The sequence below is a fragment of the Neoarius graeffei genome, chromosome 7 (assembly GCF_027579695.1).
Source record: "Neoarius graeffei isolate fNeoGra1 chromosome 7, fNeoGra1.pri, whole genome shotgun sequence".
In the NCBI taxonomy this organism is placed as follows: domain Eukaryota; kingdom Metazoa; phylum Chordata; class Actinopteri; order Siluriformes; family Ariidae; genus Neoarius; species Neoarius graeffei.
The window spans coordinates 52,084,359-52,228,537 of record NC_083575.1 but is presented as its reverse complement, the minus strand read 5'-3'; the positions used below and the strand labels follow the sequence as shown (position 1 = coordinate 52,228,537).

The window sequence follows — 144,179 nt, the reverse complement described above, 5'->3', positions numbered from 1 at the left end:
ACCTCAGAATTCATCCGGCTGCTTTTGTCCTGTGTCACATCATCAATAAACGCTAGTGACCCAGTGCCACTGGCAGCCATGCATGCCCAAGCCATCACACTGCCTCCACCGTGTTTTACAGATGATGTGGTATGCTTTGGATCATGAGCTGTACCACGCCTTCGCCATACTTTTTTCTTTCCATCATTCTGGTAGAGGTTGATCTTGGTTTCATCTGTCCAAAGAATGTTCTTCCAGAACTGTGCTGGCTTTTTTAGATGTTTTTTAGCAAAGTCCAATCTAGCCTTTTTATTCTTGAGGCTTATGAGTGGCTTGCACCATGCAGTGAACCCTCTGTATTTACTTTCATACAGTCTTCTCTTTATGGTACATTTGGATATTGATACGCCTACCTCCTGGAGAGTGTTGTTCACTTGGTTGGCTGTTGTGAAGGGGTTTCTCTTCACCATGGAAATTACTCTGCGATCATCCACCACTGTTGACTTCTGTTGGTGTCCAGGCCTTTTTGCATTGATGAGTTCACCAGTGCTTGCTTGCTTTCTTTCTTTCTTTCTTTCTTTCTCAGGATGTACCAAACTGTAAATTTTGCCACTCCTAATATTGTAGCAATTTCTCAGATGGGTTTTTTCTGTTTTCGCAGCTTAAGGATGGCTTGTTTCACCTGCATGGAGAACTCCTTTGACTGCATGTTTTCTTCACAGCAAAATCTTCCAAATGCAAGCACCACACCTCAAATCAACTCCAGGCCTTTTAGCTGCTTAATTGAGAATGACATGACGAAGGAATTGCCCACACCTGCCCATGAAATAGCCTTTGAGTCAATTGTCCAATTACTTTTGGTCCCTTTAAAAACAGGGTGGCACATGTTAAGGAGCTGAAACTCCTAAACCCTTATCCAGTTTTAATGTGGATACCCTCAAATGAAAGCTGAAAGTCTGGACTTTATGTCCATGTCCATTATATAACTATAACTTGAATATGTTTCAGTAAACAGGTAAAAAAAAAAATTTGTGTCAGTGTCCAAATATGGACCTAACTGTATACATATACACAATAATAAAATACATATCATTCAGGCTTGTAGTACTCAAGTCCAGGACTCGGACTCGAGTCCGACTTGTGCCCTAATTTTAAAGACTTGTGACTTGACTCGGACTTGAGCACTGATGACTCGGACTCATGCATTTAACCGCATTTGGACTCTCAAATTGGAGACGAGGACTGAATTTTTTCTTTGTTTTTGTAACATGCCATAATAATTTGTCATATTTATATCTACATTATTTTTTTTGTACAAATTTCATGCGAGAGTGTCACACCTGCCTTGGCGCGTGCATCGTATAGACTTGCAGGTGCGCTCTGGACCGCGTGCGTGCCAAGCGGACTCTCACACGTGTGCCGTAAACGACTCGCGCCTGCACAGGATTAAAGCACAATCAGCGCGCCAGTATAAAAACTGTGAAAACACACTTACTTTGCGAAGTATTGAGTTGTGCTGCTGACACATTACCGAGCCTTATTTCCTTGTTTGGTTTCCTGATTTCCTGTTTCTCGTCTTTGATTCTGCCGAGTCTACGATAGCCTGTTTGTGCCTCGCTCGACTTATTACCTGTTTCACTGTTTTACGATTTTGCCTGCCATTCTGGATTGTTTACCTGTCTTCACTTGCATTAATAAACACACCTTCTGCACTTACATCCATCTCCCAACCATCTCTGACAGAATACTTCACACTCCCTGACAAGAGAATGCACATTCACCTGTTCATATGTCATGCTCAGGAACAAACTAATGTTAATGGCGCAAAAACGGCTACCATCAAATGGTGCAGTTGGAGTCTTGTTCCCGGACTTGACTTAAAATTTTTTTTAATGACTTGGATGACTCAGATTTGAATGCTGGGGACTCGAGACTGGACTCGGACTCAAGGTCTTGTGACTCGACTACAACACTAATCATTAAAAACTACATGGTAAAAAAAAAAAGATTAACCTGGTTGCCTTAAAATTTCAAGTTTGTTGAAACTCGTATAGTAAGTTAGCACAATGCAACTTGATTGCCTCATTATGCTCACTTACTAGAGGAGTTTTAATGAACTCAATTTTAAGGCAACCAGGTTACTCACTTTTTTTAATTCAAAACAATTTTTTACAGTGTACACTTAATTAACAGTAAGTCCTCCTCATAATATAAAAAAGACAAAAAATAATGTCAATTTAAAAAAAAAAAGCCTAATAATTTACTCTGAAGGAACTTTTCACTGCTCTTTCAAATTTCTTAATAGTTGACAGTGATTGTCATCAGGTAAAGAGCTCCAGCTGTGTAGACATGATATTTGAGATCTTAACAGACTCCAGTTCGTGTTGGATTTAACTATTCTCAGCATATTTTTATTGCCCGTATTGTACTTGTGGAAATCTGTGCCTTTAGAGAAACTTCGTGTATCTTCAGATACTTTGTTATAGATGTAGACACAGTGATGGATAATTCAAACTTAATGTGTTTTTATATTCCTGTTAAAGGGCCTCAGTGAGCTGGCAAAGCAGGTGAACACACTTCCTCAAGCCAATTACAACTTGCTGAAGTACATTTGCAAGTAAGTCACCAAAGCTGGACAAGTAACTATGGTCAGCATACACAGGTTTTTTTTAGAGGTTTATCCAAATGCTACATGACCTTTTAAACCCTGCAGTATTTTCATGATATGTTATAGATTCTTGGATGAAGTCCAGTCTCATGCAAATGAAAATAAAATGAGTGTTCAGAACCTTGCAACAGTATTTGGGCCGAATATCCTCAGAGCAAAAATGGAGGATCCTGTTTCAATGATGGAGGGTAAGACAGAACAATGTTTTGGTCACCTTTACCTAGAGTATGCCAGAATGGAGTCACTGGAATGATTCATATGCAGTAATAATCATAAATAATGTAAGCATTTTTCAATTAAAAACAAAAAACAGGACACTATATTTGACAGGAGGCATATAATTTAGCTAGGTTTGGGAATAGGACTAAAGGCCCAGTTGGGGAATACTATATTTATATGTTTTGGCAGTTAATTAATGATGAATATGTTATACAAGGAATAAAACATTGAAGTGTGTGCAATTATAGGAAAATAATCAGCATCAGGGTGGTGTGATGCAGCCCGACTTCAGGTGGTTATTTCAGATGATTATTTTCCTTTAATCATTAATCACTCACCATGTTGACAAATACACATTTTATTTTTCTGTTTATGTGGCATGTTTGCCATACAAGTCTCAGTGCTAGTTGTTTCTAGAGAAATATCGTAATTGCCTAATCTCATTAAGTAAAATACAGTGGTGCTTGAAAGTTTGTGAACCCTTTAGAATTTTCTATATTTCTGCATAAATATAGACATCATCAGGTTTTCACACAAGTCCTAAAAGTAGATAAAGAGAACCCAGTTAAACAAATGAGACAAAAATATTATACTTGGTCATTTATTTACTGAGGAAAATGATCCAATATTACATATCTGTGAGTGGCAAAAGTATGTGAACCTCTAGGATTAGCAGTTAATTTGAAGGTGAAATTAGAGTCAGCTGTTTTCAATCAATGGGATGACAATCAGGTGTGAGTGGGCACCCTGTTTTATTTAAAGAACAGGGATCTATCAAAGTCTGATCTTCACAACATGTGTTTGTGGAAGTGTATCATGGCATGAACAAAGGAGATTTCTGAGGACCTCAGAAAAAGCGTTGATGATGCTCATCAGGCTGGAAAAGGTTACAAAACCATCTCTAAAGAGTTTGGACTCCACCAATCCACAGTCAGACAGATTGTGTACGAATGGAGGAAATTCAAGACCATTATTACCCTCCCCAGGAGTGGTCGACCAACAAAGATCACTCCAAGAGCAAGGCGTGTAATAGTCGGCGAGGTCACAAAGGACCCCAGGGTAACTTCTAAGCAACTGAAGGCCTCTCTCACATTGGCTAATGTTAATTGTTCATGAGTCCACCACCAGGAGAACACTGAACAACAATGGTGTGCATGGCAGGGTTGCAAGGAGAAAGCCACTGCTCTCCAAAAAGAACATTGCTGCTCATCTGCAGTTTGCTAAAGATCACATGGACAAGCCAGAAGGCTACTGGAAAAAAGTTTTGTGGATGGATGAGACCAAAATAGAACTTTTTGGTTTAAATGAGAAACGTTATGTTTGGAGAAAGGAAAACACTGCATTCCAGCATAAGAATCTTATCCCATCTGTGAAACATGGTGGTGGTGGTGGTGGTAGTATCATGGTTGGGGCCTGTTTTGCTGCATCTGGGCCAGGACGGCTTGCCATCATTGATGGAACAATGAATTCTGAATTATACCAGCGAATTCTAAAGGAAAATGTCAGGACATCTGTCCATGAACTGAATCTCAAGAGAAGGTGGGTCATGCAGCAAGAAACGACCCTAAGCACACAAGTCGTTCTACCAAAGAATGGTTAAAGAAGAATAAAGTTAATGTTTTGGAATGGCCAAGTCAAAGTCCTGACCTTATTCCAAATGAAATGTTGTGGAAGGACCTGAAGCGAGCAGTTCATGTGAGGAAACCCACCAACATCCCAGAGTTGAAGCTGTTCTGTACGGAGGAATGGGCTAAAATTCCTCCAAGCCGGTGTGCAGGACTGATCAACAGTTACCAGAAACATTTAGGTGCAGTTATTGCTGCACAAGGGGGTCACACCAGATACTGAAAGCAAAGGTTCACATACTTTTGCCACTAACAGATATGTAATATTGGATCATTTTCTTCAATAAATAAATGACCAAGTGCAATATTTTTGTCTCATTTGTTTAACTGGGTTTTCTTTATCTACTTTTAGGACTTGTGTGAAAATCTGTTGATGTTTTTTGAGGTCATATTTATGCAGAAATATAGAAAATTCTAAAGGGTTCACAAACTTTCAGGCACCACTGTATAATACAGTACATCTAACATTTCAGCAGCTGAAAAGTTAGTGGAACATTAACCTGCATTCAAAGCAATAAATGACCCTTGAGAGATAATGAAAGGCTAACATTGAGTTTGTTTCAGGAACCTCTCAGGTGCAGCACCTCATGACAGTACTGATTAGTGAGCACGAGAGACTGTATGGAGGCACGGAGGTTGAGACGAGCAAGACACCTGCTCAGGGCCAGCGCAGCATGGCGGCTTGGGGTTCAACAGAGGAAATACAGCACTGTCCCTCTTCTAGCCAGACCTCTAGCCTTCCTGACCACATGTGTGACAGTGCCACATCTCTGGATATAAACATGGGTATGCCCAATAATGCAAAGCAGGCACCTCAGGGAAAAGCTGGGTTGGCGGTCAGCCCAAGCAAACAGGCCAAATCTCTCCCTTCATGGAAATACTCTTTTAAAAGCAGCAGTACACGGGCTCAGCTACCTAAGATCGGAGGCTCATCTGTGGACGTATCGAACAGCGGCAACTGGCTGATGAATGGCCTGTCATCTCTGAGAAGCCATCGGCGCACATCTTCAGGAGAGCGTGTGGGAAAAGACTCAGTGCTCTCTCATCGCCTTTCTACCTACGACAACGTAACTGCATCCAGTGTGAGTGTGCCTAGCGTGGCCAGTTCTCCCTGGTCCACTTCCTCCTGTGAGATATCGGTAGCGAACTCGGGGAGCAGTGAGCCTTCTGCACTGAGCTCAGACAAGGACAAGTGGGTGGAGACGAGGGTGGAAGAGAAAGACATCATAGAAAGTAGTGAAGCACTGGAATTGTGTGTAAGCAGCGCTGGATGCAGTGAGTATGGGAATGTGGAGGAGAATGTGGATGAATCAACAGACCCTAATGACAACTTACAAGCTCTTACCAGCCTTATCACTGAACTGAAGGATGAGCTGAAGAAACAAAAAAATAATTATGAAGCCCGAATACGGAAGTAAGTAGAAAAGTTTCGATTTGTATTCATTTATTCAAGACAGAATTGTACTCAGATTAAAAAAAATAGACTTTTGTAATAGATAATAGTTCATGAGATTCACAAGTAGTAGCTGTCAGTGATAATGTGTTTAATCTGATTTAATGTAGTCTTAAATGTATTACAGAACTCAAACAGCTAAAAGAATCAGAACATAGCCAAGACACCCCCCCCCCCCCCCGAATTTTGCCATTCTGTAGTGTTAACAACCTGAAACTGAAATGGACTTCAAATAGCCCATAATATTTAAGTGGGAGTGGGAAATCAATCTACAGTGGTGCCTGAAAGTTTGTGAACCCTATAGAATTTTCTATTTCTGCATAAATATGACCTAAAACATCATCAGATTTTCACACAAGTCCTAAAAGTAGATAAAGAGAACCCAGTTAAACATATGAGACAAAAATATTATACTTGGTCATTTATTTATTGAGGAAAACGATCCAATATTGCATATCTGTGAGTGGCAAAAGTATGTGAACCTTTGCTTTCAGTATCTGGTGTGACCCCCTTGTGCAGCAATAACTGCAACTAAACGTTTCCGGTAACTGTTGATCAGTCCTGCACACCAGCTTGGAGGAATTTTAGCCCATTTCTCTACACAGAACAGCTTCAACTCTGGGATGTTGGTGGGTTTCCTCACATGAACTGCTCGCTTCAGGTCCTTCTACAACATTTTGATTGCATTAAGGTCAGGACTTTGACTTGGCCATTCCAAAACATTAACTTTATTCTTCTTTAACCATTCTTTGGTAGAACGACTTGTGTGCTTAGGGTCGTTGTCTTGCTGCATGACCCACCTTCTCTTGAGATTCAGTTCATGGACAGATGTCCTAACATTTTCCTTTATAATTCGCTGGTATAATTCAGAATTCATTGTTCCATCAATGATGGCAAGCCGTCCTGGCCCAGATGCAGCAAAACAGGCCCAAACCATGGTACTACCACCACCATGTTTCACAGATGGGATAAGGTTCTTAAGCTGGAATGCAGTGTTTTCCTTTCTCCAAACATAATGCTTCTCATTTAAACCAAAAAGTTCTATTTTGGTCTCATCCATCCACAAAACATTTTTCCAATAGCCTTCTGGCTTGTCCACATGATCTTTAGCAAACTGCAAATGAGCAGCAATGTTCTTTTTGGAGAGCAGTGGCTTTCTCCTTGCAACCCTGCCATGCACACCATTGTTGTTCAGTGTTCTCCTGATGGTGGACTCATGAACATTAACATTAGCCAATGTGAGAGAGGCCTTCAGTTGCTTAGAAGTTACCCTGGGGTCCTTTGTGACCTCGCCGACTATTACACGCCTTGCTCTTGGAGTGATCTTTGTTGGTCGACCACTCCTGGGGAGGGTAACAATGGTCTTGAATTTCCTCCATTTGTACACAATCTGTCTGACTGTGGATTGGTGGAGTCCAAACTCTTTAAAGATGGTTTTGTAACCTTTTCCAGCCTGATGAGCATCAACAATGCTTTATCTGAGGTCCTCAGAAATCTCCTTTGTTCGTGCCATGATACACTTCCACAAACGTGTTGTGAAGATCAGACTTTGATAGATCCCTGTTCTTTAAATAAAACAGGGTGCCCACTCACACCTGATTTGTCATCCTATTGATTGAAAACACCTGACTCTAATTTCATCTTCAAATTAACTGCTAATCCTAGAGGTTCACATACTTTTGCCACTCACAGATATGTAATATTGGATCATTTTCCTCAATAAATAAATGACCAAGTATAATATTTGTCTCATTTGTTTAACTGGGTTCTCTTTATCTACTTTTAAGACTTGTGTGAAAATCTGATGATGTTTTAGGTCATATTTATGCAGAAATATAGAAAATTCTAAAGGGTTCACAAACTTTCAAGCACCACTGTATGTCAGGTGGTACAGCCTTTGTGTGCTCAAGTAGTAAATAAAAATAAGAAATGTTCCCAACAATGTCATCCATGGCTGGACATTCCAGACAGCATAATGATTGCACAGTACAGCATAGTGACACACATAAGTAATGGTTATCCTTGAGCTGTAGAGAATAAATCCAGAGTGTATACAGGAGAGGTCAGTTAGAAGTTCTTGCAAGTGGGTCGAGTTGGTCTAAAATTTGCTTGACCAGCAGTTCTGGGAAGAAATAAAAACCCATGTTTTCAAGAAATGTCTGGTTTTATAAGTGATGATTTTTTTAATCAACTGTTGTACATTAATCTTTTTTTTTTGCCTCTAATAACATTAGCTAGGACACAATGCAGTGTGCTATCGTGACTGTAAAGAAATATAATTAACGAACACGTGCTTGTATGATTTTATGACTTCCCTTCATCATGTTTTTTTTTCTTCCTTTCTTCTAACAGGCTGGAAGAGAACACTGCATTGCTGACTCAGCAGGTTGACAGGTTCGAGGAGGAGTTGGACCAGGAGAGGAAGAAATACAGAATGTTGGAAATTAAACTGCGGAACTCGGAGCGAGCCCGTGAGGATGCAGAGAACCGAAACCGACTACTGCAATGCGAGATGGAGGAGTTTTTCTCACTTTAGGAGCTCTAACAATGAGGAGAAGGACAAATAAAATGTGACACTTCACATTAGATGCAATTTTAAATCTCTTTACTCATGTATCATGGGTATTCTGAGGCAATTCCAAGCTGTTTCATTGCAAATTGATCAAAATGTACGAAATCATGAGCGTCCGCCATGATGGTGGATATACAAAGCAACTGGGATGGCAGCCGCTGAAAGCGCATCTGTAAACAATGCTGAATTTTCTCAGTATTACTGTGATTTGAACGGTCGAGCGAAGATTCGATACAAAGAAAAGATAGATGTGTGTGGTTTTGACCTGTATTATTTAAAAAAGTCAGATTTTTCTGGGGCGGCACGGTGGTGTAGTGGTTAGCGCTGTTGCCTCACAGCAAGAAGGTCCGGGTTCGAGCCCCGTGGCCGGCGAGGGCCTTTCTGTGTGGAGTTTGCATGTTCTCCCCGTGTCCGCGTGGGTTTCCTCCGGGTGCTCCGGTTTCCCCCACAGTCCAAAGACATGCAGGTTAGGTTAACTGGTGACTCTAAATTGACCGTAGGTGTGAATGTGAGTGTGAATGGTTGTCTGTGTCTATGTGTCAGCCCTGTGATGACCTGGCGACTTGTCCAGGGTGTACCCCGCCTTTCACCCGTAGTCAGCTGGGATAGGCTCCAACTTGCCTGCGACCCTGTCGAACAGGATAAAGTGGCTACAGATAATGAGATGAGATTTTTCTGAGGATAAGACGCTTCAACCGACCATCGAGTAACCCAGATATCACGTTCTATCTGGTTTAGCAGACTTCATGGGTTGACAAATCTCAAATGATGGCTTATAAGTCCATGGAAGCCGATAACTTCTTGGTCTCTGGATGGGTAAATACCTTATTAATTAAACCAGTCAACAATGACAAAGCAGTTGTACTTGCAAGGGTAAGTTAGGGCTTCTTTTGCATTCAGTTTATCGTATGTGTAAACAACAGACGAAGTGTGAAATTTTGACAAGTCTCTAGCTTTATGGCTCACAAATCATTTCAATTTATTTCAGGTACAATTTTGCTGGCGCTCCTAGAAGCGAAATGGTAATACACGTGTTTAAAATTATACCAACGACTGACTGAACCACGACAAGAGAACGCTCATTTTATAGCAAAATTCTAGCAACACAAAAAATTCTTCCATGATATTATCGAGAAAGCTTTTGAATCTCACCTGAGATAAAATGATTACTGCAAACACGAGCCGTTTTGGTTTTAGCCTCGGTTAGATCAGCCCTGCCGATGTTGTTCAGCCATGCTCGTCTCTTCTCCGTACTAAGCCTCAGAGTTTCCTCGCCCTCTTTCCGAATCACGGACAGAATTCTAGAAAATCGGAACGTGCCACGGTCACGAGTACTGTTGTGACCACAACCATATACAGTACAAAGATATGGCATAGCTAAAAGAACGCTTAAAGCATAGTGTTGCGCACACATGACTGTTTTGTATGGAATGTCGCTTGACCCTGCATTTGTATATCTACCAACATGGCCGGCAGCCGGGTTTCTATTTTGCTTTGACGTCACTTGCAAGTCAAGGATTAGTAGCAAATTTAATTTTCTCTTCAAGCTTCAGCCTAAAGTTTTAGGATATGTTTAAATTATTTCCTCCATCACTTCACTTCCAGTACGCACAGATGATACCAAAGCATGATATCCCCGATTGTTTGCAGTTGATGTACTTATGGTTGCTTACTCTCATTGCTTTTCATAAGACAGATTACAGTATTTCCATGATAGTGCCTTTTGTGTTGATGCATGGTATTGGGAAAATGCAGCTTAACCACAGATGAGGCATTACATAGCTCAATCGCTCCACATTTCCCAAGCCCTTTACAAAGTTTGTTGTTTGAAGTCTATGACCACAAAGTACTTAAGGCTGTCCGGTTGTAAAGAAATAGATGATGGCAAATGGTTACTGGTTTAGTCAAGGAATGTTACACTTCCCACCTCGTTTAGCAAATCCCTTTATCCTAAATGCAAATACATTTTTGTGAAGAATAAGGACAAGACCAACAAATATACTCAAGCTAATAGTTTGTATATTTATTCCTTTTTTAAGAAAAAAAAAAAACAATGAGGTTGCCATGGTTAAAAGGATTATTACTGTATAACTTATTTCTCAGGTGTTTCTGAAAAAAAAACACACTGAATAAACATCCTGTTTTTTGGTAAATGGCAGAAATTAATGTGAATGACTTGTATAGTTAAAGGAACAGTCCACCGTACTTCCATAATGAAATATGCTCTTATCTGAATTGAGACGAGCTGCTCCGTACCTCTCCGAGCTTTGCGCGACCTCCCAGTCAGTCAGACGCAGTCCGACGCGCTGTCACTCCTGTTAGCAATGTAGCTAGGCTCAGTATGGCCAATGGTATTTTTTGGGGCTGTAGTTAGATGCGACCAAACTCTTCCGTGTTTTTCCTGTTTACATAGGTTTATATGACCAGTGATATGAAACAAGTTCAGTTACACAAATTGAAACGTAGCGATTTTCTATGCTATGGAAAGTGCGCACTGTAATGACAGGCGTACTAACACCTTCTGCGCGCTTCGGCAGCGCATTGATATCTGAGCTCCGTATCAATGCGCTGCCGAAGCGCGCAGAAGGTGTTAGTACGCCTGTCATTACAGTGCGCACTTTCCATAGCATAGAAAATCGCTACGTTTCAATTTGTGTAACTGAACTTGTTTCATATCACTGGTCATATAAACCTATGTAAACAGGAAAAACACGGAAGAGTTTGGTCGCATCTAACTACAGCCCCAAAAAATACCATTGGCCATGCTGAGCCTAGCTACATTGCTAACAGGAGTGACAGCGCGTCTGACTGCGTCTGACTGACTGGGAGGTCGCGCAAAGCTCGGAGAGGTACGGAGCAGCTCGTCTCAATTCAGATAAGAGCATATTTCATTATGGAAGTACGGTGGACTGTTCCTTTAAAATATTATTGTGCGTTCCCCTCATGAAAGTGCCAAAATCGAGGTTGTACTGCTTTCATGCCATCAGTTATTTAACATTAAGTATGACTGAAAGAAAAGGAAATATAATAAAAGTTATCATCACAGGCTACATTGTGATAGATCTTCCCAAAGAATTATCAGATTTGACAAAATTTGCATTTAGGACTGCATCACTTATCTTGAAAGAACTATAAAGTATATTTTAGTTAGTACTGTATATAAAATGTTTTCTTTCTAACTGTAACAAGATATCAAATGTACAACTTACACTTGTACATTTCAGCAAATACAAATGCAGGATATCCTATCAGGCGCCTGCAACAAATCTCAAACATTCATATAACACAAGTGAAATTATGACAACACACATTATTTTTGGCTTGTGTTTATTTGCAGTGGTTACAACACTGTTGAATGCCAGTGCACTCTAATGGTGTGGTACACACTGACGTCCTTTACATATAACTGCATGTGTGGAGCGTTCTACAGCAACCATCACCAAATCATGCTCTTACTTTTGTTGTCTTTCTAACAATTGGTATTTTGCATTCTCAACTCAGCTCCATTAGCAGTTCACGTAGTTGGAGAAATGTCCAAGCTGTGTGCGATTATACTGTATTTAATGGCTAGTGTAAGGTTTCCATAAATGCTGCAAGCATCCAGATCAAATGGCAAAGTGTAATGAAATGGGCTTATTTATAAGGTTCAGATTGGGTTATCAGTTTAAAAAAAAAAAAAAGAACCACATGGCGCACAAAATACGTTTAGTCGAACACAACTCCTTGAAACTTGATCTCAGAACGAAAAAACTGAAATGACAGGATTCTTATTACTTATAGGGAAGGATTTAAAATAGCATTCTACATGAATTAATAATTAAAAAAAAGAGCAAATCATTCATATTCCGCTTTTATCCTAACGAGGGTCGTGGTAGCAAATCACTTGTCCATTTAAAACTACATGGTGCACACACTACATACATAGCATTCACACAAATCCATACAGTCACAGCTATCATTGTAACAGTTATGACTTTTGAAATGAATAAACAAACATGATAAAATTCACAAAGCAAAACACAACTGTGAACTAAAACGTTAAGCGTGAGGTAGTTCAAATTCTACTGAAGCTGATCCTGCTCTGTCCTCCGTTAATGCAGCACATGGTAACTGCTTTTGTGCAAATTCCAATTTATTTCCAGGTTAAACACTAGCAGTTAAAAATTTCCAATGGGTCATTTAGAGTTATCATCACAGTCGTAAGAGCACTTAAAACTAGAAATGACGCAAACCCAAAACCTGTTGCAAGGGTTCTCTTTTTAAAAAGCAAAACTGACGTTCTCACTAACATTCATAATCATTCATTCATTCTTAACAACTTATTTTAATCTTACACATGAAAGAAAAAAAAAACTTTGGTAAAGAAGAAAAAAGTCTTACATAAGACAAACAGCTCAAACTGTCAACAATAAACTCTCCTATAATGCAGTACAGACGCAGCTAACGTAACAGACACACTTCAAACACGACATTTATTTTTACAGCACCGGTCATTACAAACCTTTCCATCATTTCCAAAATTATAAATAAAAATACCTTTTAAAACGATCACTGAAATCTTTTTTGTTACATTTCACAAAAATAATCAGCTGACGTCATGAACTATAAATAGATATTGCGTACAAAAAAAATGAGAATACGTTCCTTGATTCGCAATGGCCTACTCCACATTCAGTGCAGGACAGCATTTCAAGTATAAGAGAACTACCTTTAAATACTGTTTAAACTGGATTAAATATCCAGTAGTTGTAAATTGTGAATTACATTTCAAATTTGGTTGAACCAAAATTGGGAAGAATAATTCTGAAAGCCATGATGAGGTGATTGACATACAATATATCAGTCTTTTTTTTGCCACAATCAACCAAAAATAATAATAAATAAAATATTTTAAAAATTGCAGAGCTAAAGCCAAACTAGAGGTCCATGCACCCTCATTAAATAACCTTTAATCTATATATACGAAGTAGTTTGGATGCCATAAACAATTCCTTGCTCTAACAAAAACGTACAAATGAAAAACTAATTCTGGGTCAGAGCTGTAGGAACCACCAAGATGATGAAATCATCTTAAAACAACGGAAATTAAATAGCTATACTCCACTGATAGAAATTTAATATTTTACATCCACTATCTAAATGATCAAAATACTATAAGGAAGCTGGTAGCCCCAGATACACCCATTCAAACATAAAACCCACCCATACACAAAGTAAAATAAAATGAAATAAATAAATAAATATATTTACAATTTAGTCTTTACATTCTACAACAATATGTTCTTTTAAAGGAAGAATTAAGTGAGTATGTTAAAAGTACTCACATTCAGTAGTTAGGGGCAGCTGGAGCGTCTTAATGGGAGAATAAAATGTCGATGGAATCTTGCAGTATTTAGAGAGGAAGCAAATAATGCCGACCTACACAATGATTACTGCGTGTGTATTTACATTACCTCTGCAGTGCAAACTTTCTTTACCCAATAAAAATATAGATTAAAAAAAAGGCAGTTAAAGGATGAGCATGAAGAAAAGCAAAACTGACTGGCCTAAATCTGATACCATGCGACACATAGTGATGCTCCAGGGGAAGGTGATAGTCATCTGCAGCAGCTCAGTGCTCCGGCTGTGGCCTCCAGACTGCTGTCGGTGTCTGACGCCATGGTGGGCTCTGTAGACATGGAGGACACATCGTTGATGGAGGAGGAGGAAGAAGCCTGAGGCGAGCCATTGACTACTGCTCCACCTGTGCTATGAGAAACACACACATCAGTCAGCCATCATTACACGCAGCCTCGATCATTAATACTGAAATACTACATTAAGTTTAATGAAGGCATATACGAAAGTTATAGATTCGTCAACAGATACTGATACCAAAATGAGTAACTTAGTATTAATAAATTACAGATTTTATCCAGAGCGATGTACAACATACCCAGAGCAGCCTGGAGAGCAGTTGGGTGTTAGGTGCCTTGCTCAAGGGCACTTCAGCCATTCCTGCTGGTCCAGGAAATTGAACCGGTGACCCTTCTGGTCCCAAAGCCGCTTCTCCAACCATTAGGCCACGGCTTCCCAACTAGCTAATGCTTCCCCATAACATTAGTTAGCTGGTTGGTTTTAAATGAATTAGTGCATTGCAGTGTCTTGTAAAAGTATTCACACCCCTTGGTGTTTGTCCTGTTTTGTCGCATTACAAGCTGGAATTAAAACAGATTTTTGGAGGGTTAGCACCATTTGATTTACACAACATGCCTACCACTTTAAAGGTGCAAAGTGTTGTTTTATTGTGATACAAACAATAATTTAGATGAAAAAACAGAAATCTGGAGTGTGCATAGGTATTCACCCCCCCCCCAAAAGTCAATACTTTGTAGAGCCACTTTTTGCTGCAATTACAGCTGTAAGTCTCTTGGGATATGTCTCTTAGCACATCGAGCCACTGGGATTTTTGCCCATTCCTCAAAGCAAAACTAGTCCAACTCCTTCAAGTTACATGGGTTGCATTGGTGTACAGCAATCTTCAAGTTATGCCACAGATTCTCAATTGGATTGAGGTCTGGGCTTTGATTAGGCCATTCCAAGACATTTAAATATTTCCCTTTAAACCACTCCAGTGTAGCTTTAGCAGTATGTTTAGGGTCATTGTCCTGCTGGAAGATGAACCTTCATCCCAGTCTCAAACCTCTGGCTGACTCAAGCAGGTTTTCCTTCAGAATTGTTCTGTATTTAGTGCCGTCCATCTTTCCTTCAGTCGTGACCAGCTTTCCTGTCCCTGCAGATGAAAAACATCCCCACACCATGATGCTGCCACCACCATGTTTCACTACAGGAATCATGTTCTTAGGGTGATGGAAAGTGTTGGGTTTGCACCACATATGGCATTTCCCATGATGGCCAAAAAGTTTAATTTTAGCCTCATCTGACCAGATAATCATCTTCCACGTGTTTGGGGAGTCTGTCACATGCTATTGGGCAAATGCCAAATGTGTTTTATTTTTTTCTTTAAGAAATGGCTTTTTTCTGGCCACTTTTCCATAAAGCTCCACTCTGTGGAGTGTACAGCTTAACGTGGTCCTATGGACAGATACTCTCATCTTCGCTGTGGATCTCTGCAGCTCCTTCAGTGTTATCTTTGGTGTCTTTGTTGCATCTCTGATTAATGCCCTCCTTGCCTGGTCTGTGAGTTTTGATGGGTGGCCTTCTCGTCAGGTTGGTAGCGGTGCCATATTCTTTCCATTTTGCTATAATGGATTTAATGGTGCACTGTAGGATATTCAAAGTTGGGGATAATTTTTTATAACCCAACCCTGATCTATACTTCTCCACAACTGTCTTTGACCTGTTTGAAGGCTCCTTGGTTCTCATGTTGCTTGCTCAGTAGTGTTGCAGAGTCAAGGTCCTTCCAGAACAGGTTGATTTATACAGACATCATGTGACAGATCATGTGACACTTTGATTGCACACAGGTGGATCTTAAATCAACTAATTATGTGACTTATGAAGTGAACTGGTTGGACCAGTGCTTATTTAGGCGTTTTATACGAAGGGGGTGAATACTTATGCACACTCAAGATTTCTGTTTTTTCATCTTAATTATTGTTTGTGTCACAATAAAACAATGTGCACCTTTAAAGTTGTAGGCATGCTGTGTAAATCAAATGGTGCGAACCCTCCAAAAATCCATTTTAATTCCAGCTTGTAATGCAACAAAACAGGACAAACACCAAGGGGGATGAATACTTTTGCAAGACACTGTAGCTAGTTATATTAGTTTCCTTGAATCAAATAGGGTTACAGTGGAGAAGAGTATTTTTTCGACTTCGTATCTACTTCCATCAACTGTAAGTAAAGTAATATTGTGTTCATTGCATCAGAAACCTTCACTGTCAATGACCAATCGTGAAGAACAATATACTGGGTGAGGGCTGTTATTTTCACTCACAGTGCTGTGTGTAGATATTTTTCTCACCTTCTCAGTGTTTTGTGCAATGTTAGTGCTGCTGTTGGCAATGACCTCCTTGAGCTGCCTTATGAATTTATAAAATCTTTTAAAGATGTTTTATCAGGTTACTTCTATTGGAGGAAGATGCTGTAGTTCCTACGCGTGCTATTTTCACAGATCATTGCAGTCTGCTTTTCTTTGAATGCCATCAATAATTGTAAAATTGCTGAAAGATTATGAATTTGTACAGTAGTACTAAATCAGGGGGCGGCACGGTGGTGTAGTGGTTAGCGCTGTCGCCTCACAGCAAGAAGGTCCTGGGTTCGAGCCCCGTGGCCGGCGAGGGCCTTTCTGTGTGGAGTTTGCATGTTCTCCCCGTGTCCGCGTGGGTTTCCTCCGGGTGCTCCGGTTTCCCCCACAGTCCAAAGACATGCAGGTTAGGTTAACTGGTGACTCTAAATTGACCGTAGGTGTGAATGTGAGTGTGAATGGTTGTCTGTGTCTATGTGTCAGCCCTGTGATGACCTGGCGACTTGTCCAGGGTGTACCCCGCCTCTCGCCCGTAGTCAGCTGGGATAGGCTCCAGCTTGCCTGCGACCCTGTAGAACAGGATAAAGCGGCTAGAGATAATGAGATGAGATGAGTACTAAATCATATAGCAACACATAGTATTACGTTTCAGAGAATGTTTTCCCCCCCCAACAAGCAAATGAGCATGCTATCAGACTGAAATATATTAGTACTGATGCACCCTTAATATAAATGCGTAAATATATTGCGTTGACGTCATAGCGCTTTTCCTGACGCAACAGATTCTTTTTTTTTTTTAAACGAGAAATCAATTTAACCAACCTAGAGGAGCGGGCTGGCCACGGATCACGCCGTTCTTCGCCCTGTCCTCCCAGTCCAGCACTTCCTTATAAATCAACTCTGATGCAAAAAAGACATAGAGGGAAATAGTCAGGCACACAGACAAGTCATGGTAGCGGGCAAGGTACAAGCTGCCAAAGAATACAATCCCACGTGTGACAAAATATCTGTCTTTCTAAATTAAGTAACATACATGAGCCATTTAAACACGCCTGAGGGAGTCATTAGCACATTCGTGTGACTTCATCAGACAGGCTTCTGGCTGAGTGCAAATGATATTCATACTGGACTTCTGGTACTTTCCCCTGCATTGGATTTCATAGAACTTTAAGTGCGAAAAATGAATAGAGGATGATGCCACCTTTCCACTCCTCCACTGTGTGTTCCCGTTCATCCAACTGCTTGTCAGTGATCACTGGAGGGGGCTGGAGAGAAAAATAAAACAAAAAACACAAAAACAGCAAAAGTACACACTTTGGTTACAGTTCATTCATTTCTTTATTTATCTTCAAAAACAACGTTATCCTAGTCAGGGTCGCTGTGGATCCGGAGCCTATATTGGAAACAATGGGCACTGGGTGAAAGCGTTTACCCTAAACGGGATGCCAGTCTATGGCGAGGGCACCCTGCACACAAACATTCGCACCTAGGGACAATAGCTTGTCTGCATATGAAGTCATGTCACTGTGTTGCTGTGGCAGAACAGCAAATGGGTGTCAATAAATGATTTTCTACACAGGAAACACTATAAGAAGCTCTCAAAGTGCTGACGGTTTGCACCGTTTGCAGTTGCTCAAATCGATCAACCCGAGAAACCACAAGGAGCTGTGATTTTCTGTTTATACCTTTCTCTTATAATATTGTTTAAACTAGCATAGTACAGGCTTTCCTCCATCTTATCTGATCTGCTTTTCACTTCCTGCCTTCTAACTAGATTTCACACATCACTGGAGTCACAGAACTTCAAACAACCTATTTAGTGTAGCCAATCGGCCTACCTGCATGTTTTTGGACAGTGGAGGGAAGATCAGAAAACCCAATGGAAACCCACATAAACACAACAAGATCATGTGAGAACCACACACAGTAGTCCAAACTGAGGACAGAACCCTGGAACTGTGAGGCATTCATTTTACTCAATACGTCACTGTGCCACCCACTGCTTATAGTAAACAAATAGAATATTTGAAAATTGTGAAAAGAATTCTCTCATCTCATCTCATTATCTCTAGCCGCTTTATCCTGTTCTACAGGGTCGCAGGCAAGCTGGAGCCTATCCCAGCTGACTACGGGCGAGAGGCGGGGTACACCCTGGACAAGTCGCCAGGTCATCACAGGGCTGACACATAGACACAGACAACCATTCACACTCACATTCACACCTACGGTCAATTTAGAGTCACCAGTTAACCTAACCTGCATGTCTTTGGACTGTGGGGGAAACCGGAGCACCCGGAGGAAACCCACGCAGACACGGGGAGAACATGCAAACTCCACACAGAAAGGCCCTCGCCAGCCATGGGGCTCGAACCCGGACCTTCTTGCTGTGAGGCGACAGCGCTAACCACTACACCACCGTGCCGCCTGAAAAGAATTAATTTTTGATATTTAACTCAGTATATTATCTTCCTTAAAATGACAAATGGATCCTCAATTATTACTACTTATCTGCTAACACATGCTGAATAATGTAAACCTCTTATTTTACCCCTAATAAATTGTGCCATTTTACTAACATTCCTAAATAGAAAAAAAAAAGAGAGAGAGAACATACCCAAGTTGAGGAAATATGGGGAGATGCAAAACTACACAAAACCACTTGTGAATGACTGAGTTAAAGGCTGGAATAACAATTTAAAAAAAAAACCCACACACAACAGCATTTACACTTATTATAGCACTTTCCACTAGAGATCAATTATTTAATACTCTGTGTGTGCACATGCATGAGTGTGTACTCACAGCCTCAACTTCAGCTGGATCATACCACACGTTAATGTAGGGGTGCTGTAGAGCTTCATCTACTGAGATACGCTTGGAAGCATCTATAACTAGCATTTTGGAAAGCAGGTCTCGAGCTTGGCTCGCTAAAACACAGAGGTAAACATTCAATCAGTGCCTTCTTGTCTCACATGCACAGTCTCTGTCACATGCCTTTAGATTCAATCAGACATTTACATAGGTGAACTTAAACAAGCTGAACTACTTAAAGGAACAGTCCACCGTACTTCCATAATGAAATATGCTCTTATCTGAATTGAGACGAGCTGCTCCGTACCTCTCCGAGCTTTGCGCGACCTCCCAGTCAGTCAGACGCAGTCAGACGCGCTGTCACTCCTGTTAGCAATGTAGCTAGGCTCAGTATGGCCAATGGTATTTTTTGGGGCTGTAGTTAGATGCGACCAAACTCTTCCGCGTTTTTCCTGTTTACATAGGTTTATATGACCAGTGATATGAAACAAGTTCAGTTACACAAATTGAAACGTAGAGATTTTCTATGCTATGGAAAGTCCGCACTATAATGACAGGCGTACTAACACCTTCTGCGCGCTTCGGCAGCGCATTGATACGGAGCTCAGATATCAATGCGCTGCCGAAGCGCGCAGAAGGTTTTAGTACGCCTGTCATTATAGTGCGCACTTTCCATAGCATAGAAAATCGCTACGTTTCAATTTGTGTAACTGAACTTGTTTCATATCACTGGTCATATAAACCTATGTAAACGGGAAAAACGCGGAAGAGTTTGGTCGCATCTAACTACAGCCCCAAAAAATACCACTGGCCATACTGAACCTAGCTACACTGCTAACAGGAGTGACAGCGCGTCGGACTGACTGGGAGGTCGCGCAAAGCTCGGAGAGGTACGGAGCAGCTCGTCTCAATTCAGATAAGAGCATATTTCATTATGGAAGTACGGTGGACTGTTCCTTTAACTTTGCCCAGGAAAGTGTGCTCAATGTTATTCTGGATTCTTCATGGTCGGTTCAAGCAACAACAACAGTAACAAAAGACATACTGTCTTTTGGTGCTTCAGTAGGTTAAAAACCTGCCTCAAACGAAAAACCGTGATATGGATCTCTATTAAGCCACATTTTACCTTTGAGTTTGTTGTGATCTGAATCAGCAGGGAAAAGAACATCAGGGAAAAGCTTCTCAAAGCTGTACCCGGCGTAGCGAGGCCGGTTCTCTACATACGTCCTTACAGACTGATTGAGTTTCATCAGGAACTCTTGGGATGGGGTCCCCAGCTGCTCAATGACTTTGTTCCACTGATCAATATCTTGATATCACATGATTAAAAAAAAAAAAACCACTGCAGTGCGCACAGGAAAAAAACGGTGGGTCAACAAACTGGGGACATACATGAAGAAATGACTATGAATCAGGTTCATAAAAACATTCCTGTCTACACTGTCTTTAAATGAAATCAAATCTAAATAGTTGACCAAAGCTATTATAAATTAAGAATCAATCTTTTTTTTGTTTGCGATAATCCAGTTTGACACATATTAGATTTTCTATGCTCTCTGTTTGAATGTATTGTGTAAAACACAGGAAAAAACACACACACAAAATGAATGATGGGTAAGGATACGATCAGTGCCTGGAAACAACACACTACCTCTGACCATTTCAGCCATGATACAGCCAACAGACCAGACATCAACTGAAAAAATGAAATGAAAATTAAATTAGCATGCAACACATAACTAAAAACAGACAGACCTAAGACAGGAAATGAGGGAAGGAATAATACAAAGGTGAAAATAATCAAGATGGAAAACAGTGAACAAAATAACAGATAGACTTTACACACCCACAATCAGCTTCAAAATGTTAGAAAGCCTCACCAATCAGCAACTCGGATAATGTTGTCCTCAACTCCTTCGTAAAACCACATTTATTTTAACTACATGGTGCAGTACAGCATACTTCGGATAGTGGTAGAATTAAAGTGCGTTATCCGTGTAATAAATACAATATGATTATTTTTTTCTTGGTGCAACTTCTATCCAGTAACACAAACATGTGTTTGAGAGTCAAACACGTGAGCCATGAGAAACCAGTCTTGAATTCATCAACACCCTTTACACTAGTCACTCTGACCCCGAATGGAAACTCCCAGATGGAAGAGAGCAACATACCAAACATACTGAATTACGGTATCAGGGTCATCAATATAGTATTTGCTCCATCAGCTGTCCAGTCCCAAAAGTACACAAAATACATAAATGTTAGTTTTACACTCATACTAGTTGTATTAGCTCAAAACACTGAAGTACTGTATGTCTGTTTCAATAAGCAAACAAATAAACAAACAGAATACAGATTGGATGGTTTCTTCAACTTTTCCTCTAAAGATACTCCTTTATAAATTGGAAAGCATGCAAGGATACAGTCCCTTCCTGGGAAAAGGATTTTGTGACGAACCATTTCTGCCAAAATACAGCCCACAGACCAAATGTCCACTTTGTTTGTAGCAGAAAGAAAAAGAGAAAGTGGTTAAAAAGCAAATCTGTGTGAAGTAGTAGCCGTTAGTTACACGGTTTCATTCATACCACACTTGACTATCTGTAATTAGAAAAGCTGGATATAAAAATCTGCATTGGACTGCCTTTTTTTTTTTAAGCCAAACAACAATTTTATACAAATGTTAAACAACACAAGAGTACATGATGAGACAGGCAAGATGTGAATGATGTTTGCAGCTAAGCATTTGCAATAAATGCCAGTCAGGCATTCAAAAGCCTGTGGGTATTGTCAGCAGTACTCACCATTGGCTTGATATCCCATTCCCAGGATGACTTCAGGGGCTCTGTAGTAGCGAGTCACCACATATGGTGTCATCAGCAAACCAGTGGCCGCTGTCCGAGCCAAGCCAAAGTCCAGGATCTTTAGGGTACAGTCTGACTTGACTACTATGTTACTAGGTTTCAGGTCCTGCAGTGTTAAAAAAAAGCACATTGGGACTTACAGAAGTGCAAGGTAAAGCTTATCCACTGTATACAATGTAAAGTGCACACATCAAATGTTAAACAGTTCACTAACTTTTGCAACCAATCAATTGCCAACAATGTGTACTGTCTTGGATCTCTCTGGAATGGTTGTTTCTTCCTAGATGGATTAATGCATGTGTTATTATTCCCCCCATTTTCTCCAAACTTTAGTAACGTCACTCTGGATAAGAGTGTCTGCAAAATGTAATGTAATGCTAACTCCCACCAACTAGCTAGCTCTGACCTCTCACACAACCACTACCAACCAGGGAGCATGAGGGATAAAACATGCCATCTCTGAGGCACAACATCAGTTAACATATCTTTTCAAAACTGATGTTCATGCTACACCAAAGGGCAACTGAGGTGGGGTTTACATTAGACCGTATCAGCGGATCATCAGATTAACGTTTTTAAAACGATTAGTGTGCACACAGCAACGCCAATACACAATTCGCGTGCACACAGCAACACCAATACACGGATACGCTCGGCTCCGCAGGCATCCTGCGCTCCAAATCACTCCACCCTGAACAGCAAGTGCCCTCTGGAGGGTGCGCACTCCGGCCCTGCGCAGCTCACAGAGCGCGCGAGTGAAGTGCACGAGCAGTGATTCGGGACTGAGCCGCTGTGTGTGTGATCCCAGCGCATATCACTTACCACTTGCAAGTGGAAGGATGGCAAGCCTAAAGACAATCATAACTACACAATGGGCAGTATTTGCATCAGTATTTGCATCAGTATTTTCATACTTTTATACTCTTTAATGAAAGGTGATACAAGGCGGAAGTCCGCGCCGTTTTTCAGCAGTCGCGTCACATGACCAACACCAGCGAATCAGGAAGGTGGATGTCACAGTGACGTTGTCCAATGACGACGCCAGCTAGAGCTCAGCACAGCGTATCCGCGGATTCTCAATGTTTACACAGCACCGGACCAGACACGATCTAGATTGAATACGTGGACCCTGGCGGATTCCCGTTTCCCGGCGTTTCCAGGCGTTTTAATGTAAACGGACAGTGCATCCGCGAAGAAAACGAGACAGATACGGTCTAATGTAAACTTGGCCTGAACAGGGGTAGGTTTCCCAAAAGCCTCTTAACACTAAGAGCATCTTAACTAGGAGAGAAAGCATTCATTGTGCTGCTCACACTACCATTTAACAATGATCTTTGTGCTACGATGCTTTTGGGAAACTCAGGCCAGAATCAGAGGAAAGCCCTCTCTCGCATCCTACCCACACAGAGAGAAGAACCATTTATGCTCTCCTAGACTGCTGATCTTCTGGGATTTTCATGCACAAGTCTCTAGAGAGATCAGAAAACAAAAAGTCCGAGTGGCAGTTCCACAGACTAACAGGCAAACCTTGAGGTGGATGGGCTACAAGAGCAGAAGACCCCATCAGGTTCCCCTCCGATCAGCTAAGAACAGGCTATAGTGGGAAGAGGCATAGAAGAACTAGCACAAAATCAATAACCCAACTTCTCATGTGTCGACAGTTCAGGCTGGTGGTGGTGATATAATGGTGTGGGGTCCTTGATACTCATTGGGCATTGTTTGAATTGTTATCCAAGCATTGTTGCTGAGCACCATGCATCCAGTTATAGCTACAATATACCAGCTTATAACTGTGAGATATAACGTCTCCAACAGGTCTGGGGTATGCCACTGGAGCATGTTTGATGCAGCTACACTGGGTGAACATTAAGTTGATATGAAATCATGTATCTGCATATATTTATGCACTGTGCTGCCACATGACTGGCTAACTGAATAACTGCATGACCAAGCAGGTGTGCAAGTGCTCCTATTAAGGTATGTATATATTTATATTCTATCCACATTCACTGGATATGAGCAATCACACGCTCTGATTGGCTACTCTACTACTAGGCTATCAGCTCATATACCATGAGCAGAGAAAAACAAAATGGCGGAGCATGTTGCTAAACCAACCAAGGACTAAATAAAAACTCCCCTTGAAAAAATTATCAAGTATTTAAAAGAAATAGAAATAGCTAAAAGAATATAGTCCCCCCCCCCATATCTCCTGTTTCACACTCCAGCACAGTCGGCGGCAGTAATGCACCTTTAAGTTGGTTTGCCAACCACCAAAAAACCCTAAAGAACAACAAACCCCCCCCCCCATAAGTAAGTAGGAATGGAATGAAAGTATTTGATGGTAAGAACAGATCATTTTTTTATTTTTCAAGAATTATTATAAATAAAATTTTTCACAAATTGCTACTGTCATTTCATCGGTTGGTTTACATTCTAAGCGGAAATGAGTTTGTCGTACATTTTGTATAAACATTTTATTTATCGAATATGCAAAAAATAAAAATGCTCCATTTCTCAAAATCCAGTGAATGTGGATAGAATAAAACAGTTACTCCACTCAATCTCGTCATACATGGCTTATAGCTATCTCGGTGCTACACACCTCGTCAGCTATCAGCTCATGTACGACTCGACTTTGTGGAATAACTTAAAGTGCCATTCCACCATTGGATGTATTCTTTGGCATAAAATACAATATATTTTGACAACATATATAAATGGTATCACTAGATAGAGAAATCTTTTAGCTTCAAAATGATATATCAAACAATTTTTTGACAACAAGTATATTAATTTTGCGACCAAAGTCACCTACCCTTTTAATTTCCGCGCGTGATGTCATCGGCAGGTTCTCCTTCTTGCGTACCACGTGACGTGGCACATATTATCAGCAATGGTGGACAGAACGCGATAAAAATAATACCAATAAATCTAGCTAATACCAATAAATCTAGCTAACTGAAAGATTAACTCAAAATTTTTCGCAATTTTTTTGGCCCCCATATACGAGGAGAAATGACTCTCTCACTTTGGGGGTTTCCTGGTCTAAAAATAGACCGACACGTGGTACACAAGAAGGGGAACCTGCCGATGACATCACGTTTCACTACCGCGCGGAAATTAAAAGGGTAGGTGACTTTGGTCGCAAAATTAATATACTTGTCGTTGTCAAAAAATTATGTTTGATATATCATTTTGAAGCTAAAAGATTTCTCTGTCTAGTCATGTTGTCATAAAATATATTGTATTTTATGCCAAAGAATACATCCAATGGTGGAATGGCACTTTAAATATACAGTCCAGTCCATAAATATTTGGACAGCGACATGATTTTTGGAATTCTGCCTCTGTATTCCACCACAATGGACTTGAAATGAAAATCAAGATGTGATTAAAATGTAGACTTTCAGATTTAATTCAAGGGGTTCACCAAAAAATACTGCATTAAGCTTTAAGGAATTACAGCCATTTTTTTTTTTTTTTAACAGTCCCTCCAGTTTCTAAGGCTCAAAAGTAATGGAACAAACTGACAATTATAAATATAAGCATCGGTTTTAATACTTGGATGCAAATCCTTTGCAGTCAAAGATCACCTGAAGTCTGGAGCCCATGGGCATCGGCAAATACTGATTTTCCTCCGTTGAGATGCTTTGCCAAGCCTTTACTGCATACACCTTAATTTACGGGTCTTTTTGACTTCAGTAAATGAACAGCATGCTCAATTGGGTTGACTGACTCAGCTGTTTAAGAACTTTCCACTTCTTTGCCTTAAGAAGCTCTTAGGTTGCTTTTGTAGTATGTTGTGTGTCATTAGTCATCTGTACTGTGAAGCGATGTCTGATCAGTTTTGCAACATCTGACGGAATCTAAGCAATAAATTATAGCTCTGTTTACGTCAGAATTCATCCTGCCACTTCTATCAGCAGTCACATCAATAAACATCAGTGACCCAGTTCCTTTGGCACCCATACATGCCCATGTCCAAAATGTTTGACAGATGACGTGGTATGCTTTGTCATGAGCCCTTCCTTTCCTTCAGTATACTCTGCCCATCATTCTGGTACAAGTTAATCTTGCGTTCATCTGTCCAAACAATCTTGTTCTAGACTTGGGCAAGCTTTTCTAGCAAAGTCTAGTCTGGCTTTTCTGTACTTGGGCAGTATCAGTGGTTTGCATCTTGAGCTAAACCCTCTGTATTTACATTCATGAAGGTGTCTCTTGATTGCAGACTTTGGCAGTCATACGCCGACCTTCTTAAATGTGCTTTTGACTTGGCTAGATATTATGAAGGGTTTTTATAGACCAAGGAAAGAATGCTATGATCATCCACTTAGATCTCTTCCATGCCACTCATTGCTGAAGTTGCCAGTGCATTCCTTCTTTTTAAGAATGTACCAGATTACTGATTTGGCCAAACCTAAAGTTTCCGCCATCTCTCTGATGGATTTTTTTTTTCAGCCTAATGATGGCCTCCTTCACTTGCATCAACAACTCTCTTGACCGCATACTGAGAGTTCCCATGAACAGCTACCAAATGTGTATTTAACACTTGGGTGTACTTCCTAAATGGTTAGTGCAATACTTCTGTTAAACCCTTTGAATTAAGGCTGAAAATCTACACTTCAATCACATCTTGACTACTTCATTTCAAATGCAGTGTAGTGTTGTACAGAGGTAAAATTATAAAAATTGTGTCACTGTCTAAATACTTATGGACCGGACTGTATGATCTGAGTAATAAAGCGTTGTGAACAACAGACTGAATTAACTGCAAATAATTAATTTCTTATCTGTTTAAAAATTATTAGGATTTGCTTTGGGCAACGGATGGGATCATGCTTCAGGAGATGTTTCATGCTGTTTCTCTTGAAATAGATTAAAAATTTATTTTGGGTTGCTGGTACCAAATTGTGTTTAAATAATGGATGGAAGATGCTTACTAATAATTTTGTTTGTTAAATACCTGACTAAAATGCAAGTAATTTGTCTGTGGGCTTAATTACTGTACCTAATTTCTACTTGGGCACAAATATGCTTGAATCATTAGCTGGGAATTTCAATATCATCAGTGAGCATTTTATAAATGTATGGAAGTTTTATCAATTGAGAAAACCAATGACCTTGCGATGATATAATTTACCCTTAAAAATTTCCGATTACATATTCCTATTAGATAAATAGACTTAATTATGCTCTGGAGAGAAAAAAATAAATAAATCGATTGGTGCTCCCTGATCGTGTGTGATAGATGAGAAGTGTTCACTCAGGACAGATCGCTTCTCTCCTTGATTCCTCTCAGCATGTTCCTGCCTCGCCAGCGCAATGCAGTCAGCAGCAGCAGAAGCAAGCAGGACGAGCTCGAGCTTTTTGTCTTCTGCTTGGATGGGGATGCTGCCCCTCCCCCACCCTCACCTTAACTGATTATCAAGCTTTTTGCCATCAGCGCAACGCTAGCTCCGTATGACTGTTTTCTTTTAAGCAACAGAGCACAGACCCTGTGGATGATCCCTGCCGCATGGAGGTGTTTAATTCCACACAGCATCTGGTACAGCAGATAGGACAGCCGCTCATGGTCAAGCTCCATCTGAATGACTTGGCAAAGGTTGGCATCCATCAGCTCCATTACAAGGTAACTGTCGGTGGGTTGGTAGGAGAGAGAGAGAGGGAGTGGCAAAAGAGGGCGGAATGGGGGAAGGGGTGCAAGAGACAAGAGAGAGGAGGAGGAGGAGGAGTGTGTGTGCGTGCGTGTGAGTCAGAGAGAGAGAGAGAGAGAGAGAGAGAGAGAGAGAGAGAGAATGAATATTTGGGGTCGATTAGGCAACGGTCCAATTTTCTCTCATGTTCAGTGTGCTAAACAAGGATAAGTTGTTTAAAGATCTACACAACAGCTCATCATTTATAACCAATATTTGTATTCTGTAGCATACTCACACATCTTGGAATTCTTCTAATGATTTTTGTGGTGTAAAAACATTTAAAAGGCCAATAATCTGGAAATGTAAAGATCATTTTTAACCTTTATAATATACAAAACAATAGTATAGTAACAACAGCAGCAGCACTATTTGCTATCAAGCATTTATATTGATGAGTTTCCTGAAACCTCACTCACATTTTTATGGTTGACGCACTTCATTAGCACCAGCTCTCTGTATGCTCGCTTGGCATGTGTCTGATTCTGAAAAGGCCGGCTAAGTTTCTTAATAGCTACGTTTCTTTCAAGATGTTGGTCATATGCTGAACTACAAAGGAATAAAAAGGACACAGAGTAAATATACACACACGGTCAGTGATCTGTGTTGTTCTGCAATGTAACTGCTCATGGATATTCAGGAGTGAGAACATACCAGACTATTCCCTGTGCTCCTGAGCCGATCGGTCTCAGGTTCTGGTAACGCTTCAGAACTGTGAATGTTGAATCCCCCACTTCTATACTGTAGAATTCCTTCTCCCTTTTGTTTTTATTCATGGTTACGTCCTAGCAAATTGATGTCTGAGCATTCAGGCAACACACACGTCTATGGACCTATACCACAAACAATGAAAGATTGTGTATTATGCATCTTCGAAAAGAGCAACGTTAAACTTTGTGCATTACAGATGCAGTTGTGTTGAATGATAGTCTGAGCACAGTGGCACAGTTTGGGAGCCAAGATGCATAGCTGAGACTGTTTTAAAAGAAAATAACGTACAAGACAAGAACCAACAGAATGGAATGTCTGTTCAGCAAAAAAAAAAAAAAAAGCACGAGCACTTTAAAGTGCAAAATAACAAACATACTTCATCTTAAAAATCCATAAGTTACATCACCAGAAATACAACAGCTTCCTATAATGGGCTTATAATTAAAGCATAAAACAAATAAAAACAGAGCAGCCAAGGAGGCAGAAATAACTGATCAGATTTAATTATTTAAATGCTAGACAATTAATATAAATAAATTCAGTTTTCTAGGTGTATGAAAACACATTAGGATCATTTCACTAACAAATCGTAAGCATGAACGTCTCTGCGGATATGAAGCGTGCTGTTCTGGACTGATATACTATGTTCTATGGGTTAAGAGATATGCAAGAAACTCAATGCATTTCTTAACAGATGTCAATTTTCGCCAACCAAATGTTTGAGCAAACTGGCTAAAAAAAAAAAAAAAAAACAACACCACATCACACGGTTCAAATACATACAGCATTAATATCACTCTTTATACACTAAAAGGGAAAAAATAGCACAAAAATAACCCTTATTAGGACTTGAACAAATGATAAGTCTTTGATGATTGGATATGAACAGGATTAGCCTCGATCTACCAGGTGCAAAATACCATTTTCAGTAGTAAAACCGGTTTACGGAGCGGATCGATAAATCGACATGTCCCTTGCCTGCTGGAGGTTTTTGAGCTGGAGAGCTCCAACCTGGACCAGTCTGCCCCACTCCCTTCACAGCGCTCAGACTTTAAACTGGAAGGAAAGCACTGGTTTTGTTTTGGCATTGTGTTTGCATGTCCTGAACACGTACAGACACAATTATGCCAAATTACAGCGTGTTATTATTATTGTTGTTATAACTGTGGCATCACACTGAACAGTAAAGATGCTGAAAGGCAGCTGGCTGAACGGTGCCTCTAACACACTAACTAGCCTAGCTAGCCTCAAAACAAACCACTGTATTTACCGAAAGCCGTCATGAGAATAAATATTGTTGTGTATAGAGGATATTGCGTATTGTATTGTATTTCCCTGCTCCTGAACTGGAAGGTTACTGCGTTATTCAGTGGTGAGAAGAAGGCGTCGGTATCAGCTGTGTGCAAACACCCTCCCCCACAGCTCAACAATACCGCCGGAAACCGGCTAAAACGCTCGCTTACCTGCCGGAAATTCAACTCCAGTTATTCCCTTCTATATTAATATCCACAGAGCATGCAAACGAACCTTTTAACGCTAATTGCTAACAATTATTTGATTGTTCGGATGGAAACCCCTGACCTGAGCGCATACACACCGCTTCCTGGCTCTGACAGGCCTTGCAGGCAGCGCACGCGACATTACGCTCTACGTCACCGAGTCTCCGCGTTTCCGTAGCATCACGCGCCCCTGAGACAGAGCCAAGCAGACCTGTCAATCATCAGAGCAGACAGTGGGGGGGTCTTTCTTCACTGTATGTTTTTAGGCACTACGTTCAATTTAAAACTGTTTTTTTTTTCAACTCTTTTGGCCAGACGATTTTTAAAATTAAATAATAATAATAAATTAATTACAACAGGTGGTGTAGTGGTTAGCACTGTCGCCTCAAGGCCTCTGCATGCTCTTGTGACAAGGCTTTCGCAGATAGCTTTTTGCAGACAGTTGTAATTTATCGTTGAGCGGGGAGTAATAGGCGTGCGCGATGTTATTCACCGCCACAACGCAAGGGGGCGCGAAGTCGCGAAATCGCTAGGAGTAGTTGGTGGGTGTGGTTAGTGGAGTGTTTATCCTTCGGTTACTTATAATGACTAGAACTGGAGTCGTATAGATGTATGTACTTCCTCACTTCCTCGATCAACCGCTCTTCGTGCTGCTCCATCTTCGCTCGTGTTTTTAAAAATGGCGGTCATGAAAACAAACCAAACCGGGAAAGTAGGGAAGTGGAAGTGCGTGTACAGCGGATGTAGAGTGGACCAATCAGAGCCCTCTTGTCTGCGACACTGTCTGCGAGGCTTCTGCGGTGGTCACAATTTTTGGGAGGTGCGCGCAGAGCGTCTGCGACGCCATGTGTGAGGACTGGGTTGTTAGCATAAATTGGCCCTCACAGCAAGAAGGTTCTGGGTTCGAGCCCAGTGGAGTTTGCATGTTCTCCCCGTGTCTGCATGGGTTTCCTCCAGGTGCTCCGGTTTCAGTCCAAAGACATGCAGGTTAGGCTAATTGGTGGCTCTAAATTGACTGTAGGTGTGAATGGTTGTCTCTGTGTTACCCCTTTTCCACCAAATCAGTTCCAGGGCTGGTTTGGGGCTGGTGCTGGTTCACAATTCGTTCAACTTGCGAGCCAGCTGAGAACCAGTTTGCTTTTCCATAGCTCGCGGTGCTAAGGGAAGCCACGTCATTACGTCGTTGTATACGTCAGTTACGTCGCTATGTTTGCATAAACCTTGGCACGAATATCGAAGCAAAAACAACACGGAAGAAGCAGCAGCAGCAACAACAATAATAATAACGGATGACTTCGCGTTTGTACAGCTGCTGCTTCTCGTCGCTTAAAAATGGTGATCTTTCGCAGTCTTGTTATTGGTCTTAACAACTCCGCCCCCCCTGCTGACGTAAGCGGTTCTTTCCTCTGGCCCAGCAGAGAGTTGGTGCTAGCCTGGAACCGGTTTTTCTGGCCCCAGAGCCAGTTCTTTGTCAGTGGAAACAGAAAACCCGGTTCCAAACTAAGCACTGGCCCCGAACCAGCCCTGGAACTGCTTTGGTGGAAAAGGGGCATGTGTCAGCCCTGCGATGATCTGGCCACTTGTCCAGGGTGTACCCCGCCTCTCGCCCATAGTCAGCTGTGATAGGCTCCAACTTGCCTCCGACCCTATAGAACAGGATAAGCAGCTACAGATGATGGATGGATGGATGGATGGATGAAATTACAACAGGCGGCATGGTGGTGTAGTGGTTAGCACTGTTGCCTCACAGCAAGAAGGTTCTGGGTTTGAGCTCAGTGGAGTTTGCATGTTCTCCCCGTGTCTGCATGGGTTTCCTCCGGGTGCTCTGGTTTCCCTCACAGTCCAAAGACATGCAGGTTAGGCTAATTGGTGGCTCTAAATTGACTGTAGGTGTGAATGATTGTCTCTATGTGTCAGCCCTGCGATGATCTGGCCACTTGTCCAGGGTGTACCCCACCTCTCGCCCATAGTCAGCTGGGATAGGCTCCAACTTGCCTCCGACCCTATAGAACAGGATAAGCAGCTACAGATAATGGATGGATGGATGAAATTACAACAGGCGGCATGGTGGTGTAGTGGTTAGCACTGTCGCCTCACAGCAAGAAGGTTCTGGGCTCGAGCCCAGTGGCTGACAAGGGTGTGGTGTTTGCATGTTCTCCCCGTGTCTGCGTGGGTTTCCTCTGGGTGCTCTGGTTTCCTTCACAGTCCAAAGACATATAGGTTAGGCTAATTGGTGGCTTGAAATTGACTGTAGGTGTGAATGGTTATTTGTCTCTATGTGTCAGCCCTGTGATGATCTGGCCACTTGTCCAGGGTGTACAGTGCCTTGAAAAAGTATTCATACCCCTTGAACTTTTTCACATTTTTCCACCTTACAACCACGAACTTAAAAGTTTTTTATTGAGATTTTATGTGATAAACCAACACAGAGTAGCACATAATTGTGAAGTGAAATGAAAATGATAAATGGTCTTCAAAATTTTAAACAAATAAAACTCTGAAAAATGTGGTGTGCATTAGTATTCAGCCCCCTGTACTCTGATACCTCTAAATACAATCCAATGCAATCAACTGCCTTCAGAAGTCATCTAATTAGGTAAGAGTCCTACTGTGTGTAATTTACTCTCAGCATAAATACACTTGTTCTGTGAAGGCCTCAGTGGTTTGTTAGAGAACACTGAAGAACAAACAGCATCATGAAGACCAAAGAACTCACCAGACAGGTCAGGGATAAAGTTCTGGAGACGTTTAAAGCAGGGTTAGGTTATAAAAAAATATCCCAAGCTCTGAACATCTCAAGAAGCACTGTTCAATCCATCATTCAAAAATGGAAAAAGTATGGCACAACTGTAAACCTACCAAGACATGGCCATCCACCTAAACTGACAGAGCGAGCAAGGAGAGTACTGGTCAGAGAAGCAGCCAAGAGGCCCATGATCACTCGGGAGGAGCTGCAGAAATCCAAAGCTCAGGTGGGAGAATCTGTGCACAGGACAACTATAAGTCATACACTCCACAAATCTGGCCTTTTTGGAAGAGTGGCAAGAAGAAAGCCATTGTTGAAAGACAGGCATAAAAAGTCCCATTTGCAGTTTGCCAGAAGCCATGTAGGGGACACAGCAAACATGTGGAAGAAGGTGCTTTGGTCAGATGAGACCAAAGTTGAACTTTTTGGCCTAACTGCAAAGCGCTATGTGTGGCGGAAAACTAACACTGCTCATCATCCTGCACACACCATCCCCACTGTGAAACATGGTGGCAGCATCATGCAATGGGGATGCTTTTCTTCAGCAGGGACAGGGAAGCTGGTCAGAGTTGATGGGAAGATGGATGGAGCTAAATACAGGGCAATCCTGGAAGAAAACCTGTTGGAGGCTGCAAAACACTTGAGACTGGGAAGGAGATTCACCTTCCAGCAAGACAATGACCCTAAACATACAGCCAGAGCTACAATGGAATGGTTTAGATCAAAGAATATTCATGTATTAGAATGGCCCAGACAAAGTCCAGACCTAAATCCCATTGAGCATCTGTGGCAAGACTTGAAAATTGCTGTTCACAGACGCTCTCCATCCAATCTGGCTGAGCTTGAGCTATTTTGCAAAGAAGGATGGGCAAAAATTTCAGTGTCTAGATGTGCAAAGCTGGTAGAGACATACCACAAAAGACTTGCAGCTGTAATTGCAGCAAAAGGTGTCTCTACAAAGTATTGACGCAGGGGGGCTGAATACTAATGCACACCACATTTCTCAGATTTTTATTTGTTTAAAATTTTGAAGACCATTTATCATTTTCGTTTCACTTCACAATTATGTGCTACCCTGTGTTGGTCTAGCACATAAAATCTCAATAAAAAACTTTTAAGTTCGTGGTTGTAAGGTGGAAAAATGTGAAAAAGTTCAAGGGGTATGAATACTTTTTCAAGGCACTCTACCCCACCTCTCACCCATAGTCAGCTGGGACAGGCTCCAGCTTGCCTGCGACCCTGTAGAACAGGATAAGCGGCTACAGATAATGGATGGATGGAATTACAACGGGCGACACGGTGGGGTAGCAGTTAGCACTGTCGCTTCACAGCAAGAAGGTTCTGGGTTCAAGCCCAGTGGCCAACAAGGGCCTTTCTGTGTGGAGTTTGCATGTTCTCCTGGTGTCTGCGTGGCTTTCCTCCGGGTGCTCTGGGTTCCCTCACAGTCCAAAGACATGCAGCTTAGGCTAATTGGTGGCTTGAAATTGACTGTAGGTGTGAATGTGAATGGTTGTTTGTCTCTATGTGTCAGCCCTGTGATGACCTGGTGACTTGTCCAGGATGTACCCTGCCCATAGTCGGCTGGGATAGGCTCCAGCTTGCCTGTGACCCTGTAGAACAGGGTAAGCGGCTACAGATAATGGATGGATGGAATTACAATGGGCGGCACGGTGGTGTAGTAGTTAGCACTGTCACCTCACAGCAAGAAGGTTCTGGGTTCGAGCCCAGTGGCCAACGAGGGCCTTTCTATGTGGAGTTTGCATGGTTTCCCTGTGTCTGTGTGGGTTTCCTCTGGGTGCTCTGGTTTCCCCCAAAGACATGCAGGTTAGGCTAATTGGTTGCTCTAAATTGACCATAGATGTGAATGGTTGTCTGTATCTATGTGTCAGCCCTGCAATGACCTGGCGACTTGTCCAGGGTGTACTCCACCTCTTGCCCATAGTCAGCTGGGATAGGCTCCAGCTTGCCTGCAACCCTGTAGGACAGGATAAGCGGCTACAGATAATGAATGGATGGATGGATGGTATGTCTCATTTTGCTAAATATACAGATCCTTGGCTAAGGCACCCCCCAAACTGAGCTAAGGTGCAATGCTACTTTTATCTGATTATCTTGAGATGTCTCTAGAACCTGATGAAAATCTGTGTGCCCCACAATTCACAGTGCATGTCAGACCAAAAACCAAGCCATGAAGTAGTGTGGGGCAGCACGGTGGTGTCGTGGTTAGCACTGTTGCCTCACAGCAAGAAGGTTCTGGGTTTGAGCCCAGTGGCTGATGGGGACCTTTCTGTGTGGAGTTTGCATGTTCTCCCCATGTCTGTATGGGTTTCCTTCAGGTGCTCCAGTCCCCCCCCCCAGTCCAAAGACATGTGAGGTTAACTGGTGGCTCTAAGGTGGGGTTTACATTAGACCGTATCAGCGGATCATCAGATTAACGTTTTTAAAAACGATTCGCATGCACACAGCAACGCCAATACACGGATACGCTAATCACATGACTAATTCGGCACGTAAGTTGAAATGTGTCAGTGCGGCTCATCGCTTCCTCCTCAGCGGCTGCGCTCCAAATCACTCCGCCCTGAACAGCGAGTGCCCTCTGGAGGGTGCGCACTCCGGCCCTGCACAGCTCACAGAGCGCGCGAGTGAAGCACACAAGCAGTGATTCGGGACTGAGCCGCTGTACGCAAGTCACTTACCACTTGCAAGTGGAAGGATGGCAAGCCTAAAGACCATCATAACTACACAATGGGCAGTATTTGCATCAGTATTTGCAGTATTTTCATACTTTTATACTCTTTAATGAAAGGTGATACAAGGCGGAAGTCCGCGCCGTTTTTCAGCAGTCGCGTCACATGACCAACGCCAGCGAATCAGGAAGGTGGATGTCACAGTGACGTTGTCCAATGACGACGCCAGCTAGAGCTCAGCACAGCGTATCCGCGTATCTCAATGTTTACACAGCACCGGACCAGGCATGATCTGGATTGAATACGTGGACCCTGGCGGATTCCCGTTTCCCGGCGTTTCCAGGCATTTTAATGTAAACGGACAGTGCATCCGCGAAGAAAACAAGACAGATACGGTCTAATGTAAACTTGGCTTAAATTACCCTTAGGTGTGAATGTGAGTGTGAATGGTTGAGAGGAGAAAATCTCTATAATAATCCAGTAGAAGGCAACGGGAAACCACTACTGTAATTCTTCCTTAGAAACTTTGATGGCTGAAGCCGTCAGAGTGGACCTGCCATCGGGCAAAACCTAAAGAAGTAGAGCAAACTCACTGTAGACCTCCATGAGCAAGGGTATAGACCATTTCTAAAGCTTTGACTCTTCCCAGAGGCACTGTTGGCATTGTGAAATAGAAGTTTGTAATCACTAGGACTCTTCCTAAAACTGGCCAGCCAAAGTCTGTAATCTGGCCTCAGGTGACCGTAAATACAAAGGCCACTCTAGCAGAGCTTCAGAAGTCCTCTGCAGACATGTGAGAAGCTGTCGGAATGGCAAGCCCCTCTTACACAGGCTGTTCAAGGCAGGAATCTTACACTTTTATTCTGCCTCGCATTCTGTGTAAAACGTCCGAATGCAGAACGGGTGGGTCTGTGTCCTGCTTCTGAGCTGGAACGATTGACAGTAACAGAGGTTAGATCAATGTCTGTGTAAAAGGGACAGCCAGCATTGTGGAACAGGGGTGTGAACAGACATTTTTGATGTTGAGATTCTTCTTTCTGAGACCAGTGCAAAGTCAAACATCTCCATCTATGATGTCTAAAGTCTGCATGCTTTTCTGCCGCAAATTGCTTCCTATTTCTCTTCACTTTCTTATCCAACATAATTCTGATCACACAGCAACTTTGCTTGCATTTGAAGAGTGGTATAAATGTGCACGGCTAACAAAAGCACCTCAACACTTCACCTGCTGTTATTCTTTTGAAAGCAATGCTGGTATGCTCAGGGTATTCATGTTTCCGATGCATAGTGCATTATATGTCACCCACTCCGTTATGTGATACCTCACGACTCTGCTTGCGGACCGCTGGTACCCTGTGTACACACTGGCATGGCTTTATTTGGTTCAGTGTAAACAACCAAAGCTGGAAAATTAAGGAGTCTTTTTTATGGCAATATTATGGAATATCTGTGTAAAAAGAGCTGCAGAATGTCTAGATAGAAACCATTTCTCAGCATGCCTGCCTCCACAGGGGACAAGGCTGGCCCACGCACCCAAGAGGGAGAGCGAGAAAATTTATCATCACAAGAATATATTTATGCATGTATTTATTTGTTTATTTGGTTGTATGTATGTATGTATAAAATGTATTTATTTAAATGTATTTATTTAAACTTATTTATTTAAATTTATCCTCGCCATGGATAAGTTTTTAAAACTGGCTTGGTTGGGATTTGTCTGTTCAAATTATAGACAAAACAGATGGGCTCATCACTGCTACCATGCTAGATGGGCAAGCAGCAGCATCAGTATATACAGTGCCCTCCACAATTATTGGCACCCACTGTAAAGATTAGGAAAAAGGGTTAGGAAAAAAATCCACCTTTTGGTGAAGTAGTGTCATCTCACACTAAAAAAATAAATAAATAAAATTGAAAAATCCAACCTTTAATTGAAATAAATGTATTAAGAGAAAAACAAATCCCTCAACAGGAAATAATCATTTTAAACACTGTAGAGCTCTCTGAAGTGTGGGTGGAGCACAGAGGACGGCAGGACAAAGGTTCTGGTACTAATAGGCTTTTTATTGTCAGACTTTTCAGTGTAACAGCCTACTTTTATGCTTTAGAGAAAAACACACACACACGCTGTGTTCTAGTCCCGGGATGAGCTCTCTCCTCTGCTCTCCCTCTGCCTCCTTAAATAGGGCGCGGTTACTGGGAAGACACACAAACACAGGTTAATTACCATCAGGTGTAGTGATTCTGCCACTCACCTTCCCTGGCTCCGCCCTCCTGTCACAGACCGGCGCTTGACCACGCCCCCGCTGCCACATACCCCCACAACCCGACTCAGGCCGGGCGCCCGTCCGGCCCGCAGCCGACTCCCCCCCCCCCCCCCCCCCCCCCCTTGACGGGAGAGGAAGTCCGCTACGACCATCTGCACCCCCGGCCTGTGGACCACCTTGAAATTGAAGGGTTGGAGCGCCAGATACCAACGGGTGATCCGCGCGTTGGCATCTTTCATGCGGTGGAGCCACTGGAGGGGCGCGTGGTCCAAACAGAGGGTGAAAGGGCGCCCCAGCAGGTAGTAACGGAGGGCGAGGACCACCCACTTGATCGCCAGGCATTCCTTCTCAATAGTGCTGTAGCGCCCCTCACGCACCGACAGCTTCCTACTAATGTAGAGGATGGGGCGGTCCTCCCCCTCCACCTCCTGGGACAACACTGCCCCCAGCCCTCTGTCCGACGCGTCGGTCTGCAAGACAAAAGGGAGAGAGAAGTCAGGGGAGTGTAATAGTGGCCCCCCACACAGTGCAGCCTTTACCTCAGAGAAAGCCTGCTGGCACTGCTCCGTCCACTGGACCGGATCTGGCGCCCCCTTTTTAGTGAGGTCAGTCAGCGGGCTGGTGACGTCCGAATAATTAGGTATAAACCTACGATAGTAGCCAGCCAGCCCCAGGAACTGTCTCACCCCCTTTTTGGTCTTGGGCCTCGGGCAGGCCGCAATCGCTGCTGTCTTATTAATTTGGGGACGCACCTGCCCATTGCCCAAGTGGAAGCCCAGATACCGTACTTCCACCCGCCCAATCGCACACTTCTTCGGGTTGGCAGTGAGACCCACCCGCCTCAGCGACCTAAGGACGGCCCTCAGGTGTTGCAGGTGCCGCTGCCAGTCGTTACTATAAATAATAATGTCATCAAAATATGCGGCCGCATAGGTGGCGTGGGGCTGGAGGACCCTGTCCATCAGCCGCTGAAACGTAGTGGGCGCCCCAAACAGCCCAAAAGGAAGTGTGACAAATTGGTGTAAGCCGAACGGTGTGGAAAAGGCCGTTTTTTTCCGGGGATAATGGAGTCAAGGGGATCTGCCAATATCCCTTCGTCAAATCCAATGTCGAGTAAAAGCGAGCTGTGCCTAGTCGATCGAGCAGCTCGTCAATACGAGGCATTGGGTACGCGTCGAATTTAGACACCGCATTGACTTTTCTATAGTCCACACAGAACCGGACCGACCCGTCGGCCTTGGGTACCAAGACCATCGGGCTGCTCCAGTCACTGTGGGACTCCTCGACGATGCCCATTTCGAGCATGGCCTGAAGTTCTTCCCGAACCACCTTTTTTTTGTGTTCGGGTAGCCTGTAAGGGCGGCTACGCACTACCACCCTCGGGGGCGTCTCTATGTGGTGTTCTATGAGGTTAGTGCGACCGGGCAGGGGCGAGAACACATCCGAAAACTCGGCCTGCAACTGGGCGACCTCCGTGAGTTGGGTCGGGGAGAGGTGGTCTCCACAGGGGACCGGAGAGGTATGTGATGCCAATGTTCCTTTTTGAACCTCCGGCCCCAGCTCCGCTTTCTCCGGAACTACCAACACCAACGCCACGGGGACCTCCTCGTTCCAGAGTTTAAGCAGATTGAGGTGGTAGATCTGTAGCGCCCCCTCCCTGTCCGTTCGCCTTACCTCATAGTCGACATCCCCGACTCGCCGTGTGACCTCAAAGGGTCCTTGCCACTTGGCGATTAATTTGGAGCTCGACGTGGGCAACAGTACGAGTACCTTCTCTCCCGGAGTGAACTCTCTAAGGCACGTGCCCTTGTTGTACAGGCGGGCTTGCTGTTCCTGGGCCTGCCGCAAATTCTCCTGAGTTAGGTGTGTGAGCATGTGGAGTTTTGCGCGCAGGTCCATAACGTACTGAATTTCGTTTTTACTTTGTGAAGGTCCCTCCTCCCAATTTTCATGCAGCACATCTAAAATGCCGCGTGGCTTACGCCCGTATAACAATTCAAACGGGAACCCCGTGGAGGCTTGGGGGACCTCTCGCACTGCAAATAACAAGGGTTCGAGCCATTTATCCCAGTTACGTGCGTCCTCACTTACGAATTTTTTAATTATATTCTTGAGGGTGCGATTGAACCGTTCGACTAAACCGTCCGTTTGTGGGTGATAAACGCTGGTGCGGATTGGCTTAATACCTAATAGCCCATACAGTTCGCTCAGTGTTCGTGACATAAACGAGGTGCCTTGGTCAGTCAGAATCTCTTTCGGGATTCCAACCCAGGAGATGACGTGGAAGAGGGCCTCCGCAATACTGCGTGCTGAGATATTGCGAAGAGGCACCGCTTCCGGGTATCGCGTTGCATAGTCCACCAGAACCAATATAAAGCGGTACCTTCGTGTTGACCGATCTAATGGCCCGATGAGATCCATCCCAATTCTTTCGAACGGGGTCTCGATTAATGGTAGGGGGCGCAAAGGCGCTTTTGGAATGGCCGCTGGATTTACTAACTGGCATTCGCGGCACGCCGTACACCACTTACGGACATCGCCGCGAATCCCCGGCCAATAGAATCGGGCCATTATCCGGCCTAGTGTCTTATCCTGCCCTAGGTGTCCAGCCATGGGATTAAAGTGAGCCGCCTGAAATACCAATTCCCGGCGGCTCTTTGGAATTAACAGCTGTGTGACGCGCTCTTTCGTTTGAGTGTCCTGCGTCACTCGGTATAATCTATCCTTCATAATAGAAAAATAGGGGAAGGACGGGGTGGCGTTCGGCTGGAGCGTTTGACCATCGATTACTCTCACTTGGTCAAACGCATGTCGCAGAGTCTCGTCTCGCGATTGCTCTAATGGGAAATCCGCGAGGGATTCCCCAACAGAAAGAGGAGGAGCCGGCGTTCGGCCAGCAGCTCCGGGACGCCTGCTGGCGGTGGCTGAGGGCCGATGATCGTGACGCCGATGTCCTGCCACCGGAACAGCCACCAAATGATCCTCCGCCAGTCCTACTGCCTGATCCAGCGACGCCGGGCGGTGGCGCTGGACCCACTCCGCGGTTCCGGCTGGTAAGCGCACGATGAACTGCTCCAGCACCACCTGATCGATGATTCCCTCGGCGTCACGATCATCGGCCCTCAGCCACCGCCAGCAGGCGTCCCGGAGCTGCTGGCCGAACGCGAACGGCCGGCCGACTTCCTCCAACCGCAGCGCGTGGAAGCGCTGGTGCTGTTCTTCTGGTGTGCACCCCACGCGCTGGAGGACGGCCCGGCGAAGGTTAGCATAGGCCAGCCGGCGGTCGGCGGGGAGCTGTAGCACGGCCAGCTGCGCCTCTCCCGTCAGGAGGGGGAGGAGGCGCGCCACGCGCTGCTCCATCGGCCACCCCGAGGCTTCGGCGACCTGTTCGAACAAAGTGAGGAACGCCTCGGGGTCATCCTGTGGGCCCATCTTGGTCACGGTGAGGGGAGACGGGCCCGCGGCCAGGGCGCTGGTGGACCCCGCCGACGCGAGAAGATGCCGGAACGCCTCGCGATCTTCCTGCTGGGCCAGCACCAGGGCTTCGAAGCGCCGCTCTTGCTCCTTTCGGAGCGTGACGAGTGCCTGGTGCTGGCTTTGCTGAGCCGTGGCGAGGGCGTGGACCAGGTCCGCGAACGGGGAGGATTCCATGGGGCTGCGAGGTTGGTGCTCCACCTTTTCCCGGGTTTCAGCACCACTGTAGAGCTCTCTGAAGCGTGGGTGGAGCACAGAGGATGGCAGGACAAAGCTTCTGGTACTAATAGGCTTTTTATTGTCAGACTTTTCAGTGTAACAGCCTACTTTTATGCTTTAGAGAAAAACACACACACACACACACGCTGTGTTCTAGTCCCGGGATGAGCTCTCTCCTCTGCTCTCCCTCTGCCTCCTTAAATAGGGCGCGGTTACTGGGAAGACACACAAACACAGGTTAATTACCATCAGGTGTAGTGATTCTGCCACTCACCTTCCCTGGCTCCGCCCTCCTGTCACAGACCGGCGCTTGACCACGCCCCCGCTGCCACAAACACGTGTCGCTATTACTGACACCCCTGCATTTAATATGTTGGACAACCTTCCTTTGCCAGTAAAACAGCATTAAATCTTCTCCTACAACATTTTATAAGGTTGGAGATACAGATCAGGGCATTTAAAGTAAATAAAATTATTACTGATGGGTACAATTTACTATGTCATGCTCACCATACAATTTCTTTGACATGCTTCCTCTAACACACTGCCCCACCCACCATAGCAACCTCAGACCAATAAAAACTATTGTTACATGTCAATTAATGTTGTAGCAATGGCAAGATTAGCTATTGTGATTTGCCATAAATTTTTAAAGGGCTATAATGCTCCAAACTTATCTTGCCCATTTTAGCTGACTACACACACACACAATAGTACTGTGTGCATTATATATATATATATATATATATATATATATATATATATATATATATATATATATGTGCGTGTGTGTGTGTGTGTGCCACGGCAACAGTAATCCTGGAGATACTTGGATATAAGATCAAGAATGCAAAATGCAGAGAGTGCCTTACATGGAGAAGAAGATTGGAAGCCAAAATCAATGAAGCCCAGAAGGATGTTAGTAGGCTAACAGAGGTGCAGAAGGGCATCATGTGGGACAGGTCCTGGATGCTAAAGAAGTACAACAAGATGTCCATAAGTGAGGCTCTAGAGACTGCCAAACAAAGACTCACAGCTCTGACTACTTGGCTGAAAAGATACACCCGAGAAGCAGAGGCCAAGAGAATAAATGGCCTGTTCTCCAAAGACCCAGCCAGGGTGTACTCTCAACTGCAGGGAAGTAATAGCACATAGACAGACCCACCCAGAGCTGAGACTGAAAAATACTGGAAGGTCATATGGGGGAAAGAGGCATCACATAACATCTATGCCAAGTGGCTGGCGGACCTAAAAGCAGACCACAGCAAGCTCCCAGAAAAAGAACCAGTTACCATCACAAAGACATCCAACAACAGACATCCAACGAATCTCAGGCATGAAGAGCTGGACAGCACTAGGACCTGACATGATCCACACTTACTGGCTAAAGACGTTAACAGCACTCCCTGATCGCCTGGCAGCACAAATGATGCCCCTTTTCCACCAAAGCAGTTCCAGGGCTGGTTCGGGGCCAGTGCTTAGTTTGGAACCGGGTTTTCTGTTTCCACTGACAAAGGACTGGCTCTGGGGCCAGAAAAAACGGTTCCAGGCTAGCACCAACTCTCTGCTGGGCCAGAGGAAAGAACCGCTTACGTCAGCAGGGGGGCGGAGTTGTTAAGACCAACAACAAGACCGCAAAAGATCGCCATTTTTAAGCAACGAGAAGCAGCAGCTGTACAAACGCGAAGTCATCCATTATTATTATTGTTGTTGCTGCTGCTTCTTCCGTGTTGTTTTTGCTTCGATATTCGCGCCAAGGTTTATGCAAACGTAGCGACGTAACTGACGTATACAGCGACGTAATGACGTGGCTTCCCTTAGCACCGCGAGCTATGGAAAAGCAAACTGGTTCTCAGCTGGCTCGCAAGTTGAACGAGTTGTGAACCAGCACCAGCACTGGCCCCGAACCAGCCCTGGAACTGATTTGGTGGAAAAGGGGTATGAGTGAGCTGCTAACAACAAGCACCCATCCCAACTGGCTAACACAGGGCAGGATAATCCTAGTCATGAAGGATCCCGATAAGGGTACAACACCTTCAAACTACTGGCCAATAACCTGCCTGCCCACAACATAGAAGCTACTCTCAGGCATCATAGCAGATAAGTTGAATGGACACATGAGTCAATACATGAGCAAAGCTCAGAAGGGCATTGGAAACAACACTAGAGGGTCAAAGGTATTGGCTGATGGTCTCTCTCATCTTACACCCAAGACTCTAAGACTAGAGAGACCAACCTGAGCATCACCTGAACTGACTATAAGAAAGCCTATGACTCAATACCCCACACATGGATACTGGAGTGCTTGGCACTATACAAGGCTAACAGTGCACTGATAGCCTTCATCAAGAACTCATTGCAGCTATGAAAAACAACACTGGAGTCCAACTCCTAGGTCATCGTATAAGTCACCATCAAGCACAGCATATAAGGTGATGCACTGTCCCCGCTGCTATTCTGCATAGGACATAACCCCCTCAGCCAGATCATCACACAGAGTGGATATGGATACAGATGCAGGAGTGGAGTGATCATCAGCCACCTCCTATACACGGATGACATCAAGCTGTATGCCAGGAGTGAATGAGATATCAACCTCACTTCACCAGGATCTACAGAGAGGACATCGGGATGTCATTTCGACTGGATAAGAGTGGCCACATGGTGGCAAGGAGAGGGAAGGTGATCAGGACTGATGGGGTGGAGTTACCAGAAGGCAGGACAGCAGACATACAGGACAGCTACAAGTACCTGGTAATCCCACAGGCCAATGGGTGCCATGAGGAGGAGGCAAGGAGGTCAGCCACGACTAAATACCTCCAGAGGGTAAGACAGGTTCTGAGAAGCCAGCTCAATGGTAGGAATAAGATCCAAGCCATCAACTACCAGTCAACAGATACCCAACTAGAATAGTAAGCTGGCCACAATAATAATAATAATAATAATAATAATAATAAGTTAAATTTATATAGCGCCTTTCAAGAAACCCAAGGACGCTTTACAATAGTAGACAAAGAAAAATAAATAAATAAAAAATATAATAAGAAAAAAAAAAGTAAAAAGTCCACCAAGTAGGGGTCAGGATGTAATTCCCGTGGTGTAGCAGCCACAGTCCCACCAAAAGGCGCACGAAAACAAGTCCCACATCTCCAGCACCGCCACCGCGACACCGTCAGCAACATCGCTCAGAACATCACGCCATGGATCCACAAAGCGAGCAGAGAAGCTCCGCCACGCAAAGCGCTGGTGTGTCCCAAACTGCCTGCACAGCCGCCGTGACACCACCAAGCAACATTGCTCAGAACATCACGCCAAGCGTTAAAGCGCAGAGCGCTGGACAACCATGATGTAAAATGAGCAACGAGCTCACTGCAGTCCACAGCTGGGAGCACAGGCATCACCCACGGCGAACTAAGGCCTGGAGGGAACCGACGCCCAAAACTAGGTCCGGAGCTACACCACCACCGGTGGAGAAAACACTCAAATAAATATCAAACTACACAAACACACAGAAAAAAAATAGAAAAAGAAATAAAATAAAACAAAAAAGAAGAAGCGATACAGCTGATGTCAAGACACAAAAACTCCTCACAATGCATGGAGGCTTCCACCTGAAGTCCACCACCCTGAGACTCTACGAACAAGATTCTCTGATCTGAAGAGGAAAAAAATTAACTTTTTGGGCTGAAGCATGTTGGTGGCAGCATTATACTACAGGTGTGCTTCTAAGTGGCAGATACTCAAACACAAATCTCTCCTTTATATTCAGACTCTTTAGATAACACTTTATTAATCCCTGAGAAGCTGGTCAGAATTGGGGGAAGGATGAATGCAGCCAAATATAGAAAGGTCCTCGAAGTAAACTTGCTCCAGAGAGCATAGGACCTCAGACTGGAGTAAAGGTTCACAAAAACAACAACACCACCAACAACAACAACAATGACCCAAAGCACACTGCAAAGATCATGCTGGAGTGGCTCCAGAAGAAGTCTCTGAATGTCCTTGAATGGCCTAGCCAAAGCCCACATATAGAATATCTGTGGAGTGACCTGAAGATGGCAGTTCACAGATGATCCCTATCCAATCTGATTGAGTTTGAGAAGATTTACCAGAAAGAGTGGGAGAAACTGCCAAATTCAGGTGTGCAAAGCTCTGAGAGACTTACCCAAGAAAACTTGAAGTTGTAATTGCTGCCAAAGGTCTTTAGTCTTATATTCTCTATTTTCTCTTGTCTGCTGCCAAACCACTGGAATTTCCCACCCAGGATTAATAAAGTGTTATCTGAAGGGTCTGAAGTGAAATGAGAGATTTTAGTTTTTGATTTTTAATAAATAAAAAAAAGCTTGAAACATTTAAAAAAAATTTCAATCAATATTTTAACATTTGTTACTTGACCATCAATTCCTACTTCATCTAATTTATACTAAATACCATGGTTGTCCTCTCCAAATAAAAAACATTGCATTCATCTCACTATAATACACTATAATATTCCCCTCCTACCTCCATACAGTGAGAGATATCCTAAATAATAATGTTACATATTACTCCCATGTTGTCAGTGAAACAGAAAACAGAAGGCTGTAGTCAGAGATCGTCAGACTCACTTAATCCAATTGAGTTCTTATGGCAGCAGTCTAACTATAGTGGCGGTAGATGCAGTGTCAAAACTGTGAGTCACAGTCATTCTACATACCACAGGATACAGACATAGATATGCCTATATTCGGCATACAAATATTTGTCATTTGTAATAATTTACAGGTGTGATGAGGGCAAAGTATAGAAAGTTGAGTAGTCCTACACCTGTATGTTGTGTGTTCTTGGTAACAGAAGGTAAACAAAGCGTGCTGGAGCAAGCGGATTAGCAACTATAATCCTGTTTCATAAAGATCAACAAGGGAACTTTATCAGACATGGAATTAAACAAGGTAAAATGATTTCAATTGCTTTGTTAATTATATAAGCCAGCCATATTGACAACTAAGTAGCCTACAGTAAACAAACAAACATTTTAGGTGTCATGCACCTTGTAGTGTATCAATGATAAACTACTTAAATAAATATGGAATATTCAGTAGTGAATTATGCACTGGACTTGTGTTTACAGCCTTACTCCAGTATCTTGGTGGTATAGCCAAAACACTGAAGTAATTCTTAGTGATTGCTGTTCATTTCTGTTTATTGGTCTACTAAATCTCATGGCAAAGCAATGATGTTGGTCTTATTGCTTTGGATTATACGAAACACTAATGACAATAACCAGTAGATGGATATGCTTTGGCATATAAGCAACTGAAATGTAGTATTTTATCAGTTTCATATACTGCAAGTGTTTTAGCGCTTAACAAGTGTGAAGATTTATCTAGAAAGAAATGTCATTAAATTGTAATTTATGTCACACTTTGTAATTATGTAATTATCTACATTGTAATTGTGCATCACATAGATTTTTCTTTTGTCCTTGACAAAAATGGTAAGATAATCACAATTCAACTGGCAAGGCTGTACTTCTGCATGTTAGCAGAGAAATTAAAAGACAAAGCAAGGCAATCCACACACTTGAAAAAATTATTAAACCATGGTTTTTAAGTTATAAAGGCTAATCTTTTGGAACTTATATGCTGCTAATCTTCTGGAACTAGTGTGAGGTATGCAGGAAAAAGATGAAAGGGCAGGTATACAGAGCCTTATTTAACTTGGCAAAGATGCAGGGCTTTCCCCAAAGCGTGGATACGTGGTGCTTCACCGCGCAGTGCGACATCAGTGCCACGCTGTCACTTGCACACCATCAATCAATCAATCAATCAATCAATCAATCAATCAATCAATGCCCTAATTTGAACAATGCAGAGTACTATCTGCACCTAAATATCTCCTATTCCCCTCTGAAAATGAGTAATAACTATAGAAATCGGACGATACTGTAATATATATAGGTCTAGACTATTCTGGTACTCAACCCAGAAGTAAAAAATAAAGGGTTTCACTGTGTGCACTAACTGCCATTTGCAACCATACATAAAACCACATTGTAGGCACTGATTGCTCGATGACATCGTTGCATGATTTGACCTCAATTCTGTTCCTGGCATCCTGGAATTGGAAAAAGAGGTGTGCTACGAAGTGTTTTCATTTCAAATCTAATTTTGCTCCTTGCATATTTGACAGCAAATGTTAAATAAAAAACAGCAAATTTTCCAGGGGAGCATACCCCCGGACCCCCATAGCAGCCTTCGGGGCCCTCCAGGCCAGGCTCCGCATCAGTAGCACTGCTCTGATGTATTTTTTCTGGGGAAAGCCCTGAAGATGTAATCGAAAATCAAGATCAAGGTGCAGGCAAAGGTCAGGAGATCAGCAAACGACATAAACTTGGGCAGATAAAAGCAAGATGAGAAAACCAGATCAAAACCAGAATGACAATCAATAAACAAAATGCTTGGTATAAATTGGTGTTACAACACAGAGCATATACTTTGCAAAGTGAAGGTGCGGTGAGGGTGCTTATATGAGTGTTCAGGTGATTGAGTCCAGGTGTGCGTAATCAGTATTCAGGTGAAAATGAGTCTGTAATGGCTGTGAAATGTAGTCCTCGGTGGCCATGTTTGTAGGCCATGCTGTACTCTGGGAATTAGAGTTTAATGCCGATTCCGGTGTTGACATGACAATTTGAATCCATCATTATTGTTTTGCTTGAGTGTTCATCCTTCTATCTTCAAAAAATACAATGTAAGATGAATCAAATGTTAAAAGCAACATGAATATCTTCAGCCAAGGTATTAAACCTTTAATTAATAAACAGATCGTGTTGATAATAATTATTCATTTTCTTGAAAGCTGCTAAAACATCTTATATGTAAATTAGACAATATGTTTATCGAGTATAAAAATGATCTAGAATACATTTATAAGGTGTGTGTGTGTGTGTGTGTGTGTGTGTGTGTGTGTGTGTGTGTACCGTTTGGGATTCAAGGAAGAGTGAATGATATTAAAGTATGAAAAGTGAAGACAACACCAAGTCAAGTGGAATTCATCAAGTTTTTTTAAGGGATGCAGAGAAATATTCTGTCTGGAAAATATCAGGTAGCTAAATCTAGTGAGCAAGCTTGGAGTAAACAGGTATCATTGCAATGTCCTCACTATCTTCTTATATATAATAAATTACACTGTCTAAAAAGTGGGTGGCACGGTGGTGTAGTGGTTAGCGCTGTCGCCTCGCAGCAAGAAGGTCCTGGGTTCGAGCCCCGGGGCCGGCGAGGGCCTTTCTGTGTGGAGTTTGCATGTTCTCCCCGTGTCCACGTGGGTTTCCTCCGGGTGCTCCGGTTTCCCCCACAGTCCAAAGACATGCAGGTTAGGTTAACTGGTGACTCTAAATTGACCGTAGGTGTGAATGTGAGTGTGAATGGTTGTCTGTGTCTGTGTGTCAGCCCTGTGATGACCTGGCGACTTGTCCAGGGTGTACCCCGCCTTTCGCCCGTAGTCAGCTGGGATGGGCTCCAGCTTGCCTGCGACCCTGTAGAAGGATAAAGCGGCTAGAGATAATGTGATGTGATGTGATGTCTAAAAAGTCTAAAGTCCTTCCTGCACCATATGGCAGCACCAATCTCCGTTTCTGTAGCCCTCGGCCTCTTGCCTATTGCATATTTAGGGTTAGAGTGGGGGGCTAGTCCTCTGATAACCGCGAGAGTTTGACTCCCCACTCACATCTGTATTCACGTGCCTTGCCAGATGGTAGGTACCATTTTTATGATGGTCTTTGGTATGACCCGACTGCAAGTAGAACTCATGATCTCCTGACTGAGAGGCAGACACGCTAACCACTAGACCAACTCACGGTACACTGGTCAGATTACACTGACTGGCCAAAAAAAAAAAAGTCGCATTTGGATTTAAATACGCAAATACATAAGAAACTTTGATTGGATAATTATTGCAGTTTACTGTTTAATGTGTTTTAGCTGTCAGCAATTCTTTTAACCCTAACTGATGCAGTGAGTAGCTTCTCATTTCAATGTCAGAAGACATGTCCTGTGCTCATAGAAAATACAGCGCCCTCCACAATTATTGGCACCCCTGGTTAAGATGTGTTAAAAGCCTTAAAATAAATTCAATTTTTATTGCAGAAGCATAATCTCACACTGAAAATTGTAGAAAAATGTAACCTTTAACTCAAGTGAATTTAAAAAAAAATCCCTGACTAAGAAATAATTATTTTTCATAAAATCATCTGTTCCACAATTATTGGCACCCATAACAATTCCTAGAAAATAAATGTAATTGAAGCATTTCTGTCATTTCTACTGTAGTTTATAAAGTTGATCAGAGTATCTAGGATCCTTTAATTAGTAATTCATCACATCCTGTTTCCCTGGGGTATAAATATGATATGACACAGAGGCCTATTTCTCTTATCCACTCTTCAACATGGGAAAGACAAGAGAACACACCATTCAAGTAAGGCAGATGTGTGTCGACCTTCATAAGTCAGGCAATGGCTACAAGAAAATAGCTACTCGCCTACACCTGCCCATACCGGTATCTACAGTCAGAGGAATCATCAAGAAGTTTAAAACAACTGGAATAGTGGCAAACAAGCCTGGATGAGGATGCAAGTTTATCTTGCCACCACGCACAGTGAGGAGGATGGTAAGAGGAGTAAAAAGTTCTCCAAAGCTCACTGTTAGAGAATTGCATCAAAGAGTAGCATCTTGTGGTCACAAAGTCTCCATAACAACCATCAGGTGCTATCTACATGCCAACCAGCTGTTTGGGAGGCATGCACGGAAAAAGCCTTTTCTCACTTACAAGCATAAATGTAAACATCTGGAGTTTGCTAAGCGGTACTGGGACTTCAACTGGGACCATGTGCTTTGGTCAGATGAGACCAAGATAGAGCTTTTTGGCAACAAACACTCTAAGTGGGTCTGGCATAACACAAAAGATGAGTATGCGGAAAAGCACCTCATGCCCACCGTGAAGTATGGGGGAGATGCTGTGGGCCTGTTTCTCTTCCAAAGGCCCCAGGAACCTTGTTAGGGTGCATGGCATCATGAACTCTTTGAAATACCAGGACATTTTAAATCAAAATCTGGTGGCCTCTGCCCAAAAACTGAAGATGGGTCGTCACTGGGTCTTTCAGCAAGATAATGACCCTAAACATGTGGCCAAATCTACACAAAAATGGTTCACCAGACACAAAATCAAGCTCCTCCCATGGCCATCTCAGTCCCCAGACCTCAACCCAATTGAAAACCTGTGGGGTAAGCTGAAGAGGAGAGTGCATAGGAGAGGACCCAAGACTCTGGACGATTTAGAGAGATTGTGCAAAGAGGAATGATCAAAGATCCCTCTCTCTGTATTCTCCCATCTTGTGAAATGTTATAGGAGAAGATTAAGTGCTGTCTTGTTGGCAAAAGGGGGTTGTACAAAGTATTAACATCAGGGGTGCCAATAATTTCACACATGATTTCATGTAAAATAATTATTTCTTAATGTGGGTTTTTTTTCCCCCACTGAATAAATGCACTTGAATTAAAGGTTGGATTTTTCTCTTTTTTTGCATTGTTGTCCTATATTATTTAAAAAAATGAATTTATTAGAAGCCTAAGAACATATCTTAACGAGGGGTGCCAATAATTGTGGAGGGCGCTGTATGTTACTGTGTTTCAGAAGGGTCAAATTATTGGCCTGCATCAAGCAAAGAAAACAACTAAGGAGATTGCTGAAATGACTGGAATTGGGTTAATAACTGTCCAATGCATTATTAAAACTTGGAAGGAAAGTTGTGATCCATCAAATACATGGCAAAAATGTGGTTGGAAAAAGAACCTGACTGACCATGATCAGAGATCACTTAAATGCTTGGTGAAGTCAAGCCGTAAAAAAAAATCGACAATAAGACTCACAGCTACAGTATGTTTAATAGTGAAGTTAAGAGCATTTCCACACTCACAATATGATGAGATCTCACAGGATTGTGACTAAACAGCTGTGTGGCCATAAGAAAACCACTTGTTAGTGAGGCTGATCAGAAATAAAGGTTTCAAGTTGCTAGGGAGCATAAAGATTGGATTCTGGAGCAATGGAAAAAAGTCATGTGGTTTGATAAGTCCAGATTTACCCTATTCCTGAGTGATGGGTGTGTCAGGGTAAGAAGGGAAGCACATGAAGCAATGCATCTATCATGCATAGTGGCCGCTGGACTGTGTTATGATCTGTGGTTGCTTCAGTTGGTCAGGTTGAGGCTCAGCAACATTATGGGGTAATAAAAATGAAGTCAGCTGACAACCTGAAGGTACTGAATTACCAGGTTATCACATTAATGGATTTTTTCTTCCCTGATGGCACAGGCATAAAATTACAGCTCAGATTGTGAAAGAGTGATTCAGGAAGCATGAGGAATCATTTTCACACATGAATTGGCCACCACAGAGTCCCGACCTTAACCCCGTTGAGAATCTTTGGGATGTGCTGGAGAAGACAACGCAATGGTTCGACTCTCCCATCCTCAACAGAAGATCTTGATGAAATATTAATACAACTCTGGACTGAAATAAATGTTGTCACATTGCATAAGTTTACTGAAACAATGTCATGGCAAATACATGCTGTTTTCAAAGCTAAAGGTGGTCCAAACAAATATTAGAGTGCACGACTATTTTCTTGGCAGGGCAGTATATTTTGTTGCTACTAATGATGCTGATGAAAACTGTTTTTTGTCCCCATCATTAATCCACATTCACCTTCTTCTTTCTCTTATCTCCACCTGCCTCCATTTAGTGAGCTAGATTCTTTGTGCTCAGGAGTGTGTCCTGTGAGAGTACAGGATGAGCAGCACGTTTGTGACCCTAGCTGAAGTGTTGGAGGCTAGAGGAGGACCACTGGAGGAGGATGAGGTCTGGGTCCTACTGCTTATGTCTGCTGAATCATTGCAGGATCTCTTTGGCACAGGTAAAGCATGCAGGCAAGCAATAGAATCGTGGTCTATTTCATGTTGAGTAAAAATCCAGTTTGTTTTTCTACGGTAGGTCATAGCAACATCTGCAGCATCATAAGTCCGACATCACTACTCTTGTCTGCGAATGGTACACTAGCATTTAAGAACTGCACAATCACGGATGAGGCGTGTGCCTTCACTGCACCAGAGATGCTGCAGGGCCGTGTTATCAGCACCAGAAAGGCTATGGAGAAGGTGAGCATTGGTACATTTTTTATATATATATATATATATATATATATATATATATATATATATATATATGTGTGTGTGTGTGTGTGTGTGTGTGTGTGTGTATTTATTATATAGACATGAGTGTCTGACTGGGAGATACTCCACTCATATTTTTCATATGAAATACATCCTGGATGCAAGTGACATACCATATTAATCAAATATACCATGCACTGAGAGGTGCCAGTTGAAATTATGGATTCTCTGAAGTGACTGGCATAGTACTATTTTCTGAGGGGTGCAAGAGAATCCATAATTCCTGGTGCCTCTCAGTGCATGGTATATTTGATTTATATCCCTCGTCAAAAAATTCTAAACTAAAAGTGGTAAGATTGAATCTTGTCATAAACTCACTGAAGGCAGCCATGTTTGTTGTTTACATTGCATGACCTTCGACCTGCGCATGTGCAATGTACCATGCTATCGCCTACCTTGCTAGGCATGATACGTAGAGCTACACACAGAAAAATACTCGCGGAGCCACAGCTTTGACTCAAGTTGGCAGTATAGCTTGAAATTGTGACATCAGTTCATGGTATATCCAGGATATACCATAACTGACTCACACCATATAAATTTTTTTATGTCACAACGTACATAATCAGTGGTGAAACTATTTTATGTCATGTGAGCCATACTTGGCCAATCCCTGCACAGGAATTTTTTGATGAGGGATATAAATTTGGATTAAATTTATATAAACATGGATTAAATTTGGTCTGTATTGATAGAGGAGTCATAAGGAGGGACGCATGTATCAGAACTGGAAGAATTAAAGTGACTATGACAGTGAATCTGCCATCTAGTGCTGGATAGAAGAAGAAGAACAACAACAACTTTATTCATCACACGCTTGTGAAATTCCTCTCTGCATTTAACCCATCTAAAGCAGTGGACACACACACAAGCAATGAGCACACACACATACCCAGAGCAGCCATGCTAACAGCGCCTGGGGAGCAGTTGGGAGTTAGGTGCCTCGCTCAAGGGCACCTCAGCCCAAGGCCATTCCATGTTAACCTAACCACATGTCTTTGAACTATGGGGAAACTGGAGCACCCAGAGGAAACCTGCACAGACACGGAGAGAACATGCAAACTCCACACAGAAAGGCCCCCACTGGTCACTGGGCTCGAACCCAGAACCTTCTTGCTGTGAGGTGACTGTGCTAACCACTTACACTACCATGTCGCCCATAGCCATAATAACTAGACATCATGGAAAAAAGTAAACTCGTTACAACATAATGTTACCCTATCAGACAAGGGTCCAAACTGTTTAGGAAGTTAAGGCCCCATCAGAAACCTTGGGGTTATATATGTAACTGCGTTTCTACAATGGACTGAGGCTAAAAATGCCCCTGTAGCAGAGTTCCCTTCACTGTAACTACGTATGGAGCCTTGACCAAATTTGTTTCAGCAGGACAATGCAACTGTGCACAAAGTGAAGTCCATAAAAAATTTTTTAAAAATGCTGCAAAATCTAGTGGAAAGTCTTCCCAGAAGAGTGGAAGTTATTATTACAGAAAAGGGGGACTATATTTGGAATGGTATGTTCAAAAAGTACATATGAGCATGATTGGTCAGGTGTCCACATATGTTGTACTTTTGACAATAGATGTAAACATATTGGGCGGCATGGTGGTGTAGTGGTTAGCCCTGTCGCCTCACAGCAAGAAGGTCATGGGTTCGAGCCCAGTGGCCGATGGGGACCTTTCTGTGTGGAATTTGCATGTTCTCCCCGTGTCTGCGTGGGCTTCCTCTGGGTGCTCTGGTTTCCTCCAAAGACATGCAGGTTAGGCTAATTGGTGGCTCTAAATTGACCATGAGTGTGAATGGCTGTTTGTCTTTATGTGTCAGCCCTGCGATAACCTGGCGACTTGTCCAGGGTGTACCCCGCCTCTCGCCCATAGTCAGCTGGGATAGGCTCCAGCTTGCCTGCGACCCTGTACAGGATAAGCGGCTACAGATAATGGATGGATGTACACATATTTGAACTCAGCTCCCCAGACAGACACACAGACAAAGAGTGCTGATTGATTTAGCTACTAGTCTTGCCATAGTGGAGGCCAGTTTAAAAAAAAAAGCAGTATAGGATTTATACAATGACTATTTCTAAAATATAGTGGATTTAAAATCTTTTCTTTTCAGATGATTGTATACTCTCTTGGTATGACTCTCTATTGGTCAGTTGACTATCACATTCCTCAAAACCAAGTGAGTCCAACAACAAAACGATTTCATTAGAATGCCACATATAGCTGCTTAGTTTGGTTGAATAACTCACCTTTGAACTACAAAACTGCAAATGTCCTTTTTTGTTGTGCAGCCTGTTCAGCTGAGTGATTCTCTGAACTCCCTCCTCCTGAGCATGTGTGATGATGCGGCCCATCGGCGAGGGAACCTCAGCACCATCCTAGAGGCCTGTGAATCACACGATAAAGCCTCAATCCTGCGACCACCCAACAAAGTCATCCAACGGCTGGTGGAAGAGCTCTTCCAAAACTCTGTATGTCTTAAGCAGAACAAATCATTCAAGGTTCAGAGCAGCTTGAGTCAGTTTTTTTCATAATATTTTTGTGTGTTTCTAGGTTAGCCAACCCACTCTCACAGAGAACACAGTGCAGTTAAGTGGCAGAAGTTTGATGGTCAGAGAAAGACTTCATGGTAAGACTGCTTACAATGTATTTAGAAAGCTATGTGTTTGTAGAACTAGGTACTTTAATATTCCCAAATATCAGTACTATACACTTGAATAATTTAATTACTGTATGAGTAGCGAACAAGCCATTCTTGGTTGGTTGAGTAATCAGGACTTTAGTGGCATGTCCTGATCCATGATATGTCAGGTGACTATTTGCTTCAAGCTTTTTGACACTTCGTTCATTCATTGATTCCATCATTCAAGCCACTTACTAGCATACTTTCTGGTTGGAAACTGGAAACCCAGAGGATATATCTTTGGACACATGGAGCACATGCAAAACTCTGGCATATTGAATATATTAATTATATATATTTTTTTGCGGTTCGGTTTCCATAAAATCCTGCGCTCTGATTGGCTGGCGAGTGGGTCCGTATCCTACGATACGGACCCCAGTTACGGACCTCTGGCGACTTGCTCGTTCACAACAACAACAAACATAGTAGCATTTTTTGTCAACATTTATCTTTTTTTATAAGATTTATTTATAAGATTATCAAAAATCTTATAAATTTTTGCCAGCATCTCTCAGGAGAATATCATTAATTTTACAGCATGGATAGCGATAACGACAGTCTTCACAGTGAAAGCGAGTTTTACTACCCTGAGGAAGAAGAAATAAAAGAAAAAATTTCAGGAGAAAGCTAAAAACCTCTAACTGTTGCTAACGCCGAGCAAAACCATGGCTGAATCCTGAATGACTCAATTTTGTATAAATAGAGGACTACATAGGCAGCAAAATGTAGTTTTTTTTTCCTGCCATGGAAGTGCACTTGTATACCGAGGAGGAAGCAATTTGCATTACAGCCGTGAATGAGGATTCAAAATGGCGGCTCGGCTCGGTTTTCCCTTTCGGGCGCTCTCGTTTTCTGTTAGAATTTGGTAAAGAAAAAAATAAATGTATTATTTACCAGCTTAAGGTCGGTCCGTATGGTGAAATACCGTGACCTCGGCCTTGAATACTGACCTCGGCCCAGAGGGCCTCGCTCAGTACTTTCAAGACCTCGGTCACGGTATTTCACCATACGGAACTCCCAGCTGGTAAATAACACACACACACACACACATACACACACACATACACACACACACACACACACACACACACACACACACACACACATATATATATATATATAAAATAACACTTTTGGGTGTTGCAGCCATTGATTTTATGTCTATGACATCAAACTAGTGGGAGTAAATAAATGACAATTTATATAATGTTTAATAATTTATAGTAGTACTATATTAATGAGTAATACTATAGTAGCACATAAGTTATTCCTATTAATGACTAATTCATTCTGGGTAATTACTTGGTAATTGCACAATAATTAATCAGTAGTTAGATAGTAGTTTTTCAGCAGATATAAAACTCAGCAATTATTGCATTATTTTATTACTTTATGAGTAATTACCCAGTATTCATTAGTAGTATTTTTGTAGTGAAACTATATGCCAGGAACCAATGAGAGTAAAAGTACATATACTTAATATTGTATTTGTATTTATAACACATGCTTTGCATGTTTATCTTTATGCCCAATGCATTTTTCTAGCCACTGTATCATGTTTTGTGGATTTTGATCAACATATACAGATCAACATATTTGCTCAACATATTCTCATTGGGTCCTGACTTTTCAGACATCTTGTAATACTACTGCTACTATGAGTTACTGAACAATATTATACTGTTTCTGTTATTCTTAATCTAGCTCAATATTTCTGCACAAAAATCTATACTTTTGGCCATTTAGCTTTTTTTTTTAAATAATCCATCCATCAATTTTGGCACATCACTACAGTGACGTGGCTGCTCTGACAGCTTCAGCCATCAAAGTGTCTAGGGAACATTACAGTAGTGGTTTCCCATTGCCTTCTACTGGATTATTATAGAGGTTTTCTTCTCTCAACCATTCACACACACGCACACCTATGTACAATTTAGAGCCACCAGTTAGCCTAACCTACATGTCTTTGGACTGTGGGGGAAACCGGAGCACCCGGAGGAAACCCACGCAGACACGGGGAGAACATGCAAACTCCGCACAGAAAGGCCCTCGTCGACCGCTGAGCTCGAACCCAGAACCTTCTTGCTGTGAGGCAACTACACCACCGTGCCACCTTTTAAATAATAAAATGCAATAATGATGTATAAGTTAATTGTGTTCAAAATTAATGAAATACTATTTAAGTACTACATCAAGCAGCTAAAGTGTGGTAGATGTATTAAATCTCAAACAAATAATGTTTGAATAGAACTTAAAATGGTGTGCACTTTCATACTGTTACTTCATCAATTAAATATGTATCCATTATATACTGATTTTAATTTCTTCATGGCTCATCATGAATATACAGCTGATATATGCTAACTGTAAGACAGATAGTAATGCAAAACAATGCTCACGTTATGCTTGCCTTAAAACCAGCCAGGGATTCACAATCGGATTAAAGGTTTACCATAAACTGAACAGCTGACTGAAAAGTGATTATCAGCCTAAGCTAAGCTGCTTAGAGTTAGACCCTGTTGTGGTGTTCTGCTGTTTGGATACAGAAAAGATCCAGTCTGTGTGAGGTTATTTTGTGTTGCATGTTTTGTAGCTCTTTGATTAATTATCTATTTCTCTACTGGTTTGACAGGAAAACGGATAATGTACCCTGGATATGCACAAGGGGATGCAAATGCAGCAGAGAGACTTTCATTTGACTCAGAGCTGAAACAGGGTGATCCAAGCCTTTCCTAGCTACAGTGTCTCTGTATGACACTAAATTGTATGCTTGAATGGAATTTCTTTGTCAATAAGGGCATGAAATGGTTTTATATGATGCATTTTCAAAATTGTCTGGTGAAATATGACAGGTTACAACAGGAACAGATGGTCATAGAAGGTTTCTTTTTTGGCATCCTCACCACATTATTTGCCACTCACAAATGTTTTACGGTGGATTATTTTAGTTTTCTAATGAAATGAACAATAACAGTACTACTGATGGTTAAAAACCAAATACACAGAATGATATGAAGAAGCAAGGCTGAGGCTGATTTCATTCTAGGCCTGAGTGTAAATTCATGCGGCCTACTATTGAGCTTTGTGCCAGGTGAAACACCCCCTCGCTTTATTTTCATTTGGGCTATTTCACCCCAGAATGCTGACAGATCAGTAACAGACCATCTGCAGTGATTAAAAAGATTCATGTTAAATGCATTCCTAGGTGTCATGATCCCTTTTTCCCCTGGGAAATGGCTTTGGAGGAGAAGCTAACAGTAGACAAAGGCCACATTGTCAAGTTCAGTGAAAATGCAAATTAAACAAAAGGACAGATGAGAGTGGTGGCACAGTGATGTAGTGATTAGCACTGTCACCTCACAGCAAGAAGATCCTGGGTTCAAGCCCAGCGGCCGGCAAGGGCCTTTCTGTGTGGAGTTGTCTGCATGGGTTTCCTCCGGGTGCTCCGGTTTCCCCCACAGTCCAAAGACATGCAGGTTAGGCTATACTGGTGGCTCTAAATTGACCGTAGGTGTGAATGTGAGTGTGAATGGTTGTTTGTCTCTGTGTCAGCCCTGGGCGACTTGTCCAGGGTGTACCCCACCTCTTGCCCATAGTCAGCTGGGATAGGCTCCAGCACGCCTGCGACCCTGTAGGACAGGATAAGCGGCTACAGATAATGGATGGATGGATGGTTTGAATGAAGGGGTTACAGCCTTTCTGTTTACCATCTTTGGTATTCAAAGGCAGCATGACATAAACCTACAGACTTTCCATCCATCCATCCATTATCCATAACCGCTTATCCTGTACAGGGTCGCAGGAGCCTATCCTAGCTGACAATAGGTGAGAGGCGGGGTATGCCCTGGACAAATCACCAGGTTATCACAGGGCTGACACATAGAGACAAACAACCATTCACACCTATGGTCAGTTTAGAGCCACCAATTAGCCTAACCTACATGTTTTTGGACTGTGGGGAAAACCAGAACACCCGGAGGAAACCCACGCAGACACAGGGAGAACATGCAAACTCCACACAGAAAGGCCCCCGTCAGCTGCTGGGCTTGAACCCAGGACCTTCTTGCTGTGAGGCAACAGTACTAACCACTACACCACCGTGCCACTGCATAACAGACTTGAGACACTTAAACATTTGAAATCATTAATGCAGCTACATACCTGACTCCAAGTTGTGTGTGTATACTAGTTTGCCCTACATAATTCTTATTATGCCATTGATGAGTCCTTGTCATTATAATGCATTGCTCAACTCTAACAGGTTCATTGTCAAGCAACTGACAGATATCAGATTTTAGTCCTTATATCTCAACCAGGCATCACTGGGTTATGGTGTATTTTTAATACAGTATGTTTTATTGACCAGGAGCTGTAAATCAACAGAAATTCTGGTCCCTCAAGCACAGATGCTCACAGATGCCTGCGTACCAAAGCATTCAGAGCAGGTAAACAGATCTGAAACATAGTTTGGGCAGTAGTTGATGTTAGACAATTATTTTTCTCTGATGGGAAGGACTTCTGATTTGATGTCCCAGAATTCAACACGGTGCTCATCATAGTGGAGGTGTAAACAGTTGGCCGTCAAGGAATTCATACCATAACACGCCCTGCAAAACTGAACACAGACTTTCCAATCCTTCTCTTCCTCTCAGCGAGTCTAGAATCAGCCTCAGCCAAAGGAAAACAAAAGTACATTTTTCTGTTTTGTTTGTTTGTTTTTAATATATAAACTTATCTCTTTATTGTATTGTAATAATGTGTGTATTTTCTGTGTTTTGGTTTTCAGACTCTAGGACCTGAGTTTATAAGAATGGCTGATGCGCCTCAAATTATTTTAGAGCTGCCTGGATCTATAGTGGTAAACTTTATTTTAATATCATAGATAATGTTTAGGATTGTTATACCAGTTAGAATGAATGTTCCTTTTGTCTTTGATACTGTGGCCTGTCGTTCAATACAGTCAAAGAAAGGAAGGTCTTCCTTATCCCAGAGGGAAGTTATTGTGATGATGCCAAATGCACAGTGTGTGGTGGTGAGGTGTGATATCAAGTCAAGGGGAAGAGATGTCTTTGACATGGTCGTCGCTCATGCAAACCTTGTGGAGCATTTTTACTTCGGCCTTGCTTTCATGGATGGTATTATTCATTTTGTTACTGTCTGACAGTTATTTTCAAAGTTTTCACAATTCCATCGTGTCACCTATTTAACGAATGCTTTTATTTGGTTTAATAACTGAATGCCTTTGCATGTTATATCTCGACTAGATGATGAATTTTTCTTTTTGAACCATGAGACAAAAATCTCCAAAGTGGCACCAGATTGTTGGAAGAAAGTAGCAACTTCGACATTCACCCTGTTTCTCCGCATTAAATTTTTTGCTGATGATGTCTCCTATATATTGTAAGTGTAATTGTGCACAATTCTGTGTCTGGTACTAGCTTCACTTTGGAGAATTTACTCTAGCATTTAAGAAAAGGACAATAAGCTCCTGTTGTTTGATTTGGAAGGCACAAACTCACACGTCATCAGTACTATATCCAGCTGAGGAGAGATATTTTGGAAGGCAGAGTGGACTGTAATGAGGACACTGCCATGTTCCTTGCTGCCTTGGCTCTGCAGGCTGAGTTTGGAGACTATATACCAGAGGTAAAATACAGTGTAGCACTTGAATTATTTGTGCATTCAGTGGATTGGAAGGCTATCAGTATATCCACTTCATTTCCTCCATCCTACCTTATAATGCACTGTTTATTTTGCAGTAATGTTACTGATTTTATCCAGGTGTATGGAAAGACCTACTTCCAGATGGAACACTACATTCCAAAAAGACTGATGGAAAAAATGGCCTTGTCCGGTGTGAGGGATGAGTTGGCAACATTACATGCCAGTAATGCAAATATGCTTCCAGAAGATGCGGAGATAGAATTTTTAAAGGTTATAAAAAAAATAGTTTTAGAAATACAACAGTTTGTGACAGTTTTTAGGCAGAATATTTGGTATTTTGCCTCTCAGTGATACATTCTTGCACACATCCACAGATTGCACAACAGCTGCAGGAATACGGGGTGCTGTTTCATCGGGTTGCTCGAGAGAAGAAGCTTGCCATTGGAGAACTCATCCTTGGAGTTTGTGCTAAAGGGATTATGGTTTATGAAGTCAAGAACAACTGTCGGATATTAATCCGCAGATTTCAGTGGTCTGAAACCGACAGTATTTCCACAAGTGTGAGTACAGCAGCTCTAAACCTGACTTCTACATTAGAGTAGAGTGGGGGGAAAAAGCCCCCCTTAAGGAAAATTCAGTTTTTCTCCAAGTTGAAATGAACCATGTGTTTAGTTTTAATCATAGTTTTTGACAACAGTGACATGAACAATAATGCCACCTAAAGTTAATACTTAATTTTTTTTTAACAAAAAGAAACATTGTGCCAAGGGGGCCTTTTACCCCCCCAGTGGGGTAAAAGGCCCCCTGAGGTGGGGCAATAGGCCTCCTCACTCAAAAAAAGCTGTTTGGATAGCAAAAGTGTTTACTTAAGCCTATAATGTGAAAGAAACAAGAAAATATCCCTGAATTAATGAATAGATGCATTATTTTATTATATTTCGCATATTAATTTCAATATAATTTTGTGTGGATTGAACATGAATTAACAAAGAACAAGTGCATCAATAAATAATGCTAATTGAATCAATGAATTCATTAGCTATCTGCTATTCAGAAATGTATGAAATACAGTAATTATGATAAAAGGAAACGATGCCCCCTGGGGGCCATTTACCCCGCCATTAAGGGGGCATTTTACCCCACAGACTACACTTTTACAAAAAAGGGTCTTACTTTCAAAATGTGATTCAACTTTTTATACCTAATGTATTTTTTTTAACGTACTGACTTGTCTACTCATACCACATACACAGCTGTGATATCTGATGAAATAGCAGCTATCTAAATACAGTTTTACTGATATCTGAAAATTATATCACTTACCATGAAATTTGATTTCTCTCCACTGTGTTGCTGATATGCGATCCACAAGCCAGTCCATAGCAACAATAGAAATGTAACTTTGCGCCATCTGGTGGTTATTTTGGGTAAAACAGGCCGGGGGCGTATTACCCCATGGGGGCGTATTACCCCACTCTACTCTATATTTCATACAGAGTAAAATAAAGTTTGGTGGCTACAGATTAACAGTCAACAGTTAAATATTAACAGTTAAATATAAAGTCATAAATGATTCAAAATAGGATCTATACTCACCGGCCACTTTAATAGGAACTTCTAAGATCCCTGTTCTTGGCTGGCAGGAGTGGAACCCAATGTGGTCTTCTGCTGTTGCATGCTTTTCTGCTCACCATGGTTGTAAAGTGTTCCTATGAGTTGCTATATCTTTCCTGGCAGTTCGAACATATCTGGCCATTTCCCTCTGACCTCTCTTATCAACAAGACGTTTCCACCCACAGAACTATCACTAACTCAATGTTTGGTTGGGTTTTTTTTCCACCATCCTGTGTAAACTCTAGAGAGTGTTGTGTGTGGAAACCCCAGGAGATCAGCAGTATCTGAAATACTCAAACCAGTCCATCTGGCACCAACAACCATGCCACAGTTAAAATCACAGAGATCACATTTTTCCACATTCTGATGGTTGATGTGAACATTACCTGAAGCTGCTGGCCCATACCTACATGATTTTATGCACTGCACTGCTGCCACAAAATTGGCTGATTAGATAATTGCATGAATTAGTAGGTGTACAGATTTTCCTAATAAAGTGTTCAGTGAGTGTATAAGGCAGCTGGTGATGTCTGAAGCTGCTCTTTCTCTCCCGTAGTGGCGGAAGTTCACTGTGGAATGTGGACCCAGTGGGAAAAAGCACTCCTTTGTAACTGAGGGTTCCAAGATAGCACAATACCTCCTGGATCTCTGTTCTGCTCAGCACAAATTCCACAGTGAGATGACCTCTCGACAGCTCACCTACAGTTCAGTATCAGGTGCTTTCATTAAATAACTCCTGTTACTTCTACTGTGTCACTGTTAACCACCATGGTAATAGAGCTTCTTTACAGAAGAGACCATTATATAGTAATTATCTGAGTGTTCTTCCAATGTCTTAGGCTGCAATTTAGAGGGTTTTATTTTTCTCCAGATGGCAACAAAGTGAACCATCCTTGGATATGGCATGCTCGACAAAACCTGTTGAAGAGGATGTCATGTTCCGAAGTTGGGCTCAACAATGTTGGTCTGGGAATTTCATCTATGAACTCCATAAGCAAGTCATGCGATGACCTTTCAGTTAAGATCCATCAGTCAAAAGACCTGCAAGAAACACATGACAGTGCAGGAATAAGAGACCTGAGTGAAATAAGGAAACCAAGACAGAGCTGCAGGTACTGAGAGTACTTCACATTTTCAAAAACATAGGGACCAGAAATTCACATGTGGTACATTACTGTTGTTGAGCAAGATCTAATAATTGTAATTCTTGCAGCTCCCCAGAGCCCTTTAATTCTCCAATTTACCGGATCATGTCAAATGTCTCCCTGCAAAAGCAAGACTCTGAGCCCCACTCAGTCTCATCCAGAGGTAATCTCATGTACAACCCCGATTCCAAAAAAGTTGGGACAAAGTACAAATTGTAAATAAAAATGGAATGCAATGATGTGGAAGTTTCAAAATTCCATATTTTATTCAGAATAGAACATGAATGACATATCAAATGTTTAAACTGAGAAAATGTATCATTTAAAGAGAAAAATTAGGTGATTTTAAATTTCATGACAACCACACATCTCAAAAAAGTTGGGACAAGGCCATGTTTACCACTGTGAGACATCCCCTTTTCTCTTTACAACAGTCTGTAAACGTCTGGGGACTGAGGAGACAAGTTGCTCAAGTTTAGGGGTAGGAATGTTAACCCATTCTTGTCTAATGTAGGATTCTAGTTGCTCAACTGTCTTAGGTCTTTTTTGTCGTATCTTCCGTTTTATGATGCGCCAAATGTTTTCTATGGGTGAAAGATCTGGACTGCAGGCTGGTCAGTTCAGTACCCGGACCCTTCTTCTACGCAGCCATGATGCTGTAATTGATGCAGTATGTGGTTTGGCATTGTCATGTTGGAAAATGCAAGGTCTTCCCTGAAAGAGAAGTCGTCTGGATGGGAGCATATGTTGCTCTAGAACCTGGATATACCTTTCAGCATTGATGGTGTCTTTCCAGATGTGTAAGCTGCCCATGCCACACGCACTAATGCAACCCCATACCATCAGAGATGCAGGCTTCTGAACTGAGTGCTGATAACAACTTGGGTCGTCCTTCTCCTCTTTAGTCCGAATGACACAGTGTCCCTGATTTCCATAAAGAACTTCAAATTTTGATTCGTCTGACCACAGAACAGTTTTCCACTTTGCCACAGTCCATTTTAAATGAGCCTTGGCCCAGAGAAGACGTCTGCGCTTCTGGATCATGTTTAGATACGGCTTCTTCTTTGAACTATGGAGTTTTAGCTGGCAACGGCGGATGGCATGGTGAATTGTGTTCACAGATAATGTTCTCTGGAAATATTCCTGAGCCCATTTTGTGATTTCCAATACAGAAGCACGCCTGTATGTGATGCAGTGCCGTCTAAGGGCCCAAAGATCATGGGCACCCAGTATGGTTTTCTGGCCTTGACTCTTACGCACAGAGATTCTTCCAGATTCTCTGAATCTTTTGATGATATTATGCACTGTAGATGATGATATGTTCAAACTCTTTGCAGTTTTACACTGTCAAACTCCTTTCTGATATTGCTCCACTATTTGTCGGCGCAGAATTAGGGGGATTGGTGATCCTCTTCCCATCTTTATTTCTGAGAGCCGCTGCCACTCCAAGATGCTCTTTTTATACCCAGTCATGTTAATGACCTATTGCCAATTGACCTAATGAGTTGCAATTTGGTCCTCCAGCTGTTCCTTTTTTGTACCTTTAACTTTTCCAGCCTCTTATTGCCCCTGTCCCAACTTTTTTGAGATGTGTTGCTGTCATGAAATTTCAAATGAGCCAATATTTGGCATGAAATTTCAAAATGTCTCACTTTCGACATTTGATATGTTGTCTATGTTCTATTGTGAATACAATATCAGTTTTTGAGATTTGTAAATTATTGCATTCCGTTTTTATTTACAATTTGTACTTTGTCCCAACTTTTGTGGAATCGGGGTTGTGCTTAAGTGTGCTTTTCATGTTAACTGATTCTAATTACAATTATGCTGTCATTTTTAAACACATTTTTTGTTTTGACAGTCGGCACTCCTGTTAGAACGCCACCAGAAAGAGAAATTATCTGTGTTACATTGAAGAAAGATCCAAAACACGGCTTTGGTAATGGAATTTCATATTTTGATGAAAACACACAAAAAAAATTCCTATAGCATAACTGTAGCATAACTGTTATGACTTGAATGGGTTGCCAATTCCTCCTCCTTTCTAATGTGAAATGTGAAAGGCTGCTTAAATTATTACCAGCCAAGCAAACAAATATTATGTGATATTTATAATGTGTACTGCAGGGTTTATAATAGTTGGAGAGGACAATACAGGAAAATTAGATCTTGGAATCTTCATTGCATCTATCATACCTGATGGGCCAGCTGATAAAGATGGCAGAATCAGGCCAGGTAGAGATCTCTCCTCCCTTTTTTCTATACCCAGTGGATGCACACTCTACAGGTTTTACGTGTAATTTTTACAATGTTTGTTATCCAGGTGGACGACTGATTTCTCTTAATAAGACCAGTCTGGAAGGAGTAACTTTCAGTGCAGCTGCTGCCATCTTACAGAACAGCCCAGATGAAATGGAGCTTATAGTGTCTCAACCAAAATGTATATCTTGAGACTGTAAAACATTTAATTGTTTATAGAAGCACAGTGCTATCACTGTTTAATACAGAACAAATTTTTCCTGTTGTATAATCAGATGAGTTTGGGGACCGTAAAAGCTCTCTGACCGCTGCCAACTTAGGGCTGATGCTGGAGAGAGGCTTTGACTCTCGGATTACCCACAATGCAGAGCACAAGACAGTGAAGGAGGACACAGACACCAACACTGTCATACCCAAAATGGGAAGAAAGCTACATATCCCTGTTGTACGAATTCTAGATACTAAGGTATGAAATTATTTCTATTTCTTGTTTTAGGTATTCATCCAACTTAAACTTTATCTGAAATGGGCTTATTTGGGATTATATATCACAAAGCTGCACAAAAAAAAGTCTATAATACTGAAGTGTATTTATATACAGTACCAGTCAAAAATAATAATAATTGGACACCCCTACTCATTCATAGGTTTTTCTATATTTTCTACATTGTAGAACAATGCTGAAAACATCAAAATGATTAAATAACATATGGAACATATAGGGAATTATGTGATAAACAAAAAAGTGTTAAAATATGTTTCATATTTTAGATTCTTCAAAGTAGCCAGCGTTTCCCTTGATGACGCTTTGCGCACTATTGGCATTATCATAACCAGCTTCATGAGGTAGTCACCTGGAATGCTTTTCAATTAACAGGTGCCTCGTCAAAAGTTAATTAGTGCAATTTCTTACCTTCTTAATGTATTTGAGATCAAAGAGTAAATAGTAAATAATACAAGTACAGTAAATAGCCCTATTGCACAACTGTAGTAATCTATATTATATCAAGAACCGCTCAACTAAATAAAGAGAAATGGCATCCATCATTACTTTAAGACATGATGTGTCTTTTAATTAATAAAAATAAAGAAAAAATATTGAATTTAAGGTGTGTCCAAACTTTTGACTGGTACTGTAGTTCACAAAATTATTTTAAAAAATGATTGCGGAAGTATTCACTCACATTGCTGTGAAACTGTTATATTAGTTTTGTTGCCAGTTGCCATCAGGAGTCACATCATTAGTTGAATGGAGGTCACATGTGTGTAATTAAAGAGCCACATGATATCAGTATAAATATACCTGTTCCTGGAAGGCTTCACAGAACCTACCTAAATAAAATGATCATGAAAACCTAAGTATTATCAAAACAAGTCCAGGACAATTTTTGTTTGATTATAAGCAAACATCCCACACTTTGAATATCTCACAGAACACCATTAAATCTATAATTTAAAAAAATGGGAAGAATATTGCACAACACTGACTCTGCATTGACTCTGCATTGAGGTGTCAGGGAAACAAAGAAGTGGCTAAGGGTAATGAAGGTAGAAAAAACCCATAATTAAGAAAAATATACATGATTTGGTGTTTGCCAAAAAGCATTTTGGTGACTTGGCAAACACAGAACACTCTCCTCACAGTGAAGCATGGTGGAGGTAGCATCATGTTGTGGAGATGCTTTTCATCAGTAGGGACTGGAACACTGATCAGGACTGAGGAAAAGATGAATGGAACCAACCATAGGATAATCCTAGAAGAAACTGGTGAACTGGTGTTGTTGGCCTTCAGGAAAACAACAATAGACATAATGTCAACGCTACATGGGTGTTGTTCAAACTTGTATCTGTTTGATTGGACAGATCTGTCAGATCTCATTCTGATTGAGATTGGGGCAAAACATGAACATTGGTGTTCATTTACTGTCTCTATCCAGTCTGACAAAGCTTGAGTAATTTTACCCTGAAGAATGGGCAAAAATATTGGGATCAAAATGTGCAAATATGGTGGAGACATAGCCCACAAGACTTGCAGCTGTGACTGCAGCCAATGATGGGTCTACCAAGTACTGACCCATTAGATCTCATCTCATCTCATCTCATCTCATTATCTCTAGCCGCTTTATCCTTCTACAGGGTCGCAGGCAAGCTGGAGCCTATCCCAGCTGACTACGGGCGAAAGGCGGGGTACACCCTGGACAAGTCGCCAGGTCATCACAGGGCTGACACATAGACACAGACAACCATTCACACTCCCATTCACACCTACGGTCAATTTAGAGTCACCAGTTAACCTTACCTGCATGTCTTTGGACTGTGGGGGAAACCGGAGCACCCGGAGGAAACCCACGCGGACACGGGGAGAACATGCAAACTCCGCACAGAAAGGCCCTCGCCGGCCCCGGGGCTCGAACCCAGGACCTTCTTGCTGTGAGGCGACAGCGCTAACCACTACACCACCGTGCCGCCTGACCCATTAGATACATTGTGTAAATCAAATGGTAGAAATTCAAAGCCCGTGGTTGTAATATTACAAATTGTGGGAATGTTTAAGAAGGGTAAATACTTTTGTAAGGCAATGTGCACCAGAATGACTGATCTTGTTCCTTGTCTTCCCTGTGCAGGACACATTCTCGAGGTCATCCTCTAAGTCCAGTCTCAGGCCAGGAGACCTGGTCTGTGTGGAGCTCAAGAAAGTCAATGGCAGTCTGGGCGTCTGTGTTGCTGTAAATCTTTAGTTGTAGTGTTAATTAACATAGGAAAAATTAAAATGAGACAGTTTAATATAGGAATATTTTGTCATCTAATGCTGATAATTACAAATAGAGGGAAAAAATGTTAAAATATCATTTAAATAAGCTTTTGAAACAATAGTCAGTGTCATCATTTCCAGGGTGGCATCAATACCAGTGTGCGCCATGGAGGGGTCTATATCAAAAGCCTGATACCCGGAGGAGCTGCCGATCTTGATGGTCGAATACAGACTGGTAAATAGGCAAACTGATCTTGACTACACTTTATGTCTAAGTTGTGGCACCAAACATCAATTTTTTTGAAGTTTATTAAAAAACTGTATATGTACTGTATAATTGGTCATTAAGCGTGCCTTGATTTGATTACTTTAATTATTTACAATTACTTACCTAACTTATCCCACTTAATTCAGGTAGTCAAGCCATAGTTGACCCTTCAGATAATAAATCTTAGTCGGTAGGAGGTAGGGTCTCAGCTTGTCTATGGATGGATCTTTTAATGTATGTAGAATTTAAAAGTAAATAAATAAATAAATAAAATCAGTTTTTAGAGTTATTATTGAATTATAGAACTGTCACAGGAAAGTAGTAACAGTATTCCTGTTCTATGCAAGTGCATATTTCTCCCTATAACTACAACCAAAAACTTTTTGCTTTTAGTGCACATGTACTTATAGTAGCTTTAAATTAAAATATATGACTGAGTTTCCTTTCTGATGCCATTTGGTGTCAGTGTTATTTATGTTGTAAGCATCAGGTGATCATCACTGTAACTTACAGTTATGCCCAGGTTAGACGGCAGGCTGCAACTAGTTTTCAACTACTTGCATCTACCTGCAATAACAAAATCGCAGGTAGACACAAGACTGGTCTTTCATCGACGCACGATGATGCAGATAATGGCAGAGTGTTGCAGAGGGTCTTTAGTAGAGGCAGGTTGAGGCAAGTGGATCACGATCTGTTCGCATTTCAGCTGCGATTCACTTCCAATCTGTGCAAATAGCACGTTGACGCATGTAGAGGCAGACAGTCGTGCAATGCTTGAGCGACCAATCGCAGGTTGAAGCAGGTAGTGACAGCTAGATACAGGCTGACGCATGGGAAGACAAGTCTTTAGAGATGGCTGCAGTGCATTGCAGGTAGATGCAGACTGCACCTGCAAATAGTTTACAGCAACTTCTGAGCAGTCTTATGGCCTTATATTTTTTTAAAGTTTTTTTGTGCGCTTGCGTCAACCTGCGTCTAGCTGCGTCTGCTTCCGACTGGTTGTGTCCTGTCGTAACAGCTTAAAAACTCTGCGTCTTGCAATATGTCTGACCACAACGAAGGATTTGATATAAAACACCTGCGTCCACCTGCGATCTGTCGCCAACCGACCGATTGTAGGTCGCAGCATGCGTCTTTCTGCCATCTGACCTGGGCATCACACGTAACACTCGAAACACTCGCCCCTAATGATCATGGGTTGGTTTAATTTTTTTTTTTTTTTTTTGTGTGTGTGTGTGTGTGTGTGTGTGTGTGTGTGTGTGTGTGTGTGTGTTTTATAGGTGATAGGCTACTGGAGGTGAATGGCTATAACCTGCAAGGTGTCACCCACAAGCAAGCTGTGGAGTGTTTGAAAAAAACTGGAGAGGTGCTGAACTGTGATCTTTCTAAAATGTACAGAACATTTTAACACAGGAAATTGTAGCATAATTGGCTTGACAAACACATACAGTCATGAGAAAAAGAAAATATACTTCTTCAATTCGATGTTTTTATTCAGCAGGACCTAAATAAAGTTGTGTGGTCCTCATCAACTTACATAAAGAAACAAATAACCTCATGTGACAACACCACCAACAAAAAAACACAACAGGTTTCAATACATCTCATCTCATTATCTCTAGCCACTATATCCTGTTCTACAGGGTCGCAGGCAAGCTGGAGCCTATCCCAGCTGACTACGGGCGAAAGGCGGGGTACACCCTGGACAAGTCGCCAGGTCATCACAGGGCTGACACATAGACACAGACAACCATTCACACTCACATTCACACCTACGGTCAATTTAGAGTCACCAGTTAGCCTAACCTGCATGTCTTTGGACTGTGGGGGAAACCGGAGCACCCGGAGGAAACCCACGCGGACACAGGGAGAACATGTAAACTCCACACAGAAAGGTCCTCACCAGCCACAGGGCTCGAACCCGGACCTTCTTGCTGTGAGGCGACAGCACTAACCACTACACCACCGTGCTGCCGGTTTCAATACATAGTAATTTTTTTTTTCAAAAACATAAACATTCAGAAAACAGGTAGAGAAAAATAAGTACACCCTATAATTCAGTGTAGAACCACCAGAATGTGAAGTACTGTAAATGTTTTCTGCAGGAGTTTATCAGTCTCCCACATAATTCTGGAGAAATTTTGGCCAACTCTTTTGTTTTCCCAACATTGCCTCAGGCTACATCCACACAACAATGGCAACGAGATTTTTTTTTTAGCGGGTAAAAAAAATATCGCGTCCACATGGGCAACGGATCAGTAAAATATCAGGTACATATGGCAACGCAACGCTTGCTGAAAACGATGCAATACACATGCCGTTTTGGAGTGGGGCTGAAGCGAGCCAAAGCGAGCCGAGTGAGGCTGGGGGTGTGAGCAGACACTCTCCTGTGCACTGATTGGTGAGGAGGAGTGTCCTCACATGCCCACACACGCCCCGCGAGCGCGCTGGGATCTGTAAACACCGCAAACCCGGAAGGAGAAGAATTACGAATTACGAGAATTTCTGAAGCCTTATGCGCCTCGCCTCATCTATACACTCTTGCCAGTATCTGTCCGCGTTGTCGGTGACAACAAGCCACAGCACCAAGACCAGCAACACTAACGACTCCATGTCTTCCATGTTTATTGTTTACTATTCGGGTCGTGAGACTACCGCTTAAAAGCTCACTGATGTCACTGTTTGCGCTGCTTAACGACATCACGTGACGTCCACCCACTTTCGCTAACTCCACCCAATGTGTCCACCCACTTCCAGCCAGCACGGTTCAGCGCGGTTGTAGTCGAAATGCAACTCCAACAGCCCCGCTCAGCCCGACTCAGCACGGCACGGCTCAGCCCGACTCAGCCGCGTTTGTAGTGGAAAAGCAGCATAAGTTTCCCAGGTCCTGCGCCTGGAAAACAAGCCCAAATCATCAGTCCTCCACCACCATGATTGACAGTTGGCATGAGGTGTTTGTGATAATATGTTGTGTTTGGTTTTTGCCAAACATTATGCTGTGTATTATAACCAAAGGATAATGTTCCAGAACATTTGTGGTTTGTTCAGACACAATTTTGCAAACATAAATCATGCTGCCATATTCTTTTTGGACAGAAAGGGCTTTTTCTGAGCCACCTTTTCATGAAAGCCATACTTGTTCAGTCTTTTTCTGAATGTACCGTCATGAACATAAACATTTAATGTGCTTTCAGAGGCTTGTAAGTCACATGATGTATGTTTTGGTTTTTCTTTTTATCTTTGAGCATTAAACGGTTGGACCTTGGACAGAATTTCCTGGGATGCCCACGTCTGGGAAGACTAGCAACTGTCTTGAAGGCTCTCCATTTATAAACATTCCTCACTGTAGAATGGTGAATTTTAAATTGTTTGGAGATGGCCTTATAACCCTTCCCAGACTGATGAGCAGCAACAACTGCTTTTCTGAGGTCATGGCTAATGTCCTTTTTTCTTGAAGATTCACACCTGAGTGCTCCAGAACACCAAACTGCTAAAAGTTTTGCTTCCATAGAGGTAGTCACACCTCTTGATGACTATCCATCCATCCATCCATCCATCCATCCATCCATTATCTGCAGCCGCTTTATCCTGTTCTACAGGGTCGCAGGCAAGTTGGAGCCTATCCCAGCTGACTATGGGCGAGAGGCGGGGTACACCCTGGACAAGTCACCAGGTCATCACAGGGCTGACACATAGGTGGGGTTTACATTAGACCGTATCAGCGGATCATCAGATTAACGTTTTTAAAACGATTCGCGTGCACACAGCAACACCAATATACGGATACGCTCGGCTCCGCAGGCATCCTGCGCTCCAAATCACTCCGCCCTGAACAGTGAGTGCCCTCTGGAGGGTGCGCACTCCGGCCCTGCACAGCTCACAGAGCGCGCGAGTATAGCGCACGAGCAGTGATTCGGGACTGAGCTGCTGTGTGTGTGATCCCAGCGCATATCACTTACCACTTGCAAGTGGAAGGATGGCAAGCCTAAAGACAATCATAACTACACAATGGGCAGTATTTGCATCAGTATTTGCAGTATTTTCATACTTTTATACTCTTTAATGAAAGGTGATACAAGGCGGAAGTCCGCGCCGTTTTTCAGCAGTCGCGTCACATGACCAACGCCAGCGAATCAGGAAGGTGGATGTCACAGTGACGTTGTCCAATGACGACGCCAGCTAGAGCTCAGCACAGCGTATCCGCGTATTCTCAATGTTTACACAGCACCGGACCAGACACGATCTAGATTGAATACGTGGACCCTGGCAGATTCCCGTTTCCCGGCGTTTCCAGGCGTTTTAATGTAAACGGACAGTGCATCCGCGAAGAAAACGAGACAGATACGGTCTAATGTAAACTTGGCCATAGACACAAACAACCATTCACACCTATGGTTAATGTACAGCCACCAATTAGCCTAACTTGCATGCCTTTGGACTGTGGGGGAAACCGGAGCACCCGGAGGAAACCCACGTGGACACGGGGAGAGCATGCCACCTCCACACAGAAAGGCCCTCGTCGGCCACTGGGCCCGAACCCAGGACCTTCTTGCTGTGAGGCGACAGTGCTAAACACTACACCACCGTGCTGCCCCCCTCTTGATGACTAATCTTGTACATATCCCTAATAAAACCTGGCTGCTAATTACTCTCTTAATAATTGTGGAAAGTGTGTAGTGAATTTTTCCCACCTGGTTTCTGAATATTGGTTTACTGTTGTTGTTGTTGTTGTTGTTGTTGTTTTTTAAATGGATAGTGGGGGTGGGTAGGAATGACGACAGATTGAAGTCTGTTGTCTTTTTTATTGCCATCTTATTTGTTAGATTATTGAAGTTGGTGAGGACCACACAGTTGTTACTTCAAGAATGATGTATTCACTTTTTCCCTTGTTTTTTGAAATATCCTATATATGTTATTTTATCCTAATTATGACTATAAATCAATATTATTAAAAAAATATTATTCAAATTAGAACATGGGGCGGCACGGTGGTGTAGTGGTTAGCGCTGTCGCCTCACAGCAAGAAGGTCCGGGTTCGAGCCCCGTGGCCGGCGAGGGCCTTTCTGTGCGGAGTTTGCATGTTCTCCCCGTGTCCGCGTGGGTTTCCTCCGGGTGCTCCGGTTTCCCCCACAGTCCAAAGACATGCAGGTTAGGTTAACTGGTGACTCTAAATTGACCGTAGGTGTGAATGTGAGTGTGAATGGTTGTCTGTGTCTATGTGTCAGCCCTGTGATGACCTGGCGACTTGTCCAGGGTGTACCCCGCCTTTCGCCCGTAGTCAGCTGGGATAGGCTCCAGCTTGCCTGCGACCCTGTAGAACAGGATAAAGCGGCTAGAGATAATGAGATGAGATGAGATGAGATGAGATGAGATGAGATGAGATGAGATGAGATGAGATGAGATGAGATGAGATTAGAACACCAACACCCCTTTGCATGCTCAGGGATCCACCTGATAACAGGTGTGTGTCTACACTGGTCTTTTCATTCACTATTCCAATCATTCTAACAATTTTATCTCTCCTTATTACCCTCAAGAAATGACCTAAATTTTATTTTTGCAATATAAATGTTTCATAAAAGATATTCACTAGAAAAACAGCAAAGTTTCTTGTAGGAAAATCATTTCTGAGAATGAATGATGAGCAAACATGTACTCTGTGAAGTGGTAATCTTGATTGCAATATAATGTTGATGGCAATGCTTTGTTTTAGGTGGTGTCCCTTCTTCTAGAACGGGAGCCTCCTCTGGTGATGGAGACCTCCAGCTCCTCTTCCACGATGGAAAGACAGAGATCTTTATCATCCCTCAGCGCACAGGGCACCAGCACCCCCATTGGAAAAGACAGTACCATGGAAACGCCCTTGTCTGTTAGGGCCAAGGACTACAGCTTTGTGTCAGACGGTATGAAACAGCGGTGAGAGCAGGAAGGCAGCATAGTGAGACATTTCAAATAAATCTGACAGCATTGTTGGGCTAGTTGCTGTATCTGTTCTGCAAATATAACTCTACATTCAGAGGAAAAAAGTTGGAAAATTATATTTTGTATTGACCATGCGGGGTTTTAAAAGTTTGGAATTAATTTACCATTGTATGCATTATATTAATGATCACATTTTAAACAATAATACATTATTGTTAGCATAAAACATATATAAAAAAGCAAGATATAAATCATATGTACACCATATTTTTAAATAATGCCACCACTGATAGTTACATTTTCTGCTAGTATGACCTGTGTAAGTAAATACGCCTGTATGCTTGCTTTTCTTTTTCTTTTTCCTGGGTGCTAGAGAACACTCTGGAGATTACTCTAGAAAAGAAACTGAGTGGTTTGGGCTTTACCTTCCTCATCAGTGACATTAGCCCTAAAGAAGGAAGCGTAGTGCGGATTAGGAAACTGTTCTCGGGCCAGTCATCTGAAGAAAGCAGCCCCCTCAGGGAGGGAGATGTCATCCTGATGGTTAATGGAGAATCCGTGAAAGGACTTTCCTATCAGGTACTGTGCTCATATACACCCCTAATTCACATATTGTGGCAAAGTAGCCATCACATGTTTAAGTCTTTTAATGATGATGAATTACACCATACTGTGTCTGGCAGGGAATCAGAATGAGTGGAATTTTAAATCTTTTTGCTCATTTAGTCTTCAGCTGTTAAAACTTTAATCCACAAAAAAAGCTTTGCTACGGAAGCCGAGAGAGGCCCCTCATATAATCTTTTTTTTATTCACCTTGTTATCCCGAGATAACGACATACAGTAATTAATTCAGGATCTCGAGAAAACAACACAACTAATTCGAGATCTCGAGAAAACAAAACCGTTATTCCGAGATAACGACATAATTAATTCAGGATGTCGAGAAAACAACACAACTAATTCAAGATCTCGAGAAAACAAAACAATTATTCCGTGATCTCAAGAAAAAAAGACAATTATTCCGTGATCTCGAAAAAACAAAACAATTATTTCATGATCGGGCGGCACGGTGGTGTAGTGGTTAGCGCTGTCGCCTCACAGCAAGAAGGTCCTGGGTTCGAGCCCCGGGGCCGGCAAGGGCCTTTCTGTATGGAGTTTGCATGTTCTCCCCGTGTCCGCGTGGGTTTCCTCCGGGTGCTCCGGTTTCCCCCACAGTCCAAAGACATGCAGGTTAGGTTAACTGGTGACTCTAAATTGACCGTAGGTGTGAATGTGAGTGTGAATGGTTGTCTGTGTCTACGTGTCAGCCCTGTGATGACCTGGCGACTTGTCCAGGGTGTACCCCGCCTTTCACCCGTAGTCAGCTGGGATAGGCTCCAGCTTGCCTGCGACCCTGTAGAAGGATAAAGGGGCTAGAGATAATGAGATGAGATGAGATTTCATGATCTCGAGAAAACAGCTGAGATTTCTAGCAGAGCTGCGCCCCCTGTGGGTCAGACAACGAAGACTTAGAAATTGGCGGACATGTAACAGAGCAGAAATGGCTTTTTACGATGCCTTGAGAGAGAGGGGTCCCAGAGGAGAACATCATCCCTTATTAAAAGACTTAATGCAATCTCTCCCTGTGTCAACCCCTGATCAAAATATTGCCTTATTAGGTGATCGATTATTCCAGACATTCTAATGACCAAAGTTGCGTCTATACAGAATGAGAAATAGCCCCAAAGTCAGCATATCACAAGTCTCTTTGCGCACCTGAATGAACCATTTCTCAGCTGTTTACTCGAGATCATGAAATAATTGTTTTGTTTTCTCGAGATTACGGAATAATTGTTTTGTTTTCTCGAGATCTCGAAATAACGGTTTTGTTTTCTCGAGATCTCGAAATAACGGTTTTGTTTTCTCGAGATCTCGAATTAGTTGTGTTGTTTTCTCGAGATCCTGAATTAATTATGTCGTTATCTCGGGATAACAAGGTGAATTAAAAAAAAGGATTATATGAAGGGCCTCTCTCGGCTTCCGTACTTTGCTTATAGTCCATAATACAACATATTGGATTAAATAGAAGAACAGACCAAAAAGTAAAAGTTTGTGATCATGTTAAAGATAACTGTATTTTCCTTTTTTTGCTTATTTATTTTATTTTAATAGGCAAATGACAATCAGATTTAAAAGAAAGAAAAGAAAAACATAGACATTCATAACCATGCATTCACAGAAATAAAAGTCTCAAACTATACTTTTCCTTGTCACAGGGGTAGTATTCTCAGTGTATCAGAAGGAAACTCCATCCACATAGTAGGGGTTCAAAACTCTTCCCTGAATAATTGGAAATCAAAATGATCAGGGTCCCTGACTCCCAAGCCAACTTGCCTCAAGCCTACTCTGCCTTCACTGAATGAACAAAATAGCTTGGGCTTCATGATTTGAGTGTGCCACTGTGATGACCTGAACAATAAAATACAAGTGTGAGAGTGGGTTTGATAGATCTGACTTACCCCCTGTTTCCCCAAGCTACCCCAAAATACCCTGTCAGCAAAGAATAAGACACCCCTACTCCAGAGAAGATATCTCAAAATTTTAATATAAAGAAGAATTAAGAATTCCACAGCATTATTATATATAATATACACAGTACTGTGCAAAATCTTAGGTATATGTAAATAAATGCTGTTGACCAAAAATGGCTTAAAAATAATTAAATGAAATGTTTCAACATAAAAAAAAAATACTATAAAACAGCAGTAAGCCATAATAAATGAAACAAAGTCAATATGTGGTGTGAGACGACCCTTTGCTTTAAAAAACAATCAGTCTCAGGTACAGTGAGTGCAGTTTTATAAGGAACTGAGCTGTAGGTTTTACTGAGCATCTTGCAGAACCAGCCCCAGTTCTTCTGGACACTTTGACTGTCAAACTCGCGTCTTAATTTTGCAGCAAAACCCAGTAACCTTCATTATGTTTTCTTTTTTAATCTGAAAAGTGGTCTCTTATGTAATATGCTGCTCAGATACAAACAATTTTTTATGTAACATTCAATTTTGTGCTGGAAAATGAATGTTTGGACTCTAAAATGTTTTTGTATTGATCGATAATGTATTTGATATATTCAAGCAAAACAATCCTTGAATTTATCTCCCGTTCTCATTAAACCTGTTCAAATTCACAATAGTTGGCCAACCTATTAAAGCCTATTGAGTGCTCTGGTAAACTTAATAAACAAGATCTCCTATGAATTACTCCTATGAAAACAAACCCCCCTCAATTCAACATCACTTTAGTTACTTCAGTGAACCTTATAATGAAATGAACTATATCCATATGGTGCCATTCAAATCTGAAGTACTATGTTAACAGTACTAGACCTAACTGTGGATGAACAATAGCTGAACAAAAATAACAGAATACAATGACTTTACATCAAATTTCCAGGCCATAACCCTGCGCAAAATACCCTAGAATCCAGAGGCGGTTTTGCCCAGATAGTTCAAACTCGGCATTGTCAAAAAAACTCTCCAGATATGATCCAGATTCTTGCAAGAATTTTAAAAGATATAACTGGATTCTTGGGGCTTTGGTGTAGGGTAAATTGCTTTCTACAGGAAACTTCTCAGTCCAGAGCTACCAAAAAAAGGAACTGAGTCCAAAACAAAAAAGTTTAAATTAACTCCTCTGTCATGATTCAGTCCACAGTGTTTATCAGAAATAACAACAATGACAAAAATATTCTTAGTTTCAGTTCCAATAGCAGCTATCCCAATGTAGCAATTACAAAAATAAATAAAGTTTATTTGGTGTATATTTGGGCGGCACGGTGGTGTAGTGGTTAGCGCTGTCGCCTCACAGCAAGAAGGTCCGGGTTCGAGCCCCGTGGCTGGCGAGGGCCTTTCTGTGTGGAGTTTGCATGTTCTCCCCGTGTCCGCGTGGGTTTCCTCCGGGTGCTCCGGTTTCCCCCACAGTCCAAAGACATGCAGGTTAGGTTAACTGGTGACTCTAAATTGACCGTAGGTGTGAATGTGAGTGTGAATGGTTGTCTGTGTCTATGTGTCAGTCCTGTGATGGCCTGGCGACTTGTCCAGGGTGTACCCTGCCTTTCGCCCGTAGTCAGCTGGGATAGGCTCCAGCTTGCCTGCGACCCTGTAGAAGGATAAAGCGGCTAGAGATAATGAGATGAGATGGTGTATATTTGGTGCTTAATAAAACAAGGCTAGACTATTCCACCTCACGCTTTCACCTTCACTTTCACTCAGTCATTGAAGCCATCTAGCAGTTTCTGGTTGGTAGGGTTCTGCCCTCGCCAGCCAACTAAAGAACGTTAGGTAATTTCTCCTTCCCTCAGCAGGTGCACTGTGCCACGCTCTATGATATACATACACTCTGAGAGCAAGAAGGCAATCAGCACTTCGCGTTGATGACTAACTGTAGCATGAACTAAAATGATCACCCTTCTAATTCTCTAATCTTATCAAAATTACTATCCTTCCATGTTGTCTTCATGAATACCGATATCTCTCCAGTTCTCTCACTTCCTGTTCACATCTACTGCAAATTTCTTCTATGGTATTCCTTCATGCTGATTGGCTACTGATGAAGGAACAAATATTTTATGTATTTGTCACATTAAGATAAAAAAGATGTACAACTGATGGTAACACCCCAGTGACAAGAAAAGGTGTAGGGTTTGGTTGTTTTTTTTTCTGAGAGCATACTGTATGTGTATAGTTTCTGAAAGCTCGGCCTGGCACTGCATAGTGTTAAAGATGTTTTGTGTCACCAACAGAAAATTCTACAGCTGCTGCGGGGAACACCATCTGAGCTCAAGCTGTTAATCTGCAGACCTTCACCTGGCCAACTTCCAGAGATGGACTCCAGCTCACTGGTAAGATTGTAAGATCAGTGTATTTTGTATTTTTGTAAAAGTAATTTCAATGTGTCAAAAATATTTTTGGGTAACTTTCTTGTCTTTGATAGAGTCCATCCCCACTGCCGAGTAAAAAGCAGAGATCTCGATCTTTAGACCTGCGGGTGGAGTCTGTTTGTCCGGACTTCAGTGAAATGTTCCAACAAAAGACCACAGCACTATGCCAGAGGAAGGACTGCGCTTCACCAAAACCCCATACTGTCCAATTAATTCAGCAGAAACAGGATAGCGAACAAGACGAGACACCATCTACCCTGTCATCTCCACCATCCCCACCATCTACTGATGGACAGCAAGAAGAAAATCCAGATGAGGAGGACGTTCTCTCCAGCACTTCTTATTCTCAAACGCCACCCACACTTATAACAACAACTCCAAACCCTGTACAACCTCCACTCATGCTAACCCCTTCTCCAACATGCCCAAACCCAGAGCCAGAAGTAAAAAAGGACATGTCCTCAAAAAGCAACCATCGCTCAGTTATTAGCAGGTACCGTCCCACACTAGACAGGACTGGTTCACTTAAGGTGATGTTATACTATCTGACACTACAATAAATATTAAGTGCACTAGAGCCCAAACACCTAACTACTTTATATTATTTATCCAAAAGTAATTCAGTTTTACTCATCTGATACTTGTTATTTAGGAATACATGAATTAACAATGGAGATTTTTAAGTATAAGAAACCTTTAGGCGGCACGGTGGTGTAGTGGTTAGCGCTGCTGCCTCACAGCAAGAAGGTCCGGGTTCGAGCCCCGTGGCCGGCGAGGGCCTTTCTGTGCGGAGTTTGCATGTTCTCCCCATGTCCGTGTGGGTTTCCTCCGGGTGCTCCGGTTTCCCCCACAGTCCAAAGACATGCAGGTTAGGTTAACTGGTGACTCTAAATTGACCGTAGGTGTGAATGTGAGTGTGAATGGTTGTCTGTGTCTATGTGTCAGCCCTGTGATGACCTGGCGACTTGTCCAGGGTGTACCCCGCCTTTCGCCCGTAGTCAGCTGGGATAGGCTCCAGCTTGCCTGCGACCCTGTAGAACAGGATAAAGCGGCTAGAGATAATGAGATGAGATACCTTTATTTGAAATGGAAAAAAAATCCTAATATCCTGCTTGAAAACTATTTGCTTACTTTGAAGAAAGTAATTGTGATTCCACATATTACATTTAAATGGTAAAACACTCACACCATGATTTACTACAAAATAACATGCAAACTTGACAATATCTGCAAAATATCCGTAAGATTGCATTTTTCAAATGAACAAAATACAATGTACCATGTCTTGTCTGTTTTGTGTGTTAGTATTAATGAATATGCAGTTTAGGGCCTTTCTACAGAAAGGAGAAAATACAAGACATGCCAATGCAAATAGATTTATCATCCAGAAAGATATTTACTAAACCGCCTTAAACTCACAAAGTCACAAGTGCATAAACATTAGTACCACATAAGGGCAGGTATTAAATTTTCACAAGCCAATTTACTGTATTTGAAGACAAAATAAATAATTTACATTATTAAAGCTTCTTGAAATCATGTCTCAGGATCTTGAAATAATGAAAAATTCTGAGTATTGATATGTTGTATTTGCCATTCTATGCTTTTCAGTTACTGATGTCATGGCTGATTTTGGTGTGTTGCTTTTAGTATATTGTATATTAATTCATTTATATTATTTTATGAGATTTTAAATTAAAAAAGAAAAGACTGATGTAATACTATTTGATGAAATCTTATTTAACATTTTCTTTTATCTGGGAAAAGAAAAGCAGTGTAGTAGACTCATTGTAGTGGAATACAGAATAATTGAATAATCACTTGTGTTTGCAGTGAGCTCACTGAGGATTTGGATGAAAGCAGAGCATGCTTCATGGCCAATGGACTGGATGTCTTAGCTGATGAAGAATACCTGACCATTACCACCACTGCACTTAGTCCTCCAATCTGCAGCACTGCCTCTGCTTTGATCCCTTCTACACCTTCTCCATTACTTCCCTCACCTCCTCCACATACCAGTCCATCAGTAACAACAAACTCACCCCCTGCTCCAGCTCAGCCCACTTCAACAATCACCAACAATGACTGGGATGATGAAGAGGAGGAGGAGGATGACGAAGACCACAGAAGGGTACCAACTGTGTAGACTTGTCCATTTTTACAGTTTACTTTGATGTACAGTGGTGCTTGAAAGTTTGTGAACCCTTTAGAATTTTCTATATTTCTGTATAAATATGGCCTAAAACATTATCAGATTTTCACACAAGTCCTAAAAGTAGATAAGGAGAACCCAGTTAAACAAATGAGACAAAAATATTATACTTGGTCATTTATTTATTGAGGAAAATGATCCAATATTACATATCTGTGAGTGGCAAAAGTATGTGAACCTTTGCTGTCAGTATCTGGTGTGACCCCCTTGTGCAGCAATAACTGCAACTAATCATTTCTAAACTAAACTGTTGATCAGTCCTGCACACCAGCTTGGAGGAATTTTAGCCCATTCCTCCGTACAGAACAGCTTCAACTCAGGGATGCTGGTGGGTTTCCTCACATGAACTGCTCGCTTTAGGTCCTTCCACAACATTTCGATTGGATTAAGGTCAGGACTTTGACTTGGCCATTGCAAAATCTCATCTCATTATCTCTAGCCGCTTTATCCTGTTCTACAGGGTCGCAGGCAAGCTGGAGCCTATCCCAGCTGACTTCGGGCGAAAGGCGGGGTACACCCTGGACAAGTCACCAGGTCATCACAGGGCTGACACATAGACACAGACAACCATTCACACTCACATTCACACCTACGGTCAATTTAGAGTCACCAGTTAACCTAACCTGCATGTCTTTGGACTGTGGGGGAAACTGGAGCACCCGGAGGAAACCCATGCGGACACGGGGAGAACATGCAAACTCCGCACAGAAAGGCCTTCGCTGGCCATGGGGCTTGAACCCGGACCTTCTTGCTGTGAGGCGACAGCGCTAACCACTACACCACCGTGCCACCCACCATTCCAAAATATTAACTTTATTCTTCTTTAACCATTCTTTGGTAGAACTATTTGTGCGCTTAGGGGCATTGTCTTCTGCATGACCCACCTTCTCTTGAGATTCAGTGGACAGATGTCCTGACATTTTCCTTTAGAATTTGCTGGTATAATTCAGAATTCATTGTTCCATCAGTGATGGCAAGCCATCCTGGCCCAGATGCAGCAAAACAGGCCCAAACCATGATACTACCACCACCATGTTTCACAGATGGGATAAGGTTCTTATGCTGGAATGCAGTGTTTTCCTTTCTTCAAACATAATGTTTCTCATTGAAAACAAAAAGTTCTATTTTCGTCTCATCCGTCCACAAAACATTTTTCCAATAGCCTTCTGGCTTGTCCACGTGATCTTTAGCAAACTGCAGATGAGCAGCAATGTTCTTTTTGGACAGCAGTGGCTTTCTCCTTGCAATCCTGCCATGCACACCATTGCTGTCCAGTGTTCTCCTGATGGTGTACTCATGAACATTAACATTAACCAATGTGAGAAAGGCCTTCAGTTGCTTAGAAGTTACCCTGGGGTCCTTTGTGACCTCGCCGACTATTACACGCCTTGCTCTCGGAGTGATCTTTGTTGGTCGACCACACCTGCGGAGGGTAACAATGGTCTTGAATTTCCTCCATTTGTACACAATCTGTCTGACTGTGGATTGGTGGAGTCCAAACTCTTTAGAGATGGTTTTGTAACCTTTTCCAGCCTGATGAGCATCAACAACGCTTTTTCTGAGGTCCTCAGGAATCTCCTTTGTTCGTGCCATGATACACTTCCACAAACATGTTGTGAAGATCAGACTTTGATCGATCCCTTTTCTTTAAATAAAACAGGGTGCCCACTCACACCTGATTGTCATCCCATTGATTGAAAACACCTGACTCTAATTTCCCCTTCAAATTAACTGCTAATCCTAGAGGTTCACATACTTTTGCCACTCACAGATATGAAATATTGGATCATTTTCCTCAATAAATAAATGACCAAGTATATTTTTGTCTCATTTGTTTAACTGGGTTGTCTTTATCTACTTTTAGGACTTGTGTGAAAATCTGATATTTTAGGTCATATTTATGCAGAAATATAGAAAATTCTAAAGGGTTCACAAACTTTCAAGCACCACTGTAGTGCTGTATGATATGCTTATACATAAAAATTACCTTAGGTTCATTTTCTGTGTATTATTATTATTATTATTATTATTATTATTATTATTATTATTATTATTATTATGTTACATTGTTTTTATTTCAAGTTGTTTTTTATTTTTTTTACAGGAAGTGTTTAAGGAGTTTGAGCTTACAGTAACCCTTACTAAATCCAGAAATGGCAGTTTTGGGTTTACTATCACGAGGAGTAAATTGGACAATTGCTATTACATACAGGAAGTCTTGGATAATCCAGCCAAGGCAGATGGCCGGCTCAGAGCAGGAGACAGGCTAATCATGGTATTTATTATGTAACATAACTAGAAATGCTTTTCCATTTTACAGTCGTGGATTAAATCTGACAAAAAAAGTTGTCAATCAGGAAATGTATCCATTAGCAGTGAAATTCTTTCCTGACAAGCGTTGTTCTGTAGATTCATTTTCAGAATGGATTTTTTGGGCTATATTGTTATTTCACTGATATTTTAAAATACACAGTCAGTACTGCATTGAGTCAGTAATCTAGCAAGTCTGGCTAACTCATATCATATTTTTCAGGTGAATGGCCACTATGTGACCAATGTGTCTGATGAAGTGGCCATGACTATTCTGAGATACTCCCCTAAAAGACTCCACATGGTGTTAGGCAGAGCTGTACAGAACCTCCTGCCTCCTCCACCACCCGACAGCCTTCAGGACATTATCATACACAAGACCACTTCTGGACAACTGGGTGAGGCATTGCAAATAGACAGTATATAGAGTACAGAAATGATGTAAAGAAATGCTGTAAAACAAAGATGTCTTCAAAATAATGCAGTTAAACATATTCTACGTTTAAAAAAGAGCAGTAAACATCACTAAACAAAGTCACTATTTGGCATGACAAACAATTGTATTTAAAAATGCATCTGTACTCTCAGGTACAGTTTGTGCAGTTTTATAAGGAAATTGGCTGGGAAGTTTTTCTAAGAATCCAACATTTCCAACATATTTCTATCATATTTACATTAATTTTGGTTGGAAAAGTAATGTTTGTTAATATTTTTACTGACCAATGTAAATGTACTCTGTGTATATATATATATATATATATATATATATATATATATTCTCATCTCATTATCTCTAGCATTTCTAGCATTATCTACAGGGTCACAGGCAAGCTGGAGCCTATCCCAGCTGACTACGGGCGAAAGGCGGGGTACACCCTGGACAAGTCGCCAGATCATCACAGGGCTGACACATAGACACAGACAACCATTCACACTCACATTCACACCTACGGTCAATTTAGAGTCACCAGTTAACCTAACCTGCATGTCTTTGGACTGTGGGGGAAACCGGAGCACCCAGAGGAAACTCACACGGACACGGGGAGAACATGCAAACTCCGCACAGAAAGGCCCTCGCCGGCCCCGGGGCTCGAACCCGGACCTTCTTGCTGTGAGGCGACAGCGCTAACCACTACACCACCGTGCCCCCCCCCACACACACACACACGGCAGCAAGATAGGTTAGGCAGCAAGAGAACAGTTAGTTCTCAAAGTTGATGTGTTGGAAGCAGGAAAAATGTTCAAGTGTTAGGATCTGAGTGACTTTGACAAGGATCAAATTGTGATGGCTAGATGACTGGGTCTGAGCATCTCCAGAATGGCACATCTTGTGGTGTGTTCCCAGTAGGCAGTGGTTTGTACCTACCAAAAGTGGTCCAAGGACGGATAATTGGTGAATCAGTGATAGGGTCATGGGTGGCCAAAGCTCACTGATTCGCATGGGGCACAAAGGCCAGCCCATATGGTCCAATCCCACTGAAGAGCTTCTGTAACACAAACTGCTGAAAAAGTTAATGCTGACATCTTTCTGTTTTAGCCAGCATTTAGCCAGCTCAGATCCTTATGCTGGCTCATTTTTCCTACTTCCAACACATCAACTTCAAGAACTGACTGCTCTCTTGCTGCCTCATATATCCCACCTCTTGATTGGTGCCATTGTAACAACATAATAAAAGTTATTCACTTCACCTGTCAGTGATCTTAATGTTATGGCTAATCAATTTATATAATGCAGAAGTCATAAAATAAACATCTAAGACAAAATAGAGTGCATTAGGGTGCCTAAGATTTTTGCACAAGAATGTGTTAATGCAGGAATGTAAATATAATTAAGGCACATCTTATACCATATGCGTTCTTGGTGAATTCCACTCTACTCAGTCTAGTTTAGCTGGATATATACAGGTGTATCTCAAAGCATTAGAATATCATGAAAAAAGTGCGGGGGGGGGGGGGGGGGGGGTTGGAATTTCATTCAAAAAGGTAAACTTTCATATCTTCTGTATTCATTACACATAGAGTGAAATATTTCAAACCTTTTTTTTAATTTAATTTTGATGATTATGGCAAATAGCTCATGAAAATAAAAAATCCAATATCTCAAATGATGAGAATATTTTCCAAGCTCAGTCAAAAAAGGGATTACAATACAAAAATGTCCAACTTCTGGAAAGTATGTTCATTGATACACTCAGTATTTGGTTGGGGCTTTACCTTATCAGTGCGGTGTGGTATGGAGGCGATCAGCCTGTGGCACTGCTGAGGTGTTATTGAAGCCCAGGTTGCTTTGATAGCACGGGAGCAGATAGAGGGGGGGACGGGGGGGATTCGTCCCACCCAGATTTAAATTCACCTCGTTCGGTCCCCCCCACTTATAGGGAGGAAAAAACGTCTATGCTGTCTTTCTTTGCATAAGGCAAACCTCACGGAAAAATCAAAAGACTAATTACCATTCGGTTTATTGAAGTGCACAGCAGTACATACATAGTTGCAACTGCGCAGACTGCACAGGTTGCGAGCTCGAGCTTGGTTGCTATGGTTACCCACAACAAGTTTGACAGGCATATCGGGGACAGCGCCTCCTAGTTCAGGACCCCAACACGGCATGATGAAGGGTGCCAAAAGGCAGAAAACGATTGCATCGTTTTTAAAAAACAAAACAAAACCGACTGTAAGTAATCTGTGCTTTATCATATCACCTTGCAATTTTTTGATAGTCTGTTCAAAGTAATGTCGTAGTGAAAGTAAAATCGTACGGAGTAGAGATGCCTTTCTGGTAGCCTCCTTCTTTCGGTGGCAGCCTGTAGATACAGTGCTCAGAAGGCAGTTTTAATGTTTAATCTGGTGTTCCCTGCCATAATTTCAGCGAGCATAGTGTTTCATAAGGAAACTTTGCGAAGAGTTGTTGACTGACTGCCGCTCACGCAACGCACAGGCACAGTTAGAAAGTCAGGATGCACTGGTTTACACTTTACACACACACACGTAGCCCAGCCTCTCGATATGTTTAACAGTTGGAACTTAGCGGTTTTAAAACTAGTTTTGCAGTTTCTGTGCGTGATGATAATGTGTAAACTTTGGATTTCCATAGGCTATGTTAAAATGTTCTCATTGTCCTGGCCTGCAGGTAGTTCCTGGTGATGGCAGTGAGGGAGGTGAAATAACATGTATACACACTACTGTTCAAAAGTTTGGGGTCACCCAGACAATTTTGTTTTTTCCATGAAAAGTCACACTTTTATTTCCCACCATAAGTTGTAAAATGAATAGAAAACATAGTCAAGACATTTTTCTGGCCATTTTGAGCATTTAATCGACCCCACAAATGTGATGCTCCAGAAACTCAATCTGCTCAAAGGAAGGTCAGTTTTATAGCTTCTCTAAAGAGCTCAACTGTTTTCAGCTGTGCTAACATGATTGTACAAGGGTTTTCTAATCATCCATTAGCCTTCTGAGGCAATGAGCAAACACATTGTACCATTAGAACACTGGAGTGAGAGTTGCTGGAAATGGGCCTCTATACACCTATGGAGATATTGCACCAAAAACCAGACATTTGCAGCTAGAATAGTCATTTACCACATTAGCAATGTATAGAGTGGATTTCTGATTAGTTTAAAGTGATCTTCATTGAAAAGAACAGTGCTTTTCTTTCAAAAATAAGGACATTTCAAAGTGACCCCAAACTTTTGAATGGTAGTATATATATATATGAAGAGTTCAGATGCAAAACCCTCTAAACGCCATCTCCGTGAAAAATGAGTTAAGGATGTTGTGTGAATCCTGGTTACATCTAGTATATGTAAATGAAATATTTTTGTAAAAAAATAAAATAAAAACCACTCCCCGTCTTGTCTAAAAAATCGGTTTAATATCAAACCCCTCTAAACGCCGCTTCGATTTAGCAACAAAAGCCTCTATATTCAACAACCAATCAGAACGTCACTTGGACTCATGTGCTTTAACGCTAGTAAACAAAGTCTCATCAAGGAAGCTGCAACTTTATTCAGAGGGAGATTTCGCGAAATGCCAGATAATACCAACATGGATTACGATGGCATGGATGAACCTGTCCTCCAGACAGTGAATGGGCGGAGAAAACGTCGCGTTGTTAAAAATCATGTTTGCTATAAAGCGAAAATGAACCGATATAGTGGCGAAAATCTCTGAAAATGGAATAGCCTGCAATCACAACAGGTTGATGTGCGCTGCGGCAAGCTTAACTCAGAACGACCTGGCATACTTTAAAAATCAGCTATACACATCTAAAGATAAAGTTGAACAGGACGCTATACTTCTGTCCCACTTGGAGATTATGCCGGTTCAACGGAGGAGGGAACAAGTTGATGATGAAGACAAGAGACGGCAGAGAGACGTGACCATCAAATACTCCGTTCTGAAGGAAGATAAAACAAGGGTTCCTGAGAGGTGTTGGTATTATTAGGTATTACCTAAAAATATGGTGCAATTTGCTCATGATCATAGGTCCCATATTAAATTAGCTATGAGTGAGCCAACCACACCACCATCACAACCACCCAATATGTGTGGTATCATAATTTTCAATATTTTCAATTGTATCTTTGGTGGTTTTGTAACACTTACCTATGTCTGTAAGGAAAAAATGGATTTAGAGGTTTTTGCACACAAACCACATATGGATTTAGCTGGTTTTGACGCTAAATAAAAAAATAATTGCTAAAAAATAGTAATTTGGCTGAAGTAACATTTGTGAGATTAACATATATTTTTCACTAACTAATAACCTTGTGATTTCAAATAAAACTAGCTTTCTATACTTAAATATGAAGGCCTGATAAAAAATGGCCTTTTTCTCAAAAAGTGGTCAAATGGATTTAGGGAGTTTTGCATCTGAACTCTTCATACATATATATGTATATGTATATATATATACACACACACACACACACACACACACACACAAAATGGAATCATTTGCTGACAGCTCAGTCCCCCCCAGTTCAAAAATCCTATCTGCGCCCCTGTTTGATAGTGGCCTTCAGCTTGTCTGTATTTTTGGGTCAGGTGTTTGTCATCTTCCTCTTGACAGTACACCATAGATTTTCTATGGGGTTCAGGTCAGGCGGGTGGGTTGACCAGTCAAGCACAGTAATATCATGGTCAGCAAACCATTTGGTAGTAGTTGGCACTGTGGGTAGGTGCTAAGTCCTGCTGGAAAAGGAAATCAGTATCTCCATAAAGCTTGTCAGCGGATAGAAGCATTCTAAAAATCTCCTGGTAGATGGCTGCATTGATTTTGGACTGGATAAAACATAGTGGACCAACACCAGCAGATGACATGGCACCCCAAATCATCACAGACTGCAGAAACTTCACACTGGACTTCAAACACCTTGGATTCTGTGCCTCTCCACTCTTCCTTCAGACTCTAGGACCTTGATTTCCAAACGAAATGCAAAATTTACTTTCATCTGAAAAGAGGACTTTGAACCACTGAGCAACAGTCCAGTTCTTTCTCTCTTTAGCCCAGGTAAGACGCTTCTGATGTTGTTTCTGGCTCAGGTGTGGCTTGATATGAGGAATGTGACAGTTGTAGCCCCTTTCCCAAAGACATCTGTGCATGGTGGCTCTTGATGCACTGACATCAGCCTCAGTCCACTCCTTGTGAAGCTCTCCCAAGTTCTTGAATTTACTTTTCTTGACAAACTTCTCAAGGCTGCAGTCATACCTGTTGCTTGTGCACCTTTTCCAGCCAGCCTTTTCAGCAATTACCATTTGTGGTTTACCCTCCTTGTGGAAGGTGTTGATGATCGTCTTCTGGACAACTGTCAAGTCAGCAGTCTTCCCCATGATTGTGGTTGTGTGTACTGAATTTACTTGCTTAGGAAGAAGAGACAGATGAAGGGGGGGAGGACATAGCCTGCGCAAGGGATTTGTTGTTGATGGTGATGATGAGGGTGCGCAGTCCTCGTCTGCACCACTTTGCTCCCCACCAGGGATCCAGGTGGCAAGCAAGGGAGTAGGATGACCAGGGCTGACGGGGGGCTGCACCTCCAGTGATGGTTCCCAGGAGGATTGGGATATGTGTCTGTGTTGGCCACAGGAATCTCCAGAGCGTTTGGACTGCCTGGCTTTCAGCCTGTGTTCACCCTTCCACCAATGATTCCAGGAATCACCCCCTTGCGGGCATTGAGGTAGCAGAACTCCGAATTCAGAAAAGGTGTACTGAACTAGACCAAGAGATACATGGTATTTATACTGTTTGTATAGTGGTTTACTCAAACTCAAAATGAAATATTGTAATATTTTGAGATTTTTATTCTTTATTTTTTGCACAGTAGGTCATAATTATCAAAATAAAAATTGAAAAATGCTTGAAGCATTTTAGTTTACATGTAATGACTGTAGAATATATTAAATTTTCACTTTCTTAAATAAATGATGGAAAATATTGAATGTATTGAGTATGGAATATTACAGTGGTGTTTGAAAGTTTGTGAACTTTTGTGAAGTTTGTGAAAGTTTGTGAACTCTTTAGAATTTTCTATATTTCTGCATAAATATGACCTAAAACATCATCAGATTTTCACACAAGTCCTAAAAGTAGATAAAGAGAGCCCAGTTAAATAAATGAGACAAAAATATTAAACTTGGTAATTTATTTATTGAGGAAAATGATCCAATATTAGGCGGCACGGTGGTGTAGTGGTTAGCGCTGTCGCCTCACAGCAAGAAGGTCCGGGTTCGAGCCCCGTGGCTGATGAGGGCCTTTCTGTGCGGAGTTTGCATGTTCTCCCCATGTCCACGTGGGTTTCCTCTGGGTACTCCGGTTTCCCCCACAGTCCAAAGACATGCAGGTTAGGTTAACTGGTGACTCTAAATTGACCGTAGGTGTGAATGTGAGTGTGAATGGTTGTCTGTGTCTATATTGTCAGCCCTGTGATGACCTGGTGACTTGTCCAGGGTGTACCCCGCCTTTCGCCCGTAGTCAGCTAGGATAGGCTCCAGCTTGCCTGCGACCCTGTAGAAAAGGATAAAGCGGCTAGAGATAATGAGATGAGATGAGATCCAATATTACATATCTGTGAGTGGCAAAAGTATGTGAACCTCTAGGATTAGCAGTTAATTTGAAGGTGAAATTAGAGTCAGGTGTTTTCAATCAATGGGATGACAATCAGCTGTGAGTGGGCACCCTGTTTTATTTAAAGAACAGGGATCTATCAAAGTCTGATCACAACACGTTTGTGGACGTGTATCATGGCATGAACAAAGGAGATTTCTGAGGACCTCAGAAAAAGCGTTGTTGATGCTCATCAGGCTGGAAAAGGTTACAAAACCATCTCTAAAGAGTTTTGACTCCACCAATCCACAGTCAGACAGATTGTGTATAAACGGACGAAATTCAAGACCATTGTTACCCTCCCCACGAGTGGTCAACCAACAAAGATCACGCCAAGAGCAAGGCATGTAATAGTCGGCGAGGTCACAAAGGACTCCAGGGTCATTTCTAAGTAACTGAAGGCCTCTCTCACATTGGTTAATGTTAATGTTCATGTGTCCACCATCAGGAGAACACTGAACAACAATAGTGTGCGTGGTAGGGTTGCAAGGAGAAAGCCACTGCTCTCCAAAAAGAACATTGCTACTCATCTGCAGTTTGCCAAAGATCACGTGGACAAGCCAGAAGGCTATTGGAAAAATGTTTTGTGGACGGATGAGACCAAAATAGAACTTTTTGTTTTCAATGAGAAGCGTTATGTTTGGAGAAAGGAAAACACTGCATTCCAGCATAAGAACCTTATCCCATCTGTGAAACATGGTGGTGGTAGTATCATGGTTTGGGCCTGTTTTGCTGCATCTGGGCCAGGATGGCTTGCCATCATTGATGGAACATTGAATTCTGAATTATACCAGCGAATTCTAAAGGAAAATGTCAGGACATCTGTCCATGAACTGAATCTCAAGAAAAGGTGGGTCATCCAGCAAGACAACGACCTTAAGCACACAAGTCATTCTACCAAAGAATGGTTAAAGAAGAATAAAGTTAATGTTTTGGAATGGCCAAGTCAAAGTCCTGACCTTAATCCAATTTAAATGTTGTGGAAGGACCTGAAACGAGCAGTTCATGTGAGGAAACCCACCAACATCCCAGAGTTGAAGCTGTTCTGTATGGAGGAATGGGCTAAAATTCCTCCAAGCCGGTGTGCAGGACTGATCAACAGTTACCGGAAATGTTTGGTTGCAGTTATTGCTGCACAAGGGGGTCACACCAGATACTGAAAGCAAAGGTTCACATACTTTTGCCACTTACAGATATGTAATATTGGATCATTTTCCTCAATAAATAAATGACCAAGTATAATATTTTTTGTCTCATTTGTTTAACTGGGTTCTCTTTATCTACTTTTAGGACTTGTGTGAAAATCTGATGATGTTTTAGGTCATATTTATGCAGAAATACAGAAAATTCTAAAGGGTTCACAAACTTTCAAGCACCACTGTATATGGAAAATATTGAACATCTCTCTCTCTCTCTCTCTCTCTCTTCAATTTAATTAGACTTGCCTTGATTTTCTATGCAGGTATTAAGCTCAGAGGTGGCATTGGCAGTAAATGGCAGGGGATTTATGTTCAGGAAGTGGTGCCAAACTCACCTGCCAGTGAGGAGGGCAGTATTCAGCCAAATGACAGAATTGTCTACATCAGTGGCAGGTGCACCTTGGGAATGACGCTAGAAGATGCTGTGAAGACCTGTGAACATGCTTCATACAAAGTCAAACTCAAAGCCATGAGGTGAGATACTAGAGACCATTCTTAACCTCATTTATAGCTCATGGCCCACATGACCAAGCACAAAAGGCTTCCAGGGCTCAAATCCAGGGAAAACTGAGCTGGGCCTTTTTTTTTCTTTCCAAAACCAGTTTAATATTAAGATGATCTTAACTGGTAGAGATAAAATAAAATGTGATCTTTGTGCTGCAATGCTTTTGCACTTTTGCATAACTATGTCTAGACTGTAGTTAGACAATTTTTTATATATATATATATATATATATATATATTATATATATATATATATATATGCAGAAAGACCCACAAACAAGCAGCAATAAAGGCATGGCAAGGTTTCTCAAGGAAGGAAACTCGGCCATGGTGATGTCCATGACTTCAGGCAGTCATTGACTGCAAAGGATTTGCATTTAAGTATTGAAACTGATGCTTATATTTTATAATTATCTAAGTTAATGCAATCACTTTTGAGCCTGTGAAAATGGAGGGACTATGTAAAAAAAGTCTATAATTCCTAATATTTGCCATATTTTTGTTAAGCTCCTTGAATTAAAACTGAAAGTCTACACTTCAATCACATCTTGTTTGTTTCATCAGTGAACGTAATGCCCCTAAACCCCACTTTTTTCCTTGTACAAAGCAACAAGGACCATGACCATGTGTTTCTGAACCATAGCTGATCCAAAAGGCCATAAATTGATGGAAAATCAATAAGATCAGCCGATTTTCACAGAATCTGCCAAAACTGAACCGGAAGATCCCAAAGGGGTGTATGACGTCATACGTGTAACAATCCAGGTATCAATTTCGTTCATGTGTGCAGCAGTGGTTAGACCAGTCTCGATATGGAATCATGTTTTGGAGAGAATTCTGACAGTGATTGAGATTCTTGTATGTTGGATGGAGGAGCAGATGATTATCAAGGATATTCTGGAGTAAATGGTTATCTTTTCAAGCCCCCAAGATGAGAAACTGCCAGTTCACGACAGTTTTCCTCTGTAGTGCGTGAGATGGAGAGACAGACCGATAGAGAGAGAGAGAGATGTGCAGAACACGGTGGCTACCTTTCATCATGTTTTCCTGAACAAAACTAAAAACAAATCGAGTCGTGCAATATTGCAATCTGAGAGCATTTAACACGTTTCAGTTAATAATTAATGATGATTGCACGCACGCATTTTTCTTCCCGTTAAAGTGCATCAGATATGATAAGATCGGATGTCATGAGCATGTAAATGTTGCTCATAATCCTGCGTCTGGTGCACTGTGTGTGTGTGATAATAGGGGAATTGTTGAACTGTCCAAATGTCAGCTCAAATGTCCTTTATTAAATAAATGGGTTTCTTTTTTGCTCCAGTAATTCCCATGTGGTCATTCTGGTGGTGATGAACACTTGATGAATCAAATTTATTATTAGTAGGTGACATGAAATCTGCCAGCTTCGTTTGCACAAACCTCACCTACTGTCGCTTTAGATTTGTGTCATTTCTCAGAAATTCATGAACTGAATGTCCTGTTTTTTATGAATTTGAACATCCAAACACAACGCAGCACTTTCCCATTGTTATTTTTGTAAGATTCCAACAACAATATCCAATTTCAGCGAGGAAACATGCACGGAGTCAGATGAGCGAAAATGACCCAGATAACCAGGGTTCCACACGTGACGTCATGCAAGATTAGCCCTGAGGCAAAGCTGCCTTTTTCCGGGATCCGGAAACCGTGATTTATCAATGGTTTTGTGCTTGATAATAAAATAACAAATAATTAATATTATTTTCCCCTCTGCTTTATTAATTCATTTTGGTTGTTACTAATGATATATATTTATTCATTTTAAAGCATTACAATAAAGCATTACATACACTTTAAGTCCATTGTGGTGGTGTACAGAGGCAAAATTATGAAAATTTTGTGATTTACGAAAAAATACTTATAAACCTGACTGTATGTACATTATATTATATAGTGAAAACCATTTAAGAGATGGAAAAGTATTAATTAAAAGTATTAAGTATTAAAACAGAAAAAGCACAGTTCATTCTTGAAAAAATATAGGTTACAGTTTGCAGAGGATACCTGAAAAATATGGCAGTCAAATAATTAAAAAAAAACTTCTTTTGTTTATATTGGCTGATCATTTATTTGCTTTTTTTCTTTACTACAGAGATGATCAACCTGTGACACCCAAAATGAAATGGAATGGTAGGCATCTGATTAATTTAATCATCATCAGAATAACATGTTTTATATGCTTATTCTTTAAGTTCATGTCACAAACCATCCAAAGATTGTAAGTAACCAATGGATATGTTTTCTGCATTTAGCTGTTAGTCACTGTTCAGTATACAGCATTTCACCTTGCTCTGGGCTAGGCTTCATGCTCTTCTCTGTAAGTGTGTGTGTATGTGCTTGCCACACTATACTCTCAGCGCATGGCTGACATGTTTCATTCTAGTCTGAAGTGACAGAAGTGAGACAGTGAGCTGCTCCGGTGGCTGCCACTGTGGCCTGGGATTCACTGAACACTTCAGTGGACACAGCGACATTTTTGAGTGCAGTGTCAGCTCAAATTAGATGAGCACCCTCCTTCAACATCAGTTCTGACTAATGTTTTATTCTGCTGGTTTGGGTCATGGAGGTGCAGTGGGTTGCCTCATAGCCCCAGCTCAGGTGACTGTCTGTGTGGAATTTCTGTGTATGTTCTGCTTATGTCCACAGAGAATGCCAGTTGGTGGATTGACTAAAATAAATTGTCCATAAGTGTGAATTTGTGTGTGGATGGTACCTTGTGATGGACTAGTGTCCCATCCATGGTGTAATCCTGCTGCACCCCCATTGTTCCTGGGATTTGGACATACCCAACAATTTTGGCCCATGGAATAAAGCTCAAAATATGTACGATAGTGATTCTGCATTATCCAACACTCTATATTCCAAAATATATTGAGTATAGTAGTCTTGGTCTCACTTGGGAAACCAGAAAATTGTTCAGGATTAAGGTTCAGGTCTTGCTATATGAAATTAAGACATTATTTTCTTAGTGATATATATTGATATAATTTGTCAATGACTCAGATTTTAGTGTAGAAAACTTATATATCGGTGGTGTAGTGGTTAGCGCTGTCGCCTCACAGCAAGACGGTCCGGGTTCAAGCCCCGTGGCCGGCAAGGGCCTTTCTGTGCGGAGTTTACATGTTCTCCCCGTGTCCGCATGGGTTTCCTCCAGGTGCTCCGGTTTCCCCCACAGTCCAAAGACATGCAGGTTAGGTTAACTGGTGACTCTAAATTGACCGTAGGTGTGAATGTGAGTGTGAATGGTTGTCTGTGTCGGCCCTGTGATGACCTGGCGACTTGTCCAGGGTGTACCCCGCCTTTCGCCTGTAGTCAGCTGGGATAGGCTCCAGCTTGCCTGCGACCCTGTAGAACAGGATAAAGTGGCTAGAGATAATGAGATTTTTATATATATATATATATAAGAAATGACAGGGCTGGTTCAGACTATGTGCTATTGCTCCCATCGTAACTTGCAGAAATTAAGCAGATGAGAACCAGAAAAGTCGTAAGGAAAAGAAGGGAGAATAAGGGTGCAAGTATTCATGCTATTTATGAGTCTACAGTAGCATACAAAATTTTTTTATTTATGTGCTGTATGTAAAAAAAAAAAGATTAAACTAGATGTACCATTGTTTGTACCATAGTGTTGCTTTTACCATATGTTTGCATCTCCTGCTCCATTCTTATTCTTTTCATCACCAGGTTTCTTCGATTGGAAGAAAGAAAAGAGGTTCATCCCTCACTCTGAGGAGCCTCGGTCATCCGATGTGGAGGCTGCTGCTGATGGTAATGACTCTAGTTTCTGTGTCTCTATTTCCTGAGTGCTGTAGCTTTAGCTCCATGTTGACAGACACAGCTTGCTTGGACCAAAGGGCATAAAGTGCAAAATTAATTATTAGCGAGTGCCCCTACCCTCTTTGAACCATCACATGGCATTTTTGTCGCGCCTGATGGACGTGTCCCAGGCGATCCTGTGTGACACCTGGGTTGCTGGGCGACGGCTAGCTGGGGGGTCCAACAGCACCTGAAAAAGGCTAGTGTTGCTCACCTTTCAGAGCATTACGCCACTCAGAACATCTCGTCTTAGGATGGCAGCAGAGGAGGGAGGCTACCGTGAGTGTTGAGTCTGTTTCATAAATGCTTTAGAGGTTCGTTTTGGGGAGAAATTGTACATTTGTACATTTTCAGTTTTCCTTTGGGTATGTTTAGGTGTCCTGTATAACCTGCTCTTATATAAAATGCATGTTTCTGGGTCTAAGTTTTCATACTTGTCTCTGTCTGTCTCTCTTTCTTTGTTGTTTCAGTTAAACTAATGGCTGAAAATGCTGAAGGATTCAGGCCAGTGCCCTCTGTAACCTCCCAGCAGGAGGTAACTCTGCCCTGTATCTAAATGATGAGGCTGAAACATGAGTCTAGTAATCCCTCTCTCTGTTCACTATTAGCCATTTTTGTCACATTTTTGCCCCTGATTCATACATTAATATTTCACTATTTGATAGTACTTACTTATACAGTGAGGGATCAGAGGAATAGTTTTATGAGTGATCTCTGATCTTTGGAACTTCACATAAAGCTGAGTCCTTTTAGTCACTTTGGGTCACAACTGTCTTTGTCTGGCAAACAGTCAACATGATGAAAAGTCAGATTTTGGCCAAAAAAAATTGTTTTCTGCCTGTAACATATTTAAATACATCTGCTTTAAGAAAACAGAAATATATTTCCTCGAAATGATAAAGAAATGTTTTTGTTAACATTCTAAACCTGCCTGCACTTTAAAAAAAAAAAAAAAAAATCATGTCGGGTATATACGGAGCCAGTTTCAAAAACAGCTTAAGACAGCTTAAGCTTTCATGGTCATATTTATTATTTGTATATCCCTGGTCAGCTCCAGTATAGCTGTGTCAGACATGTTCTCCTGGAAGACCCAGGATCCACTTGAGATATTAAATCCCTTATATCTCAGTTATAAAATGGCAAATACCCTGCGATGACCTGGCAACTTGTTCAGGGTGTACCCCGTCTCTCGCGCATAGTCAGCTGGGATAGGCTCCAGCTTGCCTGCGACCCTGTACAGAATAAGCGGTTACGGATAATGGATGGATGAATGGATAAAATGGCAAATAGTGGCTATGAAGGGACACATGTGGATGGTAATAATACTCAGACAGGCTGTGGCATTTAAGCACTGCCCAATTAGGATTAAGGGGCTGAAAGTATGCGAAGACAACATTCCTCACACCATTACACCACTAGCAGCAATCTGAACTGTTGATACAAAGCAGGTTGGGTTCATGGATTCATGCTGTTGGTGTTGAATTCTGACCCTACCATCTGATTGTTGGCAGAAGGAATTGAGATTCATCAGAACATTTTTCCAATTTTCAACTGTCTAGTTTCAGTATACCTGTGCCCACTGTACCCTCAGATTCTTGTTCTTGGCCGATAGGAGTGGAACTTGATGTGGTGGTCTGCTGTTGTAGTCCATCCCCCTCAAAATCTGACATCTATCCATCCATTATCTGTAGCCGCTTATCCTGTTCAGGGTCACAGGAGCCTATCCCAGCTGACTATGGGTGAGAGGCGGGGTACACCCTGGACAAGTTGCCAGGTCATCGCAGGGCTGAAACAGAGACAAACAACCATTCACACTCACATTCACACCTACGGTCAATTTAGAGCCACCAATCAGCCTAACCTGCATGTCTTTGGACTGTGGGGGAAAACTGGAGCACCCAGAGGAAACCCACGTAGACACGGGGAGAACACGCAAACTCCACACAGAAAGGCCCCCGTCAGCCACTGGGCTCAAACCCAGAACCTTCTTGCTGTGAGGTGACAGTGCTAACCACTACACCACCATGCCGCCCCAAAATCTGACATGCTATGCAAAATACTGAACTGCTCAGTACAGTTGTAGAGTGGTTATTTGAATTATTGTTGACTTTTTTGTCAGCTAGAACAAATCTGACCAATCTCCTCTGAATTCTCTAATCAACAAGTCATTTCTGCCTGCAGAACCACTGCTCACTGGATGATTTTTTTGTTTTTCAGACCATTTTGTGTAAACTCCAGAGACTGTTGTTTGTGAAAATTTCAAGAGATCAACAGTTTCTGAAATACTCAAACCAGTCAGTCTGGCACCAACAATTATCAAGTCAACTTTATTGTCAATTCGGCCATACAGTATGTACAGGACAGAGAGGGATTGAAATAGCATTTCAATTTCTCCCAGACACTCAGTGTAAACATAAATACACAAACAAAACAAGTCTCATCTCATCTCATTATCTCTAGCCGCTTTATCCTGTTCTACAGGGTCGCAGGCAAGCTGGAGCCTATCCAAGCTGACTACGGGTGAGAGGCAGGGTACACCCTGGACAAGTCGCCAGGTCATCACCGGGCTGACACATAGACACAGACAACCATTCACACTCACATTCACACCTACGGTCAATTTAGAGTCACCAGTTAACCTAACCTGCATGTCTTTGGACTGTGGGGGAAACCGGAGCACCCAGAGGAAACCCACGTGGACACGGGGAGAACATGCAAACTCCGCACAGAAAGGCCCTCGCCGGCCACAGGGCTCGAACCCGGACCTTCTTGCTGTGAGGCGACGGCGCTAACCACTACACCACCGTGCCGCCCAACAAAACAAGTCTCATCTCATCTCATTATCTCTAGCCGCTTTATCCTTCTACAGGGTCGCAGGCAAGCTGGAGCCTATCCCAGCTGACTACGGGCGAAAGGCGGGGTACACCCTGGACAAGTCGCCAGGTCATCACAGGGCTGACACATAGACACAGACAACCATTCACACTCACATTCACACCTACGGTCAATTTAGAGTCACCAGTTAACCTAACCTGCATGTCTTTGGACTGTGGGGGAAACCGGAGCACCCGGAGGAAACCCACGCGGACACGGGGAGAACATGCAAACTCCACACAGAAAGGCCCTCGCCGGCCCCGGGGCTCGAACCCAGGACCTTTTTGCTGTGAGGCGACAGCGCTAACCACTACACCACCGTGCCGCCCCAACAAAACAAGTATTAAATAAAAAAAAATCACACACATACAAAACCACACAAGCAGTAATAGTGCAAATGGTAATAGTGCAAAATGGCTTAGAACATGGGAGTATCTACAGTGTGCAAATAATGAGCCGTTTACAGGATGAGTAGTGACCAGATGTTGGGGGGGTGGAGTTGTGGTAAAGTGACAAGTGCCTTATTATTTTACGAGATGACAGATTAATTGTAGTAACAGTCCTGCCATGGTCAAAGTCACTGAGATCGCTGAGATCCTATTGTGATGTTTAATGTGAATGTTAACTGCAGCTGTTGACCTACATCTGTACAATATTATGTATTGTGCTGCTGCTACGTGACTGATTGAATAATTACATGAATGTCCAGGTTTACAGATGTTCCTATTAATGTGGATAGTGAGTGTATTTCAAATTAGGAAAACCTGTAGTGTTCAAAACTTTGCATTGTAGAAAATATTTTTTTAAATCACAATGTGAAAGGTTTTTGTAAATTTTCACTTATGTTGTGCTCTCTGTCTCACTCAGAGCTGTATTCTTCAGCTGGAGTTTACTAAACCAGAGAGAGGTGGGTTTGGCTTTTCTCTGGTGGGTGGAGTCAATGGCAGCAGTCTGCAAGTGAAGGATATCTGCTGTGGGGGTGTGGCTGAGCAGGATGGCCGTCTGCGTGTGGGAGACATCCTCCTGGAGGTGGCTGTCAGTAAAGGGTTTCTGTGCCCTTTCAGTTTTATTTAAACTTAGCCACATGACCAGAGCAGAATAATTCTAACCCTGAGCCTCTGCGTTCAGGTGAATGGTGTGATTGTGTCAGGATTGAGCCACGTTAAGGTAGTCGATATTCTGAGGAGAGCAGAGGGGGCAGTTCAACTGACTGTATACAGAGACATTTTCCCCATCACTTCCTGCACTGGTTCAAGTTCCTGTCCTGAAGACCCTCAAGAACACACTAAAGGTCTGCCACCTCACCATTCACTTCAGTCTTCGACCAACTATCCTGCATTTATTGTGTAACAATTAGAATAAACCACACAGAATATGGCTGCAATTGCTCAGTGGGTAAAATTCAATTACTGTAAGTGTTCATGCTATCATTGTATTTTAATCAAGGTTAAGTGTGGTGTATGTCTCTGGCAGGAGTAAGCTCACTTCTAGAGGTGCAGGAGGATCATTTGGCATTTCATTCATCCGGGTGTCCTGGAGTAAAGATGGAATGCGATCAGGTTTATAAAACACCCACACTATACAATTCAGACAATATGAATTGTATTTTGACTTTTGCGGGATGAATTCTCAAAATTAATAAGCACACGTCTTCAAATTACACTGAGCAGAAGATGCTGAAATTCAACAATGTGGCTGTCTTTATATTTCTCTCTCTCTCTCTCTCTCTCTCTCTCTCTCTCTCTGCAGGATAGTGGAAACTGTACACCTACTTTTCAGGGTTGTTGCCCAACTCTGAGTGTCGCAGATATGCTACAGAGCAGGTAAGTGTTATTTCTTTCTGTCTGACAATGGTCTAACTTTGTTTTCACCAGTATTCAGTATCTGCAAATGCTTATGTATAAAGGTTCCTCAAATAAAACTTTATTCTTTCATAATAGCATAATTGTTTCTCAATTATGATAGTAAATCTTACATCTTCAGTTGACCTTGAAACCTCTGACAGATTAATCATTACTGTACCAAATCCATCCATCCATCCATTATCTGTAGCTGCTTATCCTGTGCAGGGTCTCGGGCAAGCTGGAGCCTATCCCAGTTGACTATGGGCGAGAGGCGGGGTACACCCTGGACAAGTCACCAGGTCATCGCAGGGCTGACACATAGAAACAAACAACCATTCACACTCACATTCACACCTACGGTCAATTTAGAGCCACCAGTTAGCCTAACGTGCATGTCTTTGGACTGTGGGGGAAACCGGAGCACCCGGAGGAAACCCACGCAGACACGGGGAGAACATGCAAACTCCACACAGAAAGGTCCTCATTGGCCACTGGGCTTGAACCCAGGACCTTCTTGCCGCAAGGCGACAGTGCTACCCACTACACCACCATGCCGCCCACAAGAAAAGATAATTAAGTCCAATTACTGAACTGCAGAATGGCATAGTCGCTTGGTTTTGTGTTGCTTTGTGTAGAACACAAGGGGGCACCAACAAGTTATGAATGAAACAGACCCAACTTCCATCCATTATCTATAGACGCTTATCCTGTCCTCCAGGGTCGCAGGCAAGCTGGAGCCTATCCCAACTGACTATGGGTGAGAGGCGGGGCACACCCTGGACAAGTCGCCAGGTCATCACAGGGCTGACACATAGACACAGACAACCATTCACATTCACACCTACGGTCAATTTAGAGTCACCAGTTAACCTAACCTGCATGCCTTTGGACTGTGGGGGAAACCGGAGCACCTGGAGGAAACCCACGCGGACACGGGGAGAACATGCAAACTCCGCACAGAAAGGTCCTCATCGGCCGCTGGGCTTGAACCCAGGACCTTCTTGCCGTGAGGCGACAGTGATACCCACTACACCACCATGCCGCCCACAAGAAAAGATAATTAAGTCCAATTACTGAACTGCAGAATGGCATAGTCGCTGGGTTTTGTGTTGCTTTGTGTAGAACACAAGAGGGCACCAACAAGTTATGAATAAAACAGACCCAACTTTCCCACACTAAATACTAGGGCTTTGATTCTAGTGTACATCCTGTAGTGCACTATATTTAGCAGATTTTTGCATTTTATGAGGAAAAGTCAGAGGAAAATTAGTCTTGCATGATAAAAGCTCCTCAGAACACAGAAATGTGGCCATGTTCTCTGTTCATAACTGCCTTATACCCCTTTCAGGACAGATCCCCAGACGCAAAATCAAGAAAATTCTGGCAAAATCATGGAGAAAAATTACACAAACAGCTGGAGCAGTGATGATGATGATGATGATGATGATGATGATGATGATGATGACGACACTTCTCAGCCTTCCTCTACAGAAACAACACCACACACAGGTCGAGGAGACTGAATATTAGAAATTGGCTATATTTATATGCATTGAGACCAGGTTTAAAATGAAGTATGCAGAGTTCAATCACTGTATTAAAGTTACAAGTAAATGCTTAGTTTTATTATAAGAATATCAAACATGCATGCACTAAATTTTAGGTCCGCCTATTGTGTCAGAGGAGGAACTGACCAGACTTGCCCTGATCAGCTCACCTATGAATGGCCAGTACTCAGGGTCCAGACTCCAAAGTCTTATTCAAAATCTTCAGAATCAACTGGATCAGCATGACCTTGTCAAAGAGTTTCTGGTAGGTACTTTTCATTAGATTACAAATGAACATTGCTTGAATTATAAAATTTGAAAGGTTTGAAATGTGCCTAATTTGGAATTAATTAGAATGGAATAATCTCTCTCTCTCTCTCTCTCTCTCTCTCTCTCTCTTTTTTACAGTAGAGGTAAATTAAACATTCAGTCGAAAGCAAAATCATTACATAGTTTTGACATTTTGCATCCAGTTAATTTTCCTATGTTTGTGTTTTGTGTCCAATGAATCTATAGTGTCAAATGACTGACACCTGAGTGAGTTAAACATTAGCAGCTAAGACTGAATATACAGGCTATCAGTCCTAAATAACACATAATGGCATGACATTTATATCAGCCTAAAATTGGCTAGAAAATGTTATAGGCTGTGATTACAGCACAGCCTCTTCATGCTTTCCTTTAGTAAAAGATATTTAAAAATGTTTTGATATATATATCCATCTGTAGCCGCTTATCCTGTTCCATAGGGTCACAGGCAAGCAGGAGCCTATCCCAGCTGACTACGGGTGAGAGGCGGGGTACACCCTGGACAAGTTGCTAGATCATCGCAGGGCTGACACATAGAGACAAACAACCATTCACACCTACGGTCAATTTAGAGCCACCAATTAGCTTAACCTGCATGTCTTTGGACTGTGGGGGAAACCAGAGCACCCGGAGGAAACCCACGCAGACACGGGGAGAACATGCAAACTCCACACAGAAAGACCCTTGTCGGACACTGGGCTCAAACCCAGACCCTTCTTGCTGTGAGGCGACAGCACTAACCACTATACCACCGTGCCACCCTCCATTACAACACATTTGAATAAAATTACATTTCAGTAAACATATATAAATTAGGAGGTGGCACGGTGGTGTAGTGGTTAGCACTGTCGCCTCACAGCAAGAAGGTCCGGGTTCGAGCCCAGCAGCCGACAAGGGCCTTTCTGTGTGGAGTTTGCATGTTCTCCCTGTGTCCGCGTGGGTTTCCTGCAGGTGCTCCAGTATCCCCCACAGTCCAAAGACATGCAGGTTAGGCTAATTGGTGGCTCCAACTTGACCGTAGGTGCGAATGTGAGTGTGAATGGTTGTCTGTCTCTATGTGTCAGCCCTGCGATGACCTGGCAACTTGTCCAGGGTGTACCCCACCTCTCGCCTATAGTCAGCTGGGATAGGCTCCAGCTTGCCCGCGACCCTGTAGAACAGGATAAGCGGCTACAGATAATGGATGGATGGATTGATGGATGGATGGATGGATGGATGAATATATAAATTAGCATAAAACATCCAGAGTGAGTTTCCCAAGCGCATCGTAGCACAAAGATCATTGTTAAATGGTAGAGCAGGCATCACAATGAACACTCTCTCTCCTAGTTAAGATGCTCTTTGCGTTAAGAGGCTTTTGGGAAACCCACCCCAGGGCGGCACGATGGTGTAGTGGTTAGCACTGTTGCCTCACAGTAAGAAGGTCCTGAGTTCGAGCTCAGTGGCCAATGGAGGCCTTTCTGTGTGGAGTTTACATGTTCTCCCTGTGTCTGTATGGGTTTCCTCCAGGTGCTCCTGTTTCCCCCACAGTCCAAAGACATGCAGGTTAGGCTAATTGGTGGTTCTAAATTGACCGTAGGTGTGAATAGTTGTTTGTCTCTATGTGTCAGTCCTCTGATGATCTGGCAACTTGTTCAGGGTGTACCCCGCCTCTCGCCCATAGTCAGCTGGGATAGGCTCCAGCTTGCCCGTGACCCTGTACAGTACAGGATAAGCAGTTATAGATAATGGATGGATGGATGGATGGATGGATTAAACATTCAAACTCAGGAACTAGCATTATTCACTTCCTTCCAATTACAACTGTAGCAGCCCCCTTATGATTTACTGTTTCCTGAGCTTAAACGGTAATCTGAGTTATGTTGGGAAAAGTGTAATTATCCGTCATGAAAATCCTTTTACAATATTTGAGTTTCACTTACCTTTTATTTCATGATTTCACTCCTTAATGAGATTTATTCACACAATATTATGTCCATATCTTTTTTTGCTGTAGACATTAGGACATCTGACACCCTCAGATAACTGCCTGGTTGGAAAAGCACCAGAGAACCGAGAGAAGAACCGATACAGAGAAATCCTGCCCTGTAAGCCTTTCTGCAAGTATTTATTGCAAAGAAACACTGCTAAAACATTTTTTCATTCATTCATCTTCATTAACTGCTTTATCATGGTCACAGTGCAGCTAAAGCCTATCTCAGGAACACTAGGCATGAGGAAGTAATGTAACCTGGGTAGGACAACATTTGATCACAGTGTACCATGCACATACACATTCACACACTCATTCACACCTAGTGGCAATGTAGAGTAGCCAAACTCCCCACCCACATTAAAGGGTGTAATTTTACACTTCTCGTGAGTGTCTCTGTATGATTGAACTCCATCCATCCTCTTCCTGTGGTTTTCCAGGCCTTCTCTCTTGGCCTGAGTCTCACACTACAGCTTTTGTTATCAAGTTTATACTCCTTCATTTTTACATCATTTTGACTTGCAATTCCTCTTTTACTGTAATGGGAAGCAGTCTGAAAGATTTGTAAATCTCTGGGTTGGTACTATGTTTGTGTGAGAGAGCTATATGAGTCCCTGTGGAACACACACAGGGGATGTGTGTGCTCAGAGGCGGGCACTAAGGTACAATGCAGGACTTCTTGTACTGGCAGGAGGCAGACTGGCCCTCGCCTGCCCTTGAGTGTTTGTTTATTATCATGGCTGCTCACTGGGCTTCTGTTCTCCCAAATAAAGCCCCTAGGATCGCAAAGTGTGAGGCCCCTGGGACTTAACTGTTTTTGCTGGAAGTAGTTCAAGGCCTCCTATAAGAAGTTTGATGCCACCCATTGTGAGGATGTCTCTGCACGCATCTACATACTCTCGGAGAACTCCACTTCCCCTTGCAAGCCCCTTTTTTGTTTTCACTCTTTTTTTTTTCTTGAACCCCTTTCTCTCTGTGGCTGTTTAACATGTTTTTACAGGCAGGCCTCTTGTAGAGCATTACATGTAGGTCCAGTCTTACATGGAGGTCAGCAAGCGACCAGGATAATATAGGGAGAAATCATGTACCAAGGCTACATGCAGAGACATCTCAACATGCCTCCCTGCATTCCCACAAACATGACTGTATCAACCAAAATGGCTACCATGGGAATAGTCTAGACAATGCCACTCTATAACCTCATCCTGGCCTGCCTTTCTACTTTTTTATTTTAACTTATTTATTAAACCAGTGGGATAGTTTATTAATTTACTTCTTCACATTTAGCATTTATGCCTCAGATTAATAAAGCTATCAGATTTCAAAGCAGCAAAACAAACTATGATTAAAATACTAACAATTATTTTGTTTATTTTTGTTGACACGTGTGACCCACAGGGGTTCCAAAAGCATAGCCAGAGTGTCTTTCTTTTTCTTTTGTTACAGTGCTGGAAATCATAACTTTGGTCAAAGTTATTACATTTTCGAGTTCTTATAGTTATTAGCCCATTTGACTGGTGTTTTGAATTGAATAAGTTTAAGAGGTTTCATCTCAACCTCAATAACTCAAATGGAACTAATATGGAGTAGGTTTCCTGAAAACGTTGCCCTTTAGGGCTGAAGAGCGAGTTGAGAGACATTACGAAGAGCCTCTTTGCAGTGCACGTCCCCGATATAGGCATTAGTAGCTGCTAAATCCAGTTGATGAGGTCACATGGCGTTCATTTTTTACCAAAAAACAATAAAATATAGAGTGTTTAAAACATGTTAATATATTGTATCGTCATTAAGCATTACATATATAAAGTGGTAATTAATAATTGAAACTATTTTACATTTTTTGGGCAATTTTATTTATTTTTTTAAAATCCAAGCGTGTTTTTTTTAAAATTAAATGAATAAACATTCACACCAAAGAATGAGCAAATAATAAACTAAATAATTCAGTAAATGTGTTCCCTGTACCTGCTCATCTCACTGTTACCCAAAATATGCAGTCAGGATTATTTCAACTGTTATCCACAGTGCCAAGTTGGCAATGTTCTTGAGAGGAGAGAGAGAGAGTTTTGGTCTGTCTCTACCTAAGGAGGTGTGTGTGTGTATATATACAGTGGTGCTTGAAAGTTTGTGAACCCTTTAGAATTTTCTATATTTCTGCATAAATATGACCTAAAACATCATCAGATTTCACACACGTCCTAAAAGTAGATAAAGAGAACCCAGTTAAACAAATGAGACAAAAATATTATACTTGGTCATTTATTTATTGAGGAAAATTATCCAATATTGCATATCTGTGAGTGGCAAAAGTATGTGAACCTCTAGGATTAGCAGTTAATTTGAAAGTGAAATTAGAGTCAGTTGTTTTCAATCAATGGGATGACAATCAGGTGTGAGTGGGCACCCTGTTTTATTTAAAGAACAGGGATCTATCAAAGTCTGATCTTCACAACACATGTTTGTGGAAGTGAATCATGGCACGAACAAAAGAGATTTCTGAGGACCTCAGAAAAAGCGTTGTTGATGCTCATCAGGCTGGAAAAGGTTACAAAACCATCTCAAAAGAGTTTGGACTCCACCAATCCACAGTCAGACAGATTGTGTACAAATGAAGGAAATTCAAGACCATTGTTACCCTCCCTAGGAGTGGTCGACCAACAAAGATCACTCCAAGAGCAAGGCATGTAATAGTCAGCGAGGTCACAAAGGACCCCAGGGTAACTTCTAAGCAACTGAAGGCCTCTCTCACATTGGCTAATGTTCATGTTCATGAGTCCACCATCAGGAGAACACTGAACAACAATGGTGTGCATGGCAGGGTTGCAAGGAGAAAGCCACTGCCCTCCAGAAAGAACATTGCTGCTTGTCAGGAATTTGCTAAAGATCACATAGACAAGCCAGGCTATTGGAAAAATGTTTTGTGGATGGATGAGACCAAAATAGAACTTTTTGGTTTAAATGAGAAGCATTATGTTTGGAGAAAGGAAAACACTGCATTCCAGCATAAGAACCTTATCCCATCTGTGAAACATGGTGGTGGTAGTATCATGATTTGGGCCTGTTTTGCTGCATCTTGGCCAGGACGGCTTGCCATCATTGATGGAACAATGAATTCTGAATTATACCAGCGAATTCTAAAGGAAAATGTCAGAACATCTGTCCATGAACTAAATCTCAAGAGAAGGTGGGTCATGCAGCAAGACAACAATCCTAAGCACACAAGTCGTTCTACCAAAGAATGGTTAAAGAAGAATAAAGTTAATGTTTTGGAATGGCCAAGTCAAAGTCCTGACCTTAATCCAATGGAAATGTTGTGGAAGGAGCTGAAGCGAGCAGTTCATGTGAGGAAACCCACCAACATCCCAGAGTTGAAGCTGTTCTGTATGGAGGAATGGGCTAAAATTCCTCCAAGCCAGTGTGCAGGACTCATCAACAGTTACTGGAAACATTTAGTTGCAGTTATTGCTGTACAAGGGGGTCACACCAGATACTGAAAGCAAAGGTTCACATACTTTTGCCACTCACAGATATGCAATATTGGATCATTTTCCTCAATAAATAAATGACCAAGTGTAATATTTTCATCTCATTTGTTTAACTGGGTTCTCTTTATCTACTTTTAGGACTTGTGTGAAAATCTGATCATGTTTTAGGTCATATTTATGCAGAAATATAGAAAATTCTAAAGGGTTCACAAACTTTCAAGCACCACTATATATATATATATATATATATATATATATATATATATATATATATATATATATATATATATATAAATAACCCCGATTCCAAAAAAGTTGGGACAAAGTACAAATTGTAAATAAAAACGGAATGCAATAATTTACAAATCTCAGAAACTGATATTGTATTCACAATAGAACATAGACAACATATCAAATGTCCAAAGTGAGACATTTTGAAATTTCATGCTAAATATTGGCTCATTTGAAATTTCATGACAGCAACACATCTCAAAAAAGTTGGGACAGGGGCAATAAGAGGCTGGAAAAGTTAAAGGTACAAAAAAGGAACAGCTGGAGGACCAAATTGCAACTCATTAGGTCAATTGGCAATAGGTCATTAACATGACTGGGTATAAAAAGAGCATCTTGGAGTGGCAGCGGCTCTCAGAAGTAAAGATGGGAAGAGGATCACCAATCCCCCTAATTCTGCGCCGACAAATAGTGGAGCAATATCAGAAAGGAGTTTGACAGTGTAAAATTGCAAAGAGTTTGAACGTATCATCATCTACAGTGCATAATATCATCAAAAGATTCAGAGAATCTGGAAGAATCTCTGTGCATAAGGGTCAAGGCCGGAAAACCATACTGGGTGCCCGTGATCTTCGGGCCCTTAGACAGCACTGCATCACATACAGGCATGCTTCTGTATTGGAAATCACAAAATGGGCTCAGGAATATTTCCAGAGAACATTATCTGTGAACACAATTCACCGTGCCATCTGCCGTTGCCAGCTAAAACTCCATAGTTCAAAGAAGAAGCCGTATCTAAACATGATCCAGAAGCGCAGACGTCTTCTCTGGGCCAAGGCTCATTTAAAATGGACTGTGGCAAAGTGAAAAACTGTTCTGTGGTCAGACGAATCAAAATTTGAAGTTCTTTATGGAAATTAGGGACGCCGTGTCATTCGGACTAAAGAGGAGAAGGACAACCCAAGTTGTTATCGGCGCTCAGTTCAGAAGCCTGCATCTCTGATGGTATGGGGTTGTATTAGTGCATGTGGCATGGGCAGCTCACACATCTGGAAAGACACCATCAATGCTGAAAGGTATATCCAGGTTCTAGAGCAACATATGCTCCCATCCAGACGACATCTCTTTCAGGGAAGACCTTGCATTTTCCAACATGACAATGCCAAACCACATACTGCATCAATTACAGCATCATGGCTGTGTAGAAGAAGGGTCCGGGTACTGAACTGGCCAGCCTGCAGTCCAGATCTTTCACCCATAGAAAACATTTGGCGCATCATAAAACGGAAGATACAACAAAAAACACCTAAGACAGTTGAGCAACTAGAATCCTAAATTAGACAAGAATGGGTTAACATTCCTATCCCTAAACTTGAGCAACTTGTCTCCTCAGTCCCCAGACGTTTACAGACTGTTGTAAAGAGAAAAGGGGATGTCTCACAGTGGTAAACATGGCCTTGTCCCAACTTTTTTGAGATGTGTTGTTGTCATGAAATTTAAAATCACCTAATTTTTCTCTTTAAATGATACATTTTCTCAGTTTAAACATTTGATTTGTCATCTATGTTCTATTCTGAATAAAATATGGAAGTTTCAAAATTCCACATCATTGCATTCTGTTTTTATTTACAATTTGTACTTTGTCCCAACTTTTTTGGAATCGGGGTTTTTTATATATATATATATATATATATATATATATATATATATATATATATATAAAATGAGGTCAATTCAACCTCCTTAGGTAGACAGATCAAAATCTCTCTCTCTCTCTCACACACACAATGTTACAGGTGCATCTCCTTTATGACACTAAATGTGATAATTATTTGCCTAATGGAGTTAAATTTGATGAAAATGTTGCGATATCAATAAGACATTATGATATCCATACGTAATTCCATAACATATTGAAATGAATGAATGAACCCTTTATTGTCACTTAGTCACAAGTACCAGCGAAATTAGCAGTCAACCCGTCCGTACATATACACATACATACAATTGACACAGGGGAGTAGACAGGACAGGAAGACAGGGATGAAAAATACAGAGTAACATGAGGGGAGGGGAGGATAAAAAAGCAACCCCCACACTATGCTCCTGTGGGGAGTACAGTGTGGGAACATTAAAAAAACACCTCAGCACATAAGCACAAAAATAACACAGTACACTTTACACATGACTCGGGACTCGAGGGGGAAGGGGGTGAGGGAGGGGGCGATCATGGGGGGGAGGGGCATAGGTAACCCAGCGCAAACAAGCAGTCCGGTCCTGCAGCCGAAGACAGCGCTTACCCACTTGTCACACTGGGGGTAAAAGCGGCAACCGTGGGAAGTGGGGGAAGGAATACGAGAGAGTCTAACAGCAGTGATCTTCAGGGGGGAGTTGTTATCCCAGCAACGGCCTTGGCCAAGGCCAGTGCTGTCTGAGGGAGCTGAAAGCAGATAAGATTGGGATTGTTTGGTCTTGGGGCGAGTAGACGCATTCCTTTACACGACTACTCTGTTTGTCCATTCTGGTCTCCGAATCGATCCATTTTCCTTTGCAAAGCCAAAAGCTTCTCCATGATGTTATCCATGTTGCGGTTCAAGTTCTGAATAGCCACAGTCTGAGTGCCGACAGCTCTGCCCACCACTTCAATCATGTCGGGCAGCTTTATGGGGCTTTGGATAGCTGTCACCATTTTCTGATTTCCTCGATAAACCAGGGCAATGCCTAATCCAATCAGCAAAAGTCCTGTAATCATGGTTCCGAATAGGTAGATGCCTTCAATGTCCTCCACAGAAAGAACCGCCAGGCACACGACCCGCCATCTCTCCCATGCGTCCATCATGTAGCCAGCTGCAAACGTTCCGGCAGGACAGGCTGGTTCCCCCAAACCCAAGCTTCTCGTCGGGAAGATTGTGTCAATTGCGTGAAGAGACCAGTTTATCAATTCCATGATTTTTAGTTCGGAGAACAGTGCGGAGAGAGTCTCTCAAAAGTATAGACAATAGACAGACGAAACAGCAGAAGCAGGAAAGATAAGGGAAGGGAGAGGCAGAGAAATGCGACCGCCTTCCGTGAGAGCACGGAGAAGAATACAGGGTGTTTCAAAAAATTTGATATTATTTGAGATGTATATATCCCAGAAACTACATAGTCTAGGCAAATGAAACTGAACAGGCTTAATGTTGAGCAATATAAGATTTATTCCTCAAAATTTGAATGAGAAAATCAAAGGTATGTGGATTCCATGAGCAATTTCACAAATTTTCGTCTTGTTTGACTGTGTTCGAGCATACTCTAACACACAAAACACCTTTTCTTTTCCAGTGAATGGCATTTCTATACCTAAAAAGATAAAAGCAAAAAACATTAATCATAAAATTTTGACCTGTTTCCACACATGCTGTTAAAATTTGACATCAATTGAATGAGAATTGGCAAAGTTATTAGATTGTGAAATGATATCAAATTTTTTGAAACACCCTGTGTATTGATAATGTTTTGCATATATTTATTTAATAATTACTGTAACTCAATGTACTTGTAATGCACAAGTAAAATAATTGACCAGTTCCCCCGTTGACTGTGAGAGTCCCTCGGAGGCGCATGCGCATTCTGTGTATTCAGCTGTGAGCGAGTTGCTCTTTGTTGTGAAAGAGTGGTCCGGGTCCCTCGTAAATTCAGAGCAAACTAAAGGACTACTTTGTCTACAATGTTGTTCGGGAAAACCACGTTAGCTTGACGATGGATTTTAGGAGGTAATTGAAGACACTCTTGGCCTTAAGAGGCTTTTGGGAAACCTACCCATGTTCTGTTGGTGGAAATAATAAACAGGAATTTTTTAAAAATCTCCAATAAATAGCCATAATATTACACACATTTAAAATAATAAGGTTAATATTTGAATAGTTGGATCCCTGGCTGTAAATGGTTTGAAAATCTCTGGTTTTGAAAGTAGATACAGTGCATCATTGCAGTCCAGTGAATGTGTGAACCAGGGAATACAACTTCACCTTCCTAACATATTATGTCGTATTAATTAGCTGAAGTTGATCCATTAATATGCTGAGAATTAACTAGAACACTTAGTTTCATAATGAGGAATAGAGCAGCACAGTGGTGTAGTGGTTAGCACTGTCGCCTTGCGGCAAGAAGGTCCAGGTTCGAGCCCCGTTGCCGATGAGGGCCTTTCTGTGCGGAGTTTGCATGTTCTCCCCGTGTCTGCGTGGGTTTCCTCCGGGTGCTCCGGTTTCCCCCACACTCCAAAGGCATGCAGGTTAGGTTAACTGGTGACTCTAAATTGACCGTAGGTGTGAATGTGAGTGTGAATGGTTGTCTGTGTCTATGTGTCAGTCCTGTGATGACTTGGTGACTTGTCCAGGGTGTACCCCGCCTTTCACCCGTAGTCAGCTGGGACTCCAGCGACCCTGTAGGACAGGATAAGCGACTACAGATAATGGATGTGAGGAATAAAATAGGAAAATAATCAATGAAGGTGTGGCATTATCATTGTAAAGTTAATTATTTTCTATAATAGCACAGCCTGAAGTGGTTTATTAATAAATATTTAACCATAAATATTCATTATATGTATCAGGTTGCAGTTACGTTTACAGTAATGTTGTGTACAATCCACAAAACAAGATAATTCCTGCTCTGTAATGTTATAGCAGCTACAAACAGTCATTCCTTCACTTTCTCTTGAAGTTTATAAGCCAATTCTTTTTTATCTAGTTACAGTGAAATACAAAATGCCACACTCTCCACCCTGAGACTTAACTTTTTATGTAAGAAAATGTCTGTCTTTCCATTACAAACCCTGGCTTTTGAACTTGCTGCTGATAACACTCTGGATGGTTCTTTTTGTCTTTTTGTTCAGAGCATACAGCATTCATTTCTTATTAAAAAAAAAGACCTGGAATACTGATTCACCTGACCACAATACTCATTTCCATTGAGCGATGGTCCATCCCAGATGTCTCCGAACCCAGAGTAGTTGACAGCACTTCTGGACACAGTTGATATAAGGCTTCCTTTTTGTACAGTAAAGTTTTAACTGGCATTTCTGGATGTAACTCTGTACTGTAGTACTTGAAAAGGCTTGACAAAGTAATCCTGAGCTCATGTGGTTATGAATGATGCTTCTTGATACCGTCTGAGGGATTATAGATCACAGGTGTTCAGCTTAGGCTTGTGCCCTTCCCCTTTACACAGCAAAATCCCTCTGGATTCCTTATTATTCACTATAGTGGGTGAAATATCAAAACCCCTTTGTATATTTATTTGAGGAACATTGTTTTTTAAACATGTCAATAATTTTCCTTATGCCTTTGTTGACAAACTGGAGATCCTCAGTCCATCTTTGCTTCTCAAAGACTAGGCCTTTCCTGGATACTGATTTTGTACCAAATCATGATTACAATCACCTGTTGACTTCATCTGTTTCAAATCACATCATTATTTAATTGCTTTACCTCATTACGAGCCCTAAATTGCCCCCATTCCAACTTTATTTTGTGATATGTTCCAGGCCTGAAATGCAGGAATAGATGTATATCTCATTATCTCATCTCATTATCTCTAGCTGCTTTATCCTTCTACAGGGTCGCAGGCAAGCTGGAGCCTATCCCAGCTGACTACGGGCGAAAGGCGGGGTACACCCTGGACAAGTTGCCAGGTCATCACAGGGCTGACACATAGACACAGACAACCATTCACACTCACATTCACACCTACGGTCAATTTTAGAGTCACCAGTTAACCTAACCTGCATGTCTTTGGAGTGTGGGGGAAACCGGAGCACCCGGAGGAAACCCACGCGGACACGGGGAGAACATGCAAACTCCACACAGAAAGGCCCTCGCCGGCCCCGGGGCTCGAACCCAGGACCTTCTTGCTGTGAGGCGACAGCACTAACCACTACACTACCGTGCCACCCCTAGATGTATATTAACAAATGAAATGAAGTTGACCAGACAAAAAAACATAAAATATCTTGGGTTCATTCTATCTGCAATGAAATACAAGTCAACGTAAATTTAAAAATCAGTGCTTTATTTTTTTTCATTTGCATTTTGATACCATCCCAACTTTTTTCTGATTTGGGGTTGTAGAAAATGAATCTACAATATCTGACCAATCAGAAATGAGAATTCAACACTACTGTGATATAATAATACTTAATACAGAATTTGGCAATATTAATAGATGTTGCTATGGGTGCTTTAGATAACTTGTGCAGTGTTAAGCCAAAATTAATGACCTCATCATAACTTGTACAAAAACGATAATGAACTCAAGTTCCAATAAACATTTTATGATAGACTCAAAATACAGCACTGATACATGAGCAGTTGCAAAAACAATAAAAGATGTCCTTAAAATGACCTGAAATTAACCTCGAAAATCATTTGAACTCTCATATTTCTACACACAGATGATAAGACACGAGTTCCTGTGGGAGAGAAACAGGACTACATTAATGCCAGCTACATTCGGATGAAGGTTGGCCCAGATGAGTTTTTCTACATCTCATCACAGGGACCTCTACCCAACACTCAGGACTGCTTCTGGCAGATGGTTTGGGAGAACAAATCTGACATCATTGCCATGATGACCCGGGAAGTGGAGCGCGGCAGAATCAAATGCCACAAGTACTGGCCTGAGAAACGTGATGTTCCCATAGAAACTAGCCACTACCAGTTGATCCTGGACAACTATCAGAAACTAGACTACTTCCACATCAAGGTCATCAAGATGGTAGAGAAAGAGGTGAGAGATAGACCCTAGAGAGGTAGCGTTTAGTGATGGATTGGCCATTGTATTCTTAATAGTGATTGTAGAACGCTGAGGCTTCACAGTTTGCTTATTCATCAATACTTCTTATTTACTTTTACTGTTATTTGTCATTATTTTTATTGGTTTTCAGTTTGAATGTCCAGAATGGTCAGTTTGATGTTGATTTATCTTCATTCTGTTCCTGTAGGAAGTGTATCGTTATCCCTTCTTTTCTATACAGTCTCTTACACTTTCATTCCATTTGCATTTTGTAGTCACTCACAGAAAGATACTTGTTTGTCTTTAAGTGTACAAAATATGAGGGATAATATTTCGTCCCAAAGTAAATGTCCATATGGGGAGGATGAAAAAAAAGACCAAATAGAACAAGTCCTCATCCTCTTATACCCTGTGCTCGATTCTAGACTGGAGCCACACACTTTGTGAAGCACCTGAAGTTCACCACATGGCCGGACCACAGCACGCCTTGCTCTTCTAAGCAGCTAGTGCACTTTATCCGATACATGCGTGCAGTACACTTAAACGGGCCCATCACAGTGCACTGCAGCGCAGGCATAGGCCGGGCCGGCGTCCTCATCTGCACTGACATCATCCTCGGCCTCATAGAGAGGGACCTCACTGTGAGTGTGTGGTACATGCTTTCCATGTGGTACATGTTTTTCCATTGACATATTTGTCTGGTGAGTCACACAATAATGTAATTAGGAAAAAAATATAAATGATGAACAATGCTTTTCATCTAACTGTCCGAGCAGTTCCACAGTAAACAAAATAAATGTGAACGTATTTATAACACAATATGCTGTACTAAGGGGTGGCATGTTGCCACAGTGGGTAAAATTCTTGCCCCACAGCTCCAGGGTCATGGGTGATCTCAGGTCACTGTCTGTGCAGAGTTTCACATTATCGTCCCGTGTCTGCATGGGTGTCTTCTGGGATTACTGTTTTCCTCCTACTGTCCAAGAACAAGCATATACACTGGTTGGCTATGCTAAATTTTGGAGGGTGTCTTGCAATTGACTGGTATCCCATCAAGCATGAATTCTCCTGCACTGCACTCAGTGTTACCAGGATAGATTCTGGATCCACACTGATCTTGACCAGGACAAAACTGTTACTGCAGATGATTAATAAATGCTGTAATACACTGAAAAAAATGCATCTTCACAAAAGAAAATATCTTGAATACAGTCAAATTTATCTAGTATTTCCTATTAAATGATTATAATAAACCAAATATAAGATTATTAAAGATAGACTGCCTTTCAGATTTTTCAAGTGTAGGTCATAAAAATAATTTTCTCTGACACCCAATTATTTTTGTTTAGTGGACCGAAAGCTACTGAATTCAAATCACAGACTTCCAATTTTATTAGTTTTTTTTTTTTTAATAGAACAATTAATGAATTTAGGGCCACGTGGCCCTCAATTCTCTGCTATTTTTTCCTGCTTCACCATGACCCAATTCAAGATATTACATCACACATTACGTGGTGGGATTTACCCATTCGCGCAAGGCATTGTGGGATACAAATTTGAAACAGGAATGAAACATGAAAGACCGACTACAGTGATGAAAAGTGAGAAGAAAAGACATTGTTGTGAAGGAAAGGAAACGCAGGACCAAACTAATAAATATCGGCGGTCAGCGAGCACCTCAGTGTGATCAGCTGTTCGTTTAGTGACAGAATGATGTAACTGTCAGTGCACGGTCAAAGGTAAACCTGTAGATGGCAGTAATGCAACACTGTGGATGCCAACTGCTGTAAAACCCAAAAGAAGAAAAAAGAAGGTAAACCTGTGCATGCATACACAGACTTCCTCTGTCTGCTTGACTGCATGAACCGAGCGATTTCATGCACATTATTTGCTAGGGAATCACTTCAAATTAATAACTTCCCAGCCACAGAATGGCCTGGAGTTTTGTTGTTGTTTTTTGAGATATTACAGAAATAAACATATATCACAATGACCAAATTTTAGAGGGAACTAAAATTGTCAAATTAAAAAAATTGTCAAATTAAAAAAGTCAAAATTAAAATGCGTAAAAAAAACCATGCTTAAAATTAAGAAAGTTATCTGACAATAGAACAGGACTATTTCTAGCAGTGTAAAAAAAAAAGTTTAATAATCTAATATTTAGTTTATTGTAATCTTATAATAGGAAATGCTGGACAAATTTGACTATATTCAAGCTATTTTCACTTGCTCAGATTTCATTTTTGGCAGTGTAAACCAATAAAGGTGAGTAAGGAGGAAAATAAGACCACAGTAGTCCAAAATGCTTGGCCATAGTAAATTCATAAGGCATAAACATGAGTATACATTCATTTCATTTTAACAACATGGACGTTAACTAGAACAAAAACAATGGGGACATGACCTCATATTAATAACAAGACACCTGTTTCACGAACTGGGGTAGAGTGGTAAAGAAAGGGGCAATAAAGGTGAGCGAACAAAATGTGGCAATGATAGAGGCAGAAAAGAAAAAAGAAAACTTACTCAACTGACAATAAATATTTCCGGCATGATAATTAGCAAATGATTTGAAATTCACTTGGTCTTATTTTGTTCCTGCTTCTTTTAACTTTTATTTTTAAAACCATCAAATTTAATGAAGTATGATCTGATTTCCTCTTTGACCTGTTCATAACACACACCGACCTGCACCTGCTTTCTCAGATTAATGTTAGTGAGATTGTGAAGGAGATGAGGCTCCAGCGCCACGGAATGATCCAAACCAAGGTCAGTAAGCCAAGCTGCTAGATGTAAAGTGAAATGTATAAAATCACAGTGTGACTTATTATTTAGGATTTCATATCCCACACTAATTAGAGAGTTTATAGATCCAAAAGCTGCCAGATTCCCACCCATCCCTGATAACCACTAATGTATCATCTCTGATTTAAGCAGTCTGTAATTAGCTGTCTCAAAGGAATGTCTCTCTGTTTCAGGAAGGGCATGTGTTTGCTTTTGTATACTTTGATATATGATTTACAGACACCGATATGAAAATTGCCCAGGCAGGGTTTCATTAATGAGACTGAGTTTATGGACTTACTGTTGTTCTTTCTGTTTCCAGGAACAGTACGTCTTCTGTTACAAAGTGTGGCTGGACGTGCTGCAGAGCATCTCCCTTCTTCATGGCAACCAGTGGCAATCAGAAACCCCCTTGTGAATGAGTGAATGAGTTCTGGCTTTTTTCCACGCTAAGTTATTCCACAGTTTCCTCAGTGGGGCGACAGCTCTCATCTGTTTGAACGGTGTTGAAATACTGTTATATGAAGTTAATCATGTGCACTGAGTTTGAGTTTCAGTGCTGTTCTGATCGTTTAGTATTAAATATATGGCACAGGAAGCACACTAGACATTTTCATCAACTGTGTTATGACCTTGTATGACTCGATTTATATCTTCACCTACCATGTATAACTCAAAGCACAGATTTCCTAGCCATCAACGGCTCTTCGTTATTTTGCCTTGAATGTGTAATCAGTTACAATCTACTGAATATATAGAAATGTGTCTGTTAATATGAAACATGTTTGTCATTATTGTTACTACAATTATTTAAGACAAGATCAACACTGCACAATATCATGACAACAGCAACAAAAGCAACAGCAATATGAGCTAACAATCGACTGATATTTTATGTATGATTTAAAAAAAAAATCAAGACAACTAGAAGTCATTGTTATATTTTTCTTAGACACGGCTTAATCATTCTAAAGAGTTATATTTACTTTTAAGAGCTAAAAAGAAAACATTGAGTAAAGTGCCTTTTAATTTGTCCTGTTGAGCAGTTTTCTCAGTCATCTCCCTCACCAAAGGAAACAAATTATGGCTGCTAGCTGCCTCAAACAAACAAACAAACCATTAACCCAAAGATGAATGGGTGAAAATACTGTATGAGATTAGCAACTAGAGCCTTCTTATTAGCATTTGCAGATTCCCAAACCTGAGCAATGGGCATTAAATAATGCCATTAATAACACTTTTTTTCTCATAATAATCTTTTTACTGACATTTATAGTTTCTCTCATCTCACTGGTGCACTTGTGATCGAATTTTTAAAAGGACAAAAGAAAGATGGCGGGCTTTTCAGTTAAAATTTTTGTTTTTTTGATCAGGACTATATTGAAAATAGGTGACATCAAGTAAAATCATGCATAAATCAGAATTAGGTAGAAGTTTATGATTCTTTTTACACACAAACACTAATATTTGAGTGAGTTAAGGGTATAGAAATACAAAATAAAGGATATACATTTCTGGTATCTCCCCTTGCTAACACGTTTTTTTGTTTATTTGGTATAAAAACAGTACATTAGATACATCAACTCACAAATTGTAAAATATACAATAGTGAATGAGTAAAATTTCTACCACCGTGTATTATACTGAGGATTACTCAAAAAAGTCCAATAGGGGACTTATTTCCATTGAGGTCCTCATGTGTAGTGGAAATAAAATAACCAGGGTGTACAAAGAATTATTAAATACAACAGCAATTAAAAAATACAATCATAACTTAAAGAAACTAAACATTTATGTTCAAAAATGTGATATTAAGAAAAACGAACAAAAGTGTCCTCCGATACAGCTAGAAAATTATCAAATAAAATGTCAGAAATATCAAAAATGTCAGATTTTTAGTATCCCGTGTTTTTTTGTTTGTTTGTTTTTTAAACATTTTCAAAATATGTTTGCAAACTTTAAATTATTTATGACCTAGATAAGGCATAGTGCATGTCTGGCATCAAAAACATGAAATAGCATTAGCAGTACAAAAACTGCCAATATTCCAAAGTACATTTCCTATACAGTACATCATTAAATTAAAGTATGAGAGATTCTTATTTATTCTGTAATGCTTAAGAGTCCAGGTTTTCTTGTCATTTTTGTTAGCGTTTAAAATGCCTTGGTGAAACATGATTCATTCTGTTCTCCAGGTTGAAATGGAGTTTATGTACATGCTGTTACACTACATGGACACACTGAAGCTGCTGTTTATCCAAGATCATTTTGCTGTTTGTGCTGTACTGTTATGATTTTTTATGATTATTCTTGTTGTGTAGAGATGTGCTGCTGTTATTTGTTCACACTTTAGATATACAGTACACTTGCAGTGTCTTCAGAATCTCTACAGTGAATGTATTATACTTAGAAATGCTTAAATATCTAGTAATGTGTTATTTTAGTTATTTTGCTAATACTAAAAATAACAGCGACCCTTACATTATATAAGTGTATATATAAAATAGTCACTAATTGATTCTGAAGTGTGAAAGTTTCAAGTTTAACAATGTGCTGAGACTGTTCTGTAGAGTAGACTGATATCGACACAGCTTTGATGGATATCTGTGTTTGCTGATTTCCTCACATGGTTGCAGGTCTCGCTACAGTTTCACAGTTTCTGATGCATTTCAGGGGTGAAAAATAAACAGGATTTGCCTGTCAAAGACACGGCACATGAAGCAGGGTGCTCATGTTCAGCTTTTACTGCTGAATAAATACAGCCTCTCCCATGGATCATAGTGACAGTATGGAAAGCCCAAGAATGTTGTGTTCAGGAGTGGGAAAAACCAGGTCCTCTTATCCTCTCAGTTGTGGTAGTGAAGTTTTCTTTAAGGGAACGTATAGGTCTCTTACACCACAAAACAAAAATAATCAGTATTTTTATCTGGAATAAGAAACAATATCGCTGTGAATTAGAGTACACTATTGTGTGTATTGCTGTAGTTTATTGCCTACCTTCAGGCTGTCAGATTTTTGTAGAAGCCCATCTGGAAAGCATTAACACCTCTGTTTCCATTAAAACAAAGTCTGCATGCTCTCAATTAGTTTGTACAAATAAGGCCACTGTGAAATTAATACCAGACATATTGCTTAAAAAATTGTACATTCTTCTGTTAATTTATTTTAATAAATTCTAGTGTTAATAAGAAATAGTTTGATTACAAAGTCAGTTAGAAGACTACAAATCTACAGTTAGTCAGCAATGTCTACAATAATAATAATAATAATACCAGTATAAGAAGGGACTGAGTATATTATATAATCACCCGCAGAGGAAAAGAAAAGTTCATAAGCTGCTGTTTCTAAAGACAATGTACACTCTCATTTCACTGTGAAGAATAGAGGAGTAGGTGTGCTGAAGTGGTAAAGTCATTTGAAACAGTACAATTTGGGGGAAAAAAGGCAGTCATTTCCAAGCCATGGAAAGTGTAAAAATGATCTCACAGCCTACTTGTAAATCCACCGACTGTTGGGTTCACGATGTTGTGCAGACATGACTTTTTCTAGTACAAATATAAAAATAGAAAGCAAATCATGGACTAACCACTCTAATTCTACTTTATGAATCACAATTAAAGTGGAGTTACTACTTACAAAACAAGTACTAACCACATTGCTGGTATAAATTTTTATTACCTGACCTTTTCATTGGGCCAGATCATTTGTTAGGCACCAATATGTTGATGAATCCATTTAAAAAAAAAAGTGTAGAATATTAACTGTTGTTTGCACTAAGCAACACAGAAGAAAATGTGGACCATGCAAGCATGTTGAAATCAGCCGAGAACCAGCCAATTTTTTTTTTCTCCTCATGGCTTACCATTTGACTTCTGGGAATAACGAGAGACCAATATGCTGAAAGCATGTGTCAGATACAAGCAGCTGGAGTTTCACTTATGAAAACTTTACCTGGAGAGCATCAGAAGATGCTCTGATGATGATGATGATGATGATGATGAGCGGGACTAATGGAGGAAGCACGTGTGCTAACCAGTTTCTTTCTCTCTCAGTGTGGGTTTTGCAGCTCTAGGGCATGTGATGACAGGAAGGCCAGTAGGAACATGATGGTGTTTTACCTCTGCTGTCTTTGTGTGTTCTGCCATTTATGACTGGCTCACAGAGAACATATACAAACTTACCACCATGTCGTTAAGACAACATTTTATAATAGTCACTTTAGAGCATTCGTTAAAGTGAGCCAAGACAATCCAAAACTCGTTCTAGTACCTTCAGTAACTTGGAGAGGGTAAAACAATACGAGGGTAATTGTACCTCTGGTATGATGGACAGCGGAAACCAAACTCACAGTCAATGCTTGACAGAAAAAGGCAAGAGCCAATCATCTCATCTCATCATCTCTAGCCGCTTTATCCTTCTACAGGGTCGCAGGCAAGCTGGAGCCTATCCCAGCTGACTAAGGGCGAAAGGCGGGGTACACCCTGGACAAGTCGCCAGGTCATCACAGGGCTGACACATAGACACAGACAACCATTCACACTCACATTCACACCTACGGTCAATTTAGAGTCACCAGTTAACCTAACCTGCATGTCTTTGGACTGTGGGGGAAACCGGAGCACCCGGAGGAAACCCACACGGACACGGGGAGAACATGCAAACTCCACACAGAAAGGCCCTCGCCGGCCCTGGGGCTCGAACCCAGGACCTTCTTGCTGTGAGGCGACAGCGCTAACCACTATACCACCGTGCCGCCCCAGAGCCAATCATGTTTCAGCTTTTATACAACAGTACTGTTGACCTCTTTAATAAAAAGGTGTTGATTAATTTTCTATAATAGCATGCTCTGACAATTGTTCCATCTGTAACGTAAATGACAGATTTATAATAATGAGCTTGATCCAATGCATTATCTTTTCTATAGTAATTCAACAATTCATTCGCAGGGGCTTGTATGGCAGACGCTCCAAATAATCGAAGCCTAGTGATAAAGTGGTGCATGAAACTTGAAAGTTTGTGAACCCTTTAGAATTTTCTATATTTCTGCATAAATATGACCTAAAACATCATCAGATTTTCACACAAGTCCTAAAAGTAGATAAAGAGAACCCAGTTAAACAAATGAGACAAAAATATTATACTTGGTCATTTATTTATTGAGGAAAATGATCCAATATTACATATCTGTGAGTGGCAAAAGTATGTGAACCTCTAGGATTAGCAGTTAATTTGAAGGTGAAATTAGAGTCAGGTGTTTTCAATCAATGGGATGACAATCAGCTGTGAGTGGGCACCCTGTTTTATTTAAAGAACAGGGATCTATCAAAGTCTGATCTTCACAACTCATGTTTGTGGAAGTGTATCATGGCACGAATTCAGGAGATTTCTGAGGACCTCAGAAAAAGCGTTGTTGATGCTCATCAGGCTGGAAAAGATTACAAAACCATCTCTAAAGAGTTTGGACTCCACCAATCCACAGTCAGACAGATTGTGTACAAATGGAGGAAATTCAAGACCATTGTTACCCTCCCCAGGAGTGGTCGACCAACAAAGATCACTCCAAGAGCAAAGCGTGTAAGAGTTGGTGAGGTCACAAAGGACCCCAGGGTAACTTCTAAGCAACGAAGGCCTCTCTCACATTGGCTAATGTTAATGTTCATGGGTCCACCATCAGGAGAACACTGAACAACAATGGTGTGCATGGCAGGGTTGCAAGGAGAAAGCCACTGCTCTCTAAAAAGAACTTTGCTGCTCATCTGCAGTTTGCTAAAGATCACGTGGACAAGCTAGAAGGCTATTGGAAAAATGTTTTGTGGACGGATGAGACCAAAATAGAACTTTTTGGTTTAAATGAGCTGCGTTATGTTTGGAGAAAGAAAAACACTGCATTCCAGCATAAGAACCTTATCCCATCTGTGTAACATGGTGGTGGTAGTATCATGGTTTGGGCCTGTTTTGCTGCATCTGGGCCATGACAGCTTGCCATCACTGACTACGTTTACATGCACATCCAAATCGAGCTGCTGTCGGTAATCGAGTTGAAGGTCCCAGCAGGGTGCCAGAGAAATCCAATCCTACATGCACACAAATGAAATCGGGCTATTGTGTGAGGTGCATTGTGCACCCGAGCCACAGGTGGCGCAACACGCCCCATCGTGTTGGTACACTTCCGGTTGTCGTCATGAAGAAGAGCTATTCAAGAGTGTAAACAAAGTTATCAGTTCCGTGTTCTCCATTGCGCGTTTTTCTCCCGTCCATGAATTTTAATATATTCAACTCCTTAAGCTGAATGAGCATGAACTCTGTCTCCTCATTGCTCCAGAAGTGCACGTTTCTGCTTGCCTGTGGCAGTGGGGGCGTGGTCAAGCGCCGGTCTGTGACAGGAGGGCGGAGCCAGGGAAGGTGAGTGGCAGAATAACTACACCTGACGGTAATTAACCTGTGTTTGTGTGTCTTCCCAGTAACCGCGCCCTATTTAAGGAGGCAGCGGGAGAGCAGAGGGGACAGCTCATCCCGGGACTAGAACACAGCGCGTGCGCGTGTGTGTGTTTTTCTCTCAAGAATAAAAGTAGGCTGTTAAACTGAAAAGTCTGACAATAAAAAGCCTATTAGTACCAGAAGCTTTGTCCTGCCGTCCTCTGTGCTCCACCCACACTTCAGAGAGCTCTACATCGCCATTTTCTCTTCTTCGTTTGTTCCTCCTGACCTCTTCTGCTGCTCGCTACTACTGTTGTCATGCCGACCGAGGCTGTTGTGTTTCCCGCTTGTGGTCTCATCACTCCTGGAAGTAGCTCGACAACTAGCTCGATAGGGTATACATGCACAAAGTAGCTCAGCAGAAATCGCATAAACTAGGTCGTGTAGCTCGATTCCGAGAAATCAAGTTTGGTTCAATTTCAGCCGAATTAAGGTGTATACATGGCATTTTGAACTTCGATTTCAGTCGAGCAACGGCAGAAATTCGATTCTCTCTATGTGCATGTAAACGTAGTGAGTGATGGAACAATGAATTCTGAATTATACCAGCGAATTCTAAAGGAAAATGTCAGAACATCTGTCCATGAACTGAATCTCAAGAGAAGGTGGGTCATGCAGCAAGACAATGACCCTAAGCACACAAGTTGTTCTACCAAAGAATGGTTAAAGAAGAATAAAGTTAATGTTTTGGAATGGCCAAGTCAAAGTCCTGACCTTATTCCAATTGAAATGTTGTGGAAGGACCTGAAGCGAGCAGTTCATGTGAGGAAACCCACCAACATCCCAGAGTTGAAGCTGTTCTGTACAAAGGAATGGGCTAAAATTCCTCCAAGCCAGTGTGCAGGACTGATCAACAGTTACCAGAAATGTTTAGTTGCAGTTATTGCTGCACAAGGGGGTCACACCAGATACTGAAAGCAAAGGTTCACATACTTTTGCCACTCACAGATATGTAATATTGGATAATTTTCCTCAATAAATAAATGACCAAGTATAATATTTTTGTCTCATTTGTTTAACTGGGTTTTCTTTATCTACTTTTAGGACTTGTGTGAAAATCTGCTGATGTTTTAGGTCATATTTATGCAGAAATATAGAAAATTCTAAAGGGTTCACAAACTTTCAAGCCCCACTGTAGATGAAGGAAACATTCTTATTTTACAAAGAAAACTGTATAATCATTCATATGATGGAGCTTAGGGAGATTTATTTCACCTTTATGGAAGGACTCTCAGGTGCCAGCACTTTGCAACAGTCACTAAGTTTTCCACCACAGGAGAGTCTGCACAGCAGTGGAGTTTGCACTTTCCAGTTTCTTGGTAACATTACAAGCTGTGCTTTTTTGTCTTATTAAATTCAAGAGAAAAAGGAAAAAAGAGAGAGAACTGATGAGGGAAGAACAGTTTATAGCTGCTGTCATGTAAATAACTAAGAGACAGGAGCTAACTTGTCTTGTGGACATTCCATAACATTAAATCTAATTAACAATAGTTACAAAGCACTGTGTGAAATTCATTAATAAATGTTAAAGTGGGGGCGGCACGGTGGTGTAGTGGTTAGTGCTGTCGCCTCACAGCAAGAAGGTCCTGGGTTCGAGCCCCGGGGCCGGCGAGGGCCTTTCTGTGCGGAGTTTGCATGTTCTCCCCGTGTCCGCGTGGGTTTCCTCCGGGTGCTCCGGTTTCCCCCACAGTCCAAAGACATGCAGGTTAGGTTAACTGGTGACTCTAAATTGACCGTAGGTGTGAGTGTGAATGGTTGTCTGTGTCTGTGTCAGCCCTGTGATGACCTGGCGACTTGTCCAGGGTGTACCCCGCCTTTCGCCCGTAGTCAGCTGGGATAGGCTCCAGCTTGCCTGCAACCCTGTAGAAGGATAAAGCGGCTAGAGATAATGAGATGAGATGTTAAAGTGGAATAAAACACTTTGGGAAAGAATTGGAAAATAATCAATTTCAGAATGGTAGCAGTGTGGATTCCTAGAATAACAGAGCACCTCAAATTTTATTCCATACTTTACAGACATTGTCTTGATCAAGGGTTCTCAACCTTTTCTAATTTAAGGCCCATCTATTCATACTTGTAATGAGTCAGGGCCCGTTAAAAAGATCCCCAATTATTTTGGCTCATCTATTCTATTAGAATCTAATAATCTTTTCTAAAGTGTATTAATGGAACACAACATCACTCCCTGTTACAGATGGGAGCCCAGGAATTAAATAAATACAATAAAAGCAAACTGTTTTTAATTGTAGGTATTGTATTTAAAACTGTATGGATGTGCCAGAAGCCAACATAAAACCATGCATGCAGGGCATTCTCAGTCAAAAGGGATTAATGATCCAAAAGTGGAGTCTGGTCCATTAACACAAGAACTTATTGCCATGTTTGTGTACAGCAAACAGCAAGTTATTAAAACCAAGAAATTACTTCCTTAGCAGGCTGCGGTCCTTTAACATCTGCAGGAAACTCCTGTGGATGTTCTATCAGTCTGTGGTCGCCAGTGTCCTGATTTACACTGTGGTGTGCTGGGGGGGCAGCACATCCAAGAAGGACACATCCAGGCTGGACAAACTGATCAGGCGGGACGGCTCTGTGGTTGGCGTGAAGCTGGACTCTCTGGTGACGGTGGCAGAGAAGAGGTCTATGGACAAACTATTGAACATCATGGACGGTGCCATTCACCTTCTGCACACCGTCACCAGCAACCAGAGAAGCCTGTTTAGTGACAGAATGCTCCTTCCCAAGTGCAGGACGAACAGACTCAAAAACTCCTTTGTCTCTCATGCCATCAGACTGTACAACTCCTCTCTGGGGGGGAGGAGGGGTAACAGGAGGACAGAGGATGGGAAGAAGCAGTAGCCTAGCCTAACAATAAGCAATACCGGACAATGTGCAATATAATGTGCAATATCTTTCCTGGTCCCCCCCCACACACACACCCTAACCCCACTTCTCCCCCTCCCCCCTTCCTCTCTTCCCCATATCTTATTCTTTTATATTTGTATATTGTAGCAGTTCGGATGGGTGGGTGGAGCACAGAAGGATGGCAGGCCAGAACTGAGTTCACAAAACCCGTTTATTATAGCTTTTCAGCTTGCTTTTCAGCTTTCTTTCACTCACACACACTCACTCACACACACACACACACACACACACACACATCTGTTGTGGTCAGGTTGGGGAGAGAGCCCGCTCTGCTCTCGCTCTCTTCCTTAAATAGGGCGCGGTCACTGGGGAAGACACACAAACACATTAATCAACCTCAGGTGCAGTGATTCTGCCACTTACCTTCCCTGACTCCGCCCTCCGGTCACAGACCGATGCTTGACCACGCCCCCACTGCCACATACCCCCACCGTCCGACTCAGGCTGGGCAGCCGTCCGGCCTGCAGCCGACTCCCCCCCTCCTTGACGGGAGAGGAAGTCCGCCACGACCATCTGTGCCCCCGGCCTGTGGACCACCTTGAAGTTAAAGAGTTGGAGTGCCAGATACCAATGGGTGATCCGCGCGTTGGCATCCTTCATGCGGTGGATCCACTGGAGGGGCACGTGGTCCGAACAGAGGGTGAAAGGGCATCCCAGCAGGTAGTAACGGAGGGCGAGGACCGCCCACTTGATGGCCAGGCACTCCTTCTCTATGGTGCTGTAGCGCCCCTCACGCACTGACAGCTTACGACTTATGTACAGCACTGGGCGATCCGCCCCCTCCACCTCCTGGGACAAAACAGCCCCCAGCTCTCTGTCCGACGTGTCCGTCTGCAATATAAAAGGGAGAGAAAAGTCAGGGGAGTGTAACAGTGGCCCCCCACACAGTGCAGCCTTTACCTCAGAAAAAGCCCGCTGGCATTGCTCCGTCCACTGGACTGGATCTGGTGCCCCCTTTTTAGTGAGATCAGTCAACGGGCTGGTGACGTCCGAATAATTAGGTATAAACCTACGATAGTAGCCAGCCAGCCCCAGGAACTGTCTCACCCCCTTTTTGGTCTTGGGCCTCGGGCAGGCCGCAATCACTGCCGTCTTGTTAATTTGGGGATGCACCTGCCCATTGCCCAAGTGGAAGCCCAGATACCATACTTCCACCCGCCCAATCGCACACTTCTTCGGGTTGGCTGTGAGACCCGCCCGCCTCAGCGACCTGAGGACAGCCCTCAGGTGTTGTAGGTGCCGCGGCCAGTCATTACTATAAATAATGATGTCGTCAAGGTATGCGGCCGCATAGGTGGCATGGGGGCGGAGGACCCTGTCCATCAGCCACTGAAACATAGCAGGCGCCCAAAACAGCCCAAAAGGAAGTGTGACAAACTGGTGTAAGCCGAACGGTGTGGAAAAGGCTGTTTTTTTCTCAGGATAATGGAGTCAAGGGGATCTGCCAATAACCCTTCGTCAAATCCAGTGTCGAGTAAAAGCGAGCCGTGGCTTGTCGATCGAGCAACTCATCAATATGAGGCATTGGGTACGCGTCGAATTTAGACACCGCGTTGACTTTTCTATAGTCGACACAGAACCGGACCGACCCGTCGGCCTTGGGTACCAAGACCGCCGGGCTGCTCCAGTCACTGTGGGACTCCTCGACGATGCCCATTTCGAGCATGGCCTCGAGTTCTTCCCGAACCACTTTTTTCTTGTGTTCGGGTAGCCTGTAAGGGCGGCTACGCACTACCACCCCCGGAGGCATCTCAATATGGTGCTCTATGAGGTTGGTGCAGCCGGGCAGGAGCGAGAACACGTCCGAAAATTTGGTCTGCAACTGGGCAACCTCCGCGAGTTGGGTCGGGGAGAGGTGGTCTCCACAGGGGACCGGAGAGGTATGCGATGCCAATGCTCCCTTTTGAACCTCCAGCCCCAGCTCTGCCTTCTCCGGAACCACCGACACCAACACCACGGGGACCTCCTCGTTCCAGAGTTTGAGCAGATTGAGGTGGTAAATCTGTAGCGCCCCACCCCTGTCTGTTCGCCTCACCTCGTAGTTGACGTCCCCGACCCACCGTGTGACCTCAAAGGGTCCTTGCCACTTGGCGACCAATTTGGAGCTCGATGTGGGCAACAGTACGAGTACTTTATCTCCCGGTGTGAACTCCCTAAGGCGCATACCCTTGTCGTACAGGCGGGTTTGCCATTCTTGGGCCTGCCGCAAATTCTTCTGGGTTAGGTGTGTGAGTGTGTGGAGTTTTGCGCGCAGGTCCATAACGTATTGAATTTCATTTTTACTTGGTGAAGGTCCCTCCTCCCAATTTTCTCACAGCACATCTAAAATGCCGCGCGGCTTACGCCCATATAACAATTCAAATGGGGAGAACCCCGTGGAGGCTTGTGGGACCTCTCGCACTGAAAACAACAAGGGTTCGAGCCATTTATCCCAATTACCTGCGTCCTCCCTTACGAATTTCCAAATTATATTTTTGAGGGTGCGATTGAATCGTTCGACTAAACCGTCCATTTGTGGGTGATAAACGCTGGTGCAGATCAGCTTAATACCTAATAACCCATAAAGTTCGTTTAGTGTTCGTGACATAAACGCGGTGCCTTGATCAGTCAGAATCTCTTTCGGGATTCCAACTCGGGAGATAACGCGGAAGAGCGCTTCCACAATACCGCGTGCTGAGATATTGCAAAGAGGCACCGCTTCCGGGTATTGTGTTGCATAGTCCACTAGAACTAATATAAAGCGGTACCCTCGTGCTGACCCATCTAATGGCCCGATGAGATCCATCCCAATTCTTTCGAACGGGGTCTCGATTAATGGTAGAGGGCGCAAAGGCGCTTTTGGAATGGCCGCTGGATTTACTAACTGGCATTCGCGGCACGCCGTACACCACCTACGGACATTGCCGCGAATCCCTGGCCAATAGAACCGGGCCATTATTTGGGCTAGTGTTTTATCCTGCCCTAAGTGTCCAGCAATGGGATTAAAGTGAGTCGCCTGGAATACCAATTCCCGGCGGCTTTTCGGAATCAAAAGCTGCGTGACTCGCTCTTTAGTCTGAGTGTCCTGCGTCACTCGGTATAATCTATCCTTCATAATTGCAAAGTAGGGGAAGGACGGGGTGGTGTTTGGCTGGAGCATTTGACCATCGATTACTCTCACTTGGTCAAATGCATGCCGCACAGTCTCGTCTCGTGACTGCTCTAATGGAAAATCCACGAGGGATTCCCCGAGAGAGAGAGGAGGAGCCGGCGGCTCCTCATTCTGATGCAGAGCTGACGTAGACGGCTCTGTGACAGCTGCTCCCGCCAACACGACACCGGGACCTCCCCTTATTAAACTACGGCAGGACCCACTCTTTAGTAGGTGACTCATCAATTCCCCAAATCCCGGCCAATCCGTCCCCCAAAATTATCGAGTGGGTAAGGTGAGGATTAACCGCTGCCTTCACTATAAATTTTTCCCCTCGAAAAAAAATGTGGACCGACACTAAAGGGTAGCTGTGAACATCCCCGTGCACACACAACACCTTCACCAATTGTGCTCCCCCCAATGCCTCGTCTTGCACCAGGTTTTGGTGGATTGAGGTCTGATTACAACCAGAATCCACCAACGCCTGATGTGTATCCCCTTGGATACTCACCAGTATGCGATACGCTCCAGCCCGATCGAGGGCAGCTCCTGGCACGTCGGGGATCCGAACCACCGCGCCCACCTCCATGACCGAGCACTGCTGTTGGAGGTGGCCCGGCTCCCCGCCGCGCCAGCAAACCAGCCCGGGCTTCCTCTCTGCATTGGTGCTCTGGGGCTCACTCACCTGAGGGGGAGGAGAGACAGACACAGAAGGGAGAAACAGGAGGGCACCGCAGGTGCGGCGGGCCGGCTGGGGTGGGCCAGCCCCCGCCTCCGCGGTGGGGGAATGGGGCGAGGATGAGACACAGGAGGAGAGGGAAAGAGAGAGGAGAGGGGAGAAGAGGTTGTCTGCTGTCCTGCCGTCGAGACAGCTGCCAAATGGTCCTCCGCCAGCTCGATTGCCTGATCCAGCAATGCCGGGCGGTGGCCCTGGACCCACTCTGCTGCTCCGGCTGGTAGACGCGCGATGAACTGCTCCAGCGCCACCTGGTCGATGATCCCCTCGGCGTCGCGGTTGTCGGACCTCAACCACCACCCGCAGGCATCCCGGAGTTGCTGGCCAAACGCGAACGGTCGGCCGACTTCCTCCAAGCACAAAGCGTGGAAGCGCTGCCTTTGTTGCTCGGGGGTGCGTCCCACACGCTGGAGGACGGCCCGGCAAAGGTCCGCGTAGGCCAGCCGGCGGTCAGCTGTAGCACGGCCAGCTGCGCCTCTCCCGTTAGCAGGGGGAGGAGGCACGCCGCGCGCTGTTCCATCGGCCACCCCGAGGTCTCTGCCACCTGCTCAAAGAACGTGAGGAAGGCCTCGGGGTCGTCCTGCGGGCCCATCTTTGTCAGGGTGAAGGGGGACAGCCCCGTGGCGGTGGATCCCACCGACGCGAGGAGGTGCCGGAACGCCTGTCGTTCTTCCTGCTGAGCCAGCACCAGGGCCTCGAACCGCTGTTCCTGTTCCTTCCGGGGGGCGACTAGTGCCTGGTGCTGGCTTTGCTGGGCTGTGGCAAGGGTGTGGACCAGCTCGGCGAATGGGGAGGACTCCATGGGGCTGTTCTACTTCGGCGCTCCAAATCCCGGGTTTCGGCACCACTGTAGCAGTTCGGATGGGTGGGTGGAGCACAGAAGGATGGCAGGCCAGAACTGAGTTCACAAAACCCGTTTATTATAGCTTTTCAGCTTGCTTTTCAGCTTTCTTTCACTCACTCACTCACACACACACACACACACACACACACACATCTGTTGTGGTCAGGTTGGGGAGAGAGCCCGCTCTGCTCTCGCTCTCTTCCTTAAATAGGGCGCGGTCACTGGGGAAGACACACAAACACATTAATCAACCTCAGGTGCAGTGATTCTGCCACTTACCTTCCCTGACTCCGCCCTCCGGTCACAGACCGATGCTTGACCACGCCCCCACTGCCACATATATGTAAATACTTAATTTATTTTAATTTATCTAGAAGTTTTCTCTATTTCTTTTCTCTGTTTATCTGTAATGATGCTGCTGGAATCTTAATTTCCCTGAGGGAACACTCCCAAAGGGATCAATAAAGTTTTATCTAATCTAATCTAATCTAATCTAATCTAATCTAATCTAATCTAATCTAATCTAATCTAAAGTACACCTGAAAGAAGTGGATATAGAAATCACTCAATGGGATAGATCCTTACATGCTAACAAAGAAGGATTTTTTCCTATGAGTTGGAAAATTATCCATCTGTTGAGTTCCCCAACATCTCTAACTACCTGGTGCTGCAGACATTGTTCTACACGGACAAACAGATGAAAACCTGGAAGAGCATGGAGGAGTACAACTTTTTATATGTGGCTGGGTTAAAGATCTGGGGATCAACATACTACGAGATAAATCCTGTATCGTTTTTGCCTGGGTAAGGAGGAATTTTTGGGCTTTTTGTACGTGTCTTCGCGATGGTTGCTAGGATGCTACAAGTTTTAGTATTGGATGTAAACAAACCACAGCCTCTCAATTCTCAATCCTCTCTGCTCTTCTCTTCCAGCTAAATCATTCACAAAGATCCACAGAAACCCCTTTAAAGACCTGGGTATTACACATATTATATATGCATTTGATTACAATATGGTGACTGTGATCAAACAGTAAACAAAAACACATCTGAGGGCTTAAGCGTCTCCTGAACTTCAAAACATCACGACGTGATGGAAAATGGCAAGAAAAGTAATTTGCAAATCTAAACAAAAGAAATCAGAAGGATTTACAAACCTTTCACAAAGTGATCAATGAAAACTCAAGCGTTCTTCGACTTGGCTCCCTTCCATCATGGCGAAAGGTTCGAGAGCCACCTTTCTTGTCATCTTTTGGTAAAATCCTTTGCCTTTTCATATCACATCACAGGGAACCGAGAATAAACTTTTATCAGTTTCACAGCTTGTTTGATTTCAGCATCCCAAAACAACACAAGTGTAGGGCATTTTAACAACTAGCAAGGCACCCCAGCGATAGTAACGCTTTGTGAACAGTGAGCGTAGCTGACCACCATTTCATGCCTTGCATACCTAATGAGGCGGATGTGACGTCAGATGCAACCCAGCAACTGTACCCTACTAAAAATTAGCTTCAACCTGAAAAAAAAAAATTGAGGCCCACTAATGGGCCGCGGCCCAGTGGTTGAGAAACACTGGTCTAGTTTATAGTCCACAGTGCAATCTGACATGACTATGTGAACAATGGAAGGCAGCAGAGTGAACACTCAAAATTTGTTCAAATTAAGTTGATTTTAGCAGTATTAGTGAGTTAACTCTCTGTGTTCTTCAAACTGAGCCAGTAAAGATACATACAATATTCTTACCTTTACTGAAGTTCTTATCATGCTGAAATTTGCCAAATTGGGTGTAAATCTAGCTAGCTTGCTGGCTTGGTGATTAGTTTAGCTTGCTGGCTCACTAGTCCATAATGTAATCTGATTTCACAAACAGAGAAACAGTGCTAAAGGTGCAAAAATGCTATCTAAGTAGATTAACTGAAAACCACCAATGGAAAACAAACAATATTCTATTGCAAACTTTAATTTGTCTTCCATCCCAATCAAACATTATGATTGACTTACTAAATGGTAGCCTGCATGTGAAGATCCAATCTAAAAAAGACATTAACTTATTATTTTTGAGGGTATTTTCTTAGTTGTTGATTTTAAAGTTTATTTTCATAGCTGTTTATTTTGAACTTCTAAAAATTCATTAAAACTTGGTATAATCGTCAGATATCTCATCTCATCTCATTATCTCTAGCCGCTTTATCCTTCTACAGGGTCGCAGGCAAGCTGGAGCCTATCCCAGCTGACTACGGGCGAAAGGCGGGGTACACCCTGGACAAGTCGCCAGGTCATCACAGGGCTGACACATAGACACAGACAACCATTCACACTCACATTCACACCTACGCTCAATTTAGAGTCACCAGTTAACCTAACCTGCATGTCTTTGGACTGTGGGGGAAACCGGAGCACCCGGAGGAAACCCACGCGGACACGGGGAGAACATGCAAACTCCACACAGAAAGGCCCTCACCGGCCCCGGGGCTCGAACTCAGGACCTTCTTGCTGTGAGGCGACAGCGCTAACCACTACACCACCGTGCCGCCCGTAATCGTCAGATATCAAATACTAAATCTGATACTGCGAATATGCAGGATTTTTCATTTTGTAACACTTCTGTCATTCTTCTTTCCCTATGTGGTGTGAGATCAAGCTACCTTCCAAATTCCATTTTAACCCTTGTTTAAAAGTGTGCTGCAGATTCTCAGCTATTATCAGCTATTTGGGCTGAAAGGTAAAACACAATATCAGGCCAAATTTGGCTGCTTCCTTGTCAAGAAAGTGTTTAGATAAACATGGACACACCTTTTATTTATGATGGTTATTCTATAGTTTAAAAAAGTAACATGGATTGGTAGCTGTGCTAATAAATCAAAGCATCCTGGGTTTGAAAATAACTTATATCAGCTCTAACCCTGTGGAAGTAACAGGCAATTATTCACTAATCAAAAGATCTCTGTACTTGGTTAGCAAAAAGACTATGAATAAAGGCTTCCAAAATTGACCTCTGAAAGGTGGTCTGTTGAATGAGAAATGACTAAAGACATGTCCATCTGAGCCAGCATTGTGCAGCTGCTGCAGTTCTTCTGTGTTTGTTGTTGATGTCGTCCTTTGTATGAACATACCCCCTTCGGCATCTCTTTGGTGATCGAGTAGTGATACAAAGAAGTGCAAGCCTGAAAGAAATTGACTCTTTTTTTTCACTTTGCTAAATCACAGTGATGAGAAGGAGACTAAAGGAAAGTCAAAAATAGCTACTTACGATAGGACAGTCTTGTAGGTTTGGTTGTAATATTATCTGACATTGACACTGAAGCTGGAGGTCATTTTTATTCTCTGTCTTGTACTTTTGCATTTAGTTGTGAGTTTTACCAAAAGCCAACTTGTTTCAAGACCTTTCTGCTGCTTCAATAATACTCAGCAAGCCAGAGTTTGAAGAACTGCATGCTTTCATGAATGGTTTGTAAAAACAACAGCAACAACATCTCATCTCATCTCATTATCTCTAGCTGCTTTATCTTGTTCTACAGGGTCACAGGCGAGCTGGAGCCTATCCCAGCTGACTATAGGCGAAAGGCGGGGTACACCCTGGACAAGTCGCCAGGTCACCACAGGGCTGACACATAGACACAAACAACCATTCACACCTACGGTCAATTTAGAGTCACCAGTTAACCTAACCTGCATGTCTTTGGACTGTGGGGGAAACCGGAGCACCCGGAGAAAACCCATGCAGACACAGGGAGAACATGCAAACTCCACACAGAAAGGCCCTCGCCAGTCACGGGGCTCGAACCCGGACCTTCTTGCTGTGAGGCGACAGCGCTAACCACTACACCACCATGCCGTCCCAACATTATTATTATTATTATTATCTCATCTCATTATCTCTAGCTGCTTTATCCTGTTCTACAGGGTCGCAGGCAAGCTGGAGCCTATCCCAGCTGACTACGGGCGAAAGGCAGGGTACACCCTGGACAAGTCGCCAGGTCATCACAGGGCTGACACATAGACACAGACAACCATTCACACTCACATTCACACCTACAGTCAATTTAGAGTCACCAGTTAGTCTAACCTGCATGCCTTTGGACTGTGGGGGAAACTGGAGCACCCGGAGGAAACCCACACGGACACGGGGAGAACATGCAAACTCCACACAGAAAGGCCCTCGCCGGCTACGGGGCTTGAACCCGGACCTTCTTGCTGTGAGGCGACAGCACTAACCACTACACCACCGTGCCGCCCCAACATTATTATTATTATTATTATTATTATTATTATTATTATTAACTTTTTTCCCATGGCACTATCATGGTATGCATTGCATTCAAAGGTTTTTATTGCTATATCCATAGTATATACTGTATACACCAATAAGCCAAAAACATCATGACTACCTACCCAATATGCTATTGATCTGTGTGCCACTAAAACAGCTCTGACCTGCCAAGACTTGGACTCTTTGGCACCACTGAAGGTGTCCTGTGGTATCTGGCACTAAGACAGTAGCAGCAGATCCTTTAAGCCTTTAAGTTGTGAAGTGCAGCCCCTATGGATTGGACTTCCAGCACATCACACAGATACTAGATCTAGTCAAGTCAAGTGTATTTGTATAGCACCTTTAACAACAGACATTGTTGCAAAGCAGCTTTACAGAAAATTAAAGACTTTAAACATGAGCTAATTTTATTCTGAATAAATTTATTTATCCCTGATGAGCAAGCCTGTGGCAATGGTGGCAAGGAAAATCTTCCTCAGACAACATGAGGAAGAAACTTTGAGAGGAACCAGACTCAAAAGGGAACCCATCCTCATTTGGGTGAAAACAGATAGCATGATTATAAATAACTTGCTTCTATAAGTGTGTCTTGTATAGTCACAAAATACAACTGTGTAACCAGGAAATTCACTATAGTCCTAGCATGAAGTCTATTTTGTTGAAGTTAGCAACTGTTCATTGATGGAGACGTGAGTACAAAACTGTTCATGACAACTGCAGTCTTAAAGTTATCGTGTCGATTGTAGGCCTCAGCCATCATAGTGAAACTGTAAGTGTCCAGAGCCATCTTCCAAGTGTGACTTTCAACTGTCCATATGGGGCCATCCTCCACAAGATCAATGGGATGAGACTCCGGCCAGACGTAGGGCATCAGGATGGATCAGGCAGGTCCAAGGAGCAGAAGAGGTCAGCATCACTGATGTCTCAGGATCGACATGTAACTGGACAGAGAGAGACAGACAGAGGGAGAGATGGGGGAGGGGGGATCTGATTGTGATTGAGGGAATTCAGAGTCCAGGTCATCACCTTGAACTCTTTGTCATGTTCCTCAAACTATTCTCGAATAATGTGTGCAATGTGGCAGTGCACATTATCCATCCGAATGAGGCCACTGCCATTGGGGAATACCATTGATATGAAGGGGTGTTCCTGGTCTGCAGTGATGTTTTGGTAGGTGGCATGTGTCAAACTGAAATCCACATGAATGCCCAGATACATGGTTTCCCAGTGGAAAGTTGCCCAGAGCATCTCACTCCTTCCACTGACAGGTCCTCTTCTTACAGTGCATCCTGGTGCCATCACTTCCCCAGGTAAATGGTGCATTTGTCTGTCAGTAGTGCTCTAATGAAACACTGCCATGTGTAATATGGCATTCATGCTCATGTAGCATACAAGGATATAGCACATATGACCTGTTGGACAATCACCAAGCAACTCAATCCCCAATATGTCATGGCAAGCCAAGACACCAAATGAGAGAAGACAATCAATTTGTTGACTTCAGAGATAAAGTGAAGTGAACATTTGTGAGTCAAGTCTGATTTCCATCTGAAAGAGTTCAGTGCCCTGCCAAGGGCAGGTAAAGTCAATGGAATAACCAAAAACGATACTGAAAAGCACTTACTGATCAGCCTTTTTTATGTCATTCAGTGAGAATCAGCTGTAAAGACAAAACGGATGCTTGCATCATAAATGGATTGTGATTTGGCATTGGAGTTGTGTTTCACTATTAAACTTGCAAACAGCTTGAGGCAAGGATTTATGAAACATGAAAGGTGTTGCAGATGTGAGAATGGGTTTGGAGAGTGATACAGTTAATTGTTTGTACCCTGAGAGGTCATGTGTTCATTGACCACAAACCATCGTATTGAACCTTAGATATGTAGCGCTCTGTCACCAAAGTCAGACCTTTCTTTCTTTCTTGTTATGAAAGTTCCCAACTGGACAGACTGCCAAAAGTTGAACCTCTTTACCAGTCTCACATTGTGCCAGAATGAATAAAAACACCTCTATGACAACCATCATCCCCCAAGCCCAGCCACTCTGATGAAATAAAAACAAATGAAAGTTTTTTTTCACTCAAAAACAAATCATAAATTCAACCGGAGAAAGTGAATCATCCAGTTTCAGGCTCGTTGGCTGGATCTCAAGTCTCAGCCCATCTTCCAAGCTCAAATTTTCCACGACATTAGAGCAATTATCATAAGTTCTTCCAGGGAGCAGGGAGACATTGAATGAGTACCCATCATTAACATGACTGTGGGTTGGCACTGTGCTCTCAAATGCGTGTCTGTAAAAACGAACACCTTGCTTTCAAAGAGGTGCTGTTATTCTTCTCAGCAACATTGTGTTACTTATTTAGAAATTTCACCTCAGTCCAGACCTGTGAGCTTTTAAGTCCATGTGTAGTGATGATTATGCTGATGTCATTTCCCACCACTACTCAGGCAAATGCTGGGTTGCGTGTTTTGAGATGATTAATCAAAATTGTATCTCATTGTTTTACAGAGCCAAGTTTAAACAATTTCACATCTGAAGTCAACAGAATCCACACAGCGCTTCCGTTTCTCAGACTGTTGTATATGTTCAGGCAGTTGATCATTTTAATAGGGTATAACAAATAATAAATAAGGTTTCAAAGAAATAAATCAAAAGCTATTTGCAGAGCTTGCCTGTGTAGAGGCAGACAAAAAAACAAATACAGCTAGGATCATGTGCTTGATAGATATTAGTCATTAATTGTGGCTCAGGGAAATTGTGACAACAAAATAAAATATACACACAATGAAACACATTGCCAGATGAAGAAGGACACAATTCCACAGTTTAGAACGCCAGATGCAAAGTTCATCCAGAGACTACGCACAAGAAATAATAGCCTGGGTTTGACTTTTATGAAGAAAACTTGGTGACAAGGTCCTAATTATTGTTTAATCGCTGCGTGTTGAAAACAGGCTAGTTAATCAGGATGCTGTCTTCTATTTGTTAACTTCCAAACCCAATCAAAGGTATAATTAGCACCTGCTTTCAATTATATTACTGCAGTGTCAAGATGGAGTTACAAATAGATAAATCATGTCTTGCATCACAGAAAATGTGCCCAAATTAGAAAACTATTATAGTGAAGTACCAGAAACTTAATCTACCCCATGAAGATCGTTTATCTTCATCAAAGAGGGCTATCCTTGAGAAACTCAGCCGGGGCATGTAATTGAAAAATGCAAAGAAATGTGATTGTTAGCAGCGATAATAATTCATTATGCAGAGCACCAGGAGCCCGGAGAGCCATTTGTTTTCATTAATGCAATTTTAAATTACATCTGTGATTAAAATGTGACTTTGACAGCCAGAGGGGCCTTAATCTGGAAGACAGGCCTTGATGAGGCCCTTAATTCAGGTCACTTGTTTCCAGCATATGAGCCGTGTGAAAGATGCCTTTTGCGTACCGCCTTCATTTTGTGCTTGATTTGCTTCTAAGCTGTCCAAATTGATGGCCACAGCACAGTGAGCGCATCACTCTGGCTCGCAAAGACACAACAAGCGATCAGGAGTCACAAAGTCACCAAAATCACTTTGCTTTGAATTCAAAAAGCCAGACACAGACTTTCCATTCAGAATGTCAGTGATGTTTGATGGAACAAAAGCACAAAAATAGGTCACTGTCATACACATAACATCAAATGACACTGAGTTCTTGTTCCTTCACTTGTCATATGGTGCTGGAGCAGCAATAAAAACAGCTCTGATAGCTCTGATGCTGAATGAGAGTTGATCCATTTTGGCACAGCAGCAAGTGAGTAACTTTCCAATTATCAGATGTGAACTGCCAAGGGATATTTGATCAGCAGGCCTATGTGAAAAATTCACTCCTTCTGTTTTCATCTGAAGACCAGGACAAAAGCCCAAACCTAATGGGATTTGCCTCGGTATGTGTGAGGAGGATACAGTTACTCAGAATAATCATGAAGAAGTGGGTGTTTGCGCTGATGAAATATACCATACATTTGGGTTTGGACATTCAACCTCCAGTTAGCATAATCTTTTACTGTAACTGTTCTTAAGGTGTGAGAAGAAATATTATGTTTCTAATCCTAATCCCATGGTAAGAAATATGTTGAAATTACAGAGTTTTAGAAAACCAAGTCTTTGGCTATGCTACTTCATTTATTAAGCTGAAGGAAGGGAATGGAAATATATCAAAGCCAAAATTCAGGAGCCAATTCTCATTCATTATGCATTAGGAAAGTCACTGTCAATCCTTATGACAAAATAAATTGATGTTTAAACATTATAGCCTAAACATATAATGACCATACAAATGCATGTTTATCAATGAATTAAAGTTAGAAGCAGTTATTTGTATTATTTCTGTAATTTATGCTACACCAAATGAGCTGCTCTTGGTTTCTTTTCATTTGCAACAGTAGCATACAATATGGAATTCATTTGGTAAATACAGTCAGGTTCTGCTTTTTTTTTCAGACATGTCTGTGTAGTTGGCATGCTCTGCTCTGTGCCTCTTATCACCTGCTGTAATGTGTAGGTTCCTGAGGCTCTAATGAAAGGCTCTTTGTTTGGGTCAAGGGAGAACACAGCCGCCAATGACATCATCCGTTACAAGAATGGAAACACTGAGATAAAAAGGTGATTTTATATTTATTCATACTGTACAAGAAACTGCAAAGGCACAAGAGAAACATTTACACTGAGATGTTTGTAGGCCATGTTAGTATAACTTCAGTATGAGAAATTGTGCCATAAGCTTTAAGCCTACCAGTAGATGGCACAAGTGGCTTCACTGATATAATGTATTTTGTTGTTGTTGTTGTTGTTGTTTTCAAGCTGAATTGAATAGCATTGAATTGAATATTGAAAATATAATCTTTCCAAAATTTTCATACAAAGGAAAATTTATATAAATTTTGTATACACTTTCTATATGTTTAGAGTATTTTTGGCCCATTATGGGATTTTGTCATGGGGGGGGGCTAAGGAAAACCCTGTCATTTATGGATGAGAAAACCTCATAAACAGGTTTTTCATTGCTTTCGGAATGATACATTTATAGCAATATAGGAGTAGAGTTGTGCACTGCATGGGCTAATCCCAGACGTTTAAAATTTATAACTGGTGAAGTGAACAGGAAATGATTTACATCCTCTTCTGAAATGCAAAATCTACTTGGCCAGCCAGCACAACACTCTGAGCACAGGGAGCCATGAGATCATGTTAAATCAAACTGGCAATTTGTTAATTGCAATTACTTATAAAAAAAAGCCCATTATTCATGGCATGTATATTTATACATATGCCCCAATGTTGTAACTTGATTGGCAGCATGTACCATGCATTTACAAGCATACTTTTCATGTTTTGTTTTCATTTGTTGTTGGGTTGTTTTTTTTTTATTATTCCACTGTAATGGTACACCATTGTTCAAAGAGACAGACAATATGGTACAAGAGTCTGTATATCCTGAAACAGAAGAAATACACAGTTCTTTCTCGTGCAGCACTAACATCAGCTCCGATTACTAGATGTCAACACAGTTTAGAAAGAAAGCTCAGACAAGGAGGTAAAATGGTCATAAAGCTTGGTAACTTGGTAACTGTGTATTCATAATGTTGGTTACATTTCACACCTTTTTGTCCAAAAACAATAGAAAGTTGATCATTAAGTATATATATATATTTATTTATTTATTTTCACATATGAAATCTCAATAAATTTAAAATGCCCAGGATTATGAAGTCAAGCAGCATGGAGAGGAAGAAGACAATGAAAGAGTTTTAATGATCAGATGTATCAACTTGTTGTTGTTGTTGTTGTTGTTGTTAATTATGTTATAGTGCTAAGAGAGCCTGTGCTGTGTAAGAACAATGTCATTGTGCAATTGCTCATTTTTATTCACCACAACCCTGGCCTAGATAAAATGATTACTCAAGATGAATGAATGAATGAATGAATGAATGAATGAATGAATGAAAGTAAAAATGCCAAAAAGTCTACCTGTAAAACTGAAGACTGAGCCATCCCAAACAGCAGGGATGACATGAAATACTGCTATAGGAAAATAGTAGGTCTGCAACTCCTGAGAGAATGAGCAAATGAAAGCCCCCCTGCTTTTTATTGCTGCCATATAAGGTCACTGGCTTTGTGGTTCTACTGGGATTCAAAGCCATGATTAATGTCATGCAACAATGAATGCTCACTCGCTCTCCCTTTTAGTGAAATATGAAATTCACAAGTCGTTATGCAGTGTCGAAATATAAAGTTTGCCACCTCTGTTCATATAGCAATCTGAAAAGCAATGAGGTCATAAATGATCTGCTATTCTCATTCATTGTTTTATAGATAGATAGATAGATAGATAGATAGATAGATAGATAGATAGATAGATAGATAGATAGATAGATAGATAGATAGATAGATAGATAGATGTGTGAGAATTGAGAGGCCAAATTTCTATTTTAAATCACTGGTAATCTGTTTAAACTCTCAAGATGTTTCGTGCCTGAGAGATCCGATAGCGTTTGCTTTTCATTTCTTAATTTTCGTTTCCAAGAGTTAAACCTGGTTCAAGAAAACTAATTTGAATGATCCATTTTAAATGCAGAAGAATTAATCACACTGTAGTTCAACACAGCGCTCGATATTGTATTCATTTCCTTTTAAGCAAACTTTGGCACCATTTCACTGGTAAAGCTTTCTGATGTGTATTGTGTGCCTTTAGTTTTACCTACAGTGTGGCTCAGACCACATCGCTCAGCGGGTGAGTGTGACTAATTTGGTGTAGAAAGCATTTATACATGGCAGGGCCTTTAGCTATTTATGTTCATGGGTG

General features: G+C 42.1%; 3 protein-coding genes across 17 annotated transcripts in view; 2 read left to right on the top strand and 1 right to left on the bottom strand.

The window, feature by feature from the left end:
- Positions 1–8,917, top strand: part of arhgap22 (Rho GTPase activating protein 22) — a 55,267-nt gene extending 46,350 nt beyond the window's left edge. For all 6 annotated transcript variants that reach the window (XM_060925923.1, XM_060925922.1, XM_060925924.1 and 3 more), the window contains 4 exons: positions 2,523–2,596; positions 2,714–2,835; positions 5,056–5,905; positions 8,297–8,917. In XM_060925923.1, coding sequence (XP_060781906.1) covers positions 2,523–2,596; positions 2,714–2,835; positions 5,056–5,905; positions 8,297–8,480 — 1,230 coding nt within the window. In that variant the 3' untranslated portion in view covers positions 8,481–8,917. The remainder of the gene's footprint in view (positions 1–2,522; positions 2,597–2,713; positions 2,836–5,055; positions 5,906–8,296) is intronic.
- A 2,909-nt stretch (positions 8,918–11,826) lies between these two features.
- mapk8a (mitogen-activated protein kinase 8a) lies at positions 11,827–30,229 on the bottom strand. Of its 10 annotated transcripts, none has more exons than XM_060925913.1 (12): positions 30,152–30,229; positions 28,514–28,692; positions 28,279–28,408; positions 28,098–28,156; positions 27,661–27,799; positions 22,104–22,269; positions 20,924–20,995; positions 20,426–20,608; positions 19,291–19,415; positions 17,690–17,753; positions 17,311–17,388; positions 11,827–14,259 (listed from the first exon to the last, which is right to left on the bottom strand). In XM_060925913.1, the coding sequence occupies exons 2-12, from the start codon at positions 28,633–28,635 to the stop codon at positions 14,114–14,116; spliced, it is 1,284 nt and encodes a 427-aa protein (XP_060781896.1). In that variant the 5' UTR covers positions 28,636–28,692; positions 30,152–30,229; the 3' UTR covers positions 11,827–14,113. The 10 variants fall into 10 exon arrangements, 9 of the variants coding, with proteins under 9 accessions (XP_060781896.1, XP_060781897.1, XP_060781895.1 ...); XM_060925914.1 differs by having other exon boundaries at positions 30,168–30,226; XM_060925912.1 differs by having other exon boundaries at positions 30,034–30,211.
- Positions 30,230–52,288: 22,059 nt separating this feature from the next.
- Positions 52,289–119,645, top strand: ptpn20 (protein tyrosine phosphatase non-receptor type 20). Its single transcript, XM_060925911.1, has 46 exons — positions 52,289–52,412; positions 52,490–52,653; positions 54,843–54,908; positions 55,021–55,200; positions 55,283–55,358; positions 58,045–58,128; positions 59,779–59,857; positions 59,948–60,101; positions 60,199–60,270; positions 60,373–60,547; positions 60,677–60,812; positions 60,920–61,058; positions 61,194–61,346; positions 61,451–61,636; positions 63,247–63,406; positions 63,562–63,802; positions 63,904–63,998; positions 65,697–65,774; positions 65,963–66,070; positions 66,159–66,275; positions 66,370–66,560; positions 68,719–68,820; positions 68,988–69,081; positions 70,395–70,480; positions 74,828–75,017; positions 75,410–75,615; positions 79,817–79,915; positions 80,008–80,447; positions 81,788–82,085; positions 84,271–84,441; positions 84,700–84,874; positions 93,041–93,251; positions 95,416–95,453; positions 97,008–97,091; positions 97,610–97,674; positions 100,881–101,042; positions 101,142–101,304; positions 101,490–101,572; positions 101,763–101,836; positions 103,206–103,366; positions 103,521–103,669; positions 105,710–105,800; positions 115,832–116,166; positions 116,598–116,813; positions 118,879–118,941; positions 119,279–119,645. Exons 1-46 carry the CDS (start codon positions 52,289–52,291, stop codon positions 119,372–119,374), a joined length of 6,630 nt encoding a protein of 2,209 aa, XP_060781894.1. The 3' UTR covers positions 119,375–119,645.
- The last annotated feature ends 24,534 nt before the right edge of the window (positions 119,646–144,179 follow it).

Bases quoted from the DNA above. Each gene is read 5' to 3' on its own strand.
- mapk8a (XM_060925913.1), bottom strand. From the start codon at position 28,635: ATGAATAAAAACAAAAGGGAGAAGGAATTCTACAGTATAGAAGTGGGG. The intron at 28,409-28,513 runs GTATGTTCTCAC...ATTCCTTTGTAG, and splicing joins GGAGCACAGGGAATAGTCTG to TTCAGCATATGACCAACATC. The intron at 20,609-20,923 runs GTATCCTTACCC...TGTGATATCAAG, and splicing joins GTTGTTTCCAGGCACTGATC to ATATTGATCAGTGGAACAAA.
- ptpn20 (XM_060925911.1), top strand. From the start codon at position 52,289: ATGAGCAGCACGTTTGTGACCCTAGCTGAAGTGTTGGAGGCTAGAGGA. The intron at 60,548-60,676 runs GTATTATTCATT...TATCTCGACTAG, and splicing joins CGGCCTTGCTTTCATGGATG to ATGATGAATTTTTCTTTTTG. The intron at 105,801-115,831 runs GTAAGCCTTTCT...TTCTACACACAG, and splicing joins ATACAGAGAAATCCTGCCCT to ATGATAAGACACGAGTTCCT.